This window comes from Cetorhinus maximus, chromosome 16 (genome assembly GCF_964194155.1).
Source record: "Cetorhinus maximus chromosome 16, sCetMax3.hap1.1, whole genome shotgun sequence".
Lineage (NCBI taxonomy): Eukaryota > Metazoa > Chordata > Chondrichthyes > Lamniformes > Cetorhinidae > Cetorhinus > Cetorhinus maximus.
In genome coordinates, this window is record NC_135894.1 from 96,701,111 (window position 1) to 96,845,289 (window position 144,179).

The 144,179-nt window shown below is 45.1% G+C and overlaps 2 protein-coding genes and 1 pseudogene across 3 annotated transcripts in view; all 3 read right to left on the reverse strand.

Moving 5' to 3' along the window:
• Positions 1–26,002: 26,002 nt before the first annotated feature.
• LOC144691906 (E3 ubiquitin-protein ligase TRIM7-like) lies at positions 26,003–34,076 on the reverse strand. Its single transcript, XM_078560481.1, has 2 exons — positions 34,059–34,076; positions 26,003–28,087 (listed from the first exon to the last, which is right to left on the reverse strand). Exons 1-2 carry the CDS (start codon positions 34,074–34,076, stop codon positions 27,566–27,568), a joined length of 540 nt encoding a protein of 179 aa, XP_078416607.1. The 3' UTR covers positions 26,003–27,565.
• Positions 34,077–38,399: 4,323 nt separating this feature from the next.
• LOC144691907 (E3 ubiquitin/ISG15 ligase TRIM25-like) lies at positions 38,400–71,061 on the reverse strand (annotated as a pseudogene). The gene is made up of 7 exons (XR_013579229.1): positions 70,455–71,061; positions 59,549–59,644; positions 54,635–54,865; positions 50,932–50,954; positions 45,676–45,914; positions 38,798–38,917; positions 38,400–38,555 (listed from the first exon to the last, which is right to left on the reverse strand). The product of XR_013579229.1 is annotated as an E3 ubiquitin/ISG15 ligase TRIM25-like (transcript).
• Positions 71,062–134,434: 63,373 nt separating this feature from the next.
• Positions 134,435–144,179, reverse strand: part of LOC144691909 (E3 ubiquitin/ISG15 ligase TRIM25-like) — a 23,812-nt gene continuing 14,067 nt past the window's right edge. Inside the window, exons 5-6 of the mRNA XM_078560483.1 lie at positions 139,320–139,373; positions 134,435–134,492 (exon numbers count right to left, since the gene is read on the reverse strand). Of these exons, the coding sequence (XP_078416609.1) occupies positions 134,435–134,492; positions 139,320–139,373 (112 nt within the window). The remainder of the gene's footprint in view (positions 134,493–139,319; positions 139,374–144,179) is intronic.

Consider the following 144,179-nt stretch of genomic DNA (forward strand, 5'->3'; position numbering starts at 1 on the left):
GAAAGAGTAAGGCCGATGATGGACCAAGGGGGCAATCTATGGGTGGAGCCAAAGGACATCACTAGAGTGTTGAATGAATACTTCACGTCCGTCTTCACCCAAGAGAATGAGGATAAAGGTATTGAACTCGGGGAGAGAGACTGCGAGGTTCGTAAGCAAACTGATATAGGGAGTGACAAGGTATTGGAGGTGTTGGCAGGCTTAAAAGTGGGCAAATCTCCAGGTCAGGATGATTTGTGTCCCAGACTGCTGAGGGAGGCAAGGGAGAAGATCGCAGGGGCTCTGACCCAAATTTTTAATTCCTCTCTGGCCACGGGGGAGGTGCCAGAGGACTGGAGAACAGCTAATGTGGTTCCGCTATTTAAGAAGGGTTGTAGAGATAAAACCAGGGAACTAGAGGCCAGTGAGTCTCATGTCAGTGGTAGGGAAACTATTGGAGAAATTCCTGAAGGAGAGTATCTATCTCCACTTGGAGAGGCCCTTCGGCCCATCGAGTCTGCACCAACACATGAGAAACACCTGACCTACCTACCTAATCCCATTTACCAGCACTTGGCCCATAGCCTTGAATGTTATGACATGCCAAGTGCTCATCCAGGTACTTTTTAAAGGATGTGAGGCAACCTGCCTCCACCACCTTCCCAGGCAGTGCATTCCAGACCGTCACCACCCTCTGGGTAAAAAAGATTTTCCTCACATTCCCCTAAACCTCCTGCACCTCACCTTGAACTTATGCCCCCTTTTGACTGACCCTTCAACTAAGGGGAACAACTGCTCCCTATCCACCCTGTCCATGCCTCTCATAATCTTGTAAACCTCGATCAGGTCGCCCCTCAGTTTTCTCTGCTCCAACAAGAACAACCCAAGTCTATCCAACCTGTCTTCATAACTTAAATGTTTCATCCCAAGCAACATCCTGGTGAATCTCCTCTGCACCCACTCTAGTGTAATCACATCTTTCCTATAATGTGGCGACCAGAGCTGCATACAGTACTCCAGCTGTGGCCTCACCAAGGTTCTATACAACTCCAACTTTTGTAATCTATGTCTCGATTGATAAAGGCAAGTGTCCCATATGCCTTTTTCACCACCCCACTAACATGCCCCTCTGCCTTCAGAGATCTATGGACACGCACGCCAAGGTCCCTTTGTTCCTCAGAACTTCCTAGTGCCATGCCGTTCATTGAATACTTCCTTGCCAAATTACTCCTTCCAAAGTGTATCACCTCACACTTTTCGGCATTAAATTCCACCTGCCACTTATCTGCCTGTTTGACCATCCCGTCTATATCTTCCTGTAGCCAAAGACACTCAACCTCACTGTTAACCACCCAGCCAATCTTTGTGTCATCCGCAAACTTACTAATCCTACCTCCCACATAGTCATCTATGTCGTTTATATAAATGACAAATAATAGGGGACCGAGCACAGATCCCTGTGGTACGCCACTGGACACTGGCTTCCAGTCACTAAAGCATCCTTCTGTCATCACCTTCTGTCTCCTACAACTAAGCCAATTTTGAATCCACCTTATCAAATTACCCTGTATCTCATGTGCCTTTGCCTTCTTTACAAGTCTCCCATGTGGGACCTTGTCCAAGGCTTTGCTTGAAATCCATATAAACTACATCAACTGCACTTCCCTCATCTACACACCTGGTCACCTCCTCAAAAAACTCAATATAACTTAGAAAATATTTTGTCTCATGTAATCTTCTGTATCCAAACTCGAGGACCCAACTCCGTACACTCTTCAGTGGAGAGGTACATTGTTGAGGAGAGATGGCCGGGCCCTTATAATATCCGGGTTGTTATAGTCTGGCTAAAACATTTTGAAAAGGTTACCTGGAGGATGGTGATATTCTCTGGTGGTTCCATTCCTTCAGGAAGAGTTAGATTATTTCTTCAGACCCACTTAAGGTTTTTATGAGACTTGTCTTTCTCAACCTCAAGTACGATTGATCATCTGAGGAGTATGCCTGATCTGGAATAGTCCCAAAAAGGAGCTAGGATTATAGTCCATTCAGCTCCACGCCCAAATAAATTGCACAAGTACAGAATGATCTAGAATTCAGAAATGCTCAAGGCCAAGAGCCAGTTACATAAGGTTAAAAAGATTAGCTTCAAGTAAATTTGGGAAGACCTAAGGAATTAGATTAAAGAGGGGTGCATGGTTGTTCAATATTTGAAAAAAAAGACTTGAATTTATATTGCACCTTTCATGTTTGAGTTGTCCAAAATCCCTTTACAGCCAATGAACTGCTTTTGAAGTGTAGTCACTGTTGTAATGTCAGGAACATGGCAGTCAATTTGTGACAGGAATTTCCCCACAAATAACCATGTGATAACGACCAGACAATCTTTACTCAGTGATATTGTTTGAGAGATAAATATTAGCCAGGACACTAGTGATAACGCCCCCTGCTCTTTTTGAATAGTACCATTGGATCTTTTACATCTACCTGAGAAAGCAGACAAGGCCTCGATTTAACTGAATGACAGGACTTCTGACAGTCCAGCATTCTCACAGTGCTGCACAGGTATCGACTAGAGTTTTGTGTTCAAGTTTCAGAATTTGGCTCAAATCTACAATCTTCTCAATCGTCTCACCGGTGAGAGCAGGACCAACTGAATTGGGGATGACACCCAATAATGCTTTCATAGAGGGTTCGTGGAACACCCTTAAGAGAATAATGCTGAGTTTATCTGTGATTAACAGGGGAAAACTCAGCAATAGTGACCGTAATAGAATTAGCAATTAACAATTAATTGACAAGAAAAAGATATTGCCATGAAGTCTACAGAAAGGCTAAGGGATCCACTGAGGCAAATATGAGGCATGCAGCTATAGGTTAAAATGGTGGGCAAACAGGAACCTGGAGAAAAGATGCTGCAGGAGAAAAAATGCAACAGCAATGTTTTTCAACCAGCTAAGAGGTAAGAGCCCTAAGGATGCAAAAGGAATTGAAACTGAAGGTGCAATAGCTCATACGTAATATAGGATAAACACCAACAAACATCTTTACCCAGAGAGTGGTGAGATTGTGGAACTCAATGCCAGAGGCAGTGGTTGAGGAAAATATCAAGATGTATTTAAGGAGAATCTAAATAAGTGTGTGAGGGCGTAAGGAATGGAACATTATGCCAACAATAAGATGAGGAAGAATGGGAGGAGGCTTGAGTGGGAGCAACATTGCCAAAATGGAATGGAAGGCCCACTAGGCTATTTCTGTGCCGAGAGTGGACAGCAGAGTGACCATAAAAGGAGTGGATCGGATTGATGCCAACAGCATGGAGTTTGATCCCTGATCTGGTGGGGTGGATTTGGGGCATGCCACCTCACCTTACCTGTGGTGGAGATCATGGCTCTGTGGGTCAGACGTGCCTTTGGGCAGAGAACTGAAGAAGAAGCAGGCCAAGATATGGAAGAGCAGGTGTGTGCCTGGACTGCATTATGTGGGAGCTTGTGGAAAATGAAACTTTCCAGGGTGAACACATCTGCAGTGGATATCTCTGTCTCGAATTTCTGCAGCTCAGGATCATTGAGCTGGAGTGTGAGATGGAGAAACTCCATCACCATAAGGGGTGGGGCACTACCAGAATAGTTTACTCTAGATTTCAGTCACACCTCCTGGAGAAGAGCCAGTTCAAAACAGGGTTGGTGTAACTAACATTATACAGAGTAAGGGAAACCCAATTGAGAAAGAGGACAAGGAACTGTAGAAACTGATCCTATCCAACAGGTACAACACCAACGATGTCCAACATCATGAACTGTTATCGCGTTTGTGGCACCTTATCCATTACCAGTCTCAGCCTACAAGGGACCAACACTCACTTTAGCTACTCGCTTCCTTTTTTTATATACCTGCAGAAGCTGCAGAAGCTTTTACTGTCTGTTTTTATAGTTCATGCCAATTTAGTCTCATTTTATTATTTCTCCCTCTTAAATATTTTTTAGTCATCCGCTCCTGCCTCCTAAAACGTTCCAAGTCTTTTGGCCGACGGCGAATCTTTGCAGACCATGCGCCTTTTCTTTCAATTTGTTAACATTCTTAACTTCCTTAGTGAGTGAGGGGAAAGTTATGAATAACAGTTCAAAAACAAGAATAAGGGAAAATAGTAGAGTAACATTCAGAAATTGTGCTTTCAGGAATAAAGATAAATGGAAAACTAAATGATGAAAAGCGATTAAACCTGGAGAATGAAATAAAAAATGTGAGTAAAACATTAGAACAGAAGGACATGTTAGGGTGTGTGTCCCACATAAGTGTTCTTTATATAACCAAACTTAGTATAAGAGGCAAACTGAATATATCGCAGGCACAAATTCAACTAGGAATGTAAGGCTCGGTAGCCATTAAGGGGTTCTATGGCTGGGAGAGTTTACAAGATGGGTATGTTTTAAAATGTCTCTTTTAGCCTAAGGTAAAAAAATGTCCTATAGAGGGGTGGGGCGGGGATGGTGATCTTACTAACTCTGCCCGAAGACAAGCCCACGTGATCTGGCCATCATGGGGAAAAAATAGCCCAAACAAAAACCTATTGAAAAACAAGTGACAATTTTCACACCTTGGACACAGAAAAGAGACAGCTGCTTTTTTGACACAGAGGCAGATGGAGAGAGAGAGAGAGAGAAAAAGAGAGAAAGGGACAAAGGATTTACTGCTGTGGGGGAGAAGCAGCAGCTACTGCTATGACCATCAGGGTGAACTGTTTTTGTGTAAGCAACTGAGCAATTGCTTGTAAAAGTTGGTTTTCTGTTCAAAAGGGAGGGAACAGGACTGATGGGACTTTTCAAGATTGAAAGAACAATGAGTCACCAAGGTGCTGGGATATTCCAGCTGAGTGGAATGATTTTTGAAGGACATCGGTAGATTTGACTTGGCATGGCGGGGAGAATTGAGCCTGCTGGAAACTGGGAGTTCCCTGGGTCTTAATCGTGTATTGTTATAACACAGCCAATGGTAAACGCTGAGCTGCTCAAATCCCAGAGGGAAACTTGAAACAACTGCCACAACTTGTTTTGCAATTTGTGTAAATTTTGAGCTGCGGGCTTTGAATTCAGTCACATTAAGACCACCAAGTCTTGTAGCTTTCTTACAAAACTAAATTAAACCTTTATGAAAGAAATGATTTTAAATACACATATAGATCTACAAATTACTACTAAGATAAATTCTAAATCCCCTAGTTAATCTAAGTCCCGGTTACACTTTCATTAAGGCAACAGTAAGACACACAGATTTTAAAAGGCCCAGGCAAAGAAACACGATACCCTGAATAATCCAATTCAAAATGACTTTCCTTAACTTCAGTTCTTTGTAGACAGCAGCTTAAGGCTTAGATGCTGAAGGTTTTTCACGCTTGTTAGATCTTAAAATCCCTACCCTTACACACAACCTTTGCTCCTTAATACATATTTTCCCCATTGAATGCAAATTCCCATTGTTTCACTATGTCTTTGGACTTTACCTCTGATAATAAAAATCTCTCATAGTACTAATTTTACCAGTGATCTTTGGGAACAATAAACACTATTTCTGAGCTACACCTGGCTAGGTGACACATTTCACCCCTTCTTTGAAAACAATCAAGTCTGGTTTATTTAATAATGCAGGTGCTCCCTTTACACCTATGTCTACCTACTCAATATTTCAAACCCAGCTTATCTTCTAATACATCAAAGCCTTCAGACCAGCTGTCTTTAATTCAGTTAAATTGCACACACACACCGACATAGACACAGACCCTCCCTATTACTCTACTTACCAATAAATTCCAATAACATTATGACAATTATATCTTCCTGACATGTATTACTACCCATCTGCCAGAAGCATAGTGTAAAGTAAAAATGGGTCATATGACATATTTCAACTGAGTTAATTAGTTAAACCCTATTCTTTAGTTGGGGGTATTAGTTGCCCGTTAAGTAACGTTTGATCTATGTTGATTTTAGTTTGTTTGTCACAGTAAAAGTCTAAAAATGTGAAATCTTGTCCTGTGATTCTTTCTGTCGGTTGCTGAGAAATCCACCTCTTTTTTTTAAAGTCATCAGCCTCTACAGGGATCATAACTGGAGCTGCAAGGTGGTCAAGACTGGGAACTAATTTTTTTTTATTCATTCATGGGATATGAGTGTTGCTGGTAAGGCCAGTATTTATTCCCCATCCCTAATTGCCCTTATTCAGGGGGCATTTAAGAGTCAACCACATTGCTGTGTGTCTGGAGTCACATGTAGGCCACACCAGGTAAGGAAAGCAGATTTCCTTCCCTAAAGGGCCATTACCACAATCAGCAATGGTTTCACAGTCATCATCAGACTTTGAATTTTAGCTTTTTTATTGAATTCAAATTCCACCATCTAGCTGTGGTGGGATTATGAACCTGGGCCCCCTGGAGCATTACCCTTGGTCCCTGGAATACTAGTCAGTGACAGCACTGCTATGTCACAGCCTCCCCCCCAGCAGGTTATCAAATCTCCAGGAAAGATGGGAAAAATGGGAGAGAGGGAGGAATAGCTTGAGTAACTAAGAATGAAATGACTTCAATAAGAGAGGAGTACAGGGACAGGGATGCTTAAAACATCATGACCCAGTACAGAAAATAACTAAAAAGGCACATGGCACGTCAAAGGCAATTTCAAACAATATGTTAAAAACCAGAGAGCATTCAGTCTCCCGAGACTTGAGGCAGAGTGACTTTGTAACTAACCCAGTGTTTAATGTCAAAAAAACACTTTCAAGAGTGCAGCTTCAGCCTCATAGCTTTATGACTCCCAACAAGCCTTGGTTACCCAACTCTACAGTTAAGTTTAGGCTCTGACCTCATCACCTCGCTGATCAAAGAAGGCTGCTGGACGAAGGCCCAAGGCTGATTTATTGGGAAGTCAATCTAATTGGACATCCTGAGACACAGGGAGAAGAAAATGAGGCAGAAGGGATTGCAATGCTTCCCCCCTCTCCTCCCTCACCTTGCACAGCCTAACAATGGGGAGGCTTAGGTCTGCCAATGTGGGGGAGACCCATAGATCATGGGGCTTCCTCAAGGGGGAAAACAGTTGATGTAATGGGTACCCTACTCCCTTTTCCTTTCCTTAGCATCATGGAATCAGTGTTCCCGATGAGTAATTTTGGGTCTGCGATGCTTGAAATCCATCCCCACTCCCATTTCTGCCCAAGCCAGGATCACAGAATGATATAGCCCATCAGGAGGCCATTTGGCCTGACATGCCTGTGCCAGCGCTTTGAAAGAGCTATTAAGTTAAGGCTTCCCTGTTCCTTCTCTATAGCTTTGCAAATCTATTTTCCCTTCAAGCCTTTATCTCGAAGTATAAGTACAGTAAGTATAAACATATTCCCTTTTGATTGTTATTATTGAATCTGCCTCCACCATCCTTTCAGGCTGTGCATTACAGGACATAACAACTCAATGTAAAATAATGTTTCCTCCTGTCACCTTTGATTCTTTTGCCAATCATCTTGTATCCGTGTCACCTAGTTAGCAACCAATCTGCTACTGAAAACAGTTTCTCTACCAAAAGCATTTGTGATTTTGTGCATGAGTCAAACCTTCCCTTAGGTTTCTTTGCTGCAAGGAACATAACCCCAGCTTTCGAGTATTTTCAATTCTTTATTTCAATGTGAAAGTCTTCAGCCATACTCTCGTGCGCTTAGATTGTGGCTGGGATTTTCCATGCCCGCTGGCATCGGGGGGGTGTGAGTGGACAATATGGCGCAATCGGTTTCACGACGGTGGGAAACCAGTTGGCGATTGTTTGCTCAGCCTGTTGATGGTGGGCCCCGTTTCCCACCATCAGGCGTCGGGAACCTCATTGTAATGCATCAGCAGATCATTATACAGCCAGCCTGCTGGAATCATCGTTCCTCCCACAACCCCCCCCACCATGGCACCAGCAGGAAAACACGCCGATGTGTTTCACAGCAGCACATAAGCGACGGGCACCTGACGGGCTGCACTTCACGCGGGACTTCAAGGTTTGTTTGCCTACCTTGCTTCGGTCAGCACTTGCAGTCATCAGCGCCAGGCTTCACAGGCAGCAGCACATCACTTTTAGGGGGGCCCATGGGCAAGTCTCTACCTACCAGATCAGCCATATGTGGGTGGCTTTTCGATGGCTGCAGGACTAGGGCTTGCTTGGGGAAGGGGGAGAAGTGGCCTCAGGCAAGGGAAGAGGCTGCAGGGCGAGGGCTGTACTGGGGCAGGAGGGTATCCCAGGGTGTGTGTGGGGGGCACATGTTGATCTGTGCAAGTGGCCTCAAGATAGTGTGGGCTGAGGAGGCAGTCTCCAGAGGAGGTGAGGCCAGATGGAGATGTGAGGGTGTGTGTGAGAGAGTGAGTGCTGATGCCCCTTGAGCTGGCAGTGAGTGAGATGCCAGTGAATGTGTGATGGGCTTGAGTGTGTGAGTTTAGAGTGATGAGGTGGTTGCCATACCCTGGCTGCACGGATGAAATCATTCATCCCCTATCTGCATTGGATGGCCAAACTCTTCTGTGCAGCATTGGCACTGACCACCACTGCTACCGCCTGCCATGCTGGGTTGGTGATGCTGCTGCCCATCCTGCGGCCAGAGTGTGGGTAGAGGACATCACAGCAATCTCCACGGTGTCCAAAGGGCGTCACTAAACCTGGGGGGCTGCAGCCTTCTTCCCTTTCTTGGACATCTTCCATGCAGCCGTTGTGGGCTGGAAGCGCTGAGATGTGTGCAGGCGGCTGAACTTTAAAAATGGCGGCAGGCGCAATGAAGCAGCGAGGCGATGGCGGGCGAATGAGAACCTGCCCTCCATGGAAATGGTGTGTTTCCCAGGAATGCAGAAATAATGTTGGAGGTTCGGGACGATACAACATGAAAACCTGCCATTGCAGCCGGCGGGTAAAACGTCGTTTTACCTGCCCGCTACTGCACTTAGTGCAAATCTGGGACGATTCCAGCCTGTGGCTCAGTTGTTCTGTTATCCAATAGGTGGCTTGTTAAACATGACTGCCCTCTGGTGGATATATTGTTATTAACTTCCCTACTTGACACAGCCTCTAGGTCATGAAACCAATTTACTATCTTTTCTCGATCTTTATTAAATAAGATTGAAATAGAAATATCCTAAGGCGAGAGAGAGCAGAGGAACGGTGTTAGAAATTGGGGTTTTTAATAAGCTGGTATTTTCTGCATAATATATGGAACTTTTATGAGATTAGCTAAACAGCATTGATTCTCTTTCAGGAAAGGCAATTTCTAAACACTTCAACTTCTAAACAGTTACTGGAAACGTCAAGGTCACTTGGTTCAGGATGCCATGTTGACATTCCTAAGATGGTAGGATGTCGTCTTCTGTACCCCCTTATCTTTGCAAGTGTTTATAAAGGGCCAGGAAATGACCCTCAGCATGATGTAAACTGCAAAGCTGACCTCGAGCAGGACAACGAAGAGGGGAAGTCGTAACCACCCTGACATTTTGGGTACCTGTCTCGTATCCATTGGTCAGAAGGGTTTGAACAGATGATTGACGCTGGGTAAGCTACCAGCCCCCAGGAAAAGGGTATACTAACAAGTGCTCGTGAACAGGGGGGTAGTCCTTGTCAGGTGGCAGTGCTCATCGGGCAGCCGCCTCCTTCAGATGGAAGATGGAGCAGAGGGGGAGGAGGAAGATTGAGGGAAGAGTTCCCTAAACTTGGACTGGAGAGCAGAATGCTGCTATCACAGGCTACTGAGATCAACACACTCTGTGCCAACCGTCCATTCACCCTCTTGGATTGTAAACCACTCCCAACTGTCACGGGTCATATACTTCTTCTGTCTAATTAATGAATACATCATATCTAAACTGTTGCTTCTTAATAAACTTAATAAACTATCTCAAAGTTACTGATAACGAGTTGACTGCCTATAGTAGGTCCCTGTGGCCCCGAATCCAAAAACCTTACAGTGGTATTAATATCAGATTGCTCCAGCAAAGAGCTGGGTTTTCTTCTGCCATCATTTCGGCCTCCTCTTGACCCTCTGATGCCCCTTTGCAGCTTCTCTCTTCCCTGGCTATTCCACCATATGAGCTGGATTTTTATCCTAGAGGTGGGTAGCGGGAGTCAGGAAATTTGACAACTCAGCGCGTCCACCTCGGGAGTAAGTGCCAGCAAACATGGGATTTTCATTCTGAGGGGGCAGGAGGTAGCTGGAGTTGGATCTCCTGCACCTGGAAAGAGTTCGGAGGCAGCCACCGGGGCTGCTGGGGTGCTGAAATGGACTGTTTTAAAGGCCTGGCTCGGGCCTCTGGGACTTCGCCCTGTTACAATGAGATCAATAAAACAAAATACAGCCTTCTAGCCTTCACCCCACACACCCCTCACCCCACACACAATCCACATGCCCTCTCCATGTCCATTCATGGCACCCTATGCCCCTACCCACCCACCCCCACCCCCCATGGCCCTTCATACCTTCCCTGCCAACCTATGCCCTCCACCCAGCCCTTATGGCACCTCATGCCCTGCATACCAACCTATGGCACTTCCATGCCCATTCACCCGCTACCCACTCTGAACAGAACCACTGAACCCTATAGTAACAACAGTATGCGTAAAAAAGATTTTTAAAACAGTCATTCAATCATAACTTTCTATGTTCTTAAGAAAAATCTTTTACTACAGCCCTATAAAACTGTCAATCATCCAGACCCTTTAAAATATCAATAACTGAAACTGCAAGCGCCTGACACTTGTTTATCTTGTGTAAATAAATATTGTGCAATGGGCAGAATAGATCGCAGAGGAATACCTGCCAATCAAGTAACATTTAGTTGCAGGAAATTTCTGTCTATCCAATATGGACGGGGAACAAGCAATCTGATAACTTAGTGATAGTGCAAGGAACCAGAGAGGTGGTGACATGGCATAGCTGGGTATTGTCAACATACATCCAGAACCTGACATCGTGTTTCCAGATGATGTGGCTGGCGAAAAACATGTAGATGAAAAATATCAGGGACAATGGACAGATCCTCTGGGGGACACTAGAGGCAATGGTGCAGGAGCGGGAAGAGAAGTCATTGTGTTTGATTCTCTGGTTACAACTAAATCGATAGGAATAGAACCAGGTGAAGGCAACCCCACATAGCTGGATGATAGAGGGCAGGTCTTGGAGGAGAATGATGTAGTCAACTGCATCCAAAGCAATAAAGAGATTGAGAAGAATGGTGAGGAGTAGTTTACCATGGTCACAGTCGCATAGGATGTAACTTTTGATTTTGGTAAAGGCCATTTTAGAACTGGGACAGGGGATTGATAACCTATTAGGAGAGATTCAAGCATGGAATTGTAGAAAAGATGGACATGTGTCCTGTATTTTAAGGGATTGTCCCTCAGTTTGACTGCTTGGCAATTTAGAAATGGGGCTTAGTTTTCAAGGACAGAGGGATTGGGGGTATTTTTTAAAATTCTTTCAGGGGATGTGGGCATCACTGGCAAGGCCAGCATTTGTTGACCATTCCTAATTTCCCTTGAACCGAGCAGTATCCTAGGCTATTTCAGAGGTAATCACGTTGCTGGAGTCACATGTAGGCCAGACTGAGTAAGGATGGTAGATTTCCTTCCCTAAAGAGGATTAGTGAACCAGATGTGTTTTCAACAACAATCAATGATAGTTTCATGGTCACCGTTACTGAGACTAGCTTTATATTCCAGATTTATTAATTGAATTTAAATTCGCCAGCTGTCGTTGGGAGATTTGAATCTATGTTCCCTGAGCATTAGCCTGGGCCTCTGGCTTAGAGCCCAGTAACCATACCACAACACCACTGTCACCGCATTGATTAAGGAATGATGATGGCAGATTTGCAGATAATACAACATAACATAAATTTCTGAACTCACTGTGTTATACTGCTGTCTGAGCTCGTTGTGTTATAATGCTGGTATGTATTTGGGTGAGCAGGGCTACCACCGGACAGTCTTTTCTTTACGCAGTAAATCATGACAGTCTTCAAAGAAAGAACACTACCTTTCATTGAATGGAAACTATTCAAGGCCCTGCCCCTGAGAACATGAGAGTTAGATGCAAAGAAATTGGTTCTCTTGTTTTGACTACCTTGCCAAACAGCAAATGTCAACATTTTGGTCTTCTCATGTTTAGCACCTCATTCCAATGATGTTTCGGTAGAGTTTGCAGGAGAGTATACACTCTCCTTTCTTAACAGATGGCGGTGGAGAATGGAATAGCTTAAAATTGAAGAATTCATCTACCAATCACCCTTTAGCATCCTTCAATTATTGCAGAAAGTGAGAATCGAGATGAGCAGTGGTAAATTCTATGACATTCGGTATTAAAAGCTTCCAACAACAATTTGATAAAGTTTCACATGAAAGGCTAACAGTTAAGCTCAGAATGGGAATTCGGGATAAAATTTGGCAATGGATCTGAAATTGACTAAAGGGTAGGAAACAACAGCACCTTCCAAACCCTGGACCACTGCCATCTAGAAGGACAAGGGCAGCAGATAGATGGGAACACCACAACTTAGAAGTCCCCCTCCAAGCCACTCACCATCCTTACTTGGAAATATATCGCCGTTCCTTCACTGTCGCTGGGTCAAAATCCTGGAACTCCCTTCCTAACAGCACTGCGGGTGTACCTACGCCACATGGACTGAAGCCGTTCAAGAAGGCAGCTCACCTCCACCTTCTCAAGGGCAACTAGAGATGGGCAATAAATGTTGGCCTGGCCAGAGAAGCCCACATCCCATAAAAGAATAGAAAAAAGTAGTTGAGTGTTGGAGGGATTATGTTAGAGGCAGCTTTGTGTCGAGAAACAGATTATCTGAAATTTAACCCCTGTTAGACCTCACCTCATTGGCATATTTGTGTCATTAATAAGGCTTACATTATCAAATTGTACCATAAGTAAGCTTAGTGATGAAAAGTCTTAACTTACTTGCGCTATTGGGATGATTCATGAATCTTGGGGCATGTTGTCAAGAAAATCTTAAATCTGGCATCTCTTTAAATGAAAAATACTGTGTTGTAGCTTTAAGAAAGAACACGTGGAGTGAATCAGAGTTATAATTAGGAAAAAATTGGGCTGCAGCTAGTCTAGCTTAGCAGTAAACAGTAGCAAAAGCCACAATGCTGATTGGCCAGGAAGATGGCCTGAGGGCTAGATGTTCCAAGGACCTCTGGTTAGAGATACAAGTTACGGTTAAGGTTAGATTGTTGTGGGGACGCTAGGAGCTGCCTTCCCATTGGTCATCTGCGAAAAGGGTACAAAAAATAGGGGTGCATCACTAAGCACTTTGCACACTTGCCAAGGGGTGGCATTTGTCATAGGATACTTGCTGGTGGTGGGGGTGGGGTGGAATTTGTCAGGAGAGAGAGTTAGGAGTTGGGCCTTTGCTAGGCAGTCAGCATTTGCGTAGGACATTGCCAGTCAATGGGTAATTGTCACAAATTGAGGGGTTGCTGTAAGAATCCAGGACGGGGAAGAAAGGGACAATTTTTTTCCAAGGACAAGTCAAGGAATAAAAGGAATAGCTATTTCCGAGTTTTCAGACCTTGAATTGGTTGCCTGATTACCCGCCTTCTCTAAGGGATGAGACAAGGAAAATGGGAGTTTAAACAATATTGGCATGATAGTAATTCAGAAGCTTAGACATTTGGGCCTCTTAAGGTGCTAATCTTTGATAAGATGTATGAGTATGGCTAATAGGAGCTATGGTAGTTGTAAAGGGAGCAGTGATATCAGATATCTTAAGGTTTAGAGTTTGAATAATTAACAGATCAAACTCAGAGGGAGCCCTGGATTTAATAATGGAATACTTAATTAAAGGGAGTTGAGTACCCATAGAAGAAGTGATTACATATAAAGGAAATACCTTGATCCTCAAACTACAAAGGATCTCATTAACTTTTGAATTGCCAGTATTAATGCACACTGTTAATGGAAAAGGACTACTGGGCAGTGACGTGTTAAAGCAACATCAAGCTGTTACTGATTATAACCAAGGCAGCATTTGGATAGGTACGGAAACTAGTGAACTGGTTAAGATTTCTGATGTTCATTCAGTCTTTGCAATTAAAAAGGCTTCAGCATATGAAGTTCCTTGCCATTTGGATAGCTAACTCCAAGAGATAATTAGAGAGCATTCATTAGTTTATGCTAGAAGTAAGCACGATTGTGGGAAATTGCCGAGTGAATAAATAATTAAAGGATTGTTATGGCACAGCCGATGGTAAATGCTGAGCTGCTCAAATCCCGAAGGGAAACATGAAATAACTGCCACAACTGTTTTGCGATTTGTATAAATTTTGTGATATGTGCCTTGAAGTCAGTAGTAATAAGACCACTGACATTTATATGTTTCTTACAAAACTAAATTAAACCTTTATTCATTTAAGAAATGATTTTAAGCACACACATAAATCTACAAATTACTACTATGATAACTTCCAAATCCCCTAGTTAGTCTAACTTCTAGTTACACTTTTGTTAAGGCAACAATAAGACACAGGTTTTAAAAGACCCAGGCAAAGAAACACAATGCTCTGAACAATCCAATTCAAAATGAGTTTTCTAACTTAAGTTCTTGGTAGACTGCAGTTTGAGACTTAGATGCTGGAGGTTTTTTCACATTTGTTTTAAATCTTAGAATGCTTACCCTTACACACAGCCTTCTCTCCTTTATACATATTTTCCCCCTTTGAATGCAAATTCCCATTATTTCACTATGTCGTTGGACTTTACCTCTCTAATAATAAAAACATCCATCATAGTACCAATTTTACCAGAAATCTTTGGGAAAAATAAACGCACTGTTTCTTGACTTCCCCTGGCTAGGTGAAACATTTCACTCCCTCTTTTGAATTCAAGCTGGCCTGGTTCATTTAAAAATGCAAATGTACCCTTTACACCTATGTTTAGGTACTTAACATTTCAACATTTCTGTTACATCAAAGCCTTCAGACCAGCTACAATAACATTTTGAAAATTATTATATCTTCCTGACTAGGAACTTGTCATTCTTTTCTTAAAATGTCCCAAATTCCTAGGGAAAGCATTCCTTTTCTGGAAGGTGTAATAGAGTCACTCCTGAAACGGAATTATAAGGCGAGACACGCTCATGACCAATTCATCCATATGGCCAGTGAGAAAGCCAGACAATTCTTAGAGGTTGACAGCCAACTAAAGGGGGTTAAATAAGCTAACGCCTCGATGCACACCCACTGTTAGAGAAGCACACACATTGCTTCCACAAGGGGTTGCATAATCTGGGGGTGGGGGTTGTGGTGGAAGGACCAGTCACCACCCCACCAACACAAGTAAAGTCGGCGGGAAGCCAGCTCACTGGACGCCAGCCCTCCCCACAGCCATAACACATTGCGGGCAGGCTAAATTTCCTGCCAGTGGGACTTCGCCCCCCACCCCACCTCCCCCCCGGGAGCTGCCGGCCAAGCGGATTGGCTGGCCACGTCAGCAGCCGGGGCAGCACCAAGAGCTCATTAGTGGGTGCTGCCGGGAATGCAGTCAGTCCTAAGATGTTGGCTCAGTGGGTCCTGGAGCAAGGGTAAGCCCTGGGTATTAGGCGGGGACGGTTTGGCCAGTTTAGGGAGGGAACAGGGTGTGGGGGGTGGTGAGTTTTGGTGAGCAGGCGGGTAGGGAGAAAAGCGAGGTACTATCTTAGGGGTGAAGCTTCCCCCAATACACAATGGAAATCCCCCTAAGATAATAACCCCTCCCTTTCCTCCCGGACTTTTAAGAAGTTTTTTAAAAATCTGTCCACTCCCACTCTGCTACTCACACCAATTATATTGTGGCATGGGCAGCATATTATCAGGGTCAATTGGCTTGTTAACAAGCTTGATAGGCCCTTGATTATTTGCTTAAATATGGTGACGGGGCTGCCGATTTCAGTGCCCGCTCAGCTGCTATGGTGTGGGGGTGAGCTCGGGGGGGTGAGCTCGGGGGAGGCTGGGCGGGAAGGTGGTAGGGTTGGCAACCTCCCTATTTGACGTAGCCCCAACCCCCGCTGAAAACATGCTTGGTGCAGGCGTGTAAAATCCAGCCCGAGCACTTTCTTACCCTGGCAGGTTAGTGCAGAGTCCAAATCCCTATACTGCACCCTCATTCACACCTGACCAAAACTCTGCCTGTCATCTAAAATTCAGTCCATAATTGACCACACAGATGAATCATATATTAACCCATTCGCTTTTCACTGATAACTGGAAATTAGATGCAATTTTATTTTTTATTAACACCAAATCAGAAACTAGCTAACACGAGTTATGACCTGGTCAGGCCATAAACCTCAATATAACTGTCATTGGCTGGAATGAGTGTGTGCAAAGATGAAGCTCTCCTCTAATGACTTTTTTGTTACTGCTGGTTATTTACTATTCATTGACTGCTGCTTCTTACTGTGTGAATTGAGGAAAACCACTAGGTTTCTGATGCTACTGATGGCAGCCTCATTTACTTCCTGTTGGCCAATTGTGCTGTATCTCTCTCAGCACAAATTCCAGGGAACACAACTCTAGTTTGTATAATCTTTCCTCGTATTTTAACTCTTGAAGTCCAGGTTTCATTCTGGTAAGTCTGTTGCACTCCCTCCAAGGTCAATATATCCATCCTAAGGTATGGTGCCCACAACTGCTCACAATACTCCTGGTGTGGTGTAACCCCAGGGCTTAGTATAGCTGAAGCATAAGGTGGACCCCCTTATATTGTAGTTCTCTAGATCCAAAAAACAGCATTCCATAGCATTTTTATTGTTTTTCTATACCCGTCCATGATATTTTAATGATTTAGGTACAAATCTTTTTTGACTTCCAATGTTTTTAGCTTTACATCATTTAGAAAGTACCCAGTGCTATCTATTTTAGGTCCAAAGTAAATGACCTCACATTTTCTGATAGTGAAACCCATTTGACACAGTTTTGCCCATTAATTTAATCTGTCAATATCTCCTTATAACATTATGTTTTCATCTACACTGCTTACAATACCACCTTTGTATCATCAGAAAATTTGGATACATGGCTTTCTATGTCATCATCTTAGTCATTCATAAATATATTGAATACTTGATGTCCCAACATAGAGGTTTGAGGGACATCATTAGTCACATTGTGCCAGTTATAGTACCTGTCCATTATCTCTACACTCTGACTCCTGTCATTCAACCAATTTCCCAATTCCCAGGTCAGTAATTTGTCTTCAGTTCCATGAGCTCCAACGTTACCAACAGTCTCTTATAAAGAACTTTTATCAATTGCCTTCTGGAAGATTATTGGTCAAGCGAATGGTGCATTTAGACAATGGATGAAGCAAGAGTTTTTATTGGTGGAATTGGTGGACTCCTTGAAATTTTCTTGCCGTCCTGAGGGACCACAGACACACCCTTCCCCCCCCCCCCCCCCCCCCTCCTCCCTCTCCACCCCCAACCGCCAGTTGAGTTTCCCTTCTTGCCTGACTGAGTGGATAATTAGGAGATGAAGTGTAATGCAGGCAGTAGTAAAGGGCTGGACTTAGGAAAAGAAATGGGCAATACATGCAATCCAGGAGAATTGGAATAGTAAAGATGAAGCTGAACAAGCTGGAAGAGTCCTCATGGACTTGTCATTCAATAGGTTCAGTTTGACTTTCTGATAGGATAAAACAGGCTTTAAAGATTGAACCACCTCTTAGAATCTCTCCTGATTTTAATTTCCTTTGAGGTGAAAACTGTGGCTTCAAGAACAAGTCAGGAATCCTGTGCTGAGTAACTCACCTCCTCACTTCCCAAAGCCTGTCCACCGTCTACAAGGCACAAGTCAGGAGTGTGATGGGATACTCCCCACTTGCCTGAATGAGTGCAGCTCGCACAACACTCAAGAAGCTTGACACCATCCAGGACAAAGCAACCCCCATCTACAAACATTCACTCCCTCCACCACTGACGCACAGTAGCAGCAGTGTGTACCATCTGCAGGATGCACTGCAGGAACTCACCAAGGCTCCTTCGACAGCACTTTCCAAACCCACAACCACCACCATCTAGATGGACAAGGGCAGCAGGTACATGGGAACCTCACCAACTGCAAGTTTCCCTCCAAGTCACTCACCATCCTGACTTGGAAATATATCGCCGTTCCTTCACTATCGCTGGGTCAAAATCCTGGAACTCCCTCCCTAACAGCACTCTGGGTGTACCTACACCACATGCACTGCAGCGGTTCAAGAAGGCAACTCACCAGCACCTTCTCAAGGGCAATTAGGGCTGGGCAATAAATGCTGGCCTAGCAGGTGACACCTTCACCTCATGAATGAATTTAAATATATATGTTGCAGCAAGTAACAATCTAGGTGGGCAGTAGTTAATTCCATAACATTGTGCATTAAAACTTTCTAACAAGAATTGATAAAGGCCAGAATGTCCGGGCGTGTGTCCTGACATCACCGCATGTCATTCAGACTTTCAGTTCACCTGAATCGGCTGCGCGCCCGCCGAACTGTCAATGGCCTATTCAGGCCATTTAAATATCAATTAAAACACTTAACAGAGCTGCCCAGCCAACCTTAAGGTTGGCCAGGCAGGTGAAGAGCCCAGGCGGCCTTTGCATCTATCATAGAACCTCATCCACGGGCGGGATGAGGTTTCATGAAGGTATTTAAAGTTTTATGAAAATTTGTAATAACATTCATAGGCATGTCCCAGCTCATGTGACACGTTCACACGATAGGACGTGTCTTAATTTTTTTTTTCTTTATTAAAGTTTTCAGAACTTCGGCTAATCTCCCCGAGGCAGCTCTTTGCCTCAGGGAGGTTTCTGCATTCTTTAGTGTGCATGCGCGAAAGAGCACACTCCCCGACTCAAGCAACCCCCACCCCCCCCAGCCTGCACAGGGAGCACTCAGCGCTTCCGGGCGCACGTCACGCTGGGCGGGCCTTAAATGGCCCACCCACGTAAAATGATGTCATGCCGCCAATCGGGGGTGCCGATTGGCTGTGCGCCCACCCGCACCTACTCCTGCACAACTCCCCCCCCCCCCCCCCCCCCCCCCCCCACCGCGACCGATGGGGAGAAAATTCTCCCCAAAGTTTCACATGAAAGGCTACCAGTCAAGATTAAAATCGGGATTTGGGGCTTGGAAATTAAATTAACTGAAGGATAGAAAACAATAGGTGATTGTTAGAAGAATGCTGTTGGAGTTTGGGGGTTAGCGCTGAGCAGAAAACCTAGAGTTCAGCATTAGAAAACTGCTGTTCTTAATTTACATAAATAATCTGCGATTAGATTTTCATCCTCACTCCCTGGAAGTTAATCTGGCGTAGTGAATCACCAAACCTGGTGGCGGTGGGGTTGATTGAGGCATGATGGTGGCAAGGGGTTTGTAGGGGTTGGGGGAAGGGTTGGAATCAGGGCCTGGAGGGGTGACGGGATGAAAAAGGAAGTCAAAGGGAAGCTGCGGTAAGAGGAATCGGGGGGCCTCTGGGAGAGCTGCAGTGCATTGTGTCCTGACAGCAGTGGGAAGATCGAGGTCCTGGTGTGGGTGGTGTGGGGGGGGGAGGGCGGGCGAGGTCAAAGTACTGGGGGCTGGTCATTGCAGGTACAGCCCAGATCACAGAGGCATCAAGGGGTAAATGTGGAGGCACTCAACTCCAAATTCTCGCATTGAGGAAGCTGTTGAGTTTCCTGACACTCTACAAACCCAACCAACAGCTGTATAAAAGCCAAAAGCCTGAATGACAATGAGGCTTACAACCTCAATTTCATATTGTTACAGGCAGGAGGGAGGTTAATTGAAACAGTAGTAATTTCTCCTCTCACCGCCCGTCAGCAAGGTGTTTTGACTAGTTTCCCTCTTTATGAATGGTAACCTGGTTTTTGTGTGATCCAATTTTCTATTAATAACCCCACAGGAAACTCGAGATTGGATGAACTGAAAAAGGATTCGTTTATTGCACACATTCAAAATGTGAAAGGAAGATTACAACGTCGCCTCCGCACTCAGGCAGTAAAGAGAGGGATGGAGAAAAGAGGGTTTTATATTGCAGAGAGCGCAGAGAAAATAAATATTGGCTCACGTTAGTTCCAGAGTCTGGAATCAAAGTAGTGAGGCGTTCCTGCATGGAGGTCGGTGGGTTGAAAATTGATGCTGGATAATTCACTTTTCCAGTGAGGTTGACTTCACACAATGAGATAGGCACATAGAGATGAATCAGTCTTGTAAGTGATAGTATAGGATTTCCAGCAGAAGCCGTGTAGATGGGGGCCAGGTATTTCACTTGGGCACATCTCCTTATCTGTGAGGCTGCTAGTTAGATGGTATACAGAAGTCCGAGTTATGCAGTTCAGCAAGGCAATATTACTTGTTCCACAAGCCAGAGGCCCATGTCACATGTCTTCCACCTCCCCACCATCTCTGACAAAGGGTGTGTATCAATCTTCTGGATTCCAAAAACTATGAAATGTTTCAGGCATTAGGGATTGAAAGGAAGGTTGTGGGGCCTTTGTCTTAGCAGACAGTCCATCTCCTTCTGGCCAGCCTGGGTTATTAAATCCAGATGGCCTTTGTATAGCTCTCTCTAAAGTTTGGCAGCACAGTCCACAAGGGGCTTTGAGTAGGTCTTCAGAGATAATGAGATGTGAGTTTTCCTGACACTGCCAAGTAGCTTCTTTTGTTCAGGGGTCACAGACAGACATAGGTTCAGCCATTTTAAAGGTCTTTGTTCAGTTTTAAAATTTTAGAAACAGCAATGCACGTATAAAAATATATTTATAAAAATATACAGTGTGAGGTCTAAGTAACTAACAATATTTAAAGTTGCAACCCGCATCCTTGGATCAGGTCTGTTATTTGGCCACCTTCCATCCTCAGATAAAGCAGAAATGGATGGGTTAGAGGCGGCTTTGGGTCAGGAAACAGATTGTCTTGAGACTTTTACCCCTGCACCCCCTCCCACTCCATTTACCAAAACCCTCCTTGTCATATAAAATTCAGTCAATTAAGTCTATTGATTACACAGGTGAATTCAAACCCAAACATATATTAATCCCACCTGCTTTTAATTGTTAACTGGAAATTAGATGCAAATTTATTTTTTTATCAGCATCAAAACAGAAACAAATTAACATAGGATCAGGCCATGAATCCCAGCATAACTGGCATCCACTGGAATAAGTGTGTGCAAAGACAAAGCTCTCCTCTAGTGACTTTTTTATTACTGCTGGTTTCATTGGTTGCTGCTTCTTACTGATTGAATTGAGGAAATCCACTTTTTTTTTGACGCTGCTGGTGGTAACCTCAATTTCCTGTTGACCCATTTATGCAGTACCTCTCTCAGCATTGAATTACCTTGCATCGACATATCTAAAGCACAGCAGTCATCTTCTGGCCCCGGCCAGCCAGTAATAGGTGCACTGATTGGCTCTGCATCACCCTCTAGTTATGGATACATCAAACCAACTACATCGGCCTCATCTAGGAACTTAGGACAAAGGAACATAGGAACACAGGATCAGGAGAAGGTTATTTAGCCCCGTGAGACGGTTCTAACATTCAATTAGATCATGGTTGACCTTTGACCTAACTCAATATACCCATCTTTGCCCCATATCCCTTAATACCTTTGGATAAAAAACCTAGGTTTCAAATTAATGTCCATCAAGCATCAATTGCCATTTATGGAAGAGATTTCCAAACTTCTACCACCCTTTGTTTGCAGAAGTGTTTCCTAATTTCACTGTTGAGAAATCAGTCTCTAATTTTTTGACTCTATCCCCTAGCCCCAGACCATCCAACCAGTGTAAATAGTTTCTCTCTGTCTGCACTTTCTGTACCCCTTAATGTCTTGCAAACTTTGATCAAATCACTTCTTAACTTTCAAAATTCCAGGGAATACGACCCTAATTTGTGTAAACGCTCCTCGTAATTTAACCCTTGAAGTCCAGGTATCATTCTGGTAAGTCAATATCCAGAATCTTGGTGTTGGTATTGGGGGGGGGGGGCACTCGCTAACGTATAAAATGATGCACGGTGACATCGGGCGTGTGTCCCGACGTCACCGCGCGTCATTCAGATCTTCAGTTCGTTGGGCGCGCACCAGAGTCAGTTGCGCACACAATCAATTGTCAAAGGCCTATTATGGCAATTTAAATATCAATTTAAAATAATTAACAGAGCTGCCCATCCAACCTTAAGGTTGGAGGGCAAGCGAAGAGCCCAGGCGGCCTTTGCATTTACCATGAAACCTCATCCACGGGCGGGATGAGGTTTCATGAAGGGTTTTTAAACTTTAATAAAAATTTTTAATAAAATTCATAGGCATGTCCCAGCTCATGTGACACTGTCACAAGAAGGGACATGTCTTAAAAATGCGAAAGAGCGCAGGCCCGGACTCAGCCTCCTCCCCCTGCCCACGCAGGGAGCGCTCAGCGCTTCCGGGCGCGCGTCATGCTGAGCGGGCCTTAATTGGCCTGCCCACGTAAAATGGTAATGTGCAGCCAATCACGGGCGACGATCGGCTGCACGCCCGCCTGCGCCCGCTCCCGCTCGGCCCCCCCGAGATGGGGAGAAAATTCTCCCCTATGTTGCATTCCCTCCAAAGTTAATAAATCTTTACTAAGTTGCGTTGCCCACAATTGATCTCAATACTTCAGATGAGGCCTGAAGCATAGCTACTACTCCCTTTGTGGTGAATCCATAACTCTCAGGGCTATGTGTTTTTTTTAATTGAAAGGACACTCTCCTGAGTTTTTTTTTAAAGGCTACAAGTTCACTTTGGCATGGGAGCAAGCAGCTTTCTTTTTCAAGAAATCACATCACTTCATCTAGAGGACCCACAAGATACCTGGTGAGATAAGAGTTTGTTTACTTGAGTTAACATAAAAAGAACTCCTGTTGCCAAGCCTTGGTTTCCTGTTGAATGGCTGAAAATACTCAGCCTGGTAAAATTTCTCTCTGAAAATTTTATGTTGAACTCAGTGTGTGCCTTGGAAGCAAACTGTGAGGGAAGACCGCTTGTCCCTCACCCTCCATCCCTCTCCCCCTGTATCGCCTACAGTTGAGAGTGGCTGTTCACTTTCAGCCAGAAACTTCTCATCTGCACTGAATGCCAGCGAACTGCGACAAGCGAGAGCTAACAAGGAGAGTGTTTCACCAAAGACCCTTTGGGAAAGACTTCCAGACCTTTTCGAACATTATCATTTTTTTTTTAAGTGTTCCCATACACCAACCTCTACAGAGACCTTATTTGTTTTGTCCTTTGTTTTGTGTTTGCGTGTGCGTACATGCATGTGTGTGTGTGTGTGTGTGCACGCGTGCACCTGCATGTTGGGATTTTAAAAGGGGTTAGATTGTTGTAATTCCAGATTACAAATTGTGTGTTAACCAGTTTTGCAACTTGTCTTTAAAAAAGAAGTTTCATTTTATAATAAACGAATCATTCTGAGTTTATTGAAAGAAGCCTGGTTAAAGTCTCTTTTATTCTGGGTCTAATAGTAGTAACGGTAAACAAATGGCTATTTTGGTGAGTGAATCAAACATTTACACTAATGTGATGACCTATGGAGTAGAGGGGCTAGAGAATTGGTGCACTCCTCCCATCCAGGTCATAACACCTTGTATTCTAGTTCTCTAGATATAAAGACCAACAATCGATTAGATTTCCTTTTGTTGTTTTTCTGTACCCATCCACAATATTTCAATGATTTATGTACCTGGACGACAAGTCTTTTTGGACATCCAATGTTTGTAATTTTTCACCATTTATAAAGTACACAGTTCTATCCTTCTTATGTCCAAAATGGATGACCTCGCATTTTGTTACAGTGAAATCTAGTTGGCATGACTTTGCTCATTTGCTTAATCTATCAATTCTTTTTTATAATGTTACATTTTCATCTACAATGCTTACAATGCCACCTTTGTGTCATCAGCAAATTTGGATGTGTGGCGTTCTATCTCATCAGCTTAATCATTAATAAATACATTGAATAGTTGATGTCCCAACATAGACCCTTGAATGACATCATTAGTCACATCCTGTCAATTGGAGTACCTGTCCATTATCCCTACTCTCTGACCCCTGCCGTTCAGCCAATTTGCCAACTAGATCAATAATCTGCCTTCAGTTCCATGATCTTCAAATTTAGTTAACAGTCTCTTATAAAGAACTTTATCAATTGCCTTCTGGAAGCTCATATAAATTAACATCTGTCTCTATTCAGATTTATCAGGCATGACCTGACCTTTACAAATTCATGCTGGCTCTTTCAAATTCAAGTTAGGCAAAGATTATTGGTCAAGTGAATGGTGCATGTAATCACTGGGTGAAACAAGAGTTTATTGATATAATTGGTGGAACCCATGAAATCATCTTGCAGTCTTGTCATGAAGATATTAATATATATAATCCCACCCCCACTCTCTCCCCCCCACCCCCAGCTCCCCCCCCCCCCCCTCACCTTAAACCAGCTTATATTTCACCCCCCTCCTAATATTACTCAGTTCTGTTGAAGGGTCATGAGGACTCAAAACATCAACTCTTTTCTTCTCCGCCGATGCTGCCAGACCTGCTGAGTTTTTCCAGGTAATTCTGTTTTTGTTTTTAATATATATAATGTTATTGGAAATTATTTTAAATTGGACTTGTAGTAGGGTCTGTGTCTGTGGGTGTGAGTGTGTGTCTCAATTGCATTAAAGCCAGTTAGTCTGGGCGTTTTGATGTACAGTAGTTTTGAGATGTTAAACAGTAAGGTAAAGAGTCCATTTGCATTTTGTTGAAGAAACCATTCAAAGACTGGGGGCGAAATCTTGCACCTAGCTAGGAGACACCAAGCAATATGTTTACATTACTAATAAAATTGATTCTATGAAAGGGGTTTTATTGTTAGAAGAGGTGGAGTTCAGAGGGCCTGGTGATACAACGAGAATTTGCATTCAAAGAGAAGGCTAGGCATATACAGAAAAAGAGTTTTGAGTGGGTAGGCCAGAGGCATGCTACCTGTAAGCCTACAACTGTGCGAAGGAACCAAATTGAAAGGAACCTCATTTTGAATTCATAAGATAAAATGTGCTTTGCGTGGTGTCTGTTTAAGTCTATCGGCTATTGTCGCCTTAGGGAAGATTAATTTGGGTATTTGTTTAATTGTTATTATGGTAGTAATTTGTAAACACATGTATGTGTTTAATTCCTTGTTAAGTTAATAAATGTTTAGTTTCATTTATATGAAAAACCTCTTGAGGCTTGTTGGCTTTCATTTCTGAATTCAGAGTTGCATCTCAAACATACCAATTGAAAATATAGGTTATGACAGTTGTATAAAGTTTCCCTCTGGGATTTTAAATAATTCAGTCTTTACCAACAGCTGTGTTATAACAAGCCCTAGGGAGCCACAGACCCCCACCCCAAGTTGAGAATCCCTTCTTATGTGACTGGGCAGATAATCAGCGGATGAAATTTAATGCAGGCAGTATTAAAGGGCTGGGCTTAGGAAAAGAAATGGGTAATACATGCAATACAGAAGGATTGGAATAGTAAAGATGAAGCTGAATGAGCCCGAAGAGTCTTTGTGGACTTGACATTCAACAGGTTCAGTTTGACTTTCTATGATAGGATAAAACAGGCTTTAAAGATGGAACTGCCTGTTAGAGCCTCTCCTAATTTCCATTTCCTTTGAAGAGAAAGATAAATAATTATCCAGTCTGCAGCACTTGTAATTGCGGTCGAACCACCTGGGTATTTCAGGTAAAGAGTCTGTCAAAAATAAATCACCAGGAGCCTTCAATAGTGATTTTATTACCTTGTAGATGGACGCCTGTCTGTCCTTCACATGATCTTCAGTGCAGGAATTCTATGGAGGCTTAGGGAAAAGTCAATGCCGTGCACTGACACAAGGGACAACTCTGTGTCAATGAAAGTGGTTCTAAGGGCACCTCTACAATTAGGGACTCATGCAATAACTCATGCAAAAGTTGGTCTGGTAATGATGAAGGTGCCTGGGGTAGGTGCACATAAAAAGAAAGACAGGTTTCCATTTGTATAGTGCCTTTCACAACCTCAGGGGGATGCCCCAAAATGCTTTACAGCCAATTTTCTTTCGAAGTTTAATCATTGTGGTAATGCAGGAAACACAGCTACCAATTTGCACACAGAAAAGCCCCACACACAGAAATGTAATAATGAACAGAGAAACTGTTGCAGCGATACTGGTAAAAGGATAAACTTTGACCAGGGCAGTTGGAGGACCTCCTCAAAATAATGCCATCGGACCTTTTCATTCAACTGAGAGGGTAGACCGTTGTGTTTTTATAATGATATAAAGACACCAATCGCTCATAAGGGATTGGGTAAACATTGTTGGGGGCTCATTTATCAAGACGAAGCACATAAGAGCACTTGTACAAAGGTAGAGAAGCCTGAAGACATCAGAGCTGTGCTGTGTCCTGCTCACAGGCAAAAGTGAAACTAAAGCTGGATCACATGACACACTTCCCTTCTAGTTATGTCATGCTGCCATCACTTAAAGGCATATTACAACATAGACGGGTCCTTGTTTTAATGTCTCATCCAAAAGGCAGCCTCTGACAATACAGCACTCGTTCAGCTCTGCATTCAAATGTCAGCCTAGATTTATGTTCATACCACTAGAGAGAACTCACAAAAAGATGGTTCAGTGGATACTAATGCTCAGCTATGAGACTCTCCTCCCACCACATCCTTGTTAAAACTCATAAATCACATGTAATGAGCTCAATAACATAAGACTTTGAGGAACAGCAGCACATAAAGTGAGAAACCACTTTCATGCTCGAAATGGCAATCACCAAATAAACTGAATTAACAACAGAAAACTTGCGCTAAATGCTGCACTCTATATCCGCTTTATTTAATAGAAAATGCAATTACATCAGAAACAAATAATTTCAAAAATAAAAGTAGAAAGTTGCAGCTCTTGGGACATGCATCTATATTTAAGCAATAAAAACATACACGTTAATAGGCTTTCCGTCATCCTCAAAGGTAAGTACACAAGAACATTTTCCCAGGTTTCCCTCCCTGTTCCAGTGTCTGGTCATTTGCCCCCACTCCCTCTACTCTTAGTATTTCTAGTCAGCTTCTATACATGAGGGCAGCAAAGACACATCTGAAAATTGTAAATTCCAGCTGTGGCTTTTGGAGAGCCATCACCTCAGCCCCAGGACATCACTGCAGGAGTTCTAGTTCACTAAAGAACTTTAGGGTAAGTCTTATCTGAACTGGCTAATGTGTGACTCCAGCACCACACCAATACCATTTACTCTTGAATTCTCTCTGAAGTAACCTAGCAAGGACAATTTGGGATGGACAATAACTCCCAACCTTCCCATTTACTCTTGAATGCTCTCTGAAGTAACCTAACGAGGACAATTTGGGATGGACAATAACTCCCAACCTTCCCATTTACTCTTGAATGCTCTCTGAAGTAATCAAGTCAGGCAACTTGGGATGGACAATAAATCCCAGCCTTGCCAGGGACACCGACAATTCGAGAATGAATATTGAAAAAAAGAATTAAAGTCTTTAAGCAGTTCATAATTAATTTAACAGTTTTAGCCCAGAGTTATTCTCACAGCAAAAAGCTGGATATACATGTCCAGCAAATCTGGTTTTAAACGTGTGTAAGTGTGTCACTGTGTCAGTGACCTGGAAGAATGACACAGTCCCTGTATCATAGTTCAACTTAACTCGGATCCTGCTGATGGAGGGGTGCGTTAATAGATGTGTACGCTGGGCATTATGAAAGGCTGACAAGTTACTAAAGCAGAGATACAAGCACCAAGCTTTTGCGGTGTTCCGAAGATCAGAATTCCTACCTATCTTCTGTATATTTCCATATGCGATCCCTACCCCCCACCAATCACCAACAGTTTCCACATCCCAGAAAGAGCGTCCACAGGGGAATCTCTTTGTGCAGAGGATTTGAGGGTGGCTGACAAACCTCTCTGGATTATTTGGGTAGCGCTGCTCCTGACCACTGTACATCATTGATCGCAGATCATTGGACAGAATCAGGTGCTTGTTCGCTGTGTTTGGATCCAGGGTTAACTTTGACAATTCCTAGAAGGAAAGGAATAAGTTTATCAGAGCAATGATTGACAGCTGCAGGGTAAGAGTGGAGGCATTTTGCAAATAGTGGGAGCTGCACATAACTCTTTACACTACATTCTTTGGAAAGGGACAGGCCAGTGACTTAAAGTGACAGGCCAGTGTCCTAAACGGACAGGCCAGCATCCCAAAGAGTCCGGCCAGTGTCTTAAAGACCAGTGTATGAAATGGACAGGCTAGTGCCTCAAAGTGACATACCAGTCTCTGAAAGGGAAAAGCCAGTACCTTAAAGGGACAGGCTGATGTCAGAAAGGGACAGGCCAGTGTCTCAAATTGACATGCTAGTGTCTTAAAGAGACAAGCCAGAGTCTTAAAGGGACAAGCCAGTGTCTTAAAATGATAGGACAGTGCCTTAAACGGACAGGCCAGTATCCATATGAGCCAGGCCAGTGTTTTAAAAGGGACAGGCCAGTGTCTGAAAGTGACAGGCCAGTGTCCTAAACAGACAGCCAGCATCTTGAAGGCCAGTCTTGTATCTTAAAGGGTTAAAGGGTAAAGCCAGTGTCTCATAGGGATATACCAGTGTCTTAATGAGGCAGGCCAGAATCTATAAGGGACAGGCCACTGTCTTCAAATGACACGACAATTTCTCGAACGGAGAAGCTAGTGCCTTAAATGACAGGGCAGATAATTATAGGGAGAAGCCCGTGTCTCAAATTAACAGATTAATGTCTTAAAGGACAGGCAAGAGTATTAAAGTGACGGTCCAGTGTTTTAAAAGGGCGGGCAGGTGTCTTAAAGGGACAGGCCAGTGTATCAAAGGGACAGGCTAGTGCCTTAAAGAGGCAGGCCAGCGACTTAAATTGACAGGCTAATGTCTTAAAGGGACAGGCTAGTGTCTTAAAGGACAGGCCAGAGCATTAAAGGGACAGTCCAGTGTCTTTATGGGACAGGCCTGTGTCATAAAGGGACAGGCCAGTGACTTATAATGACAGATTAGTGCCTTAAGGGGTAGGCCAGTGTCTTAAAGTGGCAGGCCAGTGTCTTAAAGGGGCAGGACAGTGTCTTCAAGTGACAGGCGAGTGCCTTAAACGGGCAGGCCAGTATCCAAAAGAGTCAGGCCAGTGTCTTAAAGGGACAGGCCAGTGTATCAAAGGGACAGGCTAGTGTCTTAAAGGGAAAGGCCAGTGTCATTAAGTTACAAGCCACTGTCTCATACGAACAGGCCAGTGTCCCAAAGAAACAGACCAGTGTCTTAAAGGGACAGACTAGTATCTTAAAGGGACAGGGCTGTGTCTTAATGTGACAGGCCAGTGTCTTCATTGGCCAGGCCAGTACACCAAAGAGACAGTCCAGTGTTTATAGGGACAGGCCAGTGTCTTAAAGTAACAAGCCAGTGTCTTAAACGGACAGGCCAGTGTGTCAAAGGGAGAGGCATGTGTCTTAAAGGGACAAGCCAGTGTCTTAAAATGACATGCCAGTGTCTTAAACGGACAGGCTAGTATTCCAAAGAGTCAGGCCAGTGCCTTAAAGGGACAGGCCAGTGTATCAAAGGGACAGGCTAGTGTCTGAAAGTGACAGGCCAGTGTCATAAACGGACAGGCCAGCATCTTGAAGGCCAGTCTTGTATCTTAATGGGACAGGCCAGTGTCTCATAGGGACATACCAGTGTCTTAAAGGGACAGGCAAGAATCTATAAGAGACAGGCCAGAGCCTTCAAGTGACATGACAATGTCTCAAACGGACAAAACAAAAACAGAATTATCTGGAAAAAGTCAGCAGCATCGGCGGAGAAGAAAAGAGTTGACGTTTCGAGTCCTCATGACCCTTCAGCAGAACTGAGTATAGTTAGGAGAGGGGTGAAATATAAGCTGGTTTAAGGTGGGGGGTGGGGTGGGGAGAAGTTGAAGGGGGGTGGGGACAAGCAAGCAGTGATAGGAGCAGATAATCAAAAGATGTCACAGACAAAAGGATCAAAGAGGTGTTGAAGGTGGTGATATTATCTAAGTAAATGTGCTAATTAAGAATGGATGGCAGGACACTCAAGGTACAGCTCTAGTGGGGGTGGGGTGGAAAGACTGACAAGGTATTAGTTGTAGATTTAAAAATAATGGAAATAGGTGGGAAAAGAAAAATCTATATAAATTATTGAAAAAACAAAAGGGAGGGGGAAGAAACGGTGTGGGGATGGGGGGAGGGAGTTTAAGATCTAAAGTTGTTGAATTCAATATTCAGCCCGGAAGGCTGTAAAGTGCCTAGTCGGAAGATGAGGTGCTGTTCCTCCAGTTTGCGTTGGGCTTTCTCCTAACTATACTCAGTTCTGCTGAAGGGTCATGAGGACTCGAAACGTCAACTCTTTTCTTCTCCGCCGATGCTGCCAGACCTGCTGAGTTTTTCCAGGTAATTCTGTTTTTGTTTTGGATTTCCAGCATCCGCAGTAGTTTTTTGTTTTTATCTCAAACGGACAACCTTGCTGGGGAGTATTTAAACTAGTGTGGCAGGGGGATGGGATCCCAGGAGTAGGATCAGATAGGTCAAATTCAGATCAGAAAAATGGAGGTAGAACATTAGCTAGGGACGTTGTGATAGACATGGAGTTACAGGAGAAGCAAAGTTTACAAAGTGTCCAGCAAGGGAAATTGATGGGGTTAAACAGTTTATACTTCAATGCAAGGAGTATTACAAGCAAGGTAGATGAGTTAAGGGCACAGGTAGACACATGGCAGCAGGATGTCATTGCTATAACAGAGACCTGGCTAAAGGAGGGACAAAACTGGCAGCTTAATATCCCTGGTTATAGAGTCTTCAGACACAATAGAGTAGGAGATAAAAAAGGAGGTGGGGTGGTAGCACTAATGGTTAAAGAATCAATTCCAGTTGTGAGAAGGGATGATATACTAAATGGGTCAACAAACGAGGCTTTATGGATTGAGCTTAGAAATAAAAAAGGAGCAGTCACACTACTGGGAGTATACTACAGACCCCCAAATAGTGAAAGGGAGATAGAAGGACAAATATGTAGGGAAATTTCTGCTTGTAAGAACAAGAGGCAATAATAATAGGAGACTTCAACTATCCTAATATCAACTGGGATTCAAACAATATAAGGGGCACTGAGGGAGACAAATTCATGCAGTGTGTCCAGGAAATTTTTTTCAACCAATTAGTGACAAACCCAATGAGAGGAGATGCAATTCTAGACCTAGTCTTGGGGGACAAAGAAGGGCAAGTGGGAGAAGTGACAGTTGGCGACCATATCGGGGACAGTGATCACAATTCTGTTAGATTTAGCATTGCCATGGAAAAGGACAGGGATAAGGCAGGAGTAAAATTCTTGAACTGGGGGAAGGCAAATTTTGCAGAACTGAGAAGGGACTTGGCTGAGTTGGACTGGACAGCACTGCTGGAGGATAAAACAGTGGAAAACCAGTGGGAAGCACTAAAAAGCGAGATCCTAATTTTACAAAGTAAACATGTCCCCTACAAAAATAAGAGTGGTACTGCCAAATCTAGACCCCCCTGGTTGTCTAGAGGAATACAGGGGAATATCAAACAGAAAAAGAAAGCGTACAACAGGCACAAAGAACTAAGCACTGCAGATAGACTAGACGAATATGGGAAGTGCAGGGACGAAGTGAGAAAGGAAATAAGGAAATTAAAGAGAGGGCATGAAGAAAGATTAGCAAGTAAAGTTAAAGAAAACCCAAAGATATTTTATCAATACATTAATGCTAAAAGGTTAGTTAAGGAAAAAGTGGGACCTATCAGAGATGAAGATGGAAACTTGTGTGTAGATGCAAAGGCTGTGGGAAAGGTTTTGAATGAATATTTTGTCTCCGTGTTTACAAAGGAAAGGGAGGATGGGAGGATGTAGATATAGTAGTCCAGGACGAACACTATGAGATATTGGACGGGATAGTCATAAAGAGAGAGGAAGCACTCGAAGGATTGAAATCCTTGAAAGTTGATAAGTCACCAGGGCCAGATAGATTGTTTCCGAGGTTGCTGAAGGAAGTCAGGGAGGAGATAGCAGATGCTCTGAGGATGATTTTCCAATCTTCACTAGATACAGGGGAGGTACCAGAGGACTGGAGAAATGCAAACGTATTTAAAAAGGTTATTTTTATTTAAAATATTTAAAAAGGCAACAAAGGAAATGCCAAACAATTATAGGCCAGTTAGTCTTACATCGGTGGTGAGCAAATTAGTAGAATCAATCCTGAGAGATAGGATTAACTGTCATGTGGAAAGGCATGGACTAGTCAGGGATGGTCAGCATGGATTTGTTAAAGGAAGGTCTTGCCTCTCAAATTTGATTGAATTCTTTGAGGAAGTGACAAGAAGGGTTGATGAAGATAGTGCAGAGGATGTTGTGTACATGGATTTTAACAAGGCATTTGACAAGGTCCCAGATGGCAGATTGGTTAGGAAAGTAAAAGCCCATGGGATTCAGGGTAATGTGGCAAACTGGATAAAAGATTGGCTTTGTAACTGTAAAGAGTAATGGTTGATGGGTGCCCTTGCGAATGGAAAGTTGTCTCAAGTTGTGTTCCACAGGGCTCGGTGTTGGGACCCTTGCTGTTTGTGTTATATATTAACGATTTGGACGTGAACGTGGGGGGCACGATTGGGAAATTTGCAGATGACACGAAGATTGGCCGAGTAGTGGATAGTGTAGAGAATAGCCATAATCTCCAAAACGATATAGATGGGTTGGTGGAGTGGGTGGTAAAGTGGCAGATGGATTTTAACATAGAGAAGTGTGAGGTCATACATTTAGAGAGGTCAAACAGTTACAGGGATTATACAATAAATGGGAATATACTAAGAGGGGTAGATGAAGTGAGAGATCTTGGAGTACAAGTACACAGGTCCCTGAAGGCAGCAGTTCAAGTAGACAAGGTTGTAAAGAAGACATATGGAATGCTCTCCTACATTGGCAGAGGTATAGAATATAAAAGCAAGGATATAATGTTGGAATTGTATAAAACACTGGTGAGGCCACAACTGGAGTATTGTGTGCAGTTCTGGTCACCACATTACAGGAAGGATGTAATAGCTCTGGAGAGATTGCAGAAGAGGTTTACAAGAATGTTGCCAGGGTTAGAAAAGTATAGCTACAAGGAGAGTTTGGATAGGTTGGGGTTATTTTCCTTCGAACAAAGAAGGCTGACAGGTGACTTGATTGAGGTGTACAAAATTATGAGAGGAATAGATAGAGTGGACAGGATAAAATTATTTCCCTTGGTGGAGCATTCTAGAACCAGGGGACATAGATTCAAGATAAGTGGCAGAAGGTGTAGAGGGGACATGAGGAAGAACTTTTTTACGCAGAGGGTAGTGGGTGTCTGGAATTCACTGCCCAAGTTGGTGGTAGAGGCAGAAACTCTAAACTCTTTTTAAAAGTACCTGGATCTGTACCTTAAGTGCTGTAAACTGCAGGGCTATGGGCCGGGTGCAGGAAGGTGGGATTAAAAAGGGCACCTGGGTGTCCTCGGGCTGGCATGGACAAAATGGGCCAAATGGCCTCCTTCTGTGTTGTAACTTTTCTATGGTTCTATGGTTCTATTAACACTATTGAGTTGAGTTGCAGCAATTGGAGCTCACCTATTCTGATGGTACCAAAGCCAGATGCAAAACAAAGACCGTGCGTGGAATACTGAAAAGTGAATGCAGTGATGAAAGTGGATTCATATCCTATTCCACTTTTGAAAGACTGCATTGAGAAAGTGGGGCAATCAAAGTCCATTACAAAGATTGACTTGCTGAATGGATACTGGCAAGTACCTCTATCGGAATGGGCGAAGAGATTTCAGCTTTTGTAACACCAGTTACTCTCAGTTCAAAGTAATGTCATCTGGAATGAAAAATGCACCAGCAACCTTCCAGAGACCAACGAATAAGGTTATTGCTGGACTGAGTCGCTGTGTTATGTACATAGGTGATCTGGTGGCATTCAGTCAAACATGGGAGGAGAACTTACAGCATCTGGGGCAACCATTTGATTGCCTACAAGAAGCTAAGTTGGCGGCGAGCTTGGCTAAGAGTGAATTTGCGAAAGCACAGGTCACATATTTAGGCCATGCTGTTGGGCTTGGTCAGGTGGCCCCATGAGATGTAAAAGTAAAGGCGATTGACAAGTTCCCAGTTGCCCATCTCCGTTTCACCAGCCATCATATAGAAGGTTCAATGTTAATGCTGCTCTTGACACAAGCTCCTGTGTTAGCTGCGGTGCTTTGTTAGCCACTATACAAAAAAAAAAATACCTATTCAGGGCTTCGTGGAGAGACAGGGACATGAACTCGCCCAGTACATTCTCCCACACCTAACCTTGCACACTCTGCTGCTCACGTTACTGTTTTACCACCTGTACTGTGGTTTTTCCCTTACTCGCCTTGGGCAGAATTTTCAGTGTCCACTGGCATCGGGCGTGTTCGGTGGTGTGAGCGGACAATGTGGCGCAGCGGGAAACCAGTTCACCATCGTCCGCTCAGCCCGCCGACAGCAGGCCACCTTTCCCGCAATCGAACGTCGGGAACCTCATTGTAATACAGCTGCATATTATTATCAGGCCAGCCCGCTGGAATTGTTGCCCCCCCCCACCACCCCCCGCACCCCCCCCCCCCCCCCCCCCCCCCCCCCCCACCCCCCCAACCCCCACAACTGGATCGTCCGTCCACATTGGCAGGAACGCACACCAACGTGCTTCACAACAGCACATAAAAGGGCATGCACTTGGCAGGCTGCACTTTGAGGGGAACTCAGAGCTGAGTACACAGTAACGTTGTGCAGCACTCTCCAGGGTCACCTGTTGGGCTTCAAGCTTCAGGGGGCATTGGGAGGTCAGGGTTAAGAGTAGCCTTGCCGTTGAAGCGACTCGTGGCGGAGTGGGGGTTTAAGGGCAGCCCTGCCATTGAGGCGACTGGTAGCATGAGTCCAGGGCAAGGGCAGCCCTGCCATTCAATATAGCGCACAAGCATTCGTGGTGGGGTGTAGGGTGGGCTAGGGAGGTGGCCGCGCATTTGGGAAACCTGCATAAAGTGACCATTCCTCTGTAACTGAGACAGTTCAGGCGCGGCCACATTGATTTGGCTGGGGTCGGGCTCCTAACTTATCTGCCCCCTCAAGCAACGCAGAGGCATCAAAGTGCCACCAAGTGCTCCAAAACTTTTAACCACCACCACCACCACCCCTCCCCCCCACCGCCCCCTGTCCCCAGCACAGACTGCAAATTCATGAGCATTTTAATGGACTGCAGAACAATTAGACGACTGCACACGTTGTACAATCTCTTCGCTAAAGCTCGCCATGGAGCAGTCACTGTTGTGGGCGCTCACAGCCCCTTGCAATGTTAGCATCCTGCTTGGGACCAGTCTACCCCATGGTTCAAGCTCACAGGACAGCCATGTAGCGCATTAATCTCTGGCCATCCAAGTGGTGGCCAGCACTCTCCGGGAAGCATGAAGTGACCAGGACAGGTTCTTAGTTTACCCATGCTAACCAGGTGCCTCTCTCTTTCATCCTACAGGAGGAGTACATCAGGATCATGGAGCCTGCTGAACTAGCTGTATGCCTGATGGCCTACAGAGAGCGAAGACAACGGAGGAGAGAGTGACTGAGGTGCCTGGCTGCGCAGAGGCAGGAGCAGCCCACTCAGGAAGAAGGGGCAGCTGGGGCTCCCGCACACGCCACCCAAGAGCCACAGCGAGCCATCATAGGCTGGTGTCTAGTGACACCCAGGGTCTCTAGACGCCGGCTTTCATACCTGCAGATGACTGAGAACCAGTGGTGCCAAAGACTGCGCATGTCTAGGAAACTGGTCACTCACATCTGCCAGCTACTGCAGGATTTGGTGCCATGGGGGCGTGGAGGGCATCCACTGCCCATGGCCGTGAAAGTGACAGCGGCACTCAATTTCTACACCAATGGCTCCTTTCAGGGCTGCACAGGTGACCTCTGTAGGATCTCACAAGCCTCCACCCACAAATGCATCCATGAGGTCACAGGTGCCATCTTCACGAGGACACACAACTTTGTGCATTTTGCCCAGGACCAGGGCAGCCAGGATTCAAGAGCGATTGGATTCACCCAGATCTCGGGTTTCCCACAGGTTCAGGATGCGATCGACTGCACTAATGTGGCGCTCAGATCTCTGTCACCACACACGGTGAACTACATCAACCGCAAGCATTCCATTCACTGAACATGCAGCTGGTGTGCAACCACCAGAAACGCATCCTGCAGGTGTGTGCACAGTTTCCAGGTAGTGTGCATAACGCCTACATCCTGAGTCGCTCACAGATCCCTGCAATCTCTCAGGGTCCTCAGAAGCTGCAGGGTTGTCTCCTCGGGGACAAGGGCTACCTGCAGAGGATGTGGCTGATGACACCCGTGCAGCGGCCTCAGACTGCAGCAGATCGATGTTATAATGAGGCTCATGCTGCAGCTCACAACTTGGTGGAGCAGGCCATTGGGATGTTGAAACTGAGGTTCCGGTACCTGGACCAGTCTGGTGGAACCCTGCAATACAGTCCACAGAGGGTGTCATGCATCATCGACGCCTGCTGCGCCCTTTGCAACAGGGAGACGAGCTGGCTGAGGAGGAAATGGAGGAACTGGAGGTCTCCTCTGATGAGCAGGACACTCAGGGGGATGAGGCCCTCACACTGGCCAGACAAGGCAGGCACACTCGAGAGGCCCTCACAGCTACTAGATTTGTGGAGGATGATGACGCCATGCAGTGAGGAGACACCATAGATCCTCCCATTGCATCTGTGAACGTTTGACTCCAGTCTGGCTTCTGGCAGCTTGAATACCGTCTGTGATAACACTTCTGTCATGGAGACGCAGTGGAGGCTGTAATAGTCGCTCGATTGCAGGAGGATGATGACGACATGCAATGAGGATATTATATAGATCTTCACATAGCCCCTGAGAATGTCTGACTCCTGTCTGGCTGAGGGCAGCTCGCTTGCGCTCTGTGGTCAGGGTCATATCGTAGAGACACAGCCATTAAACTTTAGAAGCATCTAATCCTTTGCCCGCCTTCAGCACCTGACCCCTTCAAGAGCACAGCATCACTGGTCACAGATGCTGAAGAGATGGGGACCAGCCCCACCTTAAAGGTGCCAAGAGCACACAGAGAGAATGATGGAACTCAGTGACTCCTGCCCATTACATTTGGGCAGCAATGACCAGCACCATTGAGGTGCAGACATCAGTAATGTGTCCAGTGAGTGTGAGGCCGGACCATCACTTTGGTCTGAAGGTTACTCACTGCAAAGGGAAGAGGCCCTGGACTGAGACACCTGCCTTTATCTTGTGCAGGAAAGTGTCACATCTGAGTGACACGAACACTGCGCATCAGAACAAGGAGCCATAGACAGGGAGACATTCTTCGGAGTTTATTAACAATAGTGAACATTATGTACAAGTGATTAACATCCATGCCCAGGCTGTGCAACTAATTCTTCTTAACTTACCTAACACTGCCGCTACGTCTTGGTGCTCCCCAGACATCCACAGCGGAGGTGGAGGCAGCCTGCTGACTGCGATGCCCTGTCTGTGATGACCTTGATGGGTGTCCTCTGGAGGACCGAGACCCGGAGGACCCCAGCCTGCTTTCGGGGTTCTGCTGTGTGGCAGTGGTACCGTCCTTGGCAGTGAACTGCAGCTTCTGGGGTCACAGGAAGAGGGGGTTTGGATGGAGTGGACATTCCCGGAGTCACCTGGGTGGATGGCCCTGGGGTATGTACCTGCTGATCCTCCTCCCTGTGGGAGCCCGAGGGCCTCAGGCTGACTCCTTGAGGAGAAGGGGTAGCTGGAGTGAGATCGGGCTGCCCTGCACCCCACCCGGCCATTAATCCATTAATTAGCCCATTTTCTTTCCTTGCCCATCCAATGTTACAGTTGGCGGGCGGGCAAATCGGCCAGGAGGCCTTTCGGTTTTTGAGGAAACTTTTTTTGGGCGGGATGGGGTTTCCGTAAATAATTTTTTTAAAAAAATGTTTGGTCAGGATTTTCATAATCTCCACGTAAAGGTGCATGAGTCCGCTTTGCGGACACTTTTTCTGGAACTTAAAGGTTTTGAATTTTGTTTTTAAAATTCTTGAGCTCCCTGAGGTAGCGCCGAGTTTCTCAGCGCATGCTTCACGCTGGCTGGCCATTAACTGGGGTCAGGGCCCGATGACAGCCGGCGGACTGATTCGAGGCTGCTCCCGGGCCTGCCCGAAGAGGGGAAAATCCTACCCAATGAAACCTCGCCGTAAAACAGGTAAAATAGAATCATTCTTTCTCCACGTGGTTTGCTTTCAGTGTTACCACCTCACCTTCTGATACGTCTGATAAATCTCTCCAATACATTCGTTTTCTGTCTGCTGTCTTGCAGATCTGTTTTTTTCTGGCTGTTGAGCTAATGTTGCTATTGTAGAAGACTTGGACCTGGTTTCTTTCAGCCCCTGGTACTTGTAGGCAGTTAATACTGTAAATAAGGAATAGAACAAGAAGGTTAGGAACAACAGACAGTGTTGATGCAAGAGGCAGTGACACAGATAGTATGGGGACTGCAGACAGTATGGGGACTACAGACAGTGAAACAGACGGTTTGGGTACATTGGACAATAAACTAAATTCTCAAATCCATGGCATGTGATCCCACTGTCAGTGGCCCCTATGTTTTATTATTATTGGCTGACCTTGTGTGCAAGCTTCCAGTTTACCCACCTGAATAGTTCCGTTGAGATTGAACATAACCACACAGTTCTGCAGTCGTGTCCTTTACCGGTGCTGCCCAATGTTCAGGTGGTGTTGCCTCTTCCAAGGCGCTGCTTATGGCAGATGTCGCTAAAAATTTTAAAAAAAATAATGAGTGCTGGGGATAATGGAGAGCTTGTGTACACAGAGCTACAAAACCAGGGCTCATGCTGGAGGCAATTTCAATTGTGGCTTTCAAAAAAAAGTTGGACAATTATCTGCAGAGAAAAAAAATTACAGGGCTACAGGGAGAAGGCAGAGCAGTGGGACAATGTGAGTTGCTCTTGCAGAGAGCCAGAATAGATACGACAAAAGGGTTGGCATAAATGGGTCTTATTCTGCTCGACAAGATATAACGAGTGGTGTGCCACAGGGATCAGGTGGCCCTCAACCTTTTAGCAATTCATATAAATGGCTTGGATGAAGGGACCAAAGATATGGTTGCTAAATTTGCTGATGACACAAAGTTGGGTAGGAAAGTAAACTGTGAAGAGGGCATAAGGAAGCTACGTAGGGACATAGATAGATTAAGTGAGTGGGAAAAAATCTGGCAAACGGAGTATAATGTGGGCAAGTGTGAAATTGTCCATTTTGGCAGGAAGAATGAAAAAGAAGCCTGTTATCTAAAGGGCGAGGGCTTTGAGATTCAAAGGGATCTGGGTGTCCTAGTGCATGAATCACAAAAGGCTAGTATGCAGGTACAGCGAGTAATTAGGAAAGCTAATAGAATGTTATTGTTTACTGCAAAGGGAATTGAATACAGAAGTAGGGAGGCTATGCTTCAGTTGTACAGGACGTTTAGGTTTTGAAAATGCACTGCTGTAGTGACTAACTGGCTTGCCATTGTCATGTAACTGCCATGAGGCACTCTACCTCTGGGGGAAGACACCTTAGGATCAGTTCAATAAAGGCTCTCACTGAGTACACATTCAAGAAGTACAGTTGTCGTTATACTTGAAACACAGGGCATTGGTGAGACCACATCTGGAGTACTGTGTACAGTATTGACCTCCTTATTTAAGGAAGGATAAAAATGTAATAGAAACAGTTCAGAGATGTTTACTAGACTCATGCCTGGAAGGGTGGGTTGTCTTATGAGGAAAGGTTGGATAGGCTAGGCTTGTATCCACTGGAGTTTAGAGGAATAGTAAGAGGCAACTTGATTGAAACCTTTAAGATCCTAAGGAATCTTGACAGGGTGGGTGTAGGGAGGATTCTCTTGTGGGAGAATCTAGGAGTAGGGGTCACTGTTTAAAAATAAGGGGTCACCCATTTAAGACAGAGGCGAGGAGAATTTTTTTTCTCTCAGAGGGTCATGAATCTTTGGAAGTCTTTTCCTCAAATGGCAGTAGAAGCAGAGTCTTTGAATCTATTTAAGGCAGAGCTAAATAGATTCTTGATAAGGAAGGAGGTGAAGGGTTATTAGGGGTAAGCTGGAATGTGGAGCTGAAGTTACAATCAGATCAGCCATGATCTCATTGAACGGCAGAGCAGGCTCAGGGTGCCGAGTGACCTACTCCTGCTCCGAATTCATATGTTCATATGACAGGCTGAATGGCCTCTTTCTGTGCAGTGCCATTCTATGGTTCTATATATACTTGCACTGGTTATGCTGTAACCCTGGGCTATCAGCTGAATATTAGCTGAGGGCAGAAAAGACTGTGTGTGCTGCTGCATGACATGAGCCTTCTAAATCTATGCACTTGGGAGACTGTCAATGGAACCTGGGAGATGCCAGTGCCCCAGTCCACAAACACAACATCATTTTTGCCAGGGCTCAGCAGCTGGGAGCAGTTAAAAGTGCATTCCTTGGCCTTGGATCCAACTTAAAGAAGTAACATTATGGTGTATTACAACCCTTATTAATACTTGAAGTTTATTCAAGGTCCAATGTACCATCTGTTTAATTCCCCTCAACTTTAATCAGAGGGAGCCATACCCAAGGACAAGAAGCTGGGCTATGAGCCCTGCTTGATCTCTGAATGAAGGATTGAATCAACCAGAATTATTACCTTCTCCTTGATAGACATTTTGCAACTATTCCTTAAATAGATTGCAATTTCCCCGATATTATAAGGGTCTGGGTGAAACTCCTCAGTAAAAGTTCTCTCACCACAAGCAAATTGGAGTCTGGATTTTTGAGTCTTTTGATACAGAGGTCTAAATGAGACAATTAAAGTTTGAAGCATCACAAATTTATCATAATAAGAAAGTGTGCAATTGCGGTCGTTACGCAAAAGGTAACAATGGCACACTAGTTAAATCTCAAAAAGAAAAGTTAGCTGTTTCTTATTTCTAAAAGAGAATCCTGTGTTTAGACTTTAGTTGTTACAGATGTGCATTTCAAAAGAAAGTAAGGATATCCATCAAATATTAAAGTAATATTACCTTAATCCCCCAGTATGTGAGGTTCTCTAGGTTCAGAGAAAGGTGTGAATTCAATCTACAAAAATCTAATGAATCTGAAGATTTAAGTTTGGGTTGAAGTATTTATAATGAATTTTGGGGTTGTGTAATTAATCTTTATGTGGACGATGTTCATTTGATCAATAATAGACCACCCCATTTAGTATCCTATATCTGGTGAAATAACTGCCTAACGTAACATCTGGACCTGGGAAAATTTATTAATTTTGCTTCCAATTTCCACCCCTCCATCATTTTCACATGGTCCATCTCTGATACTTCCCTTCCCTTCCTTGACCTCTCTGTCTCAATTTCTGGTGATAGTCTGTCCACCAATATCCATTACAAGCCTACCGACTCCCACAGCTACCTCGACTACAGCTCCTCACACCCCGCTTCCTGTAAGGACTCCATCCCATTCTCTCAGTTCCTTCGTCTCCGTCGCATCTGTTCTGATGAAGCCACTTTCAAAAACAGTTCCTCTGACGTGTCTTCCTTCTTCCTTAACCGAGGATTTCCACCCACAGCGGTTGACAGGGTCCTCAACTGTGTCCGACCCATCTCCCGCACATCCGCCCTCACAACTTCCTCTCCCTCCCAGAACCATGATAGGGTCCCCCTTGTCCTCACTTATCACCCCACCAGCCTCCGCATTCAAAGGATCATCCTCCGCCATTTCCGCCAACTCCAGCATGATGCCACCACCAAACACATCTTCCCTTCACTCACCCCGGTGGCATTCCGCAGGGACTGCTCCCTCCGGGACACCCTGGTCCATTCCCCCACCACCCCCTACACCTCAACCCCCTCCCACGGCACCTTCCCATGCAACCGCAGAAGGTGCAACACCTGCCCCTTTACTTCCCCCCTCCTCACTGTCCAAGGGCCCAAACACTCATTTCATGTGAAGCAGCATTCCACTTGCACTTCCCTCAATTTAGTCTACTGCATCCGTTGCTCCCAATGCGGTTTCCTCTACATTGGAGAGACCAAACGCAGACTGGGTGACTGCTTTACGGAACACCTTCGGTCTGACTGCAAGCATTACCCAGACCTCCCTGTCACTTGCCAATTCAACACACCACTCTGCTCTCATGCCCACATGTCCGTCCTTGGCCTGCTGCAATGTTCCAGTGAAGCTCAACGCAAACTGGAGGAACAGCACCTCATCTTCCGACTAGGCACTTTACAGCCTTCCGGACTGAACATTGAGTTCAACAACTTTAGATCATGAACTCTCTCCTCCATCCCCACCCCCTTTCCGAACCCCCTTTTTCCAATAATTTATAGATATTTTTCTTTTCCCACCTATTTCCATTATTTTTTAATGTATTTCCATCCATTGTTTTATCTCTACCTTTTAGCCTATTTCAATCCCTTCCCCCTACCCCACCCCCACTAGGGCTATCTGTACCTTGCTCGTCCTGCTTTCTACCCTTAATGTCACCTATTATCACATTCCTTAGCTAATATCACCACCGTCATCACCTCTTTGTCCTTTTTGTCTATGACATCTTTTGGTTATCTCCACCTATCACTGGCCCTCTATCCAGCTCTACCTGTCCCACCCCCCCCACCTTAAACCAGTTTATATTTCACCTCTTTTTCATTTTTTCTTCGTTCTGTTGAAGAGTCATTCGGACTCGCAACATTAACTGTGTTCCTCTCCGCAGATGCTGCCAGACCTGCTGAGTTTTTCCAGGTATTTTTGTTTTTGTTTTGGATTTCCAGCATCCGCAGTTTTTTTTGCTTTTAACATAATGAGGGTGCCCGTTCATTCCCTAGAAGTGTTATTTTGAATTTATTCCTGGGGCAGAAATGTTTGCCCTGTGGGCGGGCCCGGCCAATCGAACGTGAAATACGCACGTTGATGTCGTGCCAACGTCAACACGCAGTCGCGCGATAGCGCACGCCGGAGCCGGCAGCATGCCCACCGACAATCGAGAGGCCTGTTGAGGCGGAAAGGCCAAGCGGCCTTTGCATTTTTTGGAAACCCCATCCCTGGGCAGGGTGAGGTTTCCAAAAGCAAATAAATATAAAATAAAAGCTTTAATTTTTCATTAATAACGTGTCCCTGCTCATGGGACATGGCAGCTCAGTGCCTCAGGGAGATTATGAAGCGCTCACTTCGCGCGAACGCGTGAAGGTTGCACTCGCCTGGCTCGCACTCCTCCACCCACCCACCCACCCACCCCCACTCCCCCCGTCCCACACAGGCAGTGCTCAGCGCTGCTGCTCATGTTTCACGCTGGGTGGGCCTCCATTGGCCCACCAGCGTGAAATCGCGGTCTGGTGCCAATCGCGGGCGGCGGGCGGCTTCCCGCCCACCCCTGCTGAGTAGCCCCCCCACCCCCCCTCCCCCCCGCCAAGGACAAAATTCTGCCTTTGAAAACGTTGCAGCATGTTGGTCAATGTTGCTTAGCCAAAGGACAGTGTCCAGTAATAAGACTTGATGCCGAGCATTGTTTTATCTGATTGTGGTATTAATTTTTGGGGTAGCATTGTACATGCTAATATAATGGCGAGCACCATAGAATACCATTATTTAGGCCTGTATATTTCTTATCTGTGAATTCACATTGTTGTGAAGGGAGTTAACCATAATGTATTTGCAAGCTAGGTTTGAGTGTTGTTAAAATGTGTTTTACTGTCAGTTTATTCATGGTAACTTTTAACCAAATATTCCTGTATTAATTCCATATTATTTGACCCGTATTCCTTCCCAACATTTGGAAAAGGTAAGCCGGGGTCAGGAGAGCTCAACAAAGAGAGCAGACAGTGACCCTGGCTGGAGGCTCACCATCAACACTCCCAGAAGAGAAGCTGATCATTCAACGCACACATTATAAAGGAAGAGCCAAATGCTGGAAACGTGTCAGCAACTTGTAGACTGCAAGTTCTCTGCTGAGCCATACAGTAATGTTAAACATGAACATGGTTTTACAACACTGTTACTAAGTATTGCTGAAGCTGAGGTTTTATTTACAATTGTGTCAATCGTAATTTAGGCTCTTGTCATTTAATATTATTGGACCAAGTGCTTAACAAAATTATGATATTTTAAGTTGTGTTGTCAGAGACGTTGTTAAGTAATGCTGCTTAAGGCACCCCAATGTATGACTTCATCTGTGGTGACCTACTTCCCTCAGTATTGCACTACGTTCCAGCTGTTACAGGATTGGCGTGTATAAACCTGAAGAATCATGCCTTGGATTATGTGCGCAAGCAAAACTGGTGCTAGTTAGTACCTTCTACATTATTGTCAGATTGTAATCTGATGTTCCTAAATGCGGGTGACAAAAGGAGGGTCAAGATTTACTTGATACTCATTGTTCAATGTTAACTTGCATGTGCACTAGAATTAATATGAAGGTTGTCACCCTTGAGGTCTTTCCCTTTAGCTTGGATTCTAACTCACTCTATCATTGATCACAACATGAAGCAGGACCTCTGGCTGATTTCCCTTCATTCATAAAATATTTCCCACTTGTTCAATTATATCTTTCATCCTATCATCTGCTACTTGCCAACACAGTATTTAGGACTCAGCTTCAAAGTAAATTATTTTGAAGAAGAGTCATATGGACTCGAAACATTAACTCTGTTTTTCTCTCCACAGTTGCTGTTAGACCTGCTGAGATTTTCCAGCATCTTTCTGTTTTTATTTTACTCATTACCTGTGCTTCTGTATGATTATAGTATTTCAAATAAATATGGCTACTAGATTTAGCCTGACTACTGCAGTTAGTGTTCACTACATCTTGACACAGGCATTGATGAATATTGGGCAATGCAATTGGGTGTCTGGAATTTAATATTATCTTTGTCTTTGTTAACTCTGTGGTATGTCAGCCCATCGACATGCAAGGTTGTAAATTTCAGCTCGTAAGAGTTGTGAGTCTGCTTATCGAAACCATAATTCACTGCGTATATGAAAAAAATGATTGTAATATATCCTGACACCCAGCTAAAGAAATCAATTGAATAGCCTAATGACAAAGGACCAAGGTAATAAGCACAAGAATAAACCAGGACGATCAAACACTCAGTGTGACACAATTGTTTCACAGTGTGTCTGACAGTAAGGAGGGCAGCACACTGGATTCTGTAAAAGGCAGAGCAAGAAGGATAAATAATTACGGCAAGGGTAGATGAATATTCAAGTACTCATTTATCATTGGTGGGGGATCATGAATATTGATTCAGGAGATTAAATGGAGTCAGCAGTGGTAATGATCAGTTAGATTATAAATCATTTGTGTGGGAAGTAGGCTTGATGTGCAGAATTCACTTTTTCTCATTCCACGTAGTATGTTCTCAGCTCTGTGACTATCTGTAACTCCTCACAGCCTGTGCAGCTGTGTCTGCCGTGTATTTTCCTCAAAGTTTTCTTTGATATTCTCAACAAATCAGTTTCTTAGATTGAAGCTGCACTTTCTTACTTGTCTGAACCAGAAGCGGTCTTGCTTGGTTGCTCTGTGTATGGGGCAGACTCGCTAGATCAGGTGGTTCTTCCTTGCCCGTCGATTTCACACATTCATGTATTCTTATCACTTCCTCTATGGCCAAATGGAACTTCTTAGATTCCTCCTTCCACTTTTTGAGAAGCTGAGATACTTTGGACAGGTTCAAGGTGAGCTCTGGGGTATCCTGGTAGGTAATTTTCTGACTCTCAATAACTCTGTAATAACGGAGAAGACAGTTTCAGATAGAAATTCAACCGTTAACGGGTGACCACTGCAATGACTAAAGCTATTCCTGAAATCGGCCAGTAAATCATCCTGAAAAAGTCAAAATCCAGAGATCTGCAGCTATCCCTCCAGTCACAATGATCTCCAAATAAGCAAAAACAAAAATTGCTGGAAAAACTCAGCAGGTCTGACAGCATCTGTGGAGAGAAAAACAAAGTTAACATTTTGAGTCCATATGACTTCTTCAGAACTAAAGAGAAGTAGAAATGTGGTGAAATATATACTGTTTAAGGGGGGGTGGGACAGATGAAGCTGGATAGAAGGCCAGTGATAGGTGGAGGCAAAGGAGAGATTGCAAAAGATGTCATAAACAAAAGGTCGAAGGGGTGTTGATGGTGGTGATACTGGCTAAAGGAGGCGCTAATGGTGACATTAAGTGTAGAAAGCATAATGAGCAAGTGACAGATGGCCCTAGTGTGGGGTGGCAAAGGGGAGGGGACAGTGTGGGAGAAAAGATCGAAATAATGTGGGGATAAAACAATGAATGAAAATAAATTTTTAATAATTAAAATTAAATAATAATAGAAATAGGTGGGAAAAAAATATATATAAAAATTTTGCCCCTTCCCCCCATGCCACCCCCACGAGGGCCATCTGTCACTTGCTCATTCTGCTTTCTACTCTTAATGTCACCATTAGCACCTCCTTTAGCCATTATCACCACCATCTACACCCCTTTGACCTTTTGTTTATGACATATTTTGCAACCTCTCCTTTGCCTCCACCTATCACTGGCCTTCTACCCAGCTTCACCTGTCCCACCCCCACCCACCCCCCCCCGCCCCCCCCCACCCCACCCCCCACCCTTAATCAGTATATATTTCATCACATTTCTACTTCTCTTTAGTTCTGAAGAAGAGCCATCTGGACTCAAGATGTTAACTTTATCTTTCTCTCCACAGATGCTGTCAGACCTGCTGAGTTTTTCTAACAATTTTTGTTTTTGTTTCAGATTTCCAGCATCTGCAGTATTTTGCTTTTATCTTAGTCTTTTGCCACTTCTCTTCCAGGAATGCCTACCTTGAAGAAGTATTGCTCTTCTCTCCAACAGGATTTCCGCTTGTCTCTTTTGCCCTGTTCACCTTCATTGCTTTCCATTTCCCTCCTGGCGTTTGCCAAGATGTTTACTAAAACTCGCTTTCACAGTCATATTTCCTTCCTCAGTGACTGTCTCCGTCTCTGACTTACCTGACGTGGATTTCAACTGAAGTTCCATCCCTCATGTTTCGGATCCACCCAGGATTACAGGTATCTCCTGGACATATAACGTTCCTCGGACTGCTGTTCTCGCCGCATCCTGAGATCCACACTCAGTGCTATGCACCACTATATGAACACACTCGACCTCTCCCTCCAGCAGCACCAATTCACCCTATCTCTAAGCTGTCCTTGCCCCCAGTTTCATTTTATTCTGCATCTCATCCGAGGCCTTAACAAGAAACTTTGTCTATTTCTTTCAGGTGCTAAGGAGCGCAAGCTCCAACAACTCATCGACAACAACGCCCATCCAGGACCCTTCACCCCTGCCCGTCCCTCTTACCCTATCCCATTTTCTAATCCCAGCCCCAGCCGTGTATTCACCATACCTCCTGACCTTCCCCTCTCTGATGCTAAACGTTCAGTGCTCAGCAAAGGATTCAGTTTCATATCCTTACGCCCTCACCTCAATGAGTTTCAGGCTCAGCACGATGCTGAACCCTTCTTCCGCCGCCTTCGTCTTCGTGCTCACTTCTTTGGGCAGGAGTCCTCTCCCCGTTCAACGGATCCTTTTACCCGCCTCCGATATTCTCCCTCCACCTGGACCCCTCCCTCAGGCCTATTACCTGTTCTTGATCTTTTCATTGAGAACTGTCAGCGTGACATCAGTCGTCTCAATTTCTCTGCTCCTCTCACCCACCCCAACCTATCCCCTCCTGAACTTCCCACACTCCGTTCTCTCAGGTCCAACTCTGACTTTGCTATCAAATCTGCTGACAAGGGTGGTGCTGTTGTTGTCTGGCGCACTGACCTCTACCTCGCAGAGGCTGAGCGTCAACTCGCAGACACTTCCTCCTACCTCCCCTTAGACCATGACCCTACCACCGAGCATCAAGCTATTGTTTCCAGGACTTTCACTGACCTCATCTCCTCTGGAGATCTTCCCCCCACACCTTCCAACCTCATAGTCTCCCAACCCAGCACAGCCCGCTTCTCCCTCTTCAGTAAAATCCACAAACAGGACTGTCCCGGAAGACCGATCGTGTCAGCCTGTTCCTGCCCCATGGAACTCATTTCTTCTTATCTTGACTCCGTTCTCTCTCCCATTATCCAGTCTCTTCCCACCTACATCTGCGATTCCTCTGACGCTCTACATCATATCAACAATTTCCAGTTCCCTGGCCCCAGCCGCCTCCTCTTCACCATGGACGTCCAATCCCTCTACACCTCTATCCCCCACCAGGATGGTCTGAGGGCTCTCCGCTTCTTCCTCGAACAGAGGCCCGAACAATCCTCATCCACCACCACTCTCCTCCGTCTGGCTGAACTTGTTCTCTCACTGGACAATTTCTCCTTAAACTTGTTTCACTTCCTCCAAATAAAAGGTGTGGCTATGGGTACCCGCATGGGCCCCAGTTATGCCTGTCTCTTTATGGGGTATGTGGAACATTCCTTGTTCCAGTCCTACTCAGGCCCCCTCTCACAACTCTTTCTCCGGTACATCAATGATTACTTCGGTGCTGCTTCATGCTCTCGTCTGGACCCGGAAAAGTTTATTAATTTTACTTCCAATTTCCACCCCGCCATCACTTTCACATGGTCCATTACTGACACTTCCCTTCCTCTCCTTGACCTCTCTGTCTCAATTTCTGGTGATTGACTGTCCACCAATATTCATTACAAGCCCACCGACTCCCATAGTTAACCCGACTACAACTCCTCACACCCTGCTTCCTGTAAGGACTCCATCTCAACCTCTCAGTTCCTTCGCCTCCGTCGCATCTGTTCCAATGATTCCACTTTCCAAAACAGTGCTTCTAACATGTTTTCCTTCTTCCTTAACTGAGGTTTCCCACCCACGGTGGATGGCAGGGCCCTCAACTGTGTCTGACCCATCTCCTGCACCTCTGCCTTCACACCTTCCTCTCCTTCCCAGAAGCATGATAGGGTCCCCCTTGTCCTCACTTATCACCACACCAGCCTCCGCATTCAAAAGATCATCCTCCGCCATTTCCGCCAACTCCAGCAGGATGCCACCACCAAACACATCTTCCCTTCACCCCCCCGTGTTGGAATTCCATAGGGACTGTTCCCTCCTGGACACCCTGGTCCACTCCTCCATCACCCCCTACACCTCAACCCCCTCCCATGGCACCTTCCCATGCAATCGCAGAAGGTGCAATGCCTGCCCCTCTACTTCCCCCCTCCTCACTGTCCAAGGGCCCAAACACTCCTTTCAAGTAAAGCAGCATTTCACTTGCACTTCCCTCAATTTAGTCTACTGCATTCGCTGCTCCCAATGTGGTTTCCTCTACATTGGAGAGACCAAACGCAGACTAGGAGACTGCTTCGCGGTGCACCTTTGGTCTGTCCGCAAGCATGACCCAGACCTTCCTGTCACTTGCCATCTTAACATGCCACCCTGCTCTCATGCCCACACGTCTGTCCTTGGCCTGCTGCAATGTTCCAGTGAAGCTCAACGCAAACTGGAGGAATAGCACCTCATCTTCCGATGAGGCACTTGACAGCCTTCCAGACTTAACATTGAGTTCAGCAACTTCAGATCGTGAATGCTCTCCTCCATCCTAACCCCTTTTTGATCCCCCTTTTTTCAAATATTTATTTTTTGTTTGTTTAAATTTTTATATATACATTTTTCCCACCTATTTCTATTATTATTTTTTAAATTTATTTCCATTCACTGTTTTATCCCCCCTTTTAGCCTATTTTGATCTTTGCTCCCACATCGTCCCCTCCCCCCACCCCACCCCCACTCGGGTTACCTGTCACTTGCTCATCCTGATTTCTACTCTTAATGTCACCATTAGCACCTCCTTTAGCCACTATCACCACCATCAACACCCCTTCCACCTTTTGTTTTTGACATCTTTTGCAACCTCTCCTTTGCCTCCACCTATCACTGGCCTTCTATCCAGCTTCATCTGTCCAACCCCCCCTTAAACAGTATATATTTCACCACATTACTACTTCTCTTTAGTTCTGAAGAAGTCATCTGGACTCGAAACGTTAACTCTGTCTTTCTCTCCAAGGACGCTGTTGGACCTGCTGAGTTTTTCCAGGTACTTTTGATTTTGACACTGGCATTACTGGGATGCTTTGGGGTTAAATCATTTCTCTATTTCACAATAGAATGATTCTGTCACTACTCACATTGACATCTGATCTGAAAGACAGCTCCTCTGACAATGCAGCAGTCCCCCTTGCTGCACCAAATATTCAACCTATGTTATGTGGTTAAAGGGCTGATTCCCTAACACCATCAACTGACCCACATTGAAATCTTCTGAAGGTGTAATAAAGTGCTCCCTGAATGGAAGTTATTTCTTTTCAAAAGAGGATTGGATCATTATGGAAAGAGAAAAAGCTTGCATGGCTACGGGCAGCAGGCAGGTAAGTGGCACTAGGTAATTGCTCTTGCAGAGAGATGGTACAGATATGGTGGGCAGAATGGCCTCTTTCTGTGCCGTAACTAATTATGATTCTATCAAGCCATTGCAAATTTCTCTTTTATTCATTGTAGGTAGCAAGCTATGGAGAAATGGGAAGGGCAGCTGAAATCCCACATCAGTCACATCTCCCTGCATTATATTAACAACACATCAGATCAGCATTTTGAAATACATTATTGGGGATGGTTTACAGCATGGTCTCCCAAGCTTTCACTCTTCTCCCAGATACTAACGAAAATTCCCACCAGCAGCATTTACATTATGACTGAAAGAAACTTACCTGGAAAGGTGCTCCTCTGAATTCTGTAGATAAAAGGAGAGAAGATTGATCAGCACGCAGCCGAATAAAACAAAAGGGAATGAGATTCAGAGAAAGAGTTGTGAACAATAGAATGAGTCAGGGTGATGGAACAATGAACATTTCTCCATGGGACATTCTGGGGTCAGGCATGAGGCAGCAGCAACGATGCTGGGGGCAGCTAGAAGGTGTTAATAATTCATCCCCAGCAACAGCCCTGTTCATCACAAAATCACAAGCTGGTTATCAGGAGAGGCCATCCTCCCACATTAGTTTGTTTAATCAGAAAGATCCTAAAAGTTACAGCATCCAATTGGTTCTGAAATGATGCAAGTGTTTTCTGCTCGATAATTCCTGTATTCATTTCTCACTGAAGAAGAAGAAATTCCCAACATCAGTCCTAAATTTACTTTTTGCTGTTTGAAGCTTTAGCTGCTTTTATAATTTAGAGTAATTTTCAGGCCTTATCTATTGTGTATCAGTTATCTCCTGCAACACTGAAAGAGCTCTAACAAAGTCATGACCAATACACTCGACGAGTGCGGTGCATTATTCCTCCTTGACCTCCTCAACATCTCTACCTAGTGATGTGACCACATCATTCTCCTTCACCATCTCTTCTTCATTGTCCAGTTGAATTGAACTCCTCTCGCTTGGTAAAACTCTTCCCTATTTGATCATAGCCAAAGAATTTTTACAATTGATGGTTTTTCTTTCCCTCCCTGCTCTGTCACCTCTGCATTCCCTCAAGGATCCATTCTTGTCCTGCTCTTCTTCATCTCCATTCTGCCTTTGGGATATCATTCACAGGCATGGGAGTCAGATCTGACCTAGATGGAGTTAACACCCAGATCTCTCTCTCTAGCACTTCTCTCAAACTATCCAGTATGATCTGACTGCTTGTTCAACTTGGTAGAGCCATCATTTCCTCTAGTTAACCATTGGGAAGAATGATGCTATCGTCTTCAGCACCCTCCACAAACTCTATGCCCTGGCTATTGATTCCATCCACTTCTGCAGTCATTGTCTCCAGCTGGACCAGATTGTTTTCAACCTCAGGATTCTTTCACCCGCCTCCAGTATTCTCCCTTCACCTGGACCCCTCCCTCTGGCCTCTTACCTGTTTTTGATCTTTTCATTGAGAACTTTCGGCATGACATTGGCCGTCTCAATTTCTCTGCTCCTTTCGACCTCAAGCTGGCTTTCTCCATCCCTATTTCCTTCCAACACAAAGACTTATATGTACCTCTGTAACATCGCCTGTCCCCATCCCTATCACCGTCCTTCTTCCACTAAAATTTTCTGGAAATGCCTCATCTCCAGATTCAGTTTTTCCTGGCTGACCTTCCATCCTTCACCCTCAAACTTCAGTTTACCCAAGATTTTTCAACCTGCCTGTTATACAGCATTGTGTACCATGTACCCCTTACCCATGCTTGCATTGGTTACAGTTCCTCAAAACTTCAAATTTAAAATTATCATACATCCTTTTCCCCTCCCTGTCTCTATAAACTCCTTCAACACAACAGTGTATATTTAGGTTACAAATCTTTGCCAGGGAAGATAAAATTGAATTCAGCCTTCCAGGGTTAGGGTCCCTGTTTGTCATAACTAGCCAGTGTTGAACTCCTAATGTGGTTAGTATGCAGTTGAGGGAATCATATTGAAATAGGGTTGGGCTTAGTGCCAATGGCCCCCATAACCCCAGTGGTTTGCTGACTCAGTTAAAAATAGGCCTCCTCCTGAGGTCCCCAGCATCATAGACATCAGTCTTCAGCTAATTTGATTCACTCCACATAATATCGAGAAATAGCACAGGATTCAGCAAAGGCTATGGGCCCTGGCAACATCCCAGTGGTAGTACTGAAGACTTGTGCTACAGAACTAGACTTGGTCCTAGCTGAGTTATTCCAGTACAGATACAACAATGGTATCCACCCAAAAAAGTGGAAAATTGCCCTGTTTGTCCTGCCCACAAAAAGCAGGACAAATTCATTCTAGCCAATTACTGCTCATCAGTCTACTATTGATCATCAGAAAAGTGATGGAAGATGTCGTCAACAGTGCTATCAAAGTAGCACTTACTCACCAATAACCTGCTCACCGACGCTCAGTTCAGGTTCTGCCAGGGCCACTTGGCTCCAGAGCATATTACAGCCTTGTCACAAACATGGATTTTAAAAAAAGCTGAATTCCAGACCTGAGGTGACAGTGATGGCCCTTTATATCAAAGCAGCTTTTGACCAAGTGTTGCTTCAAGGTGCTCTAGTAAAGTTGAAGTCAATGGGAAGCAGGTGAATAGCTCTCCATTGGTTGGAATCATACTTAGCATAAAAGAAGATGGTTGCGGTTGTTGGAGCCCAATTAGCTCAACCCCAGGACATCATTGCAGGAGTTCCTCAGAGCAGTGTCTTAGGACCAACCATCTTCAGCTGCCTCTCAATTGAATCTCTCAATCAAAAGATCAGATGTAGGGATGTTATCTGATGATTGTACAGTGTTCAGTCTCATTTGGATTCTTCAGGCACTGAATAAGTCAAAATGTCAGGCCTGGATGACATTTAGGCTTGGGTTGAAAAGTGGCAAGTAACATTCATGTCACCTCACAAGTGCCAGGCAATGACCATCTCTAACCAGAGAGAATTGAACTACCTCCCCTTGACATTCAATGGGATTACCATCTCTGAATTTCATACTATTGACATCCTGGGGGTTACCAGTGACCAGAAACTGAACTAGACCAGCCATATAAATACTGTGCCTAAAACAGCAGGTCAAAGACTGTGAATTCCTTGACCAGTAACTCAATTCTTGACTCCCCAAAGCCTGTCCACCATCTACAAGGCACAAATCAGAAGGGTGATGGAATACCCTCCACTTGCCTGGATGAATGCAGCTCCAACAACACTCAAGAAGTCCAACACCATCTAGGACAAAGCAGCCCACTTGATTCATATCCCATCCACAAACATTCATTCCCTCCACCACCGACACACAGTGGCAGCAGTGTGTACCATCTACAAGATTCATTGCAGCTGAGGCTTCTCCAACAACACCTTCCAAATTCATAGCCTCTGGCACATTTTCATTTATTTATTGCCATTTATAGACCATCCTTAATTGCCCTTGCTCAGAGCAAGGACTCATTGCTGTGGGGCTGGAGTCACGTGTAGGCCAGACCAGGTAAGGACAGCAGATTTCCTTCTCTAAAGGTCATTAGCGCCAGATGGAGTTTTATAACATCGGAAACAAATCTGGATTTTTTATTGAATTCAAATTTCACCATCTGGGGTGGTGGAATTCAAACCTGGGTCCCCCAGAGCATTACCCTGGGTCCCTGGATTAATAGTCCCGTGACAATACCACTATGCTACTGCCTACCTCTAGGCTGCTGCTGATTTCAAGCTCAGGTGGAAGGATTAAAACTGATCCCATATTAACTGCTCATTTAAGCCTTTCCCTGTCTGGGCACCAGTGGCCTACATACAAACTAGTAGTTCGGCATAATTATTACCTTGCAGAATGTTTGTGAGATATCCCAAGGATTTGAGAATATGTGAAGCAAAGACATTTTTTTTTCATTCATATGTTTGAATTGACTTTGAGGACGGAGTGCATTAATATCAGTGACTTCAGGAATGGAAGAAGAGCAGGAAAAAAAAAATAGAGAACAAATTCAGTGTACCTGAATAAATGAGATACAGTCCTCCTGCATCACCTTCTGTGCTTCTTCATTTATTAATTTAAGCTGTTCCACCATCTTGTGTAATGTTCCTGAACATCTCCTAATCTCAGAGAGCTGGCAAAGCTCCTCCTCGTCGATCAGTCTCCATACACACTGTTCATCTTCTTCCAACTGTTTCCTCCTCTCGGAGAATTTCTGTAACAGGTTTCCTTTCAGCCTGCTGGTGAGTTTCTGAAAATCCATCCCACACTTTCATTACAAAATGCTCTTACACCAGGTTGTTGATCACAGACACTGTATAGCTATAGGACAATTTGTTTTCTATGCACAGTTGGATGGAACAGATTGGAATATTCCCAGCTTTTCTGTCCAGGAACATAGAACATAGGATCATAGGAACAGGAGAAGCTCATTTAGACACACAAGCTTGATTTACCATTCCATGAGGTCATAGCTGATCTGCAACTTCTACCTGCCTTTGTCCCGTATCTCTTAATGCCCATCATTGACATAAATCTATCAAACTCAAATTTAAGATTAACAATTGATCTAGCATCAATTACCATTTGTAGAAGAGAGCTCCACACTTTGAGTGTAGGTGTGTTTCATAATTTCACTCCTGAAAGGTCTGACTGTAAGTTTTAGACTCCGCACCATATCCTAGACTCCCCAACCAACGGAAATAGGTTCTCTCTATCTACTCCATCTACTCTATCTGCTCTCTTTAACATCTAGTCAACTTCAATCTAATCAACCTTAACCTTCTAAATTCCAGGGGATATAACCCCAGTTTGTGGAATCTCCCCTCATAATTTAACCCTTGGATTACAGGTATCATTCTGGGAAATCAACACTGCACACCCTCCAAACCTAATATATATCCTTCCTAAATTTTGGTGTCCAGAATTGCTCCCACTAGCCTTGTAGTAGTGTAATCATGACATTTTACATCTGAAGCAGGAGTTCTATCACCTTGTATTCTAATCATCTAAAGGGCAATATTCCATTCATCTTTCGTTATTAGTTTCCATACCTATTCAATGCATTTTTGGTATCATCCTTGTAAACCTTTTTTTACCCTCTCCAGTGCCTCTATTTCTTTTTTTATGGTATGAAAATTGTACACAATACTTCAAGTGTGGTCTAACAATACAAGTTCAGCATAGCTTCTTTACTTTTCAATTCTATCCCTCTAGAAATAAATCCTAGAGCTTGGTGTTTTTTTGTATGTCGTGACTTTTTGTAATTGGTGCATTTGTATTCCCAGATCTCTTTGCACCTCTACATTATTTAGGTTCTTATTTTCTAATTAATATGCAACCTCCTCATTTTTCTTGCCAGAATGTAATATCTCACATCTGGCTATGTTGAAATTAATTTGCCAGTTATATGTCAATTCTGTAATTTTGCTAATATCTTCATGTAATTTGTTGCAGTCCGCCGAAATGACTGTTCTCCTAAATTTGATGTTATCTCCAACTTTAGAAATTGTGCCAAAGTATAAATCATTAATCTAAATTGTGAACAGCAGTGGTCCCAGCACTGATCCTTGTGGAGCATCACTTCCCACTTTATCTCACTCTCAACAACTACCCTTTGCCTCCATTCTCTACTAGCTAGCAATCTCTACTTTGCCTCCACTCTCTACTAGCTAGCCAGCTAGCAATCAATTCTGCTACTTGTCCTCTGACTCTGTATTCTCTGACCTTATTCGTTTATCTATTATGTGGTGCCTTACCAAAGGTTTTTTGAAAATCTAGATAAATTACACCTACTGAGTGACCCTTGTCTATTCTCTCTATTGCCTGTTGAAAATATTCAACAAGGTTGATCAAGTAAGACTTTGCCTTTTGAAACCCATGCCGACTATTGTTGAAATGCAACAGGACATAGTTAGCCTAGTAGAATGAGCAGACAAGTGAAACTTAGCACAGAGAACGTGAGGTGATGTATTTGACAGAAAGGATAGGGGGAGGCAACATAGACTATCTGGCACAGCTCTAAAGCAAAACAGAGAGACCTGGTAGTTCATGTGAATAAAACTTTGAGGGTGGCAGGACATTCTGATAGAGTAGTTAGCAAAGCATATGGGATCTTAGGGTTCATACTGAGTACAAAAGCAACAAGGTTATACTGAACCTGCATCAAGCTCTGGTTAGGCCACAACTAGAGTATTGAATCCAATTCTGGGGTTACCACACTTAAGGAAGGGTGTGAGTGTCCTTGAGAGGGTGCAGAGGAGATGTACCAGAATGGTACCAGAGACGAGGGATTTTAGCTGTAAGGTCAGGTTGGAGAAACTGGGATTGTTCGCTTTGGAGCAAAGGAGATCAGGGGAGGTTTGTTAGAAATGAAGAAGATTATGACAGATTTAGATAAGATAAATAAAGAAAAGCTAAATATGCAAGGATTAGGGACACAGATTTAAGGTATTAGGCAAGAGATATGGGGGGATGTGAGGAAAAACTATTTTACACAGTGAATGGTAATAATCTAGAACCTGCTGCGTGCGCAGATGATTTCAAAAGGAAATTGGGTGGCTACTTGTAGAAAGTAAACTTGCAGGGCTATGGGCATAGAGCGGTGGAATGGGACTAAATGGATCGGCCCAGGGGACCAGTTAAGGATGGACCACCCCCCTGCCCTCACCAGCCCCCTCAATGCAGAGGTTAAAGAGAAGTAAAACAAACAATTATGAGGACAAAGAGGAACTATGAAATGAAATAATCAAGGAACATAAAACAAAACAGTAAAATATTTTGAAGGCACATAAATGAAGAAAGGAAAGTCGGGATGGGGCCATTTAATGATGGATGGGATAATATCACAGAAAACAACAGAGAAATGCTAGAAACATTAAATAATTACTTTGCTTCGGCATTTACCAGAGAAATAGGACAGATGGACATGGCAATAGATGATGAGGTTCACAATGAGATAACTGCATTTAAAATAAAAAGAGGTGAAAAATTAAATAAGCTAATCAAATTTAAAGAGAGTAAAAAACCTTCATTTGGATGGATTATGTCTTAAAAGAGCCTCTTGGTTCTCCCTTGTTATGCTCTCCCTGCTGTCCAAGTATTCAAATTGTGTATGAATCTTTTCTTACCTGCAATTTTTAACTTGTTATCTTATTCATCCATGGTGACTCATTAGAGTTTAGTTTGTTCTTGTATTTTCAGTGGAATATATTTTTCCTGGGCTCCTTTGAGCACCATTTTAAATGTTTCCCTTTGTTGTTCTAGATCATTGTTTGCCAATATGGGTGTACATTTTATTTTTCCAAGTTCTATTCCAGTCAAAATCACCTTTTCTCCAGTCTATTGCTCTGATCTTCATCATACTTGTATCCTTTCCAATTATTATTTTCAATTCTCAATCAATATGTACAATGTTATGGGACACAATATTAGCTATCTTCCTTGCAGACCTATAACCTGGTATATTTAGTTCCCAGTCCTGACTGTCTTGCAGCCATGTCTCAATGATGGCAGCCATGCCATATCCCTCTCAGCTGAATAATCGCCTGCCATTCATCAAATGTCTTCCTTATAGCCCCTGTGTTTGTGTAAAGGATGCCTATTTGGGCCACACCCCCAACTTGCCCTTCTGCTTTAATGCTTTATACGCCCATTTTTTGCACTTATGTCCTGTTTCAATTACTTAACGTTTGAAAACATTACATGAGAACCGAAAGGTCCAGAACGTTAAAGTACAAAATGGCAATCGCTGTGACTGAAACAGGAAGTTGTGTAAATCCATACTGAAACCAAAGCATTTCTGTATCAGGCTTCAGGTGAAGATTGAAATCCAAGAGTATTCTAATGTGAAGCAAACCCACGGACCCTCAGTTTGTAACGTACTCCCAGCAGCTAGTCATTTCCGGTATTGTAAAGAATTTGCATTTACAAAGCTAACAGGACCAACCTGCTTAATAAAACAGTTTTTGAGGTAGATGTTTCCTCAGCTTTGAGGGAAATAGCTAGGAGAGTATGTTGTGAAGAGGACATCAGGAGGTTGCAGACGGATATAGATAGATTGGGTGAGTGGGCAAGGAACTGGCAAATGGAGTTTAATGTGGGAAAATGTGAAGCTGTTCACTTTGGTAGGAAGAACAAAAAAGCAGAGTATTACTTAAATACAGAACGGCTGCATAATTCTGAGGTGCAGAGGGATCTAGGTGTTCGAGTACATGAGTCAGAAAAAGTTAGTATGCAGAGTAATTAAGAAGGCTCATGGAATGCAATCCTTTATTACGAGAGGGATTGAACATATAAGTAAGGATGTTATGCTTCAGTCATAAAGGGCATTGTTGAGTCCGCACCTCGAATACTGTGCGCAGTTTTGGTCTCCTTATTTAAGGAAGGATGTAAATGCATTGGAGGCGGTTCAAAGGAGGTTTACTAGATTGATACCTGGAATGAGTGGGTTGTCTTATGAGGAAAGGTTGGACAGACTGGGCTTGTTTCCACTGGAGTTTAGAAGAGTGAAGGGTGATTTGATTGAAATATGCAAGATCCTGAACGGCCTTGACAAGGTGGGCGTCAAAAGGATGTTTCCTCTTGTGGGTGAGTCCAGAACTAGGGGGCACTGTTTTAAAATTATGGGTCGCCCTTTTAGGACAGAGATGAGGAGAAATTTTTTCTCTCAGAGGGTTGTGCGACTTTGGAACTCTCTGCCTCAGAAGGTGGTGGAGGCGGAGTCATTGAATATTTTTAAGGCAGAAGTAGATAGATTCTTAGGCAAGGGAATCAAAGGTTATCGGGGTTAAATAGAAATGTGGAAATTGAAACACAAGCGGATAGGCCATGATCTTATTGAATGGCGGAGCAGGCTCGAGGGGCTGAAGGGTCTACTCCTGTTCCTATTTCTTATGTTCTTATGTTCTAAAACTCATTACACAATAGTTTCTACCTTTAATTCAGCTTCTGATTTCTCAAAGTCTTGCTCTTTGAGGGAAAAATTCTGTTGAACCTTCTGGAGTTTTTCAACTTCACTCTTCAATTCTTCCTGTGAAGACAATTGAAATGTTTCAAATTAGCGTTCTAAGCAAGAATTTCAAAGGAAATTGATTCCGTGGCAACTGAGTGTCGATAGTCAGTGACTCAGGAGATGGTCAGTTGCTGGGATAGCCTCATGATCCCAGCAGAGGGAGACTCGTTCCCAGGGGACTGAATTTAATCAAATAAGTGCAGTTCCTGATGGGTGGGGCTAGAAATGGGCGCGTGTTGGGAGCTGTCACACCGCAATCATAATGCAAATCATACGTGCATGCCGGGTGCACGTTTACAATGTGCAATCACGCAAAGGGGATGGGAAGAACTTGTTCGCTCCTGCCGTCATCTGACCCCACTTCAGTCCTGGGTGGACTATAAAAACCCCGCCTCTTCAAGCACCCAATCTCTGCAGGAGTGGAGAATTTGGAGGGAGCTGGGAACAAAATATTCCACCTGCAGGGCAACTAACCCATTCTTTTGGGAACGACAGCCTCCATCCCTTTTGGCAGCTTTTATTAATCAAGTCACCTCACTCCTCCGTCACCTCCACAGCAATTACCTTCTGGGACCCCCATCACCATGCCCCACCCCACCATCAGCATGTAACATGTCTTGTTACAAACAAAGAGCTGCTCCGCAGCTCAGAGGTGCCTCCTTGCAGATACTCCTCCAAGCCACCCAAGAACAGCGGGAGGTGCTCTTCCCCAGGAATGGCAATAGAAGAACCTTGTATTTGACCAAGTTGGCCAGGACGGAGATCACAGAGAAGGTAAGCAGCCATGGAATTCAACCACGAACATAGATTCAGTGTTGCAAAAGGGTCAACAGCTTCTTCTGATCCAGCAGTGTAAGTGGCAACGAGGCTTTGCATCATATGGGCCTCACTTAATGGTATCAAGCAATGGAACTTTGCAAGTGGGAAAGTAGGCCAGGCTGAAGAATGTGTGGTCATCCTCAATACTGCATGGCAACAGAGGCCACATCGTGTGACAGTTGTGCACGATAAGTCGACTGGTAACCAATTAGAATGTGGGGCCAGTAAGTGGCTTGGCGATGCATGGGGACAATGGGGTCAGGTGTCACTTGACATGCCACTAAGTATCTACTTTGTCATGCAGGACAAGGTGACGTTCAATGTCAAGGAGTCGGCCAAGGTGGGACGAAGAATTCCTGAGTTGAAGTTTTTAATGCAGAGGAAGCCATGGAGATAGTGGGAGACTAGGGCGACTGTTGCATTGAAAACAATGAGGCTGAGTAAGCCAGAATGCCTCCAATCTAGTGTTGAGGCATGGGATCATAAGAGACACGTGAGAAACTGCATTTTTCTGATAAACTGTGCTTCTAAAGTTTTTCTTTTAGTACTCCATCGCAGGCCATTGCCATTGGATGTGAAGATCACAGCCCATTGAAGAAAGCAATGACTCCACCTCTGATGGTGAAGACCTACAACACCCAGAGAATGCACCATCATCTGCTTCTCTCTCATCTTCCACCAGTGCAGCTACACTCATATGGGTCTGTGAGGGTTTGCATAGAGAATGAGGGGCACTACCTGGTGAACACCACAGGCACGTACCAGCAACTGAAGGAGACTGTGCTTTTTTAAAATTCATTCACGGGATATGGGCTTCGCTGGCTAGGCCCACATTTATTGCCCATCAATTGTTGCCCTTGAGAAGGTGGTGGTGAGCTGACTTCTTGAACCACTGCCGTCCATGTGGTGTAGGTACACCCACAGTGCTGTTAGGAAGGGAGTTCCAGGATTTTGACCCACCGACAATGAAGGAACGGTGATATATTTCCAAGTCAGGGTGATGAGTAGCTTGGAGGGGAACTTCCAGGTGGTGATGTTCCCATTTATCTGCTGGCCTTGTTCTTCTAGATGGTGGTCGTGGGGTTGGAAGCTGCTGTCAAAGGAGCCTTGGTGAATTCCTGCAGTGCACCTTGTAGATGGCTACTGTGCATTGGTTGTGGAGGGAGTGAATGATTATGGGTTGGTGCCAATCAAGCGAGCTACTTTGTCCTGGACCGTGTCAAGCTTCTTGAATGTTGTGGGAGCTGCACTAATCCAAGCAAGTGTAGAGTATTCCATCACACTCCTGACTTGTGCCTTGTAGATGGTGGACAGGCTTTGGGGAGTCAGGAGGCGAGTTACTCGTAGCACAATTCCTGGCCTCTGACCTGCTCTTGTAGCCACAGTATTTATATGGCAAGCCAAGTTCAGTTTCTGGTCAATGGTAACCCCTAGGATGTTGATAGTGGGGGATTCAGTGATAGAAATGCCATTGAATGTCAAAGGGCGATGGTTAGATTCTCTCCTGTTGGAGATGTCATTGCCTGGCACTTGTGTGGCGTGAAAGTTACTTGCCACTTGTCAGCCTGGATATTGTCCAGGCCTTGCTGTATTTGAACATGGACTGCTTCAGCTCCCTGACACTGGGAGGACCCATGCTGAACACCAGGCTAATGGCAGGCCTCTGGTATTAACCACAATAAGTCTGCTGCAGATGCAGAGACAGGCAGGGGAAAATCTGACAGAGATGCCAGAGACTTTGTGGAACCTAGCATGGGTGGTGGACAAATCCATCCAAGCCTTGAGTTCTGCTGCGGCTCTGGCACGTGAGAGCTTGGCCTCCTCCATCAAGGGGTTTGCAACCACCATGGAGTGCCAGGTCTATCACACAACTTTTATGTGCAAAGGTCTGCATTTCAACACTCTGGCCATGGGCTCAGTACAGCTGTGACAAAAATAGAGGGGAACAAGGAACTTGGACCTCGGTCCAGGTGCCCCTTCTCTCAGGGATTCAGGAAAGTACCATTGTGTACTGACAGGGAGGGGCAGCAGCACCTATCTGCTCCAGGGACATCCTCTCAGGCCACGCCCAGGGTGAGCAGCTGCTCCTTACTCCCTTTGCCAATGACCCTATAGCCTCCAATAGGCAAGGTTGAGGAGGGATCACCGAATGCCGTTGGCATTGAGATTCAGCACCGCAGTCACCTCCAGGACAACTGGCATTGGGTTCCCTCCAAATCCGTGGGCCTGCAGGTCTTGTAGGGGCATGCACAGGTCAGTGACTGTTTCCCAGGGAAACCTTAGCAGTCTCTGGCATTGCCTCTGAAGGTATTTGGTATGCATCCTGACCACGCGTTGATGTGTCAGTCTTCTTCAGCAATGATGATGGCCCTGGTTACCTTCCTCCCGACCTCTCTCCCCTTTGGCTGATGTTGGCTGATGACCTTGTGGCCTGTGATGTTCTTCGGTCCTAGCCCTCCTCTGCCGAATCCTCTCCCCCACGGCCCAAGGTTGCAAAAAGATTGAACGTAATGAGACCCATTGCAGATCCAGAATGCCTTGGATACATGGGACCAGACATCTGCAATAACAGACCCAGAACTATACGCTAGAGCCGGGTTGCCTTCAGACACCTTTCCCTGTCCCCAAACAAGCCAGTGCCTTACTGCACTGCCATTTGAGGAGCTGACTCACCACCACCACCCTCATGCCAGCTCAACTACTGCCCTGACTGAGGTCCCGACCACCACCCACTCCACTGCACCACCCCCCTTGCCCCGTCCTTGCCCTTACTGGACACCCCAGCTTCTCCCGTTCCTCTCCCCTGTGCTGCCGAGTTAGATAAAGACAAAACCCTCACCTCAGATCCCGAGATTGATCAATCTCACTTGCTGCACAACATTTCTAAGCTGTGAGGAAACAGGAGGCTCAAGTTTCCCATTTGCCATTGACTTAATCTTGAAGGTAGGACTGAATTTGGTTAAGTTCCTGTCATGAAGATATTAATGTTTATAATATTATTGGAAAATATTTTTCTTTTAAAATAGAGGTTTAGTCTGTGGGTGTGTCTTAATTGGAGTAAAGCAGCTAGTCTGGGTGCTTTGATGTGTACTAGTTTTGAGGTGTAAGAGAGGTAGGGTGCATTTGCATTTTTTTTGAATAGAGCATTCAAGAAGTGGGGTGAAATCTGGCACCTAGCTAGCAGAGACCATGCAATATGTTTATATTACTAATAAAATTGGTACTATGAAAGTGGTTTTATTGTTGGAAGAGGTGGGCTTCAAAGGGGCTGGGGACACAATGAGAATTTACATTCAATGAGCTGTGTTGGATATAACAGACAGCAGTTGTGTTTGTGCGGGGCAGAGGCAATGTAAGATTAAAGCAGCTGTAAGCCTACAACTGTCTCCACTGGAACCAAAGTGAAAGGAACCTCATTTTGAATTTGTAAGATAAAAATGCTTTGCCTGGTGTCTGCTTAAAGTCTATGGGTTGCTGTTGCCTTAGCGGAGATTAGCCTGGGAATTTGTTAAAAGTTATGATAGAAGTAGTTTGTAGCCATGTGTATGTCTTTAATGTATTGTAACTTAATAAAATGTTTCATTTAGTTTAATATAAAACCTCTCGAGAGCTGGTGGTCTGATTCCTGAATTTAGAGTTGCATCTCAAACAAATAAAAATAAAAATATAGGTTATGACAGTTGTTTAAAGTCTCCCTCTGGGATTTTTAAATAACTCAGTTTTACCAACTGCTGTGTCATAACAGTCCTATTTAATGATCATTCAAGGTATTGCAAATAAATGGTAAGTAGGTTCCTGGCACTGGGTGGGGTGATGCTGGCTCCGCTGCTGAAACGCCACCACTTTATTTCAGGAACTCCACCTGACATCGGGAAACCGATGTTTCGGCTCTCGCCTAATTATTTCCGCTGGACCGCCTCACTTCCATTCTCAAGGGCCCTGTTAAATTCTGCACAGAGGGCGGAACCATCCAAGATTTGCGCCAAGTACGGTAGCGGGTGGGTAAAATGAAGCCGCAATGGCGGCTTCTCATGCCATATCATCCCAAACGCACCATATTAATTATGCATTCCTGGAAAACACGCCATTTCCATGGCTGGCGGGCTCTCATTCACTCACCATGCCATCACCTCACTGCTTCATCACGCCGGGCGCACACCTCTCAGTGCTTCCAGCCCAGGACAGCTGCACCGAAGGCATGGCCCCAACAGGCAAGAAAACTGCAGCTCCGAGGTTCAATGATGTGTCACTCTAGTGCCTTTAGGACCGCTGTGATGTCCTCTACCCCTTCTCTGGTCGCAGGATGGGCAGCAACATCACTAATCCAGCTTGGGAAGCAGTGACAGCGGTGGTCAGTGCCAACGCCCTGCAAAGGAGGACGGCCACCCAGTGCCGAAAGAGGATGAATGATCTCCTGTGTTCCCCCAGGGTAAGTCACTCTTCTTATCACTCTCAACTCACACACTCACAAACCCTATCACACATCCACAGGGCACTCACTCACTGTCGGTTCAATGTACATTACCATTCACTCTCTCACACACACCTTCACTGTCCTCATCCCATCCATGGGACCACTCACCGCCCACACAGGCCAGGCATACTTATCATCTGGCCTGGCAGACATCCTGCTTACACTCTCTCCATCTCTATTCATGCAAGACAAGCTGGCACATAAAAAAAGGGAGAGGTGGCAGACTGGTGGAGGAATGCCTGAAATCAAGATCTTCATGGACTTGGAAACCAGTGCCATCCAGCTGGCCGGCGAGGATCTGGACTGTTCCTGTATGGATGGTGAGGTCGGCACTGCTCTACCATGTGAGGATCTGGCAATGCAACTTCCATTAGACAAGCATGCTGTGAGTGGTGTGCCCTGTTTTACAGGCCACTGCCTTCACCATTGCCATTCTCCTCATAGGAGGAGACCTCCAGCTCCTGCAGACCCTCCTCAGCTGGCTCTTCTCCCCGTTGCAGCGCTGGGTAGTCGAGGATGCAGCAGGTGACGACGATGCGTGACACGCTCTGTGGGCTATATTGCAGGGCTGCACCAGACCGGTCCAGGCATCGGAACCTCACTTTCAGCATCCCAATGGTTTGCTCCATCAAGTTGTGAGTTGCAGCATGAGCCTCATTATACCTTCGCTCTGCTGCAGTCTGAGGCCGCCACGCGGGTCTCATCAGCCACAGCCTCTGTGGGTAGCCCTTGTCCCTGAGAAGCCAAACTTGAAGCCTCTGTGGACCCTGGAAAAAGTTAGGGATCTGTGACTGACTGAGAATGTAGGATTCATGGACACTCCCTGGAAACCGTGCACAGACCTGCAGGATGCGTTTCTGGTGGTCGCAAACCAGGTGCACTTTTGGCGAATGGAATCCCTTGCGGTTGACATAGTTGATCCCTTGCTGGGAAAGAGATCTGAGCGCCATATGAGTGCAGTCGATCACACCCTGCACCTGTGGGAAACCTGAGATCTGGGCAAATCCAATCGCTTTTGCATCCTGCCTCCCCTGATCCTGGGCGAAATGGCAAAGTTGTGTGCCCTTGGGAAGATGGCATCCATGACCTCATGAGTGCATTTGTGGGTGGAAGCTTGTGATATTCCACAGAGCTCACCTGTGGAGCCCTGAAAGGAGCCAGTGCCATAAAAATTAAGCGCTGCGGTCACTTTCACAGCCACTGGTAGTGGATGTCCTGCATGTCCCTGTGGCGCCAAATCCTGCAGCAGCTGGCAAATATGACCAGCCAGTTCCCTAGACATGCACATGCCATGAGGCATACAGTTAGTTCACCAGGCTCCATGCTCCTGAGGTGGTCCTTCTGCAGGATGAAAGAAGAGATGTGTGGGTTAGCTTGGTTGTACTAAGAACCTCTCTTGGTTAAGTCTGAAGGCCCCTTAACGCATCTCAGAGAGTGCTGGCCACCACTTAGATGGCCAGGGTTTAGTGCGCTGAATGGCTGTCCAAAGCTCCACCCACCTCTGCCCCACTCCACCTGACCGATTGGCGGCAGCTTTGCCCACTGGACTGCAGGCTGTGCTCTCGGCTCGGGCGCAGGAACTCTCCTAACCCGCCCCGCAAGGCTGCGCTGTTAGCTTGAACCATGGGGGAGACTGGTCCAGACTGGGATGATGACATCGCAAGGGGCTGTGAGCACCTCCATCAGTGACTGCTCCATAGCCAGCTTTAGCAAGGAGATTGTACAATGTGCCCAGTCGTCCAAATGTCCTGCAGTCCACTAAAAAGCAGTCTGTGAAATTGCGAATGGAGGCCAATCTCGGTTGCAGGCCCGTTTCCCGGAAGGAAAAATTCAGGCCTATTTTTTTTAAATTAAGGGAGCACCCTAGGCAAGAAGTGTTTGCTATCATGACTTTGCTTTGAGGAACTGGTTTTATGGTTTTGACCCGTATCGATCCTAAGATAGCTGAGAGTACAAGTATTCTGAAAAAGCTATGAGAAGCTTTTTCCAATCACGTGAATCAATAGTTGAAAAAAAAATTGCCTTCACTTTATGCACCTTAAGTTAAAGTTGTTTTAAAGATGACTTTACTGACAGACTTTTATTTAAAAAAGCCAGTCAAAGAACATGAAACTTCAAAGTTAGGTTTATTTTAATTAGGATTTTTTTCTCTATTGACATTTAAATTCAGTGATGCATTTTATGGGTTATACGTGCAACCTATGCATTATGCCAGAAGCACTTGGCAATTTGCCAAGCATTATGTTTAGAAATGATAAATTTTCAACTTGCAGCTCTCAATACTTTTCAATTTTAGGCAAATTGTTTTAAGAATTTCAGTCTCGGCACAATGCTGAACTCTTCTTCCACCACATTCGTCTTGGTGCTCACTTCTTTGGGCAGGAGTCTTTCCCCCCCCCTCCCCTCTTCCTTTCAACAGATCTTTTCACTCACCTCCGGTATTCTCCATCCACCTGGACCCCTCCCTCTGGCCGCTTACCTGCTCTTGATCTTTCATTGAGAACTGTCGGCGTGACATCGGCCGCCTCGATTTCTCTGCTCCTCTCACTCACTCTAACCTGTCTCCTTCTGAACTTGCTGCACTCAGTTCTCTCAGGTCCAACACTGATCTTGTTATCAAAGCTGCCAACAAGGGCGGTCCTATTGTTGTCTGACATACAGACCTCTACTTGCTGAGGGTGAGCGCCAACCCTCAGACACTTCTTCCTTCCTCCCTCTGGACCATGATCGGACCACCAAACATCATGCCATTGTTTCCAGGACTGTCACTGACCTCATTTCCTCTGGAAATTGTCCTTCCACAGCTTCCAACCTCAGAGTCTCCCAACCCCACACATCCCGCTTCTGCCTCCTTCCTAAAATCCACAAACAGGGCTGACCTGGTGGACCCATTGAGTCAGCTTGTTCCTGCCCCACGGAACTTATTTCTTCCTATCTTGACTCCGTTCCCTCTCCCCTTGTCCAGTCTCTTCCTGACTACATTCACGATCCCTCTGACGCCCTACGTCATATAAATAATTTCCAGTTCCCTGGCCCTAACCGCCTCCTCTTCACCATGGAGGTCCAAGCCCTCTACAGCCCCATCCCCCACCAGGATGGTCTGAGAGCTCTCCGCTTCAATCCCCATCCACCACCACTCTCCTCCACCTGGCTGAACTTGTTCTCTCACTGAACAATTTCTCCTTTAACTTGTCTCACTTCCTCCAAATAAAAGGTGTGGCTATGAGCACCCACAAGGGTCCCAGTTATGCCTGTCTTTTTGTGAGGTATGTGGAACATTCATTGGCCCAGTCCTAGTCAGGCTCCCTCCCACAATTCTTTTTTCGGTACATCGATGGCTGTTTCGGTGCCACTTCATGCGCACGTCTGGGCCTCGAAGAATGTATCGATTTTGCATCCAATTTCCACCCGTCTCTCACCTTCACATGGTCCATCTCCGACAATTCCCTTCCCGTCCTTTACATCTCTGTCTCCATTTCTGGTGATAGACTGTTTACCAATATTCATTACAAGCCCACCGACTTTTAATTAGGATTTTTTTCTCTATTGACATATAAATTCAGTGATGCATTTTATGGGTTATATGTGCAACCTACGCATTATGCCAGAAGCACTTGGCAATTTGCCAATCATTATGTTTAGAAATGATAAATTTTCAACTTGCAGCTCTCAGTACTTTTCATTTTTAGTGATGTTAAGTTTAGTTAATGTGGGAACAGCTACCTCGACTGCAGCTCCTCACATCCTGATTCCTGTAAGGACTCCAATCCACTCTCCCAGTTCCTTTGCCTCCGCTGCATCTGTACCAATGATGCTAACTTCCAAAATGGTGCTTCTGACATGTCTTCATTTTTCATTAACTGATGGTCCCCCACACTGTGGCTGACAGGGCCTTCAACCATGCCTGACCCATCTCCCGCACCTCTGCACTCACACCTTCCCCTCCCTGCCAGGAATATAGGATAGGATCCCCCTTCTCCTCACTTTTCACACCACTAGCCTTTGCATTCGAAGGATTGCCCTCTGCCATTTCTGCCAACTCTAGCGTGATGCCACCACCAAGCACATCTTCCCCTCACCACCCCCCCACCCCTGTCAGCATTCTGTAGGGGCTGTTCCATCCGTGACACGCTGGTCCATTCCTCCATCACCCCCAACTCCTCATCCCCTTCCCACCACACCTTTCCATGCAAACACAGGAAGTGAAACACCTGCCCCTTTACCTGCTCCCTCCTCACTGTCCAAGGCCCCAAACACTCCTTTCGGATGGCGTAGTGTGGACGATCCAGTGGGGTGGGAGGATGTTTCCAGCGGGCTGGCCTTATACTGATATGCAGATGTATTGCAATGAGGCTCCGGACGCCCGATGGCGGGAAACGTGGCCCGCCATCAACAGGCTGAATGGACGATTGCAATCTGGTTTCACAATGTCCTGAAATCAATTTCTGGCCTTCTCGCCGTACTGTCCGCTCACGGCCGGCGTCAGTTGACACAGGAAATTCCGTCCAGGGAGCGGGGAGGTCATCAAATCATGTCCACGATGTTTTTGCCCTCCATCCAATCTGCGCTCCCTATGCTTGCAGAACACGTCTGGGATTGTGAGCACGGAGAACCATCCCCTAATCTGCTCCTTAGCTGAGAGACTTTTACTGCTCCAATTATGCTTTTTGCAGCCACACGTTGGGCTGGATTCTCAGCGGCAGTCTAGCATTCCTGAAACTGCTTTACAACTTGTTGAGGCACAGAGGAAATTCAATCTTGCATTCAGTCACCAATGTCACCAAGTGCAAGGGAGCCTCCTTTCTCTTTCACACTGAAAATATTCCTTTAAAAGCTCTTCAGTTGACAGGGAACCACAGAGCTGGGGCTGCAATTAATTAACTCATGTCCAGAATTACAACAGTGGGGTTGACATGGCAAGCGCCTTGGTCTTCACATCTGTAAACTATCCCAGATGTAACGTTAGTCTCACTTTACACATTTAAAACAGGAATAACAACAACTTACCTTTCTATAGCACCTTGAATATAGTAAAATATTCCTAAGCAATCCACAGGAGCATAATTAGACAAAAATTGACACTGATCACAAGAATGAGACATTAGAACCACCAGACCAAAAGCCTGGTCAGATATAGGTTTTAAGGAGCATCTTAAAGGAGGAGAAAACTGAAGTGACAGAGTGGTTTAGGGAGGGTATTACTGAGTTTAGAGCCTCAGGCTGAAGGCATGACTGATGGGGTGAAGGACAGTGGGGTAGCACAAGAGAGAGGAATTGGAGGAACACTAATCTTTAAAATGGACATCTGGTTGATCTGTTTCTAAACAAAAGGCAAGTGAGGTTAACATTTCCAGCGTTTCGTTCCATGATTTGGTTTGGATGATGCTTTAGATGATTCCCCCAAAGAAAGCATCAATGATTTCTGCTTAAAATAATTAAAACCAGCATTTGATCAATCCAGGTAACCCCCTAGAACCCATCCTAGGTAATCCAGGATGTCATGGGGACTGGCACAAGAATGAAATTGGAACTTACCTTCCTAGAAGCTTCTGCCTGATCCAGGCTCATCATTGCGTGGGATTTATGTCTGCCTATTGCTGCACATGAAGAACACACACAGACTCCATCATCCTGACAGAAAAATTCAAGAGTTTTTTGATGGTCTGGGCACTTTCTGTGACTAAGATCAGTCACAGGGTCAGCTAGTTCATGATCTTTGAAGGTTTCTTTTGTCAAATGCGGCTTCAAATGCAAGGAACAAAAGGAGGTTTCACATTTCAGACAGGTCTTCACAGCGGGTGACGGACTCTCGATGCAGTGATCACAGGTAACACTGGGAATGCCCCTCTCCAAACTGGGCTTGGGGTTGAATTTCTTGTGACACTGAGGGCAGCTGAACCCATCCTGGTCAACTGCTTGGGTCCAGACATCCTCGATGCACTTGAGGCAGAAGCTGTGCTGGCAGGGCAATGTGACAGGGTCTTTGTACACCTGGAGACACACAGCACAGTTCAACTCCTCTTCTAAAGCTCTGGCCTCCATCCTTCTAACCTTCCCATGGAGGAGAGACTTCACCGAGTGAAGCAGCGAAGAGTGTACAATAAGAGTAGCGCAATTCTGCTCTGAGGGATAGCAGTTGTTACTTTCAGTTTCTGCCCCAAGGGATAGCAATTGTTACTTTCATTTTCAGCTCTCTCGCTGCAGGTTAACCCTATGCATGGAGTCATACCAGTTCAGCAACAAAGGTTTAAGTTCCCAATTTCAGAGTTTAGAGCCAGAATGTTGTTGGTAAATATTGACTAGTATCAGTGCTTTTTTCATTCTCTTTTGGAATATTTAACTTTAAAACTGCGCAAAAAGTTACATTCAATGAAGAAGTGTAGATTTTTTAAAACGACAAGAACTTCTAATATTCAGTGACAATTGCTTGATGCTATACATTAACTCTTTTTGGATTTAATGATCATAGCTTATCAAACCAGAGGGAGGAAACTATATGGACAGAATTTTACATCCCACGGGACGGCGCGCGCCTGACCTGTCACGATGTCGTCATGAACTCGCGCGATATTTCGCTCGGCGGACACACGCAAAAGTCGGATGTGTTCTCGCTGACAATTAAGCCCCTTAACGGCACATTTGTCCGTGATTTTACGTGGTCTGCCCGGCCTTACGTTTGGCGGGCGGGGGAATTGGCCAGGCGGCCTTTACATTGTTCATCAAACCTCATCCATGGGTGGGATGAAATCTCCGTTGAGAAAGAAAGTAAAAAAGAAATACCTGGGGACTGCATTTTTTTATGAGGCTATGCTTTCAGGTGCTTGACTGTGACGCACGGACATTTTTTTTTTACAGCTATTTAGTGCTCCATTTCATTATTTGCAGGTCTGCAGCTCCCCGAGGCAGCTGACTGCCTTCAGGGAGCTCGCTCAAAGCGCTCACCCACACCCACGGTGACGTCGTCACCCACCCTCTTCCCGATCCCACCCCGACAGCGCTGAGCTCTTCAGCGTGCATTTCATGCTGGCTGGCCATTAGTTGGGGGCCGATGGCGGGTCAGGGACCCGTTTCTCGGCTGCTCCCAGGCCCACCGAGCGTGCACGCCCTCCAAGGGAAGAATTCAGGCCTATATATATATATATATATATTTCTTTTATTTAATTAAGGGAGCACTCTCTTCATGCAAAAAAAATGTTTCCTATCATGCCTTTGCTTTGAGGAACTGGTTTTATGGTTTTGACCATCTTCGTTCCTAAGATAGCTGAGATCACTAAGTATTCTGAATATGCTATGAGAAGCTTTCTTCAATCACGCGAATCAATAGTTGAAAAAAAAATTGCCTTCACTCCATGCGCCTTAAGTTAAAAAGATGACTTTACTGACAGAATTTTAGTAAAAAAAAGGCAGTCAAAGAACATGATAATTTAAAGTTAGGAATATTTTAATTAGGATTTTTTTTTCTCTATTTTATGGGCTATATGTGCAACCTACGCATTCTCCAGAAACTCTTGGCAATTTGCCAAGTATTATGTTTAGAAATGATAAATTTTCAACTTGCAACTCTCAATACTTTTCATTTTTAGGCGAATTGTTTTTAAGGAGGCTCCTCGGGTTAAATAAAGCCGGCTGACCTCTGGAATTGGACCTTTTTTGTAAGATGGACTTTTCAGGAGAGCAATAAACTGCTTGTTGCACTTGGATTATTCCAGCCTCCTGCATCATTCCTCTCCTTTCCACTGGACCCGCACCAAAGTTTTAATGTGAATACGGCAGAAAGCCCCCGGACGTTCATGGCAAATAGTACCATGTGTTACCAGAAAATGGGAGCGCGGAACCATTCAGTTATTTTTAACACGAATGCTTTCGTTGCTTTTCTTGCAACAAAAAACCAGCCGAGCAAGGAAGTTATGATAACTTTTCTTCAACAATTCTTAGGCCTCAGCTGGAGTATTGTACCCAATTCAGGACACTGCGCCTTAGGAAGAATGTCCAGGCCTTGGAAAGAGCACTGAGGAAAGTCCAAACAGGTCTCACAGCCATCAACAACCAAAGAGGCGCTCTCCCTCATATTGTTAGGGAGAAGAAAGTAAGTAAGAATTTATGGTAAGGGAGAATTTATTGAAAAGGAATGAATTATTTAAAATCTCCAGGCAACCAGGGCTACCAAGCACATTGGCAGTTAAAGGTTACCAGATGAACCTTGCACAGCCTTAGGGCCTGCAAACAACAGAAAGGCCTTGGGAGCCGGACTGCAGTCAGAGCATTGGCAATAACAACTAAGATTAAGTGTGCTCTCCAGCAGATAGGGGAAGAACAGATGGTCCTAGTTTAGGTAGGAGGGAAGGTCTCTGCCTGGGTGAAAAATAGGGACATATGATGCATGTACCTGTTACCAGAGATGTCTGATTAATGTGAACCTATATGTTGACGAGATCAGAATCTGGAAACTGTTCTTGTACGTGACCAATAATGTATAAATATGTTGAACACTTGTAATTTAGTAGAGTGCTATCTCAAGCTGCATTGAGATGGTTCTCCTCTTGCTATTGCTCGAATTAACAATCGTGACCTATACCTGAGACTCCTGAGGTCCATTTGTCAAAGTGACCACAACAATATCATTTCCAAAAGTGAACAATGAGACTGAACAGGACTGCTTACTGGCAAAAAAATGCAGGAAGGGAAGGGAAACTCGCTGGCAGAGACTACATTGCAAAACGGCATCGTTGTGGCTTACCTCTTTGTCAGGAGATTGTGGGTTCGAGTCCCATTCTAGAGACTAAGGCACAAAATCCAGACTGACATTTCAGTGCAGCACTGAGGGAATTCCAAACTGTTGGAGGAGCTGAGCTTCAGACAATAAGTTAAACAAGTTAAATAAGTTTGACAAGGTGTTTACCAAACCTCGCTTTCACGGCCATATTTCCTTCCTCATAGACTGTCTCCGCCTTCAACTTACCCCACATGGATTCCAGCTGAAGTTCCATCCCTCATGTTTCAAACCCACCCAGGATTACAGTTATCTCTAGGACATACAACGCTCCTCAGACTGCTGTTCTCACCACATCCTGAGATCCACACTCAGTGCCATGCGCCGCCATATGAACACACTCGACCTCTCCTTCCAGCAGCGCCAACTCACCCTACCTCAAAGCTTTCCTTGGCCCCTATTTCATTATATTCTTCCTCTCATCCGATGCCTTATGAAGAAATGTTTTCTCTTCCTTTCAGGTGTTAATGAACACAAGCTCCAACAACTTATTGATACCAATGCAAATCCAGGATCTACACCCCTTCCCGTCCCTCTAACTCCATCCCTTCTTCTAATCCCAGCACTTGCTGTGTATTCACTATACCCCCTGACCTTCCTCCCTCTGATTCTGAAAGCTCTGTACTCAGCAAAGGAATCAGTTTTATCCCCTTACGCCCTCACCTCAATGAATTTTAGTCTTGCCATGATGCTGAACTCTTCTTCCATCATATTCATCCCCATGCTCACTTCTTTAGGCAGGGTTCCTCCCCCATTGAACAGACCCTTTCACCCACCTCCAGTATTCTTCCTCTATCTGGGCCCCTCCCTCTGGCCTCTTACCTGCTCTCGATTTTTCATTGAGAACTGTCGGCGTGACATCGGCTGCCTCAATATCTCTGCTTCCTTCACCCACTCTAACCTGTCTCCTTCTGAATTTGCTGCACTCCGTTCTCTCAGGTCCAACCCTGACTTTGTTATCAAAGCTGCCAACAATGGTTGTGCTGTTGTTGTCTGGCGCACTGACCTCTACCTCGCAGAGGCTGAGCGTCAACTCTCAGATACTTCTTCCTACGTCGTCCTGGACCATGACCCCACCACTGAACATCAAGCCATTGTTTCCAGGACTGTCACTGACCTCATCTCCTCTGGAGATCTTCCCTTCACAGCTTCCAACCTCACAGTCTCCCAACTCAGCACAGCCCACTTCTAGCTCCTTCCCAAAATCCACAAACAGGACTGCCCTGGTAAACTCATCATTCATCTTATTCCTGCCCCGCGGAACTCATTTCTTCCTATCTTGACTCCATTCTCTCTCCACTTGTCCAGTCTCTTCCCACCTGCATTGGCGATTCCTCTAACACTCTACGTCATATCAACAATTTCTGTTTTCCTGGCCCTAACCTCCTCCTCTTCACCATGGACGCCCAGTCTCTCTACACCTCTACCCCCTACCAGGATGGCCTGAGGCCTCTCTGCTTCTTACTTGAACAGAGGCCCAAACAATCCCCATCCACCACCACTTTCTTCCGTCTGGCTGAACTTGTTCTCTCACTGAACAATTCCCCCTTCAACTTGCCTCATTTCCTCCAAATAAAAAGTGTGGCTATGGGTACCCACATGGGCTCCATTTATGCCTGTCTTTTTGTGGGGTATGTGGATCATCCTTGTTCCAGTCCTACTCCAGCCCCCTCCCACGCCCCTTTCTTTGATACATCGAACACTGTATCGGTGCCAATTCATGCATTCATCTGGAACTGGAAAAATGTATCGATTTTGCTTCCGATTTCCTCTCACCTTCACATGGTCCATCTCTGATGCTTCCCTTCCCTTCCTTGACCTCTCTGTCTCCATTTATGGTGATAAATTGTCTACTAATATTCATTACAAACCCACTGACACCCACAGCTACCTCGACTACAGCTCCTCACACCCTTTTCCTGTAAGAACGTCATCCCATTCTTCCAGTTCCTCTGCCTCCATCGCATCTGTTCCGATAATGCCACTTTCCAAAATGGTGCTTCTGACATGCCTTTGTTTTTCATTCACTGATGGCTCCCCCCAAGGTGTGTGACAGGGCCCTCAACCATGTTCGACCCATCTCCCGCACCTCTGCCCTCACCCCTTCCCCCCTCCCAGAACCATGATAGGATCCCCCTTGTCCTCACTTTTCACCCCACCAGCCTCCGCATTCAAAAGATCATCCTCTGCCATTTCTGCCAACTCCAGCATGATGCCAGACCCAAACACATCTTCCCCTCACCTGCCCCCCCGCCCCCCCATTGGCATTCCATAGGGACTGTTCCCTCTGGGACAACCTGGTCCACCCCTCCATCACCCCACCCCCCAACACCTCAATCCCCTCCCACGGCACCTTCCCATGCAATCGCAGAAGGTGCCACACCTGCCCCTTCACCCTCCTCACTGTCCAAGGGCCCAAACACATCTTTCTGGTGTAGCAGCACCTCACTTGCACTTCCTTCAATTTGGTCTACTGCATTCGCTGCTCTCAATGTAGTCTTCCCTACGTTGGGGAGACTAAGCTCAGACTGGGTGGCCCCTTTGCGGAACACCTTCGCTCAGTCTGCAAGAATGGCCCAGACCTCCCTGTCACTTGCCATTTCAACACTCCACCCTGCTCTCATGACCACATGTCTGTCCTTGGCCTGCTGCAATGTTTCAGTGAAGCTCAACGCAAACTGGAGGAACAGCACCTCATCTTCTGACTAGGCACTTTACAGCCTTCTGGGCTTAACATTGAGTTCAACAACTTCAGACCCCATGAACTCTCTCCTCCATCTTTACCCTTTTTTAATCCAATTATTATTTTATTTTTTATTTATTTATTCATTCTTTCATTTAATCGTTTTTATCCTTTATCCCCAACATCCCCTGCCCCCCACCCCCCACAGGGCCATCTGTCATTTGTTCTTATGTTTTGCTTTCGCAGAGACCTGACTCTTGTTCTACTATTAGCACATTCTACTTTTTTATTTTTATGCCACTATCAGCACCTCCTTTAATCTTTAACACTACCATTAACACTCCCTTTATCCTGTGTCCATGACACCTTTGTGAAATCTCTCCTCAGCTCCCACCTGCCCTTGACTTTTATCTCGCTCCACCTGCACCACCCCCCCCTAAACGGAATAAAATCCATCACATTTCTACCTCCCTGGACTCGAACCGTTAACTCTGTTTCTCTCTCCAAAGACGCTGCCAGTCCTGCTAGGTTTTTTCAACATTTTCTCTTTTTAATTTCAGATTTCCAGCACATCCGCAGTATTTTGCTAAGTTGAACCCAGGCCCTGTCTATTCCTTCGGGGCAGTGCGTAAAAAATCTCATGTTGATATTTCAAAGAAAAGTACAGGAGATTTCCCAAGTGTCCTTATCAATATTTACCTTGCAACCAATATCACTAAAACAGATTAGTTGATCATTTCTCATTGTTGCCTGTGGGAAATTTGGGATAAATTGGCCACTGTGTTTTACAATATAGTGATCACACGCTATGTTACTCATTGACTGTTGGGCACTTGATCTTAGAATTTGGTTAGCCAGGCAACGAAGAAGGATGGAATACTGAAGCCTAGGCCCAGATTTTCACTCCCAGAAAAAATTCCAGAGAATTCCCGGCTCTGTGAACCCGACCTTTAAAAATAGCAGCTCGCGGTTCCAATATTCATTCCGGGGGGGCAGGCTGGATTAGAAGTTGGGCCCTAGGAATGAGTGCAGAGGCTGCTGAATGTGGAGGGGGCCGGGCAGGAGGCCAACGTCTGTGCTCTGGCACTTAGCTGAATTCAGTAAAAAAAAAAATTGTTAAAACTAAGAAAAGCTCTCCAACCCCCACCTCTCAACCCCCACGCACTTCCCATGCCTATCCAAGCCAACCTATGCCACCTCATGAACCCCCACCCACACCCCCCCACCATGGCCCCTCATATCCCCTATACCCCCCCACGCCCCCATGATCCTTTATAGCCCCTATACCAACTTAGTGTCAACTCATGCCAAGCCATGCCCCCCACCCACCACCCTTTGCCCTTACCTAGTCCATGCCAACTCATCTTGTATCCATCTCAGCAACCATGCTGACATGAAATAATGGGCCTTATTGATGCTGTCACTAATTTAAACAAAAAAACACCCACATTGATAAAACACCGTTCAATACATTGAATTTCCTTCATCGAATCTTTTACAAAAACAAACATATTTATTCTATAACCACTTGGAGCTGTCAATCAAACTGCTCGCTTAACACGCACCCCATGGTGATAATGTTACTTTGCAAAATCTGTCACTGCTGCGCAAATCCGATAATGATAAACCCTCAGACAGAATGAAACATCAAGCACTGAATTTTTTTTGAACTACAGGCATTTTTTTCCGATTTTAAAGCCCAGCAGAGTTAAATCCCTTGACATTTTTGACAGTTCCAATGAGGTTGTGCATAATCATGTTCACTTTTAACAATCCCAAAGGGTGCATTACCTCTCCCAAAGGTGTCCCGGGACCATATCCAAAGGGGTACCTTACCTCTCCAAAGGTGTTCCCTGGCTAAACAAATTAATTCACCAAGTTCAGACCAGCTCTTACCAGTCTAGTCTGCACACATCAGTTTTCAGACTCCTATCAAAATCCCATTTCAGTGGATGCAGCTGCCTCAATAAAATGCGTACGTGCGAATACCGGCCCAACTCCAGTGCCACCCCTGAGAAAATAGCAAGAGCCACGTTCGGGCGCGAGACTTAGGATTTCCAGGCTCGTCCGCCATTTTTGCCGCAATGGAGACCCTCTTCGTCGTGGTGAAAATTTGGACCCCAATTATGAGATTATTTGCTACTCCAGATAGATAAAAGATTACGTCTTTATTTCGTCACCATGTTATTTCTTTATCAAAGGAAACCATTCAAAATACATTTAACTGAATACCTCTTACAAGTCTTACTAGACCCACCACATGTCCTCCCATTATCACAGATGCATCCCAGGACTGCATCCCCAATCCTATCAGACTCATAGCCCCAATACTAACAGGAAGTTCTACTGTAAGAGGAGACCTGCAAAATGCCAGGGTCCCCATTCCCAGTGCTCCCAAAACCAAGGACTATGTCTCAGCCAATTGGACGCAACATTTCCCTGTGCCCAATACCTCCCTATGTCCGCCACCCACCCCATCCCGCTAAACACCTGCAAGATCTCCCCACCATCACCCCACAATTCTCACACCATCCTGCCTTGAAAATATTTCACCGCTCCTCCATTGTCACTGGGTCAAAATCCTGGGACTGCCTACCTACCAGCACTGTGGCTGTAACTACTACACACAATCTGCAGCACTTCAAGAAGGCAACTCTGCACCACTTTTTCTAGAGGAATGTTGGCAGCTGTTGCAATTCGAAGATAATGAAAGGGTCATTACATTGCAGGAGCTTTTTATGGATACAGGGAAAAACTAAGTCTACAAATATTATTTAACATTATTTATAAGGTTAACATAAGCTAACTTCTGCAAATGAATTAACAGGGAATCTTTATGCTGTGTTCACCATTTTGTGCTAATATTAAGAAGGTAACTAGTTAAAAGCTAGGCAAAAATTTTTTTCTCCTTCCCAGTTTTTGACCTTTTCAGTTACAAATATTATGTAAAGCTATTTGCTTAAATCTCAAAGTAAGGTCAAAGGTGAAATCTTAATAGAATGCAACTAATGATTGCTGTTTGATTAGAATATCACTGAACAAGTAGAAATTCAATGGTTTGTAATCACCCTTACACAATTGTTGCTTGGTGGAATCGGAGACAGATGGGCAAAGTGCTGAAGCAAGCGGATCTAGGAGGAGATTGGCCAATCTTGCTGTCGGGACCTTCCTGCTCTAGGGAGGGTTGCCGGGGGGTGAAAATGAGGCAATCATGAACTGTCGCTATCAGAGAAAGGAGCCAATCATGGGCCATTGCTATCAGAGAAAAGACCCAATCATGGACCGTCGCTATCAGAGAAAGGAGCAATCATGGACTGTTGCTATCAGAGGGATGAACCAATCAGCAAGTGTGTACATGACAGGGCAGGAAGCAGAGACCTATTTGAGCATGGTGTTCATTAAGTTTGAGGCCGTCGCCGCAGCCGGACAAGAAAAGGGGGTAGCCTGGTCAGCTATATGAACAGAGAATGGACAAGGATAGATCGACAACCCAATCCTGCCTGTTTCTCGAGGAAACCAAGCAACTAAAGCATGGGTTGAATAGTCACTGGTATGAGTATTGTGAAGAAAGTATAATAATTTTCATAATATTTTATGGTTTATTGTGAAGTAGGTTTATGGGGGTAAGTATAGGTGTGGTTTAATTACATTTGGGGTCAAGTAGACTGCAAGCTTGATATCATAAAAAAAAACTAGGTGTAGAAATGTCTTGACATGCTAATGACTAAACATGGATGCTGGTTTAGCATGTAAGGTGTGAAGGGGATTTGCATTTTTAGATAAATGAAAGGATTGTTTGGATTTCAAAGGGATCTCAGTCTGTTTACAATTAGTCAGATAAGCAAGGCTAAGGAGTGTGTTTATTTTTCCCAAAGGTTACTGACAATATTGGCAACATGAAAGTTTTTATGTTATGAGGAAGACACATTTTCAAAGACATATGGAACAATAGAATTTACATATTAAAGAGAGAGAAACGTATATAAAGGAGAATGAAAGGCTATGTAAAGAAGGCCATGTAAGATCTAACAGGAGTGTGTGAAACAGCCTTCAAGAAGCCTCCAGCCATTTGTGCATAAGTCTGCTATGTAAAGTAACTGAAGTTGGAAAAAAAACATTTGAAATTCCACTGTCAAGTGGGTACTGTGTTAACTTGTTGGGTTTGTTTTAAATCTAAAATCTATTTTGGCCCTTAAAGTGAGTGTATAAATGGGAGTCAGGTTAATTAATTTTAGGATTTGTTATGGTATTAAGTAATTGCAGTCTTATGTATGTGCTTGAAATCTTTAATTTTGTTAATAAATACTTAAATTAAATTTTTTTAAAAATCTCTAAAGATCTTGGTGGACTCATTATTTCTCAATTCAGTGCACACATCTTCTTGTAATAAATACAAATTGCAAAACAGTTGTGATAGAGCGACCAAGTTTCCCTTGTGGATTTGGCCCACCTGGCACACATCATCTGCCACATCATAACAACATTATTGAACTGTCCGTAGCAGAAATCAATTAATAAAGTGCAGTTGTTTGGGGCGAAGACTCGAGTTTTGGGTCATTGGTATCCAGAGTAAGCCTCCGAACCCAGGTGGTAGGAATAACCTACAGGAATTAGAGCTGGGCAATAAACGCCAGCTGTGACAGCAACACTTACATTCTATAAATGATCAAAAAATAAAATTCCAACCCCAGTTAATACATATTGAAAACCAGCTTGCTATTTGGTTTGAATTTATTAAAAAAGGTAAGAAATAAAAAATGTAATTCGTGGGCAATAGAACATATTATCAATATTAGCACAGATATTGGGCAGAATGAAAAAACCATAGTTCCTATATTGTATCAATACATGTTATGCTCATCTAATAACCTATTAACTTCCTTTCTTATCTCATCTATCTTTACATTTTTTATCAATGGAATATTAAAATCCTTGTTTTTTTTAGCTCATTATGATTATGACAATGTGGTAAAGCTCAGTCTTATTCTTAAAATGCTTCAGCCAGTCCAGTGTTAGACTCAGGTTAATTTTAATTACTGGAACGCGACCTCAGCCGTGCTTCAGTGATAATTCTCTCACCTCTGAGCCACACTCCAGGGCTTGAACATAAAATTTAGACTGCGGCTCCAGGGCAGAACTGAGGAAGTGCTACATTGCCTGAAACATTAAACTCTGGCTCCGTCTACCCTCTCAGGTGGACCTTAACAATCACATGGCACTATTTGGAAAAAAGCTGGAGAATTCTCCCTGGCGTCTTGACCAATATTCGTATATGATTAAAACAGATCGCCTGGTCGTTAACATTTTGCTGTATGTGGGATCGTGCTGTGCACAAACTGGCTGTCACTTTCCTGCACTATAGAAGTGACTACATTTCAAATGTACTTCATCGTCTGTAAAGTGCTTTGGGACATCCTGAGATCATAAAAGGCATTAGGCAATATTTCTTATTTCAATCAGACAAAGTCACATCTGTAATGCATCCCTCCTCCACTAGTGGCATTGCTGAACTTCTGATCAGACGCGTTAACTAGAAGCCTTCAAGTGACCTGTTCACTCACTGTGAAAACTTCTCAGCTGGTGCCTGCTTTGAAACTTTGCCCTTCAGATTTCCAAACCTTAAAGTAGTGAATTCTACATTCCATTCAATTCTCTTCTTAAATTTGGGATCTAAAAAATTAAGTAACTTATTTACCTCCTCTCCCTCCCCTGCACCATGCAAAATAAACAACAAATTCTCCTCTCCTCACAGGCTAAGAAAAATAAATAATTAATTGGCTACAATTGTTGAACTGTGCTGTCTTTTTACTGACTGAAAGTACACTGCGATTTAACCTGTATTCTAAATGGTAAACATTTCTGTACCAATGTGTATAATATAATAGAGCTGGTTAGTTTGGAGCTCCCATTATCCAGAAAATACCCAGAGTCTTAACCTGCAACCATAATTCATTGAACTGTGTAATAACACTGTCTGATGAATCTGTCCTGACTGATAAATCATTCAGAGAAAAGACGGCAGTAGCTATGGATCCAATGAGTGCAAATTTGGACTTGACTTCTGTCTGATAATCTGAGATTAATAATGCACAAGTCATCAGGAACAGCCCTATTCACTTGATGCAGGGGTTTACCATTATTGCTGAGTCTTTTGCACCCAGTTTCCTTTCAGGATGCTCTATCTGGAATGGGAAACAGTGGCTACTTATGGAAGCATGGAAAAGAATGGATGAGTGGTTTGTGATCTTAGGCACAAGGAGGAATCTTTATGTTTAAGTGTTAGTGCTTTTGGTGGTAGCTCTGTCACAGCCCGGCATTGTGTGCAGAGTACACATCCACTGTGGAATCCCGCTATCAGCAGGATCCAAGTTCTAAAATTGCTGGAAATATTAAGCAGGTCAGGCAGCGTCTGTGGAGGGAAACACAGTTAATGGGTGGAATTTCCCTCTCCGGAGGGTGGCCGGGAGAGTCGGCGCGGTTCCCTCCAGCTGGTGTGGCAGGTTTTTGCGACAGATCATCTGCTTTTCACCTCATTATGTATGCATAAATGAAAAGCACATCCTATTCTCATGGTGGGGTTAGCACACTACAGCACAAGGGACATCACCACCAATTTTCTCACACACACTATTACACCTTCAACTCATGTCACATCCTGCACAAGTCATGTCTTCAGTCCTTACATGGGTCCACTCAGCACACACAGAAGGCAGGCAAGCTTATCATCAGCTTTGCCATTCACCTTGCTCACAGTCTGTCCATCTGTCTTTATGCAGGACAAGATCGCCCACAACAACAGAGAGAGATCCCAGATCGGAATGGGGATGCCGGAGATCAGGTCACTCACCCGCTTTGAGGAGCAGGCGGCAGAGCTGGCTGGCCAGGACAGGGAGCGTTCCTGCACCAAAGGCGAGATTGGCATCTCGCAACAAGCCTGTGGGGCCCCAGCAACTAGTCTTCGCCACCCGCCAAAACTGAGAGTGCTCTTTAGTGTAGGTGACTATCCAGCCAATCACTGATTATCTCTTCTCTCTATTACAGACACCAGGAAGAAAAGGAGGAGACACACTGTCAGCCAGCCCATCAGCCCCAGCGCCCAGACTACCTTGGACAAGGGCCCTGAGCACCCTCTCAATGTGGAGCCATCACAGTGTTCACCCGCGCTCCCCACCATTGCGAAGACACAAGCCTCGGTGGGGGTAGTTTTAGAGAAGGCTTGAGGTCACCATCTGGTGAGCACAGCAAAGACTCGGGTCCACAGCAGGCAGAGGCAGTGACAGACAAGGTCACCAACACTCAAAGGATTGCTGGAGGCCAGGCTCCTGCACAGTCTGAGTCCAATGGCGAGCCTCTGGAATCAGCCCATGGAGGGATGTTGGAGCTCCAAAGACAGACAGGGGCACAGCAAGCAGGGCTGTCAGAGGCTGCCAGCAGATTAGAACAGTGGATGGAGGAGACTGTCCACATTCAGCCTGATATTACGCCACCGAAATGTCCTGGATGGTGTCAAGCTTCTTGAGTGTTGTGGAAGTAGCACTCATCCAGGCAAGTAGAGAATATTCCTTCACACTCCTGGCTTGTGCCTTGTAGATTGTGGACAGGCTTTGGGGAGTCAGGAGGTGAGTTATTTGCTGCAGGATTCCTAGTCTCTGACCTGCTCTTGTAGCCACAGTATTTATATGGCTAGTCCAAATTCTGGTCAATGGTAAGCCCCAGGATGTTGATAGTAGGGGATTCAGTGATGGTAATGCCATTGAACATCAAGGGGCGATGGCTGGATTCCCATTGACCCAGTTTTGCTAGTGCTCCTTGATGCCACACTCAATCAAATGCAGCCTTGATGTCAAGGGCAGTCACTCTCACCTCACCTCAGGAGTTCAACTCTTTTGTCCATGTTTGAACCAAGGCTGAAATGAGGTCAGGATCTGAGTGGCCCTGGCGGAACTCAAACTGAATGTCAGTGAACAGGTTATCGTTAAGCAAGTGCCACTTGATAGCACTATTGATGACCCCTTCCATTACTTTATTGTTACTCTTTCGAGTTATCAACAGTCACAGATTGCAACTCTTTTCGAGTACAATCACAATTCTTGGTTTCCGGGAGTGGGACATGAACCCACAACCCTCTGATTCAAAGGCGAGGGTGCTATGAACTGAGCCACAGCTGCTGGGGCAGTAATTGGCCGGGTTGGATGTGTTCTGCTTTTTGTGTACAGGACATACCTGGGCAATTTTCCACATTGCCGGGTAGATGTGGAGTGAACCGAACTGGCTGAAGACTGGTGTGATGACTGTCACTGTAAGATCAGTTCAACTGAGTCACGTGAATTGGTGTTCAGCCAATGTGTGGCTAGAGTGGGGGGAGTAAATTCTAGGGAGGGGATTCCTAGAAAAAATGGCTGTATGGGGGGCGCTGCCAGTATACAAGCAGCCACGGAAGCTCTCGTGTAAGTAAAATTTGTTTTGTCTGACTAAGAAGCCTCCCAGAGCGTGTTTCTGCTACTGGTATCTGTGATGCTGGGGACCAATATGTGGCCACTTGTTGAATCTGTAACGAGAAAGTATTTTGTGCAATCAGTTCTGTATTTACAGAAGATTTACCTGATGACTTTTAACAGATAGAAGGCATAGTGATAACTTCACATATACCTTGATTCATTATAACACACGTATTTTTGAATATGTAACTTTAACTGGAAGCGTAGCAGAATCGACTGTGGTGCAAAAATGGTGCAGAATTTGAAAAGTACTGTGAGGTCCAGGAGCAAGAGAGAGATGGACTACTGTTCAGGGGATCATTTTCTGACCACTGCAACAAAATGAAGCTGATAAACCGGTAATGCAGTCTCACACAGTTTTGATGACAGGAAATACAGATTTAAAATTTAAATTCTGCCAAAAAGTCATCAACTTGAAATGTTAACTTTTTCTCTTTCCTCAGATGCTGCTTGACCTGCTGAGTATTACCAGCATTTTCTCTTTTTATTTCAGATTACCAGTACTGGTGGTATTCGAATACAGGCTTAATCACGGGCAGGCCATTGACCGTGTTGGGAGCCAGGTTCAAGCTTGGTTAGGGGAAGGGGCGAGTAACTTTAAATTTGAGTCTGTAGTTAGGCTAAAAGCGACCCATTATTAGAAACAGAGGAGCTTGGCGAGTGGAATAGAGGAGACTGGAGTAGAAAGAGCAAAGGATGGCAGTGGGTAGCCAAGGATTCACATTCACAACAAAGGAGCAGACTAAGCCCAGAGCCATGTAACCTCTCATGAAAAGCATTAAAATTTCTAGAAATATATACAGTAGAGGGTAGGTAAACAGCACGATAAGTGACTACGTGGGGAGATGGTGGTGTAGTCGTAATGTCACTGGACTAATTATCCAGAGGCCCAGGCTAATATTCTGGGTTCATGTGTTCAAATGGCAGCTGGTGGAATTTAAACTCAAATAATAAACATCTGGAATATAAAGCTACTCTTAGTAATAGTCACCATGAAACTATCATCGTTGTAAAAACCCATCTGGTTCAATAATGAGAAGGGAACCTGCTGCCCTTGCCTGGCCTGGCCTAACACGTGACTCCAGACCCATAGCAACGTCATCGACTCCTAATGGCCCTCTGAAATGCCCCAGCAAGCCAGTTCAAGGGCAATTCGGGATCGACAACAAATGCTGGGCTTGTTGGCGATGCCCACATCCCACAAAAAAGAAATTTTTTTAAGAGTTAATATTCAAGCTTTGAAACAATTTCACAGGCTTTGCGGTTTCAAGGGCTCTCTTTGCCGAGGCTACAACTTGAAGTGTTTGAAGATCATGGCAGATGAAGGTACGTGTGCATATGTCTGATGATACCGTTACTTAAGGGGAGGTGCATATGGATCCAATGATGTTGCTGTGTGAGGTTGGAAATGTGCACGCGTGTGCAAGAAAACTGGTCGACATGCACGGGCGAGAACTTGGCTTGCTGGGAGATGGATGGACTAATGACATCACCGCGACTGTGTCTGCGTGAGTTTGGGTAACTTTGCCCGATGCAGGTGCAGAATACTGTTCAGTTTCGTTGGCATGAGTCACTTACTTATGTAGTGAAACAATAGGAAAAGCAAAACTGTCAAACAGATGGCCCCGATCACACCAAAACCATCTGGGCTTTGCTATAGCAAAAAGAATTAAAGGTTAACTTGATCCAGTCGGAAAGCAGACAATATACACACCGATCAAGGGAGGAGGAACTGGGAAAGTGCTAACCATGACAGTTTTGATGTTTCGGGGGCCGCGCGACTAAAATAGCGACAAAAAGACAGGTGAAGCAGCTACTGATTGTCGAGGTTGAGATACTGCACTGGAAGGGGCAGCACTACACACTCTACCCAGTGGATGAGTGGAGTAATATTGTTTTACCTCTCTGTAAATTACTGCTTAAATTCTAAAATGTATTATTACTTGCTTGTGCTTGTTATGAGGGCGTCGGCTCAGAATGTAATACATGCTTTATTAAATATCACTTTCACCTGTTCATCAACAGACTGTTAGTTTAAGCCCCACGACAAGAATTGAGCTTAAAAATAGGCTGCAATTGAGTAGAATATTTTGGGGTTCTAAATTACTGGAGGTGTCATTCATTGGCTGAGACCAAACTCATCCTACTGGTTCTAGTGGCTCAGGTGCATGTTCAAACTCATGTTGGACTATTGATAGAGGAGATGGAAGTTCTCCTGGAGACCTAGTTAACATTCCTCCTTCAATCATTATCATTCAAAACAGATTAACTAAGTACTCATCTCATTGCTGTTTGCGGACACAACAGTCACTGCACTTCAAAATAATTCATTGTATATAGAATGTGTAACAATGTGAGACTGGATGAGAGTTTAATTTCCAAATGTGCACAGAAGTGTGCTCCCTACACAAATCTCCCATCTCTGTATTCAGCAGGTTTCCACAATCTCTCCTGAAATTGGATACTGGAGTAACACCATCTCAGTTTAAAATACGAGTCTGTGGAGATTTAACTAGTATCTGTGAGGACCTGAAACAATGGCAAATTGATGGCTTTGATCTCATTAAACTGTGAGTGAGATATCTGATGAGATAGGTGACTCCCAGAATCCCAAAACCATCATACACCTACACCTGTCGTAAGGAAAATGTTAGAAGCTATTATTTAAAAAGTTATAGCAGGGCACTTGGATAAACTCAAGGTCATCAGGCAGAGTCAACATGGTTTTGTGAAACGGAAATTGTGTTTAACTAACTTTTTGGAGTTCTTTGAGGAAGTAGCATGTGCTATGGATAAAGGGGAACTGGTAGATGTACTGTACTTAGATTTCCAGAAGGCATTTGATAAAATGTCACATCAAAGGTTATTGCGGAAAATAAAAGCTCATGGTGTACGGGGTAACATATTGGCATGGATAGAAAATTGTCTGGCTAACAGTAAGTAGAGAGTGAGCAAAAATGGGTTGTTTTCAGGTTGGCAAGATGTAACGAGTGGTATGTCATGGGTCAGTGCTGGAACCTCAACTGTTTACAATTTATATAAATGACTTGGATGAAGGGGTAGATGGGATGGTTGCCAAATTTATTGATGACACAAAGATAAGTAGCCAACTAAGTTGTGAAGAGGACATAAGGAGGCTACAAAGGGACAAAGATAGTTTAAGTAAGTGGGCAAAGATCTGGCAAATGAAATATAATGTGGAAAAATGTGAAATTGTCCATTTTGGCAGCAAGAATAAAAGAGGAGCGTATTACTAAATGGTGACAGGTTGCAGAGCTCTGAGGTGCGGAGAGATCTGGGTATCCTAGTGCATGAATCACAAAAGGCTAGTATGCAAGTACAGCTAGTAATTAGGAAAGCTTATAGAATGTTATCATTTATTGCGAGGGGAATTGAATACAAAAGTAGGGAGGTTATGCTTCAGTTATACAGAGCACTAGTGAGACCACATTTGGAGCACTGTGTACAGTATTGGTCAGTTTATTTAAGGAAGGATGTAAATGCTTTGGAAACAATTCAGAGAAGGTTTACCAGACTAATACCTGGAATGGGTGGGTTGTTTATGAGGAAAGGTTAGACAGAGTAGGCATTGTATCTGCTGGAGTTTAGAAGAGTAAGAGGTGACTTGATTGAAACATATAAGATCCTGAGGGGTCTTGGCAGGGTGGATATGGGGAGGATGTTTCCACTTGTGGAAAAATCTAGAATTAGGGGTCACTGTTTAAAAATAAAGGGTTGCCCATTTGAAACAGAGATTAGGTGATTTTTTTTCACTCAGAAGGTCGTGAGTCTTCGGAACTCTCTTCCTGAAAAGATGGTGGATGCACAGTCTTTGAATATTTTTAAGGCAGAGGAGGATAGATTCTTGGTAAGCAAGGGCGTTATCAGGGGTAGGTGGAATGCAGATTCCAGGTTACTAGCAGGTCAGCCATGATATTATTGCTCTGCTCCTCTCACCCACTCTAACCTGTCTCTTTCTGAACTCACTGCACTCCGTTCTCTCAGGTCCAACCCTGACATTGTCATCAAACCCGCTGACAAGGGTGGTGCTGTTGTTGTCTGGCGCACTGACCTCTACCTCGCAGAGGCTGAGCGTCAACTCGCAGTCACTTCCTCCTACCTCCCCCTGGACCATGAGCCCACCACTGAACATCAAGCCATTGTTTCCAGGACTGTTACTGACCTCATCTCCTCTGGAGATGTTCCTTCCACAGCTTCCAACCTCATAGTCTCCCAACCTCGGACTGCTCGCTTCTACCTCCTACCCAAAATCCACAAACAGGACTGTCCTGGCAGACCGATCATGTCAGCCTGTTCCTGCCCCACGGAACTCATTTCTTGCTATCTTGACTCCATTCTCTCTCCCCTTGTCCAGTCCCTTCCCACCTACATCCGTGATTCCTCTGACACCCTACATCATATCAACAATTTCCAGTTCCCTGGCCCCAACCGCCTCCTCTTCACCATGAACGTCCAATCCCTCTACACCTCCACCCCCCACCGGGATGGTCTGATGGCTCTCCGCTTCTTCCTCAAACAGAGGGCCGAACAATTCCCATCCACCACTACTCTCCTCCGTCTGGCTGAACTTGTTCTCTCACTGAATAATTTCTCCTTAAACTCGTCTCACTTCCTCCAAATAAAAGGTGTGGCTATGGGTACCCGCATGGGCCCCAGTTATGCCTGTCTCTTTATGGGGTATGTAGAACATTCCTTGTTCCAGTCCTACTCAGGACCCCTGCCTCAACTCTTTCTCTGGTACATCGATGACTGCTTCGGTGCTGCTTCATGCTCTTGTCTGGACCTGGAAAAATTTATTAATTTTGCTTCCAATTTCCACCCCTCCATCATTTTCACATAGTCCATCTCTGATACTTCCCTTCCCTTCCTTGACCTCTCAGTCTCAATTTCTGGTGATAGCCTGTCCACCAATATTCATTACAAACCTACCGACTCCCACAGCTACCTCGACTACTGCTCCTCGCACCCCGCTTCCTGTAAGGACTCCATCCCATTCTCTGAGTTTCTTTGCCTCCATCACATCTGTTCCAATGATGCCACTTTCAAAAACAGTTCCTCTGACATGTCTTCCTTCTTCCTTGACTGAGGTTTTCCACCCACGGTGGTTGACAGGGCCCTCAACCATGTCTGGCCCATCTCCTGCGCATCCGCCCTCACACCTTCCTCTCCATTCCAGAACCATGATAGGGTCCCCCTTGTCCTCACTTATCACCCCACCATCCTCCTCTTTCAAAGGATCATCCTCCGCCATTTCTGCCAACTCCAGCATGATGCCACCACCAAACACAACTTTCCTTCACCCCCCCTGGCAGTATTCTGCAGGGATCGTTCCCTCTGGGACACCCTGGTCCACTCCTCCATCACCTCCTACACCTCAACCCCCTCCCACTGCACCTTCCCATGCAACCGCAGAAGGTGCAACACCTGCCCCTTTACTTTCCCCCTCCTCACCGTCCAAGGGCCCAAACACTCCTTTCAAGTGAGCAGCATTTCACTTGCACTTCCCTCAATTTAGTCTACTGCATTTGCTGCTCCCAATGCAGTTTCCTCTACATTGGAGAGACCAAACACAGACTGGGTGACCGCTTTGCAGAACACCTTCGGTCTGTCCGCAAGCATTACCCAGACCTCCCTGTCGCTTGCCATTTCAACACTCCACCCTGCTCTCATGCCCACATGTCCGTCCTTAGCCTGCTGCATTGTTCCAGTGAAGCTCAACGCAAACTGGAGGAACAGCACCTCATCTTCCGACTAGGCACTTTACAGCCTACCGGACTGAATATTGAGTTCAACAATTTCAGATCATGAACTCTCTCCTCCATCCCCACCCCCTTTCCGATCCCACTTTTTTCCAATAATTTGTATAGATTTTTCTTTTCCCACCTATTTCCATTATTTTTAAATGTATTTCCATCCATTGTTTTATCTCTACCTTTTAGCCCATTTCGATCCCTTCCCCCTACCCCACCCCCACTAGGGCTATCTGTACCTTTATTAACACATTCCTTAGTTAATATCACCAGCTTCAACACCTCTTTGCCCTTTTGTCTATGACATCTTTTGGTTATCTCCACCTATCACTGGCCCTCTATCCAGCTCTACCTGTCCCACCCCCCTTAAACCAGCTTACATTTCACCTCTTTTCTATTTTTCTTTAGTTCTGTTGAACAGTCATACGGACTCGAAACGTTAACTGTGCTCCCTTCCACAGATGCTGTCAGACCTGCTGAGTTTTTCCAGGTATTTTTGTTTTTATTAAATGACGGAGCAGGCTCAAGGGGCTGAATGGCCTACTCCTGCTCTTTGTTCTTATGTTCATATAATAAATTTGTTCATCATTAACAATACTGACAGAACTAGTTTGTAATCACGGTACTGATACCTATCACCACTGTGATCATTTTTATATATACTTTTTTATTTATTCATGGGATGTGAGCATCACTGGCTAGGCCAGCATTTATTGCTCATCCCTAACTGCCCTTGAGAAGGTGGTGATGAGCTGCCTTCTTGAACCACTGCAGTCCATGTGGTGTAGGTACACCCACAGTGCTGTTAGGGAGGGAGTTCCAGGATTTTGACCCAGCAACTGTGAAGGAATGGCGATATATTTCCAGGTCAGGCTGGTGACTGGTTTGGAGGGGAACTTCTAGGAGGTGGTGTTCCCATGTATCTGCTGCCCTTGTCCTTCTAGATGGTAGTAGTTGTGGGTTTGGAAGGTGCTGTCTAAGGAGCCTTGGTGAGTTCCTGCAGTGCATCTTGTATATGGTACACACTGCTGCCACTGTGTGTCGGTGGTGGAGGGAGTGAACGTTTGTGGATGGGGTCCCAATCAAGTGGGCTTCTTTGTCCTGGATGGTGTCAAGCTTCTTGAGTGTTGTTGGAGCTGCACTCATCCAGGCACCCACAGTGCACTGACCTGTATTGTGTTCTGCCAGGGATACTCAGCTCCAGACTTCAGCCAGAATCTTATTGTAATAACTTTATATTACAAACAGGTTCCTGACTTGAAACAGGTAACTTAATTTACAGAGTTCTTGAAGAAGCTACACGCTTGAACCAGGTCCACTAGAAAACTCTACCCCCAAGATTACCCACACTTGGTGCTGATTTTTCAGTAGGATCACATGACCCCTAAAACAGTAGGAATGGTTTTAGCCGCATTCACTACACTTGTGAAAGCAGTGGGGGTCCTGGCTGTCGCCTGGAAAGCCAGCAAGACACCCGCCTCTCCATTTTGGCGAAGGCCTGCCACAGCTTGTGCATTCAGGCACCTGAAAGGCCAGCGTTGGGCCTTCCTACAGAATCTAGGATGGGGTGGGTCAGAAGTCCTGGCCGCCGAGCTGCTGCCGGTATGACACCCATCTGAGGCCAAGGAGATGGGGCGGTGGGGGGGGCGTGTGGAAGAGGGATAGTAATAAAGGCAGGGGGTGGCTCTCAGTGGGTCCTCCCTTCCTGATGCAGGGTCCCTCAATCGGGCAGAGTGTCTATGAATGAGCGACGCCCTCTTGGGAGGCTGCAAGCAACCCCACATGGGTTTGATTGTCATGCTCCCCGCCTGGTGAGCTCTCCGGCCGCTGCTGGCTTTGATTGGCCACTCAAGGGCCTTAACTGGTGGCCAGACAGGAAGGCCATCCGTGGGCCATGGACTCAATCAGGGTGCAGTCGGGAAGGTGGCAGGGTTCTCACTCACTACCCTGATTAAATGCTACGCCACCACCAAACTCACCACGGAGGAGGGCAGAAGATTCTAGCCTTCATTGCAGATTTGTTCCAAATATGGACAGAAGAGCTGAATTCCAGAAATGAGGTGAGAACGACTGTCCTTGACATGAAGGCATCATCTGACTGAGTGTGGTATCGAAGAGCCCAAGAAAAATTGAAGTCAATGGAAATCAGGAGGAAAACTCTGTACTGTTTGGAGTCATACCTAGCAGATGGTTGTGGTTGTTGGAGGCCAATCATCTCAGTCCCAGGACATCTCTGCAGGAGCCCTTCAGGATATTTTCTAGGTTCAGCTGCTTCAACAATGACCTTCCCTCCATCATAAGGTCAGAAGTGGGGATGCTCCCTGATGATTGCGCAATGTTCAGCACTATTCACGACTCCTCAGGTACTGAAGCAGTCCATGTCCAAATGCAGCAAGACCTGGGCAATATCCAGGCTTGGGCTGACAAGTGGTAAGTAACATTTGTGCCACACCAGTGCCAGGCAGTGACCATCTCCAACAAGAGAAAATCTGAACATTTCCCCTTGATATTTAATGGCATTGCCATCGCTGAATCCCCCAATATCAACATCCCAGGTGTTGTCATTGACCAAATTTTAAATACCCACCTGGTTCACTAATGCCCCTTAGGGAAGGAAATCTTCCATCCTTACCTGGCCTGGCCTACATGTGATTCCAGATCCACAACAATGTGGTTGACTCTTAACTGCCCTCTGAAATGGCCTAGCAAGGGGCTCGGTTCAAGGGAAATTAGGGATGGGCAACAAATGCTGGCCTTGCCAACAATGCCCACATCCCATGAAAGAATAAAGTAAGCTTAACTGGACTAGCCAAATAAATACTGTAGCTAGAAGAGCAGGTCAGAGGCTGAGAATTCTGTGGCGAGTAACTCACCTCCTGACTCTCCAAAATCTGACTGCCATCCACATGGGACAAGTCAGGAGTGTGATGGAATGCCCTCCACTTACCTGGATGAGTACAGCTCCAACAATACTCAAGAAGATCGACACCATCTAGGAGAAGGCAGCAGGCTAGATCAGCACCCCACCCATCACCATAAACATTCACTCCCACCACCACAGAAGCACAGTGGCAATGGTGTGTATATCATCGACAAGATGCACTGCAGCAACTCATCAAGCCTCCTTACACCGCACCTTCCAAACCTGCAACCTCCACCACCTAGAAGGAAAAGAGCAGCAGATAGATGGGAACACCACTACCTGCAAGTTCCCCTCCAAGTCACACACCATCCTGACTTGGAAATACATCGCCGTTCCTTCACTGTCGCTGGGTCAAAATCCTGGAACTCCCTCCCTAACAGCACTGTGGGTGTACCTACACCACATGGGCTGCAGCGGTTCGAGAAGGCGGCTCACCACCACCTTCTCGCATCCCATGAAAGGATTAAAATGCCCTACCACCTGACCTGCCGAGCATTTCCCATGTATTTTGCTTCTATTTCATATTTGAATTTCTTTGATAGAATCATTGGATGGTTACAACTTGAAAGGAAACATTTGGCCCATCAGGTCTATGCCAGCTCCCTGCAAGATCAACCCATCTAATCCCATTCTCCTAACCTTTTCCCATAGCCCTGCAATTTCTTTTCACTTCACATGCGTAGCCAATTTTCTTCAGAAGGCCACTATTCACTAGGCTCTCATTCTCTACCAGATCCTAACCACTCGCTGTGTAGCAAAGGTTTTCCTCATGTTGCTGTTGGTTCTTTTACTGATTACATCAATGCACTCTGGTTCTTGATTGTTCTGTCAATGGGAACAGTTTCCCTTTACCTACTCTGTCTAGACCCCCCTCATGATTTTGAGCACCTCTATCCACTCTGCCCTCAATCTCACTAAAGCAAAATGACGCAGATGCTGGAAACCCGAAATAAAAGCAGAAAATGCTGGATGGAGATATTCAGCAGGTCAGGCAGCATCTGTGGAGAAACAGTTTTAATGTTTCAGCGTCGACCCGCTCAAAAGGTCTTTGTGAAATGTGTATTGATCTTGATCTTACAAAGTCTGCACTAATAATGACAGCCTTTAGATCCCTGAGGTTTTCCAACCCGAAGTGATGTATTCAGGTTTGGGTGCATGTTCGCACTGTTTCCAAGTCACATTGAAAGTTGCTAACGCATGTTACAGTAGCTGGTTCACCGCCTGTAGATCCTCTACTGGGACTCTGATCTCCTTCCTTCAAAGGTTACGGGGAGAAGGCGGGAGAATGGGGTTGAGAAACTTATCAGCCATGATTGAATGACTCGATGGGCCGAATGGCCTAATTTCTGCTCCTATGTCTTAGGGCCTTAGGGTCTTCCACCTGCATCCCCTCTGCCCTATGGAGGGGCAGTTGGCTGCAGAAAAGGCAGCTTGAGCTGCTGTTGGCGTTGCGCCACTTCCAGCGGAGAGGGACAGTGGAGCTGCACAGGCAGCCGCTGTGCCCTTCTGAAGGCTGGAAGCAGAGTCGTGCAGCTCGGGGTGAGTGAGGCGCCGGTCAGATTGAGTACCTTCCAAGCAGCTGGCTATCACCTGTCACACACTGACAGCACTCAGCGATGGAAGGTGTGCCCTGTGAAGCAGCCTCTCAGCCTGGTCATGTCTGAAGCTCCTCAGCTTCCCAGTTCCTCCCACTCTGCTGTCATCTTCTCCATCCTGCTGGGTTGGATGTACAATGTGGGAATGCTCTGAGGTGGGGAAGAGGAAAATCATGAACAACATCCCTTCCGATTGTCCGCTTAGCGACTTCAACTGTCTTTGCGCCTCAGCTGTAGGAATTCCAGACATCTCTACCAAAACACATGTAGGGTATGAGGAGGCAACAACACCTTAGGATACAGTCCCAAGTGTTGAAATTTCCCAGCACCACCAACCTCACGCCCCCCCAGCCGCTCCCCCATACCCAGCTCACCCCGAAACCAGCTTCCACCAGCCTGGGAAAACAACCCATGTTGAGTCTATCAGGACAGTCCTGCTGTGGATCTTGTAAAGGCAACAAGTGGGTTTAGGCAGGGAATTTCCCCAGGCTGAGGGCCAAGGCAGCTGAAGGTATGGCTGCCAATTATGGAGTGATTCAAATCAGAGATGCAGAAGAGGTCACCATTGGAGGAAAGCAGAGATCACGGAGGGTTGTGTGCCAGGGGAGGTTACAGAGACCGTGAGGGGCAAGGCCACGAGGGATTTGAAAGCAACAATGAGAATTTTAAAACTGAGGTGTTGCTGGATTTGCAGCCAATATAGGCCAACGAGCGCCGGGGTGATAGGAGAATGGCAGTTTGGTGTGAGTCAGCAGAGATAGGCAACAGAGTTTTGGATGAGTTCAAATTTACAAAAGTTATAAGATGGGAGCCTGGCCAACGCACGTTTTGATCGTCTGCTCGGTCTCTTTACCTTCATCCTTCTCTTCGCTGGCTATGAGGAAACAAGAGACGTGAGAACATTTACCTGAAGGAACTTGTTCAATTTTGTTCTGGTGAAGGGTCATACGGACTCGAAACGTTAACTGTCTTCCTCTCCACAGACGCTGTCAGACCTGCTGAGTTTTCCCAGCTATTTTTGTTTTGGTTCAATTTTGATTTTGTTTTCAACAAGAGACTGAATGAGTGAGATGCAAATCAGCTGAGTCATCAGTGAATAAATATTCATTTGGCGGTGAATTTAGCACATTTTTCAGTGCCCACCCGAAGGACACACACAAACAAACAGGGTGCACCTGCTTCTGAACACAGTCTTACCACAGGAGCTTTTACAATATGTAAAAAGAAACACAAACACCTAATTTTTTTTAAACAAAGCTTTTAACATGTTTGGTTTAGGTTTCATTTCTAATACAGTCACTAGCTACTGCCATAGAAATTCAAACAGATATGCAATTCCCGTCAAATCAATACATTTGGATGTTATTCCAATACCCCACAAAGCTCCCACTTTTACCTGATTTAATTCTTGTCCCATCGTTCAAAAGTCTCATTTGCTGCTGGTAGAACAAAATATTCACCCTGAAAATCCATAGCTGGGTAAGGTTGAATTATGAAGCCAAAGAAGAGGAGCAAATAGATTCAAGCAAAGGAAACTGAGGATGAGTGGCAGGGCTGTCCCTCCATCACATGCACACACGTTGGGAAAGGAGGGAATTAAATCAGGCTTTTCCAAAGTAGGGCCTGCCAGGCCGGATGCGGCCCGCAAACCCCCTCGAGGTGGCCCCCCCCGGAGCCAGTTTTCGAGAGTTCCAGTCACACAGGTGAGCGTCCGTGGAAGGTTCCGCACGGAGCTGCTCCTCCAATCAGAGACTGCTTCTCTCGCACGTTGACTGCTGATAGGTTCAAGCCCAGCTGCGTCGTTAAGTGTGCCGAGGGCTGCCGGGCCGGGGAAGCGAAGGTCCGTGTGGGTGCTGGGAGCCCCGGGGCAGACAGGTACGTCAGGCCGGGGAACACGAAGTACTGGAGGCCCCGGGGGGGGTTGGGGGGTGGTGGGGGGGGAGGGGGGTAGGGGGGAAGGGGTGAGGGGCGAAGCTTTGGCCGGGCCCAGGAGGGACGCTGCCGGGAGGGATCATGTGGGGTCCGAGGAGGGGATGCGCCACGGTGATTGTGTGGGAGTGAGAGTGGGGGCGGGGGTGAGAGAGTGTGTCTGTGTGGGGGGGGGATGAGAGAGTGTGTCTGTGTGGGGGGGTGGATGAGAGAGTGTGTCTGTGTGGGGGGGGGATGAGAGAGTGTGTCTGTGTGGGGGGGCGGTGTGAGAGAGTGTGTCTGTTGGGGGGGGGATGAGAGAGTGTGTCTGTGTGGGGGTGGGGGATGAGAGAGTGTGTCTGCGTGGGGGGGGGGATGAGAGAGTGTGTCTGTGTGGGGGGGGGGTGTGAGAGAGTGTGTCTGTGGGGGGGGGATGAGAGAGTGTGTCTGTGTGGGGGGGGGATGAGAGAGTGTGTCTGTGGTGGGGGGGGGATGAGAGAGTGTGTCTGTGTTGGGGGGGTGGATGAGAGAGTGTGTCTGTGTGGGGGGTGGATGAGAGAGTGTGTCTGTGGCGGAGGGGGGAATGAGAGAGTGTGTCTGTGTGGTGGGGGGATGAGAGAGTGTGTCTGTGTTGGGGGGTGATGAGAGAGTGTGTCTGTGTGGGGGGGGGATGAGAGAGTGTGATTTGTGTAATTTGATAAAATTAATAAATAAATTTCCACAAATGGAAAAACATGTCCCCACTCAGGTGACACGAGGGGACATGTTTAAGTAAATTTTCAAATCATTTCTTTAATTATTTTAATGTCCGCTCAATCTCCTTGAGGCAGCTCTGTGCCTCGGGGAGATTGCTGCGCTCCCACCTCCGCCCACTCCCACCCAGCCTGCCCGCCGTAGGATAAAATCCCGCCCGTGGATCCCTGACCTCCTGTGAGCCAAGCAACAGGAAACCTATTATTCGTTGCAAATAAAAACAGTCGATATGGAATAAAGCGGGATAAAACTTGCCGAAAAAAGGGGATCTGGGGAATTAATTGATTCGTGGCTCAACATATTCAAACATCATAAGGCGGGGGCTAAGCAGGATAAAAAGCAGGGCGTGCTTTTTAGTCAAATCAGTTGAAATCCAATCCCGTGGGGTCATTGGGGAGCTGCACAGTAGCCTGCCGGCGCCATTTGGGAGGGTACTGCATATAATTGTGGCAGGTGAAAAAAAATAGAGGTTAAGAGGGGCTGCAGAGGAGACCAACAAGGTCGATCAAAGAACCTCGAGGAAGGGCTCCAGAAACCTCGGGTCCTCAGCCGAAAATGGATGTCTTGGGACCATCTTATCACGGCGGGGGGCAAGACACTGGCGATGGTGGAGAGAAAGTTCATCCTTTCAGCTATGCTACGGCAGCAAAAAGGGCACAAGCTCAAGGTTTTCAAAAGCAAAATTTAGGGCAAAAGCCAGGAGGTTTCTCTTTCCTCCGAGGGTGAACAGCCACTCGTTGAGGCCAGAACATAAGATCAGTTAAAGAAACAATAGGAAGGGACAATGGGACATCAAAGGATGAGATTAAATGAACTAAACGGCCTTGAACTTACGCTCAGATATTTTCCTTGGTGTACAGCACCGAAGGCCACTCCACTGTGATTGCTTGTTCCCAATGAGCCGGAGTGTGACTTCCCTGTAAGAAGGGTAAAAAATACTGGCAAAACTCAGCAGGTCTGGCGGACTTGGAAACGTCAACTCCGTCTTTCTCTCCACAGATGCTGTCAGACCTGCTGAGTTTTTCCAGCATTTTTTGCCTTTGTTTCAGATTTCCAGCATGCACAGTATTTTGCCTTTCTCCCTTGTGACTTTACTGTGCCCGGTGTCTGGTAATGCAGAGCGCCCAGGGTTGATCAGGAATCCCTATTATTAGCTTCGAATAATTGGTATATTAGGATTCCACTTGTGATCTTAGAATGATTATTGTGCAGCATTCCAGTCAGACATTAATTAATATCATAAACTAGGGGGTAGTCTTTGTTTTAAAGTAAGCCATGACAGGTGACAAAATAAGTAAAGCAGTTAGCACGATGTTTATAGAACTATTGATATCCCTTCCAGTGCAGAAAATAATATTTTTATTCGGAATAATCACACGTTGGTTGCCTGACAAACGCATTATTTCGTCATCTTCTGGGCAGCCTTTCCACAGCCTGTGATTTACTGATGTGCATAGTTATCTGAAAATGAATCAGAAACAAGAAAAATCAAGTAAAGCTGTCAATTACAACGTACTTAAAGAGAAAGATGCTTCCAGTTTCCTTCTGAATAACCAGAATCCATTTGTCGCCTGACTGCAAATTTGAATTGTTTTAATAGTTTAAACATAAAATGAAGGGGTTCCCCTCAAAAGCAGTGCCCAGGGCCATTGATTGTTTCGCAGGTCAGTGCTGAGAGGCCAACCGTGTAAACCAGGCACCATTTCAAGAGCTCTACTGTCGATCCTTTGCCTTTGAACCATTGACTTTTAACCTTTGGCCGAATGCCTCCATCACTAGTGGTGTGCGTGATTCCGCAACTGGACAACACCGGCTGCGCTGACAAGCACATGTACACACATTGCACATGTTTCAGCTACACAAAACATGACAGCCACCCACTGACTTGTTCCTCAGGGCAATGCCTTGCCCAAGCAGGGGTCAAGCTGCCTGGTCTAGATGAGGGAAGTGAATGTACTATCACAGAGTTTGCGGCCGACACAAAAATAGGTGGGAAAGCAAGTGGTGAGGATGACACAAGGAGTCTATAGAGGGATGTAGACAGGTTAAGTGAGTGGGTAAAAACGTGGCAGATGGAATATAATGTGGGAAAATGTGAGGTTATGCACATTGGCAGGAAGAATAGAGGAGCTGAATATTTTTTAAATGGAGGAAGACTGAAGAAAGCTGCAGCACAGAGGGATTTGGGGGGTCCTCGTGCATGAATCCGAAAAAGCTAACATACAAGTTCAGCAGGTAATAGGGGAGGCAAATGGGATGTTGGCCTTTATTTCAAAGAGAATGGAGTATAAAAATAGGGAAGTCTTGCTAAAACTATACAAGGCACTCATTAGACTGTGAAACTAGGTGGACTAGAATACTGTAAACAGTTTTGGTCCCCTTATCTAAGGAAAGATATACTAGCATTGGAGGCAGTCTAGAGAAGGTTCACTAGGTTGATCCTGGGAATGGAGGGGTTTTCTTATGCAGAGAGGTTGAGTAGGTTGGGCATATACTGTGTTGTTGTGGTCCACGTTGGGACAAATAACATAGGTAAGACTAGGAAAGAGGACCTGTTTGGGGATTATCAGGAACTAGGAACTAAATTAAAGAACAGGTCCTCAAGGGTTATAATCTCCGGATTACTACCCGAGCCAGGTGCAAATTGGCATAGGGACGCGAGAATAAGGGAAGTAAACACGTGGCTAAAGGAGTGGTGCGGGAAAGATGGGTTCCATTTCGTGGGGCACTGGCATCAGTATTGGAACAGGAGGGATCTGTACCGTTGGGACGGCCTCCACCTGAACCGATCTGGGACCAATGTTCTAGCGAAAAGGGTAAATAGGGTGGTCAACAGGACTTTAAACTAGAAAGTGGGGGGGGAAGGGAAGGGTAAAACTCCAAGAAGTATGACTAATGGGAAACAAAGCAGCAGGTTAGCATGTGGGGGGGTGGGTTCAACTTCATGGAAAATTATGAAAAAACTGAAAAGAAAGGAGAGGCTACACAAAATAGGACAGAGTGTTTGGAAAGGGCTAGGAATCTAACTTCAAGCACATCAGATAAAGGGACGACAATGAGAAGGGGGACAGGAAATACAGGACTGAAGGTGTTGTATCTGAATGCACGCAGTATACGAAATAAGGTAAATGAGCTTGTGGCGCAGATTGAAATTGGCAGGTATGATGTGGTGGGCATCACGGAGACATGGCTGCAAGGGGATCAGGACTGGGAGCTAAATATCCAAGGATATACATCCTATCAAAAAGATAGGCAGGTTGGCAGAGGGGGTGGGGTTGCTTTGTTAGTAAGAAATGAAATTAAATCGATAGTAAGAAACGACGTAGGGTCAGATGATGTAGAATCTGTGTGGGTAGAGTTGAGGAACCGCAAAGGTAAAAAAACCATAATGGGAGTTATGTACAGGTTCCGAACAGTAGTCAGGATGTGGGGCACAAGATACACCAGGAGATAGAAAAGGCATGTAAGAAAGGCAAGGTTACAGTGATCATGGGGGATTTCAATATGCAGGTAGACTGGGAAAATCAGGTTGGTAGTGGATCCCAAGAAAAGGAATTTGTGGAATGTCTACGAGATGGCTTTTTGGAGCAGCTTGTGGTGGAGCCCACTAGGGAACAGGCAATTCTAGATTTAGTAATGTGTAATGAGGCAGATTTGATAAGGGAGCTTAAGGTGAAGGAACCCTTAGGAGGAAGTGACCATAATATGACAGAATTTACCCTGCAATTTGAGAGGAAAAAGCTGGAATCAGATGTAACGGTATTACAGTTGAATAAAGGCAACTACAGAGGCATGAGGGAGGAGCTGGCCAGAATTGACTGGGAGATGAGCCTAGCAGGAAAGACAGTGGAACAGCAATGGCAGGAGTTTCTGGGAGTAATTTAGGAGACACAGCAAAAATTCATCCCTAGGAAGAAGAAGCATACTGAAGGGAGGACGAGGCAACCATGGCTGACAAGGGAAGTCAGGGACAGCATAAAAGCTAAAGAGAAAGCATACATTGTGGCGAAGAGCAGTGGGAAACCAGGTGATTGGGAAGCCCACAAAGACCAACAGAGGACAACCAAGAAAGAAATAAGGAGGGAGAAGATTAAATATGAGGGTAAACTAGCCAGTAATATAAAAGAAGATTGCAAGAGTTTTTTTAGATATATAAAGGGTAAGAGAGAGGCAAAAGTGGACATTGGGCCACTGGAAAATGACGCTGGAGAAGTAGTAGTGGGGAACAAAGAAATGGCGGAGGAACTGAATAGGTACTTTACATCAGTCTTCACAGTGGAAGACATGAGTAACATCCCCAAAGTTCAAGAGAGTCGGGGGGCAGAGGTGAGTATGGTGGCCATTACCAAGGAGAAGGTGCTAGGAAAACTGAAAGGTCTGAAGGTGGATAAATCACCTGGACCAGATGGATTACATCCAGAGTTCTGAAAGAGATAGCTGAAGAGATAGTGGAGGCGTTAGTGGTGATCTTTCAGGAATCACTGGAGTCAGGGAGGGTCCCAGAGGACTGGAAAATCGCTAATGTAACCCCCCTGTTTAAGAAGGGAGTGAGGCAAAAGGCGGGAAATTACAGGCCGATTAGCCTGACCTCGGTCGTTGGTAAGATTTTAGAGTCCATTATTAAGGATGAGATTTCAGAATACTTGGAAGTGCATGGTAAAATCGGGCAAAGTCAGCATGGTTTCATCAAGGGGAGGTCATGCCTGACAAATCTGTTAGAATTCTTTGAGGAGGTAACGAGTAGGTTAGACAAAGGAGAGCCAATGGATGCTATCTACTTGGGCTTCCAGAAGGCCTTTGACAAGTTGCCGCATGGGAGGCTGCTCAGTAAGATAAGAGCCCATGGTGTTAGAGGCAAGGTACTAGCATGGATAGAAGATTGGCTGTCTGGCAGGAGGCAGAGAGTGGGGATAAGGGGGTCTTTCTCAGGATGGCGGCCGGTGAGGAGTTCCACAGGGGTCAGTGTTGGGACCACAACTTTTCACTTAATAAATGATCTAGACGAAGGAATTGAGGGCAATCTGGCTAAGTTTGCAGATGATACAAAGATAGGTGGAGGGACAGGTAGTATTGAGGAGGCGGGGAGTCTGCAGAAGGATTTGGACAGGTTAGGAGAATGGGCAAAGAAGTGGCAGATGGAATACAACGTGGGGAAGTGTGAGGTTATGCACTTTGGTAGGAAGAATAGAGGCATAGGCTATTTTCTAAATGGGGAGAGAATTCAGAAATCTGGAGTGCAAAGGGACTTGGGAGTCCTAGTCCAGGATTCTCTTAAGGTTAACTTGCAGGTTGAGTCGGTAGTTAGGAAAGCAAATGCAATGTTGGCATTTATTTCGAGAGGACTAGAATATAAAAGCAAGGATGTGCTGCTGAGGCTTTATAAGGCTCTGGTCAGACTACATTTAGAATATTGTGAGCAATTTTGGGCCCCGTATCTCAGGAAGGATGTGCTGGCCCTGGAGAGGGTCCAGAGGAGGTTCACGAGAATGATCCCAGGAATGAAAGGCTTAACATATGAGGAACGTTTGAGTACTCTGGGTCTACACTTGATGGAGTTTAGAAGGATGAGGGGGAATCTGATTGAAACTTACAGAATACTGAAAGGCCTGGATAGAGTGGACATGGGGAAGATGTTTCCATTAGTAGGAGGGACTAGGACCCGAGGGCACAGCCTCAGAGTAAAGGGAAGACCTTTTAGAACAGAGATGAGGAGAAACTTCTTTAGCCAGAGAGTGGTGAATCTATGGAATTCATTGCCACAGAAGGCTGTGGAGGCCAGGTCATTGAGTGTATTTAAGACCGAGATAGATAGGTTCTTGATTAGTAAGGGGATCAAAGGTTACGGGAAGAAGGCGGGAGAATGGGGTTGAGAAACTTATCAGCCATGATGGAATGGTGGAGCAGACTCGATGGGCCGAATGGCCTAATTTCTGCTCCTATGTCTTATGGTCTTATGGTACTCACTGGAGTTTAGAAGAATGAGAGACCTTATTGAAACATATAAAATTCTTAGGGGGCTTGACAGGGTAGATGTTGAGAGGTTGTTTCCCCTTGTGGGAGAGTCTAGGACCAGAGGGCATAATCTCAGAGTAAGGAGTCGCCCATTTAAGACAGAGATGAGGAGGAATTTCTCCTCTCAGAGGGTAGTCAATCTGTGGAATTCTTCAGCACAGAGGGCTGTAAAGGCTGGGTCGTTAAGTATATTCAAGGCTGAGATAGGCAGATTTTTAATCAGTAAGGGAATCAAGAGTTATGGGGAAAAGGCAGGAAAGTGGAGTTGAGGATTATCAAATTAGCCATGATCTCAATGAATGGCAGAGCAGACAAAGGGCCGAATGGCCTACTTCTGCTCATACGTCTTATGGTCTTGTGGAGCAGGGAAAAAGTTTTTGTGTTCAGAAACCAAACAGGATAGGTTTAAGGGCTCAGTTTCTATTGTAGACTGGGTTCTTGGGATCCAGGGAAAGAACAAAAGAATTAGGAGCAGGCTTTTTGGCCTTTCGAACCTGCTCTGCCTTTCAATAAGATCATGACTGTGGCCTCAACTCCACTTTCCTATCTGCCCCCGTTACCTTTGACTCCCTTGTCAATCAAAACCCAACTCAGCCTTGAATATATTCAATGACTCAGCCTCCACTGCTGTCTGGGAAAGAGAATTCCACAGACTGACAAAAATAAAAATAGCTGGAAAAACTCAGCAGGTCTGACAGCATCTGCGGAGAGGAACACAGTCGACGTTTTGAGTCCGTATGACCCTTCATCAGAAGAGTCTTCAACTGATGGAGGGTCATACGGACTTGAAACGTTAACTGTATTCCTCTCCGCAGATGTTGTCAGACCTGCTGAGTTTTTCCAGCTATTTTTATTTTTGTTTCAGATTTCCAGCATCCGCAGTATTTTGCTTTTATCCACAGACTAACAACCTTCTTAAAAAAAAAAAAAATTCCTCATCTCAATCTTAAACGGGAGACTCCTACTTTTTAAACTGTGCCCCCTAATTCAAGATTCTCCCACAGGAGGAATAATCTTACTGGTAGGCATCCTATCAAGCCCCTTTAGGATCTTATCTGTTTCAATAAGATAACTTCTTATTCTTCTAAACTCCAATGGATACAGGCCCAAATTGCTCAACTTTCCCCTCATAAGATAAGGCCCCTCATCCCACAAATCAGTCAAGTGAACCTTCTCTGAACTACTTCTAATGCAATTATATCCTTTCTTAAATAAGGAGACCAAAACTGTACACAATACTCCAGATGCGGTCTTACTAAGGCCCTGTACAGCTGTAGCAACACATCCCTACTCAATTCTCCTTGCATTCCATTTGCCTTCCTAACCACCAGAAAGGAGAACATAAAGTTGGAGACAAGTTTACAGCAGGGCTCGGAAGGATAAGTTCCACTGCTTCTGTTTCATTTTTATTAGAGTCGACTAGACAATTTGGTGGTTTATTAAAAGGGTCAGATAAAGGGTCATTCTCTGGGAACCTGTGCCAACAGGACTGTTGTTACCTTCGGGGAAAGGGGCTCATTATAGGTTGCCTTGCTGATGGTAAATATATCCGGAAAACTGAACGGAAACGGAGCATTGTCGATGAACACTGCAAGGTTCCACTCGGCATGGTGAGGAGTGATTGAGCTCAGCCAGAGAGCTGGGAAAACTTTTTGGAGTGCCTTTTAATACTACATGTGTGCCTAAAGCCTAGCATAATTTAAATAAATTTGCCTCTTTTATCATTGATGTACCATTTGCCTGTTAGTTAATATTTGAATCATGATGATTTCTAGTTTGTTACAGTAAACATTTTAAAAAGTGAAACCTTGCCCTTTGGTTATTTCCATTGGACTATTTGGGGAATAAAAAGTTATTAACCTCTACGGGGATCCTAACATCTGCTTTCAACACATCATGACCCACATATACAAAATAATCAGTGAGGATGAAACCGGCACACAAACTCCACTTCAGAAATGGCACACCTGATGCCACTGTTCTGCTTCCCGTGACTGAAATATTATAGAAAAATAATGCAGCAAAATAATTATCTGCTTCATCAGTTGACTGGCACCTGTACAGGTATGTCTGAACCAAAGCTGCTTTCTTTTATTTGCTCATGGGGTGTGGGCCTCGCTGGCTAGGCCAGCATTTATTGCCCATCCCTAATTGCCCTTGTTCAGAGGGGCTTTAACAGCCAGTCACATTGCTGTGGGTCTGGAGGCACATGTAGGCCAGACCAGGTAAGGATGGTAGATTTCCTTCCCTGCTCCAATAAAAGCAACATGGGTGTTATGCATAACAGAACATTTTTGGGTTTAGGCATTTTTCCAACAACCTTTCTCAGTGAAGTTAGTTCATGATAGCATCAGCTTGCTCCTGCAAGCTGTGTAACAAAGAAGATTTGTGCTGTTCCTTGTCACAGGTAGATCAGTAACCCACGGTATAGGCCAAAAGGCATGGCTGACCCTGGCAGAGCAAGTCAACTCTGGAAGCAATATACTCAACACACAGGAACTGCTCGACAGAAAAGACCAAAGCCCATCTAATTTTCCTTCTGTATTTCTGCTGTTCACAGGATAACATGATTATGGAGTCGTTAACTTGCAAGTCATCTCTATTAGCGTACAACAGGTAGCAGAGACACCGGTTTAAAATTGATAAGATTACAACGTGACCAGAGATTAGAAGGACTTCTTCCCTCTGAGCACTAGATACATGAAACAGTTTTCCTGGACAATTTATCTTCATCATGAAAACGCTGGGTAAATATCTAATTGTGAAAGGAGGTGAAGAGGGGCACAGCCAGAGTGGGTATTCGGAATTTGGTGCAAAGCGGGAATTGAACTGGTAAGTTTTTCTCTTTAATTTCTCTTTAATTTTTGTAAGTTCAGTTGTCTAGTTAAAAGGTTGGTAAGGTAGCTGACTCAGCTGACTGTGTGACAGTTAACTGTCAATCACCTGAAGCTTGATTAGGGCCTGAATAGGGGTTAAGTACTATTTGAAGGGTAACTAGTGGTGAGTCAACTCAGCTCTTTTTCAGAAAGGGACTATCTAGAGGCACACTACAGTGTGCTTGCACAGGAACAGGAGAGGTGGCACATCCTGAGTGGGACACAGCCAGAGTGGGTATTCGGAATTTGGTGCAAAGCGGGAATTCGGTGCATAGGGGACGAGGTGCTCTTTGCACTTTTTCCTTGCTATCCAACTTCTTAAATCTTCAGAGCGTGCTGCAGCAGGAGGGGCTACAAGGGAAAGGAATCACTGGTAAGTAGTGAGTAAGGTATTTACCACTTTAATCGCTTATAGTTTAAGGTCTTTTTGTGGTTTACAGTTTGTATATTCTACAGTAACGAGGATCAGGAAAGAAGGGTCCTAGGGTAATTGACTTAAAAGGTTTAATTTAAAGGGATAAGTCATGGCAGGAGCGCTCAAAGTCATGGTGTGCTCCTCGTGCTCCATGTGGGAAGCAGGGGACATTTCTAGTGCCCCGGGACCAGCATGTGTGCAGGAAGTGTGTCCAGCTGCAGCTCCTGGAAGCTCGGGTTTCAGAGCTGGAACGGCGGCTGGGGACACTGTGGAGCCTCCGTGAGTCTGAGAGCATCGTGGATAGCACGTTTAGAGAGGTGGTCACACCACAGATAAAGGGACTTGAGGAAGGAAGGGAATGGGTGACCACCAGGCAGTTCAAGAGAAACAGGCAGGTAGTTCAGGAGTCCCCTGGGGTCCCGCTCGCAAATTGGTATTCCATTTTGGAAGCTGATGAGGGTGCTGCTTCCTCATTCTGGCACCACAAGCAGCCTGTCTGTACAGGAAGGGAGGAAGACCAATAGTAATAGAGGATTCTATGGTCAGGAGAACAGATAGGTGCTACTATGGCTGTCAACGTAACTCCAGGATGGTATGTTGCCTCCCTGGTGCCAGGGTCTGGGATGTCACTGAACAGCTGCAGGGCATCCTGAAGGGGGAGGGTGATAAGGCAGAGGTCATGGTACATGTTGGTGCCAATGACATAGGTAGAAAGAGGGATGAGGTCTTGTATCAGGAATTCAGGGAGTTGGGCAGTAGACTAAAAAGCAAGACCTCTCAGGTTGTAATCTCTGGATTTCTCCCAGTGCCGCGTGCTAGCGAGCTCAGAAATAGGAGAATAGCGCAGATGAATACGTGGCTTAAGAGTTGGTGCAGGAGGGAGGGTTTTAGACTCCTGAATCGCTGGGACCGTTTCTGGGGAAGGTGGGACCTATACAAGCAGGACGGTCTACATCTGAACCAGAGTGGGATTAACATCCTTGCGGGAGGGTTTGCTAGTGCTGTTGGGAGGAGTTTAAACTAATTCAGCAGGGGGAGGGGACACAGAATGTTAGCAGAATAGGGACATATCATAATACAGTAAAACAATCAAGTCAGAGGGAGTACAACTGCAATAAGCTTCAAGGGAGTAAGGCAAGGCTGGAGGGCCTCTACTTTAATGCCAGGAGTATTACAGGTAAAACAGATGAGTTACCGGTGAGGATTGACACATGGAATTGTGATACAGTAGCAATCACTGAGACGTGGTTTAGGGAAGGGCAGGATTGGCAGCTCAACATTCCAGGATATAGAATCTTCAGGGAGACAGGGGAGGGGGTAAAAGAGGAGGAGGCGTTACATTATTAGTTAAGGAGTCAGTTACTGCAGTGAGGAGAGATGATATCTTGGAGGGGGCATCAAATGAAGCTTTATGGGTAGAGCTTATGAATAACGGGCAGCCACATTGTTAGGTGTTTATTATAGACTCCCAGATAGTCAGTGGGAAATTGAGGAGCAAATATGTGCACAATTTGTGGAGGTGTGTAAAAACAATAACAATAGGGTAATTATATTAGGTGATTTCAACTTTCCCAACATTAATTGGGATAGACTTAGTGTTAAGGGCTTTGATGGAGTGGATTTCTTGAAATGTGTACAGGAGAACTTTTTAGGTCAATATGTAGAGGGTCCAACAAGAGATGGTGCATTGCTGGACCTAATTATGGGGAATGAAGCCGGACAGGTGGCTGAGGTGGTGGTGGGGGAGCATTTTAGCGAAAGTGACCACAACATGGTACAGTTTAAGTTTGTTATGGACAAAGAAATAGACAAGTTGCAAAAAATTGTTTTGGACTGGGGGAGAGTGAAATAAGGCAGGATCAGGCCAAGGTAGACTGGGAACAGCTACTTGTGGGGAAATCTACAGAGGAACAGTGGGGGGTGTTCAAAAAGGAAATGGGGAGGGTACAAGCTCAACATGTTCCCTCTAGGGTGATAAGAAGGAGTAACAAGCCCAGAGAACCATGGATGACCAGAGATATTCAGGATACGATGAGAAGGAAAAGAGAGGCTTTTTGCAGGTACAAGGGAAGCAAATCAGCAGAGGCATTAGTGGAGTTCAGACAGTGCAGGGTGGAGCTTAGGAAAGCAATTAGGAGAGCAAAGAGGGGATATGAGAAAGCTTTGGCTGGTAAAAGTAGGGAAAATCCCAACATATTCTATAAGTATATCAATGGAAAGAGGATAACCAGGGAAAGAGTAGGGTCCATTAGGGACCAAGGGGGCAATCTATGAGTGGACCCAGAGGACATCGGTAGAGTGTTAAATGAATACTTCACATCCGTCTTCACCCAAGAGAATGAGGATGAAGGTATCGAACTCGGGGAGAGAGACTGCGAAGTTCTTAAACAAATTGATATGGGGAGTGACAAGGTATTGGAGGTGCTGGCAGGCTTAAAAGTGGACAAATCTCCAGATCCAGATGATTTGTGTCCCAGGCTGCTGAGGGAGGCAAGGGAGGAGATCGCAGGGGCTCTGACTCAAATTTTTAATTCCTCTCTGGCCACAGGGGAGGTGCCAGAGGACTGGAGAACAGCTAATGTGGTTCCGATACTTAAGAAGGGTTGTAGAGATAAGCCAGGGAACTACAGGCCAGTGAGTCTCACTTCAGTGGTAGAGAAACTTTTGGAGAAAGTTTTGAAGGAGAGTATCTATCTCCACTTGGAGAGGCAAGGTTTGATCAGGGATAGTCAGTATGGCTTTGTTAGAGGGAGGTCATGCCTAAGAGGTTTGATTGAGTTTTTTGAGAAGGTGATCAGGTGTGTAGATGAGGGCAGTGTAGTTGATGTTGTTTATAAGGATATCAGCAAAGCCTTTGACAAGGTCCCACATGGGAGACTTCTAAAGAAGGCACATGGGATACAAGGTAATTTGATAAGGTGGATTCAAAATTGGCTTAGTTGTAGGAGACAGAGGGTGATGACAGAAGGATGCTTTAGTAACTGGAAGCCAGTGTCCAGTGGCGTACCACAGGGATCTGTGCTCGGTCCCCTATTATTTGTCATTTATATAAACGACATAGATGACTATGTGGGGGGTAGGATTAGTAAGTTTGCGGATGACACAAAGATTGGCCGGGTGGTTAATCGTGAGGTTGAGTATCTTGGGCTACAGGAAGATATGGACGGGATAGTCAAATGGGCAGACAAGTGGCAGATGGAATTTAACCCTGAAAAGTGTGAGGTGATACATTTTGGAAGGAGTAATTTGACAAGGAAGTATTTGATGAATGGCATGACACTAGGAAGTTCTGAGGAACAAAGGGACCTTGCCGTGTGTGTCCATAGATCTCTGAAGGCAGAGGGGCACGTTAGTGGGGTGGTGAAAAAGGCATATGGGACACTTGCCTTTATCAATCGAGGCATAGATTACAAAAGTAGGAAGGTCATGTTGGAGTTGTATAGAACCTTGGTGAGGCCACAGCTGGAGTACTGTGTGCAGTTCTGGTTGCCACATTATAGGAAGGATGTGATTGCACTGGAGGTGGTGCAGAGGAGATTCACCAGGATGTTGCCTGGGATGAAACATTTAAGTTATGAGAGAGATTGGATAGACTTGGGTTGTTTTTGTTTGGAGCAGAGAAGACTGAGGGGCGACCTGATCGAGGTGTACAAGATTATGAGGGGCATGGACAGGGTGGATAGGGAGCAGCTGATCCCTTTAGAAGAAGGGTCAGTCACAAGTGGGCATAAGTTCAAGGTGAGGGGCAGGAGGTTTAGGGGGGATGTGAGGAAAAACTTTTTTACCCAGAGGGTAGTGACGGTCCAGAATGCGCTCCCTGGGGGAGGATGGTGGAGGCGGGTTGCCTCACATCCTTTAAAAAGTACCTGGATGAGTACTTGGCACGTCATAACATTCAAGGCTATGGGCCAAGTGCTGGTAAATGGGATTAGGTAGGTAGGTCGGGTGTTTCTCACGTGTTGGTGCAGACTCGATGGGCCGAAGGGCCTCTTCTGCACTGTGAGATTCTGTGATTCTGTGAAAGCTTAGAAACAAGTAGACCAAACCCTCCATGGAACACACTGGCCGGGAAATTCGTGCCCTCTGGCGTCGGGGGTGCTCGGTGGGGTGAGCGGACAACGTGGCGCGATGGGTTTCATGACGGCGTGAAACCAGTTCGCGATCATCCGCTCAGCCCGCTGATGGCATGCCGTGTTTCCCGCCATCAGATGTCGGGAACCTCATTGTAATACATCAGCATTTCATTATTAGGCCTGCCCAGTGGAATCGTTCCACCCCCCACCACCACTGGATCATCCATCCACGTCGTCAGGAAAGCTCGTGTAGAAGATGTCTTGACAAGTGTGACGTACAGAAGTCAGGACTTACCCAGCAGGGCTTTGCTTACATCGCGGACATCCAAGGAGCAGAAGATGCTGGAGATCGACAGCAATGACACACTGGAGGAATGTCCATGGCATGCTGGGTTGATTCACATGGACATGGCTCTGCTACGAAGCAGCCCACAGAAGTTAGATAGTCACCGTTGATGCTCACAATGGGTGATGGTCAAGGGGGTGGGAAAGGAAGGGCTAGGATTGACTGGAAAAGGAAGAGGTGTCGACGGAGGGGTGAGGTTGGGGGGTGGGGGGGAGGAATGAAGGTAGCGGGGGGAGTTGGTGGGGGGGGGTAGCGGATGAAGGTGTCAGGGGGAAGGTTGGGAGGAGGGTGAACAGGGGGAGGTGGGGGTAACAGGGGAGAACACCGCAACTGGGGAGGTAGGTGTAAGGAGGGTGGAAAGTGCAAGGGAAGGAGTGCGGAGAGGGGAGAGTGTACGGGCAGTGGGAAGGAAGGGGTGTGGAGAGGGGAGGGTGTACGGGCAGTGGGAAGGAAGGGGTGTGGAGAGGGGACGGTGTCCAGGGGGAGGAAGGGGTGTGGAGAGGGGGAGGGAGTAAGGGTTGAGGAAGAAGTAAGAGTGGAGGAAGGAGTCAGGAAGGAGGTAGGAGTAAGGCTGGAGAAAGAAGTGATGCTGGAGGAAGGACTGAGGCTGGAGGAAGAGGTAAGGCTGGAGGGACTAAGGGTGGCTGAAGAGGTAAGGGTGGAGGAAGGAGTCAGGAAGGGGGAGGGACTAATTGGGATGGAGAGTCTGGGGGGAGTGGGATGACTGGGGCTGGGGGGGTGGGGGGAAGGGGTTCCGATGGGAAAGGGTTGTGGAGGGTGGGGATGTGCAGCTGAACGTGCACGGGAGGGGTCGGATGGTCTATGTATGCCTCCTGGGGTGTGAACTGAGGGTGGGAATGATATGGAGGAAGGGTGAGAATGACCGAGGGCAGAATGAGGGTCCAACAGTCGCGATAGAAGGGATGACGAAGGTGGCTAGTGGGGACTTGGAGGCAGACATGGACTCTGGTGATGGGAAGGAGGAGGCCGGGGAGGTGAATGTGGATGGGGGTGGGATTTTCAGGAAGGAAGGGAACCTCATGTTCTCCTGGACATCCCCAAAGGAAAAGGGTTGTGGCTGTTAGATCACAGAGGGGTGGGGGAAGGTGATACCAGGCAGGTCAACTGAGATGGGGGAAAGGAAACTGGTGACTGGGGGAGGGTAAAGGACCAGGGAGCGAAAGTAAAACTGAATTAGCACCGTACTGTCCAAATCGAAAGTGAAACGACAGTCGTGGTGAGTGAGATCAGGTGCTGCATGGGAGTGTGATCAGTGGGTAGACGAAGATGCAGGTCAGCTCAGATGACAACTGAAAGTGAACCCCAGCAGGCAGCATTCAAAATGCTCAGGATATTGAGGTGTGAAATGTGAAGGATCCATGTGGGTGAGAGAGTGCTTGCCCGAGGCTCCGAAAGGCCCTGCCACACACACAATTTTCCCTTCCAGAATCGCTTGTGGGCCGGCTGCTCCCCCTGCAGTGATGGGTCTTCAAGGCTGCTTATTTCCACCTCTTCACTGGAGGAGGTGTCCTCTTGGCTGCAGATGAGGACGTGGATGTTGCTGAGGGATTGGCTGGCTGAGAGTGCTGGTACCTTGGCAGAGCTCCCTGTGAGCCAAAGTAGAGTTAAGTAGTGCACGGCAGCAGAGTCAAAAGCAGGAGAGAGAGGCGCTCACAGTTGTGTTGAGGGAGGGATGATGTGGTGAAGGATCCTCAGGTGGGTGTTTGCCACCGACCTCACCATCACCGCAGGCACCATCCACATCCTCACCAGTCAGCACGATGGCACGCTCCTCAAAGTGAGTGAGGGGCCTAATGTCGGCCACTCCACTCCTGGTCTGGGACCTCTCCCTGCTGAGGTGAGCCAGCTTCTCCTGCATGAAAACTGATGGAGAGGGTGTGAGCAGGACGCATGGCACTGAGTGGAGTGTTTGTGTGGTGAGCAGCGCCATGGTCAGGATGAGGATGTGAGTTCAAGAGGATATGAGCCTGATGGAGATGTGAGGGTGTGTGAGAGAGTTAGTGGTGTTGTATCTTGAGGTGTGAGATCCCTGTGGATGTGCGATGGGTTTATGAGTGTGTGAGTTGAGAGCGATGAAAAGAGTGGCTTACCCTGGCGGAATGGATGAGACCATTCATCCTGTAGCGGCACTGGGTGGCAGTCCTCTTTTGCAGGGCACTGGCACTGACCACCGCTTCCCAAGCCTGGTTGGTCACGCCGCTGCCTATCCTGCGGCCAGAGCGGGGGTAGAGGACATCGCGCCAGGCCTCCATGGCATGCAAAAGGCGTTCCAATGATGTGTCACTGGACCTGGGGTTTGCAGTCTTTTTGCCTTTCATGGACATCTTCCCTGCAGCAGTCGTGGGCTGGAAGCACTGAGGTGTGTGGAATTTAAATATGGCGCCCAGTGTGATGAAGCGGCGAGGTGATGGGAGGCAGGCTCCGATTTGCCCGCCCGCCATTGAAACGGCGTGTTTCCCGGGAATGTATAATAACTTGGGGGGCAGGGCGGGGGTGGGGTGGGGGGCAGTTTAGGATGCTACGGCATGAAAACCCACCATCGCAGCTGGCGGGTAAAATGTCATCTTCCCTGCCCGCTATCGCACATGGTGTAAATATGGGACGGTTCCGCCCAATGGGTATTGTGCTTTTGTGGCAGAGATGGTGCAAGAGTCTGCAGAGAGCAGCAGACAACAGCTCAAGATTGGAGGTGTAGGAGCGATGGGTATGCTGGCTATTTTCATAAAATTTGAGACCCGGGAATACTTTCTCTCATGTGATTAAGTGAGTGGGATGAAGTTCATGACAGCGTAGATTTTATAGAATTTGTGAAGCTCTGGGTTGAAAGGCTAAATGGGCTAATTTAAATTCAAAATGTCTCTGTCCATTTGTGTGTGTGTGTGTGTGTCCTTATATCTACATCTTTTTCCCGGAAGTATTCTTGCATAATTTCAAGTCAATGAACAGGTCTAAAATATCTTGCTGTTAGTTCCTGAATTTTTTTAGTTTTTTTAAAACAATCAATTCACGTAGGTGTCACTGGCAAGGCCAGCATTTATCACCCATCCTTAATTGCCCTTGTGAATGTGGTAGTGAGTTTCCACTAGACCCGCTGCACTCCTTCCAGTGAGGACGCCCCCACAGTGCTGCCAGGTAAGGAGACCCATGATTTTGACCAAGTAATGAAGAAGGAACAGCAATCTATTTCCAAGCCAGGATGGTGTACGTAATAGGGGAGAATTTAGACATGATGGTGTTCCCATGCATTTGCTGCCCTTGTCCTTCTATGTGGTAGAGGTTCTGGGTTTGAGAGATAGCATTTAAGAATTGTTGGCAAGATGCTGCAGTGCATCTTGTAGATGGTGCACACTGTAGTCACATAGTGCCGATGGTGCAGCGAGTGAACTTTAAAATAATGAACTCTCTTACCTATAATTTTCAACATGTCTGACTGGTACACCTGAGATTGTTCCATCCGCTGCCTGATAAGCTGATAGATACTGTGCAGTTTCAGGGTGAAATTCTGAGTGACAGTAGCTCTGTAATGAAAGAGGAAACAAATCTTTTATTAGGGGGAACATTTCAAATCAGAAACCTAAAGAGTAATGAGTGATAACTGCAGCAACTAAGGCCAGAATTTTTCCGTCGGTGAGTTGGGGGCAGGGTCCGCTCGCCGATGCGAAAATGACGCGGGATGACATCAGGAGGAATCCCCGATGTCATCCCACCCCAGTTAAATATTCAGGAAGGCGGGTGGACAGCAAAATCAGCTGTCTGCCCGCCGACCTGCCAATGGCCAATTGAGGCCATTGACAGGATAATTAAAACAATTAAAGGCCCTGCCCATCCAACCTTAAGGCTGGCGGACAGGCCAGGAGCCCCGGTGGGCTTCTGATAATACATGAAACCTCATCCACTGGCGGGATGAGGTTTCATGTCTGTTTAAAAAATCTTTAATAAAGTTTTTGTCATATTTATTAACATGTCCCATCTCGTGTGACATTGTCACATGCGGGGGACATGTTAATAATTTTTTCATTATTCTATTTTTGAGGTTTATGAAACTTTCAGTAATCTCCCTGAGACAGGACTTTGCCTCAGGGAGAAGTGCACTCTTTCACGTGCATGGGTTTTAACAAGGGGCCTCGTTAGCTGAATAGCTCAACCCAAAACTACCCTGCCACATAACCAGAACTTGAGCTGTTTGAATTCCTTTAATTATATCTTCAGTTGAGGTTTAACCTCTGAAGAGAATTGGACTCCAGACTAGCAGCCTGCCTTTGACCTCCATCTCTCTCCAAGTCTGATTTCCAGAAAGAACCTTGTTTTTTGCCTCCAGAGTGAACTAATTTCTAGGATACAGGAATACTTTGCTGCATCTTCAACCTGCAGCCAAGTTCCTAAGGCCAAGACCACGAATTCTGCCAGACAAAGCCACCTGAAAGAACTTTCATTGGACATTGACTTCCTGGACACTGGACTCACATGAAGCCATAATTCTTATTTTTATCAAGGTCTCTGCCCTGAACCCCTTTCTTTCCCTTATCCCACTTTTATTGCATGAATGCAAAAAAGGGGCGGGTGTTGCAAAACCCCTTTCCCGCATTTTGTGTGTTGTGTGTAAAATAAACCAGCCCTCTTATTTTGCCTTATCTCGAGATTGCTGTGGGGTTATTAATAGAGGATTGGATCACTCCAAACCGAAGGGTTGGGAAACATATGCCACTGCTTATAAAAGGGGGAAATCAAAAAAACAAAAACACCTTTCTGTTTACAGACGGGTAGTGAATGGAGAAACCAGTGCTGCTTGAAATTAAATTCCCTCTTGTCTGTAACGCCTACAATTATTTTAAATGTATGGCTCCTGGTTGTTGACCTCCCTAATAAAAGAAATAAGTCCTTCCTACCTAATGTATCTAGGTCCTTCAAACTTTCATGCACTTCAACTAATTTTTTAGATTAGCTTAGTTCAAATTTTCTGAATTGTTTGTGTCATGAAGAGATTAATCTCTATAATGTTATTGGAAATTATTTTTTTTAATAGAATTTAGTGGTGTCTGTGTCTAGGGGCAGAATTTTTCTCTTGGTGGGTGTGCTGTGATCCCCGCTGCCAAAACGGGCCCCGCCGCCATTTTGAGTGGGCGGGCCAATTAAGGCCCGCCCAGCGGCCTGCCCGAAAGGGAGCGTTATGCGCTTCCTGTGCGGGGGGAGGAGGGAACCCCCAGCTGTCAAAGTGCACTCTTTCACTCATACGTGCGAAAGAGCGCACTGCTCCTTGAGACTGAGCGCTGTCTCAGGGAGATTACTGACAGTGCACAAAAGTTAAAAAAATAGAAAAATAAAAATATTCTTAACATGTCCCCCTCATGTGACGATGTCACACGAGATGGGCCATGTTAATAAAAACGACATAAACTTTATTACAATTTTTAAAAACGGACATGAAGCCTCATCCCGCCAGTGGATGAGGTTTCACGTACTATCAGGAGCCCGCTGGGGCTCCTGGCCTGCCCACCAGCCTTAAGGTTGGACGGGCAGGGTCTTTAATGATCTTAATGATCCTGTCAATGGCCTTAATTGGCTATTGACAGGTCAGCGGGTGCGCAGCCAATTTCGCTGTCCGCCCGCCTTCCTAAAAATTTAAAGGGACCTAGATGACGTCGGGGGTTCCTCCCGACATCATTCCGCGCCATTTTCCCGTCAAATTGCTGAGGGGAAAATTCTGGCCTATGTGTGTGTACGTCTGTGTGTGGCTTAACTGGATTAAAGCCAGCTAGTCTAGGGGCTTTGATGTGAGAAAGAAGTAGGTTTGAAATGGTAATTAGATAAACATGGGCGTCAAGGGAGCAATTTGCATTTTCAAATAAACCATTCAAAAGAATGGGTGAAATCTTGCATCTAGCTAGAAGATGCCAAGCAATGTGTTTATTTTTTTCATCTTACTAACAAAATTGGTGGAATGAAAGGATACAACTGTTAGAAGATGTAATGCTAAAAGCCTAGTGATACAATGAAAAATGTACATTCAAAGGAAAAGCTGGGTATAAACAGAAAGGAGTTTGTGCGTGTAAGGCAGGGGCAGTTATGATCTAACCAGCCTGTACACCTCCAACTGTGTCTGCAAGGAACCTCATTTTGAATTCATAAGATCAAATATCCTTTGCCTGGGGTCTTTTAAAATCTATGGTTGCCTTAGCGGAGACTTAACTGGGAGTGGCTAATTTGGGAATGTGTTTAAAAATTATTATAGTAGGAATTTGTAGCCATGTGTATGTATTTAATTTGCTGTTAGATTAATAAATGCTTAATTTAGATTTATATAAAAAACCTCTTGAGACTTGGTGGTCTTATTACTACTGAATTCAAAGCCTGCATCTCAAAACATACAAATTGCAAAAATGAATTATGACAGTTGTTTCAGGTTTCCCTCTGGGATTTGAACAACTCGGCCTTTACCATTGGGTGTGTCATAATACTTGTTGATATTTCCTAGCATTGCCGATGGGGACTCTGACAATGTAGGTTGTCAGCCATCTGTACCTAGAGGCTGGCTGGAACTGTGCATAATTCTTGTACCTGGCTTTATTCAATATAACTGGTGCAGTGGTAGGATCGCTCTTTGGTGTCGTGGTTGCTGGGGCATATTTGTTCACCTTTCTAAAATGATAGAAATAATGAAAATTCTTATTTAGAGCAAAGAAATAATAAAATTTGGAATAATGGTTCAGCAATTAATTGAGTAAACTATAGAAATGTTTAATAAAATGTTATAGAGAAAATAGAAATGATCTGTTATGCAATGGAACTAAGTGAAATGTTAAAATTGTCATTTTCAAAATGAATTGCAACTGAGTACCGTTCATCTGTGCGCAAATTAGAATGAACAAATAATAAATGGCATAAAATATTAAAAAGTAAATGTTGATCACAATGTTCAAAATTATATAAAATATATAATAATTAAATGAATTAATATTTCCAAATTTAAAAAATAACAAAGGCCAATAAGGTAGTGAAAGTTCACTTGTTTCATTCCTTATAATGAACTTCAGCAGTTTACTCACCATCTACTAAACACATCGCATTATTCTTTCATGGCATGTGGGCGTTGCTGGCTAGGTCAACATTTATTGCCTAATCAGCCTATCATGCCCTAACTTATATCATTCCCCATGTATGAATATTGCCGTACCCTCTTGCCTTTTGGTACTAATCCATGTTACTAAAGACATCTGATAATTGTGTTAGTGCCTCAGATATCAGTTCCTCGGCCTCCTTTAGTATTCTGCGATGTAAACAACCTAGAAAATGGTTTTTACTTCTTTTAAATTTTCAAAAAAAGCTTCCTTTTGAACATATCTCCTTGGTAATGGCTCTATCATATCTTTTCAGTACCCTCTGTAAAAACCTTTTTTTATTATTGATTCGTTCACGGGATGTGGGCATCACTGGCTAGGCCAGCATTTATCATCCACCCCTAATTATCCTTGAGAAAAGGGGTTGGTGAGTCACCTTCCTGAACCGCTGCAGTCCATGTGATGTAGATCCACCCACTGTGCTGTTAGGGAGGGAATTAGACCTTGCAATGTTAAGTATCTTGCCAGGCCATTTCAGAGGGCAGTTAAGAGTCAACCACATTGCTGTGGGACTGGAGTCACAAACAGACCAGACAAGGACAGCAGATTTCCTTCCCTAAAGGAGGTTAGTAAACCAGGGCCAGAATTTTACGTTACAGGATCGGGCGTGTGGCCGACCTGATATCGTGTGAAATTGCGCGAGAAAACATTGGGCGCACATTCTCGATGTTATCATGCCGTTGCGCCATATTACAGTCAGGGAGTGTGTGTGGGAGTCAGTTGTAGGTGCTTTTCTGACAATTATTTACATTTTCTGTGTTTTCTGGGAGACTCTTTGGTTTACAAGCTTTCTTAGAGGTTTTCTGCCAAGTGCATCTTTCAGGGCACTATCCTGTGTCATCTGTACTCCAGCAAATGGGGATTGTCTACTCTGCTGGAGGGATCTCCTCCTCTGAGGGAAGAGGACTAGAAGGGAGAGGAGGGCTGGTGTCCGCAGGCACCGTCCCAGAGAGCAACCTTTAGAAAGAGAGGCTTAGCCATATGGGGTGCAGGGCCAGCAGGTAGTGCAAGACGGAAGGGTCCGCAGAAGATGCCATTATCCTGCGGCCAGAATCTACAGGTAGGTGCTGAAGTCATTGCCAGCGTGTGAGCTTGCAGGTCTGAACACTGCCCCAGAAACCGTGGGCTGCATTTTCCCCCCGGCAGGCGCATACGGGCGCGCTTCCAATCGGTGCCCCCAATCAGAGGCGCGGCACCGTTTTATGTGGGCGAGCCAAATAAGGCCCGCCCAGCGTGATGTCCACACAGAAGCGCTATGCGCTTCCTATGCGGGCGGGGGGGAATCCCAAAATCAAGGGTGCGCTCTTTCACGCATGCACACAAAAGAGCACACTCGTCTCCCTGAGGCTAAGTGCAGCCTCAGGGAGATCGGCTGCAAATGTAAAAAAGTCAAAAATAAATAAATAAAATTTCCCATACATGTCCCCTCATGTGACAATGTCACATGAGTTGGGACATGTCCATAATTTTTACAAAAACTTTATTAAAATTTTTTAAAGCCTACATGAAACCTCATCCCACCGGTGGATGAGGTTTCATGCTTTTTCTAGATCCTGCCAGGGCTCCTGGCCTGCCCGTTAACCTTCAGGTTGGACGGGCAGGTCCTTTAATTACTTAATTGATCCTGTCAATGGCCTCAACTGGCCATTGACAGGTCGGCGGACGCAAAGCTGATTTTGCTGTGCTCCCGCCTTCCTGAAAATTTAAATTGGGTGCGGTGACGTCGGGAGTTCCCCCCGACGTCACCACGCGTATTTTACGCATTGGCGAACAGGCCCTGCCCCCACTCGCCGACTCGTAAAATTCTGCCCCCTGATTCAGTTCCTGGAGCTGCCTCTCCATAACAGTCGACACTCCCTCAAAGGAGGAGGCTGCGCGCTCGGAGTTCCAGGTTCAACGCAGTGCTCATGCTCAGCATGGGCTCCTCCATGACAGTACCATGGCGCACAAACGCTCAGGGATTTCTGCCAGATCCTCCTGTGCATCCCGCTGGACACCCAGCAACTGTTACCTGATGGATGACTCCAGAGACTCTTCATTTGCCTTGGACTCAGCATGGCCCTGGTCTCCAGCAGTCCTCTGACTGCCGGTGTCCTGGACACTCTCTACTTCACACCACTGAGCGCCATGTAAAATGGCCACCCTCCAAGTTATCTATACACAGTTCCATGCCAAGTCGGTACTCACTCTTGCAGAGTGCAAGAGATCATTGAACCACTTTCGGCACTGGATCCATATGTGGTGCACAGCAGCATGTCCGCTCACCTGGGCAGCCACCTCCGTCCAGGCCTCCTTTCTCTGGAGTGGAGTGGCCTCCTCTTGCCATCCTGTGGCATGAGTATGTCACGGTGGGTACTCACTGCCTCCACTCGAGTGCAGAGGCACTCGTCAGAGAACCGGCGGGCAGAGTGCCCACCAGCACCTGCCCTCCTGCCTGGCGTGTCCAGCAGGTGCTGAGGCCATCACTCTTGCCAAGCATACAATCTTTTACCCTTGTGCACAACTCCCTGAGGCTCCTCCCCAGCTCCCGGCAGCCTTCAGGGAGCTGCTACCTGTGCCCTTTTGAATGCTGCCTCCGCCCACCACGCTCCCACCACACTGGCAGCGCTGAACCAACGTTCTGGCACGTTTCACGCTCACCGGCTTTTAATAGGCAATTAATTATATTTCCAAATCAGGATGGTGAGTGGCTTGGAGGGAAACTTCCAGGTGGTGGTGTTCCTATGTATCTGCTGCCCTTGTCCTTCTAAATGGTAGTGGTCTTGGGTTTGGAAGGTGCTGCCTAAGGAGCATTGGTGAGTTTCTGCAGTATCGCTTGTAGATGGTACACGCTGCGGCTACCGTGCGTTGGTGGTGGAGGGAGTGAGTGTTTGTGGAAGGGGTGTCAATCAAGTAGGCTGCTTTGTCCTGGATGGTGTCGAGTGTTGTGGGGGCTGCACTCATCCAGGCAAGTGGGGAGTATTCCATCACACTCCTGACTTGTGCCTTGTATCTTGTTGGATAGGCATTGGGGAGTCAGGAGGTCTGTCACTCGCTGCAGGATTCCTAGCCTCTGACCTGCTCTTGTAGCCACAGTATTTATTAGGCTAGTCCAGTTCAGTTTCTGGTCATGGTAACCCCAGGATTGTTGATTGAGGCCTGTGTTGGTCCAGAAAGAGCTGTGGAGTCTAATCCCACTTGACAGCTCTTGATCTGTAGCCCTATAGGTTATGACACTTCAAATACATATCCAAGTGTCTTTTAATATACCTGCAATGAGAGTTTCTGACTTACAGGCAGTGAGTCCCAGACTGCCACCACCCTCCAGGTATAAATGTTTCCCCTGAAATCCCCTCTAATCCTTCAGCCAATTACTTTAAACCAATGCCCTTGGTCATTGGCCTCCCTGCTAAGGAAATAGGTCCTTCCTATCTATTCTATCTAGGTCACATCATTTTATGCACCTCAATTAATTTTTAAAGATTTCATTTTTAATTTGCTGAAATGCTACTTAATACTCTTTAGCAATGTTTATAGTGAGTCGGAATAATTAGGTTGTCAGTCATATGTACCTGCAGTCGGACTGTTGAAAGAAATTCGGACTATTTTCAGGGTTAACATTCCTCTGTGCTGGAAAATGGTCGAACGCTGTAAAATCAAAACCACTAAAATGATAGAAACAATGGAAATTGTTATTTTGAATAAAGAATGAATGAATACTTGTTAAATCGTTATTTCAATTTATCGAGTAAAATGTAGAAATGTCTAATTAATGGAATATTAAACAGAAAATACAGGAATTATCTGTTATACACTGAGACAAAGTAAAATGTTAAAATGATCAAATGATCATGCTCAAAATAAATTACAACTGACTATTCTTCAATATGTGTGTAAATCAAATGAACAGATGTAACAACAACTTGTATTTATATAGTATATAATGTTAGCATAATAAAACAATCCCAAGGCGCTTCACAGAGCCATTATAAAACAAAAAATAACGCCAAGCCATATAAGGAGAGATTAGGGCAGATAACCAAAAACTTGGCCAAAGAGGTTTATTTGAAGGAGTATCTTAAAGCGGTGAGGAGGAATGGTTTAGGGCAAAGGCAGTGAAAGCACAGTCGCTAATGTTGGAGCAACTGAAATCAGGGATGCTCAAGAGGCCTCAATTAGGGGAGCACTAATAGGTCGGAGGGTTGGCAGGGTGGAGGTGATTATTGAGATAGGGAGGGAATGAGGTCATGAAGGGATTTGAAAACAAGGATGAGAATTTTAAAAGCAAGGCAGTTTTGAAATGGGAGTCGGTGTAGCTCAGCAAGCACATGGGTGATGGGTGAACAGGATGTTGTGTAAATTAGAACAGAGGTAGCAGTTTTGGATACCTAGGAATTGAGAATCTAAAAACGGCACAGCGTATTAATAAACAAGTATTGAACAATCAAAATAGTTAAAATTATACAAAAGTTTTAGCAATGATTAAATTAACGAATGTTTCAACTTTTTTTTACAAATTAAGAGACCAACAAGAATGTGCAAGTTCATTAGTTTCAGTCCTTATTATGAATCTTTGGGGCTGGATTTTCACGTCAGAAGCAGGAATCAGGAATTGGGACCAAATCCACGTTGTGTTCCCACCTCCATCTCCCAGAAACCCATACTAAATAGGAAGAAAACCGAAGAATCTTATTTCTATTCCTCGAAGGTGACCAGATACTGGGACTCCCAAATGTACGGTCCTTTTTGAGGAATAGAAATAAGATTCTTCCGATTTCTTCCTCTTTAGCACTAAGATAGATTTCTGCTGACCTTTCTCTGGACTCCTTCTTTGGCTTGGTCTGACTCCTGGAACTGGACTCGATTCCTTTCTTCCTCATTTTGCTGTTCTATTATTCCTCAATCACTTGATTGGATTTTCCAGGTTTATCCCTTGTTTTGCATTTTGCCTATCTTTGCCTCCTGAGAGGATCCACATTCCTTAGGATTTTATTTTTCCCTCTATCTGTCCTTAGTTCTTTTTGTTAAATTCATTTACAGGATGTGGGCTTTGCTGGCGGGGCCAGCATTTATTTCCCATCCCTAATTGCCCATCCCTAATGGTGGTGACCTGCCTTCTTGAGCCTCTGCAGGCTGCTGCTTAACTAGTCTGTGAGACAGCTCTCTCAATTTTGGCTCTAGCCTCCAGATGTTTGTAAGGAGGACCTTGCAGGGTCAACAGGGCAGAGATTGCCTAGGTCGATGCCATGGTGGTATTTTTTATGACATTGTAGTGCTTTGTTACAACTGAGTGACTTGCTCAGCCATTTCAGAGGGCCTTTAACATGGAAGCCAGACCTGGTAAGGACAACAGGTAAGGTACATCCCTAAAGGGACATTAGTGAACCAGATGGGTTTTTGCAACAATCAACATTGGTTTCATGGTCATTATTAGACTTTTAATTCCAGATATTTATTGGATTCAAATTTCACCATCTCCAATGGCAAGATTTGAACCCGGGTCCCCATTACCCTGGGTCACTAATCCAGCGATAATTCCACTACGCCATTGTCCCCCCCTCCTCTGGGCTGACTACTCCTTGCAGTCACTCGTTCTTGAACTCTCAGATAATTTTGGACTTCTATCCCTCCAAGAAACTCTTTGGGTAGGATGGGAAGCTGTGAGGAATCCACCTGATCACTGCCTTAGTTTGCCTCAAAATCGAACGGACCTAGTTTATCAATAAGTTCACTTTCTGCCCACTTAGAAAAGGTGGACATTGTGCGACTTGGGTCTGTGTCTAGTTTTGGACTCGCTTGACTGCTAGAACCTTGACGACCACTTTTGATGGATGGATAGGCGCAGATGTACTTCTTAGAAGGTCACCACTGTTGGAGGAATGCGGTATTTGAACAGGGTATTCCATCACCAGAATTCCTTCTTCCACTTTCGAAGCAGTGCTACCGAGTGATGAGTGATCACTCTCATTCTCATATTTACTCTGGTCTAATTTTTTCACCGTGCGTTCGTTGTTAGATTGTGAACTGCCCCCCTCCCCCACCCCCGCCCACCCCCATCCCCCTCCCGAACATGTTCCTGCAAAGCACCTGGATTATCAATCTCTGTGAAAAGCGTCAAAAAGTCAGAGCTGAAGTAACAATCCAGATCGTCATTGCAGTTGGATAGTGTCAGGGTTTGAAAATGCCCAAAATCACCCTTGGATTCTTGCTGATTGATTCGCCCTCTTTCCTGATAAGATTGAGGTCTATACAGGCTTTTCTACTTAGAAGCGAGAAATCTGATTCTATAGAACATACAATGTCTCCAAACCCTGCTTTCCCTTGTACCGGAGAATTGGCCAACTGTAACTCTCACTTGACTTTCAGTTCAATCCCTCCTAGACCATATAGCTGGGTTTCTGTTCGCTGCAGGCGTTGTGTTGGTAACCACAATTCTTTATCCGATAAAATGGTTACACTAAATTCCACTGACTAAAGTTGGTGATATATCTGTTGACATCGATATCTGCATTCCAGGATACATGATTGGGGTAATTGATCTCACCCAGGAAACATCTTTATTCCTCTTCTGATTGAAATTCTTCAACTTCATTAACTTTTAAAAAAAATCATTTATGGGATTTGGGAGTCACTGGCTTGGCCAGCATTTATTGCCCATCCCTAATTGCCCTTGAGAAGGTGGTGGTGAGCTGCCTTCTTGAACCACTGCAGTCCATCTGGCATCAGTATGCCCACAGTGCTGTTAGGGAGGGAGTTCCAGGATTTTGACTCAGCAACAGTGAAGGAACGGTGATATATTTCCAAGTCAGGATGGTGAGTGGCTTGGAGGAAAACTTCCAGGTGGTGGTGTTCTTGGTCAATGGTAACCCCAGGATTGTTGATTGAGGCCTGTGCTGGTCCAGAAAGAGCTGTGGAGTCTAATCCCACTTGACAGCTCTTGATCTGTAGCCCTATAGGTTATGACACTTCAAATACATATCCAAGTGTCTTTTAATATACCTGCAATGAGAGTTTCTGACTTACAGGCAGTGAGTCCCAGACTGCCACCACCCTCCAGGTATAAATGTTTCCCCTGAAATCCCCTCTAATCCTTCAGCCAATTACTTTAAACCAATGCCCTTGGTCATTGGCCTCCCTGCTAAGGAAATAGGTCCTTCCTATCTACTCTATCTAGGTCACATCATTTTATGCACCTCAATTAATTTTTAAAGATTTCATTTTTAATTTGCTGAAATGCTACTTAATACTCTTTAGCAATGTTTATAGTGAGTCGGAATAATTAGGTTGTCAGTCATATGTACCTGCTGTGGGACTGTTGAAAGAAATTCGGACTATTTTCAGGGTTAACATTCCTCTGTGCTGGAAAATGGTCGAACGCTGTAAAATCAAAACTACTAAAATGATAGAAACAATGGAAATTGTTATTTTGAATAAAGAATGAATGAATACTTGTTAAATCGTTATTTCAATTTATCGAGTAAAATGTAGAAATGTCTAATTAATGGAATATTAAACAGAAAATACAGGAATTATCTGTTATACACTGAGACAAAGTAAAATGTTAAAATGATCAAATGATCATGCTCAAAATAAATTACAACTGACTATTCTTCAATATGTGTGTAAATCAAATGAACAGATGTAACAACAACTTGTATTTATATAGTATATAATGTTAGCATAATAAAACAATCCCAAGGCGCTTCACAGAGCCATTATAAAACAAAAAATAACGCCAAGCCATATAAGGAGAGATTAGGGCAGATAACCAAAAACTTGGCCAAAGAGGTTTATTTGAAGGAGTATCTTAAAGCGGTGAGGAGGAATGGTTTAGGGCAAAGGCAGTGAAAGCACAGTCGCTAATGTTGGAGCAACTGAAATCAGGGATGCTCAAGAGGCCTCAATTAGGGGAGCACTAATAGGTCGGAGGGTTGGCAGGGTGGAGGTGATTATTGAGATAGGGAGGGAATGAGGCCATGAAGGGATTTGAAAACAAGGATGAGAATTTTAAAAGCAAGGCAGTTTTGAAATGGGAGTCGGTGTAGCTCAGCAAGCACATGGGTGATGGGTGAACAGGATGTTGTGTAAATTAGAACAGAGGTAGCAGTTTTGGATACCTAGGAATTGAGAATCTAAAAACGGCACAGCGTATTAATAAACAAGTATTGAACAATCAAAATAGTTAAAATTATACAAAAGTTTTAGCAATGATTAAATTAACGAATGTTTCAACTTTTTTTTACAAATTAAGAGACCAACAAGAATGTGCAAGTTCATTAGTTTCAGTCCTTATTATGAATCTTTGGGGCTGGATTTTCACGTCAGAAGCAGGAATCAGGAATTGGGACCAAATCCACGTTGTGTTCCCACCTCCATCTCCCAGAAACCCATACTAAATAGGAAGAAAACCGAAGAATCTTATTTCCATTCCTCGAAGGTGACCAGATACTGGGACTCCCAAATGTACGGTCCTTTTTGAGGAATAGAAATAAGATTCTTCCGATTTCTTCCTCTTTAGCACTAAGATAGATTTCTGCTGACCTTTCTCTGGACTCCTTCTTTGGCTTGGTCTGACTCCTGGAACTGGACTCGATTCCTTTCTTCCTCATTTTGCTGTTCTATTATTCCTCAATCACTTGATTGGATTTTCCAGGTTTATCCCTTGTTTTGCATTTTGCCTATCTTTGCCTCCTGAGAGGATCCACATTCCTTAGGATTTTATTTTTCCCTCTATCTGTCCTTAGTTCTTTTTGTTAAATTCATTTACAGGATGTGGGCTTTGCTGGCGGGGCCAGCATTTATTTCCCATCCCTAATTGCCCATCCCTAATGGTGGTGACCTGCCTTCTTGAGCCTCTGCAGGCTGCTGCTTAACTAGTCTGTGAGACAGCTCTCTCAATTTTGGCTCTAGCCTCCAGATGTTTGTAAGGAGGACCTTGCAGGGTCAACAGGGCAGAGATTGCCTAGGTCGATGCCATGGTGGTATTTTTTATGACATTGTAGTGCTTTGTTACAACTGAGTGACTTGCTCAGCCATTTCAGAGGGCCTTTAACATGGAAGCCAGACCTGGTAAGGACAACAGGTAAGGTACATCCCTAAAGGGACATTAGTGAACCAGATGGGTTTTTGCAACAATCAACATTGGTTTCATGGTCATTATTAGACTTTTAATTCCAGATATTTATTGGATTCAAATTTCACCATCTCCAATGGCAAGATTTGAACCCGGGTCCCCATTACCCTGGGTCACTAATCCAGCGATAATTCCACTACGCCATTGTCCCCCCCTCCTCTGGGCTGACTACTCCTTGCAGTCACTCGTTCTTGAACTCTCAGATAATTTTGGACTTCTATCCCTCCAAGAAACTCTTTGGGTAGGATGGGAAGCTGTGAGGAATCCACCTGATCACTGCCTTAGTTTGCCTCAAAATCGAACGGACCTAGTTTATCAATAAGTTCACTTTCTGCCCACTTAGAAAAGGTGGACATTGTGCGACTTGGGTCTGTGTCTAGTTTTGGACTCGCTTGACTGCTAGAACCTTGACGACCACTTTTGATGGATGGATAGGCGCAGATGTACTTCTTAGAAGGTCACCACTGTTGGAGGAATGCGGTATTTGAACAGGGTATTCCATCACCAGAATTCCTTCTTCCACTTTCGAAGCAGTGCTACCGAGTGATGAGTGATCACTCTCATTCTCATATTTACTCTGGTCTAATTTTTTCACCGTGCGTTCGTTGTTAGATTGTGAACTGCCCCCCTCCCCCACCCCCGCCCACCCCCATCCCCCTCCCGAACATGTTCCTGCAAAGCACCTGGATTATCAATCTCTGTGAAAAGCGTCAAAAAGTCAGAGCTGAAGTAACAATCCAGATCGTCATTGCAGTTGGATAGTGTCAGGGTTTGAAAATGCCCAAAATCACCCTTGGATTCTTGCTGATTGATTCGCCCTCTTTCCTGATAAGATTGAGGTCTATACAGGCTTTTCTACTTAGAAGCGAGAAATCTGATTCTATAGAACATACAATGTCTCCAAACCCTGCTTTCCCTTGTACCGGAGAATTGGCCAACTGTAACTCTCACTTGACTTTCAGTTCAATCCCTCCTAGACCATATAGCTGGGTTTCTGTTCGCTGCAGGCGTTGTGTTGGTAACCACAATTCTTTATCCGATAAAATGGTTACACTAAATTCCACTGACTAAAGTTGGTGATATATCTGTTGACATCGATATCTGCATTCCAGGATACATGATTGGGGTAATTGATCTCACCCAGGAAACATCTTTATTCCTCTTCTGATTGAAATTCTTCAACTTCATTAACTTTTAAAAAAAATCATTTATGGGATTTGGGAGTCACTGGCTTGGCCAGCATTTATTGCCCATCCCTAATTGCCCTTGAGAAGGTGGTGGTGAGCTGCCTTCTTGAACCACTGCAGTCCATCTGGCATCAGTATGCCCACAGTGCTGTTAGGGAGGGAGTTCCAGGATTTTGACTCAGCAACAGTGAAGGAACGGTGATATATTTCCAAGTCAGGATGGTGAGTGGCTTGGAGGAAAACTTCCAGGTGGTGGTGTTCTTGGTCAATGGTAACCCCAGGATTGTTGATTGAGGCCTGTGCTGGTCCAGAAAGAGCTGTGGAGTCTAATCCCACTTGACAGCTCTTGATCTGTAGCCCTATAGGTTATGACACTTCAAATACATATCCAAGTGTCTTTTAATATACCTGCAATGAGAGTTTCTGACTTACAGGCAGTGAGTCCCAGACTGCCACCACCCTCCAGGTATAAATGTTTCCCCTGAAATCCCCTCTAATCCTTCAGCCAATTACTTTAAACCAATGCCCTTGGTCATTGGCCTCCCTGCTAAGGAAATAGGTCCTTCCTATCTACTCTATCTAGGTCACATCATTTTATGCACCTCAATTAATTTTTAAAGATTTCATTTTTAATTTGCTGAAATGCTACTTAATACTCTTTAGCAATGTTTATAGTGAGTCGGAATAATTAGGTTGTCAGTCATATGTACCTGCTGTGGGACTGTTGAAAGAAATTCGGACTATTTTCAGGGTTAACATTCCTCTGTGCTGGAAAATGGTCGAACGCTGTAAAATCAAAACTACTAAAATGATAGAAACAATGGAAATTGTTATTTTGAATAAAGAATGAATGAATACTTGTTAAATCGTTATTTCAATTTATCGAGTAAAATGTAGAAATGTCTAATTAATGGAATATTAAACAGAAAATACAGGAATTATCTGTTATACACTGAGACAAAGTAAAATGTTAAAATGATCAAATGATCATGCTCAAAATAAATTACAACTGACTATTCTTCAATATGTGTGTAAATCAAATGAACAGATGTAACAACAACTTGTATTTATATAGTATATAATGTTAGCATAATAAAACAATCCCAAGGCGCTTCACAGAGCCATTATAAAACAAAAAATAACGCCAAGCCATATAAGGAGAGATTAGGGCAGATAACCAAAAACTTGGCCAAAGAGGTTTATTTGAAGGAGTATCTTAAAGCGGTGAGGAGGAATGGTTTAGGGCAAAGGCAGTGAAAGCACAGTCGCTAATGTTGGAGCAACTGAAATCAGGGATGCTCAAGAGGCCTCAATTAGGGGAGCACTAATAGGTCGGAGGGTTGGCAGGGTGGAGGTGATTATTGAGATAGGGAGGGAATGAGGTCATGAAGGGATTTGAAAACAAGGATGAGAATTTTAAAAGCAAGGCAGTTTTGAAATGGGAGTCGGTGTAGCTCAGCAAGCACATGGGTGATGGGTGAACAGGATGTTGTGTAAATTAGAACAGAGGTAGCAGTTTTGGATACCTAGGAATTGAGAATCTAAAAACGGCACAGCGTATTAATAAACAAGTATTGAACAATCAAAATAGTTAAAATTATACAAAAGTTTTAGCAATGATTAAATTAACGAATGTTTCAACTTTTTTTTACAAATTAAGAGACCAACAAGAATGTGCAAGTTCATTAGTTTCAGTCCTTATTATGAATCTTTGGGGCTGGATTTTCACGTCAGAAGCAGGAATCAGGAATTGGGACCAAATCCACGTTGTGTTCCCACCTCCATCTCCCAGAAACCCATACTAAATAGGAAGAAAACCGAAGAATCTTATTTCTATTCCTCGAAGGTGACCAGATACTGGGACTCCCAAATGTACGGTCCTTTTTGAGGAATAGAAATAAGATTCTTCCGATTTCTTCCTCTTTAGCACTAAGATAGATTTCTGCTGACCTTTCTCTGGACTCCTTCTTTGGCTTGGTCTGACTCCTGGAACTGGACTCGATTCCTTTCTTCCTCATTTTGCTGTTCTATTATTCCTCAATCACTTGATTGGATTTTCCAGGTTTATCCCTTGTTTTGCATTTTGCCTATCTTTGCCTCCTGAGAGGATCCACATTCCTTAGGATTTTATTTTTCCCTCTCTCTGTCCTTAGTTCTTTTTTTTAAATTCATTTACAGGATGTGGGCTTTGCTGGCGGGGCCAGCATTTATTGCCCATCCCTAATTGCCCATCCCTAATAGTGGTGACCCGCCTTCTTGAACCTCTGCAGTCAGCTGCTTAACTAGTCTGTGAGGCAGCTCTCTCAGTTTTGGCTCTAGCTTCCAGATGTTGGTAAGGAGGACCTTGCAGAGTCAACAGGGCAGAGATTGCCTAGGTCGATGCCATGGTGGTATTTTTTATGACATTGTAGTGCTTTGTTACAACTGAGTGACTTGCTCAGCCATTTCAGAGGGCCTTTAACATGGAAGCCAGACCTGGTAAGGACAACAGGTAAGGTACATCCCTAAAGGGACATTAGTGAACCAGATGGGTTTTTGCAACAATCAACATTGGTTTCATGGTCATTATTAGACTTTTAATTCCAGATATTTATTGGATTCAAGTTTCACCATCTGCAATGGCAAGATTTGAACCCGGGTCCCCATTACCCTGGGTCACTAATCCAGCGATAATTCAACTACGCCACTGTTACCCCCCCTCTGGGCTGACTACTCCTTGCAGTCACTCGTTCTTGAACTCTCGGATAATTTTGGACTTCTATCCCTCCAAGAAACTCTTTGGGTAGGATGGGAAGCTGTGAGGAATCCACCTGATCACTGCCTTGGTTTGCCTCAAAATCCAACAGTCCTAGTTTATCAATAAGTTCACTTTCTGCCCACGTAGAAAAGGTGGACATTGTGCGACTTGGGTCTGTGTCTAGTTTTGGACTCGCTTGACTGCTAGAATCTTGACGACCACTTTTGATGGATGGATAGGTGCAGATGTACTTCTTAGAAGGTCACCACTGTTGGAGGAATGCGGTATTTGAACAGGGTATTCCATCACCAGAATTCCTTCTTCCACTTTCGAAGCAGTGCTACCGAGTGATGAGTGATCACTCTCATTCTCATATTTACTCTGGTCTAATTTTTTCACCGTGCGTTCGTTGTTAGATTGTGAACTGCCCCCCTCCCCCACCCCCGCCCACCCCCATCCCCCTCCCGAACATGTTCCTGCAAAGCACCTGGATTATCAATCTCTGTGAAAAGCGTCAAAAAGTCAGAGCTGAAGTAACAATCCAGATCGTCATTGCAGTTGGATAGTGTCAGGGTTTGAAAATGCCCAAAATCACCCTTGGATTCTTGCTGATTGATTCGCCCTCTTTCCTGATAAGATTGAGGTCTATACAGGCTTTTCTACTTAGAAGCGAGAAATCTGATTCTATAGAACATACAATGTCTCCAAACCCTGCTTTCCCTTGTACCGGAGAATTGGCCAACTGTAACTCTCACTTGACTTTCAGTTCAATCCCTCCTAGACCATATAGCTGGGTTTCTGTTCGCTGCAGGCGTTGTGTTGGTAACCACAATTCTTTATCCGATAAAATGGTTACACTAAATTCCACTGACTAAAGTTGGTGATATATCTGTTGACATCAATATCTGCATTCCAGGATACATGATTGGGGTAATTGATCTCACCCAGGAAACATCTTTATTCCTCTTCTGGTTGAAATTCTTCAACTTCATTAACTTTTAAAAAAAATCATTTATGGGATTTGGGAGTCACTGGCTTGGCCAGCATTTATTGCCCATCCCTAATTGCCCTTGAGAAGGTGGTGGTGAGCTGCCTTCTTGAACCACTGCAGTCCATCTGGCATCAGTATGCCCACAGTGCTGTTAGGGAGGGAGTTCCAGGATTTTGACTCAGCAACAGTGAAGGAACGGTGATATATTTCCAAGTCAGGATGGTGAGTGGCTTGGAGGAAAACTTCCAGGTGGTGGTGTTCTTGGTCAATGGTAACCCCAGGATTGTTGATTGAGGCTGTGCTGGTCCAGAAAGAGCTGTGGAGTCTAATCCCACTTGACATCTCTTGATCTGTAGCCCTATAGGTTATGACACTTCAAATACATATCCAAGTGTCTTTTAATATACCTGCAATGAGAGTTTCTGACTTACAGGCAGTGAGTCCCAGACTGCCACCACCCTCCAGGTATAAATGTTTCCCCTGAAATCCCCTCTAATCCTTCAACCAATTACTTTAAACCAATTCCCTTGGTCATTGGCCTCCCTGCTAAGGAAATAGGTCCTTCCTATCTACTCTATCTAGGTCACATCATTTTATGCACCTCAATTAATTTTTAAAGATTTCATTTTTAATTTTCTGAAATGCTACTTAGTACTCTTTAGCAATGTTTATAGTGAGTCGGAATAATTAGGTTGTCAGTCATATGTACCTGCTGTGGGACTGTTGAAAGAAATTCGGACTATTTTCAGGGTTAACATTCCTCTGTGCTGGAAAATGGTCGAACGCTGTAGAATAAAAATCACTAAAATGATAGAAACAATGGAAATTGTTATTTTGAATAAAGAATGAATGAATACTTGTTAAATCGTTATTTCAATTTATCGAGTAAAATGTAGAAATGTCTAATTAATGATATATTAGATAGAAAAATACAGGAATTATCTGTTATACACAGACAAAGTTAAATGTTAAAATGATCATGGTCAAAATAAATTACAACTGACTATTCTTCAATATGTGTGTAAATCAAATGAACAGATGTAACAACAACTTGTATTTATATAGTGCCGTTAGCGTAAGAAAACAATCCCAAGGCGCTTCACAGAGCCATTATAAAACAAAAAATAACGCCAAGCCATATAAGGAGAGATTAGGGCAGATAACCATAAACTTAGCCAAAGAGGTTTATTTGAAGGAGTATCTTAAAGCGGTGAGGAGGAATGGTTTAGGGCAAAGGCAGTGAAAGCACAGTCGCTAATGTTGGAGCAACTGAAATCAGGGATGCTCAAGAGGCCTCAATTAGGGGAGCACTAATAGGTCGGAGGGTTGGCAGGGTGGAGGTGATTATTGAGATAGGGAGGGAATGAGGCCATGAAGGGATTTGAAAACAAGGATGAGAATTTTAAAAGCAAGGCAGTTTTGAAATGGGAGTCGGTGTAGCTCAGCAAGCACATGGGTGATGGGTGAACAGGATGTTGTGTAAATTAGAACAGAGGTAGCAGTTTTGGATACCTAGGAATTGAGAATCTAAAAACGGCACAGCGTATTAATAAACAAGTATTGAACAATCAAAATAGTTAAAATTATACAAAAGTTTTAGCAATGATTAAATTAACGAATGTTTCAACTTTTTTTTACAAATTAAGAGACCAACAAGAATGTGCAAGTTCATTAGTTTCAGTCCTTATTATGAATCTTTGGGGCTGGATTTTCACGTCAGAAGCAGGAATCAGGAATTGGGACCAAATCCACGTTGTGTTCCCACCTCCATCTCCCAGAAACCCATACTAAATAGGAAGAAAACCGAAGAATCTTATTTCTATTCCTCGAAGGTGACCAGATACTGGGACTCCCAAATGTACGGTCCTTTTTGAGGAATAGAAATAAGATTCTTCCGATTTCTTCCTCTTTAGCACTAAGATAGATTTCTGCTGACCTTTCTCTGGACTCCTTCTTTGGCTTGGTCTGACTCCTGGAACTGGACTCGATTCCTTTCTTCCTCATTTTGCTGTTCTATTATTCCTCAATCACTTGATTGGATTTTCCAGGTTTATCCCTTGTTTTGCATTTTGCCTATCTTTGCCTCCTGAGAGGATCCACATTCCTTAGGATTTTATTTTTCCCTCTATCTGTCCTTAGTTCTTTTTGTTAAATTCATTTACAGGATGTGGGCTTTGCTGGCGGGGCCAGCATTTATTGCCCATCCCTAATGTTGGTGACCTGCCTTCTTGAACCTCTGCAGGCTGCTGCTTAACTAGTGTGTGAGACAGCTCTCTCAGTTTTGGCTCTAGCCTCCAGATGTTTGTAAGGAGGACCTTGCAGGGTCAACAGGGCAGAGACTGCCTAGGTCGATGCCATGGTGGTATTTTTTATGACATTGTAGCGCTTTGTTACAACTGAGTGACTTGCTCAGCCATTTCAGAGGGCCTTTAACATGGAAGCCAGACCTGGTAAGGACAACAGGTAAGGTACATCCCTAAAGGGACACTAGTGAACCAGATGGGTTTTTGCCAACAATTGACATTGGTTTCATGGTCATTATTAGACTTTTAATTCCAGATATTTATTGGATTCAAATTTCACCATCTGCTATGGCAAGATTTGAATCTGGGTCCCCATTACCCTGGGTCACTAATCCAGCGATAATTCCACTACGCCATTGTCCCCCCCTCTGGGCTGACTACTCCTTGCAGTCACTCGTTCTTGAACTCTCAGATAATTTTGGACTTCTATCCCTCCATGAAACTCTTTGAGTAGAATGGGAAGCTGTGAGGAATCCACCTGATCACTGCCTTGGTTTGCCTCAAAATCCAACAGTCCTAGTTTATCAATAAGTTCACTTTCTGCCCACGTAGAAAAGGTGGACATTGTGCGGCTTGGATCTGTGTCTAGTTTTGGACTCGCTTGACTGCTAGAATCTTGACGACCACTTTTGATGGATGGATAGGTGCAGATGTACTTCTTAGAAGGTCACCACTGTTGGAGGAATGTGGTATTTGAACAGGGTATTCCATAACCAGAATTCCTTCTTCCACTTTTGAAGCAGTGCTACCGAGTGATCACTCTCATTCTCATGTTTATTCTGGTCTAATTTTTTCACCATGCACTCATTGTCAGTTTGTGAACTGCCCCCCTCCCCCACCCCCGCCTCCCCCATCCCCCTCCCGAACATGTTGCTGGAAAACACCTGGATTATCAATCTCTGTGAAAAGCGTTAAAAAGTCAGAGCTGAAGTAACAATCCAGATCGTCATTGCTGTTGGATAGTGTCAGGGAGTCATGCCCAAAATCACCCTTGGATTCTTGCTGATTGATTCGCCCTCTTTCCTCATAAGATTGAGGTCTATACAGGCTTTTCTACTTAGAAGCGAGAAATCTGATTCTATAGAACATACAATGTCTCCAAACAAAGAAGAGATTGACAAAGATGTCATAGACAAAAGGACAAAGGGGTGTTGACGGTGGGGATATTATCTAAGGAATGTGCTAATGGGGACAGTAAGGGTAGCAAGCAGGACAAGCTAGTGGCAGATGGCCCTCGTGGGCGTGGGTTGGGGGGAAGGGATCGAAATGGGCTAAAAGGTGGAGATAAAACAATAGATCGAAATAAATTTAAAAATAGGTGGGAAAAGAAAAAAATATATTTTTTTAAATTATAAATTAATGGAAAAAGGGGGATAGGAAAGGGGTGGGGATGGAGGAGAGAGTTCATGATCTGAAATTGTTGAACTCAATATTCAGTCCAGAAGGCTGTAAAGTGCCTAGTCGGAAGATGAGGTGCTGTTCCTCCAGTTTGCGTTGAGTTTCACTGGAACAATGCAACAGGCCAAGGACGGACATGTGGGCATGAGAGCAGGGTGGTGTGTTGAAATGGCAAGCGACAGGGAGGTCTGGGTCATGCTTGTGGACAGACCGAAGGTGTTCCACAAAGCGGTCACCCAGTCTGCGTTTGGTCTCTCCAATGTAGAGGAGACCACATTGGGAGCAGCGAATGCAGTAGACTAAATTGAGGGAAGTGCAAGTGAAGCAAAAGGAGTGTTTGGGCCCTTGGACAGTGAGGAGGGGGGAAGTAAAGGGGCAGGTGTTGCACTTTCTGCGGTTGCATGGGAAGGTGCTGTGGCAGGGGGTTGAGGTGTAGGGGGTGATGGAGGAGTGGACCAGGGTGTCCTGGAGGGAACGATCCCTGCGGAAAACTTCCAGGGGGGGTGAACCGAAGATGTGTTTGGTGGTGGCATCATGCTGGAGTTGGCGGAAATGGCGGAGGATGATCCTTTGAACGCGGAGGCTGGTGGGGTGATAAGTGAGGACAAGGAGGGACCCTATCATGGTTCTGGGAGGGAGAGGAAGGTGTGAGGGCGGATGCGGAGATGGGCCGGACACGGTTGAGGGCCCTGTCAACCACCGTGGGTGGAAAACCTCGGTTAAGGAAGAAGGAAGACATGTCAGAGGAACTGTTTTGGAAATTGGCATCATCAGAACAGATGCGACGGAGACAAAGGAACTGAGAGAATGGGATGGAGTCCTTATAGGAAGCGGGGTGTGAGGAGCTGTAGTCGAGGTAGCTGTGGGAGTCGGTAGGTTTGTAATGAATATTGGTGGACAGTCTATCACCAGAAATTGAGACTGAGAGGTCAAGGAAAGGAAGGGAAGTGTCAGTGATGGACTATGTGAAAATGATGGAGGGGTGGTAATTGGAAGCAAAATTAATCAATTTTTCCAGAATTTTTCAGAATATCAATTTGCTTTGTTCTAGGTATGACTTCAACCAGCAGAGAGTTTTTCCCCTGATTCTCATTGATTTTAGTTTTGCTAGGGCTCCTTGATGCCACACTGGGTCAAATGCTGCCTTGATGTCAAAGGCAGTCACTGTCACTTCACCTCTGGAGTTCAGCTCTTTCGTCCATGGTTGAACCAAGACTGTAATGAGGTCCGGAGCTGAGCGGCCCTAGCAGAACCCAAACTGAGCATCAGTGAGCAGCTTATTGCTAAGCAAGTGCTGTTTTATAGCACTGTTGATGACCCCTTCCATCGCTTTGCTGACGATGGAGAGTAGACTGATGGGGCGGTAATTGGACAGGTTGGATTAGCTCTGCTATTTGTGTACAGGACATACCTGGGCAATTTTCCACATTGCCACCTAGATGCCAGTATTGTAGCTGTATGGAACAGCTTTGCTAGGGGCGCGGCTAGTTCTGGAGCATAAATCTTCAGTTGCCAAAATATTGTCAAGGCCCATAGCCTTTGCAGTATCCAGTCCCTTGGCATTGCTTATGGTGAGTCAGGAGATATAGATGGTTACTCACTTGTGCCTAGAGGCAGGTGGAAAAGTGTACAATTCTCTACCTAGATCCACGGTAGGTAATGGGGTGAAATCAAGATCTATGATCTGAGATAATCTAAAATGGTAGAAATAATGAAATTTTTTTTCAATAATAAAAAATGAATGAAAAATTGAAGGAATGGGCTGAATCTTCCGAACCCTATGGGGATGGACTAGGAGATTCGAGGGCTGGCAAATGGAGGCAGAAGGTGTCAGGAACAACAAGAACGGAGGCAAGAATGATTATGGAGTCGAATCACAAAGTTATTTTGAGTTGGTGGTGGAAGGCATTGAGGTTGGCTGCAACTCTGAATGAGTGCACAACTTTTAAGGGATAGGGTACTTTTCTGAAGTATAGTTCTAATGGATATCTACAATGCTTAACATATCCTGTCTTTTGAGTCCATCACAATGCTCGATACTCACAGGATTTAGTTTTTTATTTCAAAGCCATTAGAAATTAGCTAATTAACTCTCCTGATGTTGGATTTGCCCCATAAAATCTATGTTCCCTTCATATTTCACATTTTTATGCAGCGGGGAAATGAACATAAGGGATAGGAGCAGGAGTAGGCCATTTGGCCCCTCGAGCCTGCTCCACCATTGAATAAGATCATGGTTGACCTTCTACCTCAACACCACTTTCCCACACTAACCCCATATCCCTTAATTCCTTTAGTGCCCAAAAATCTACTAACCTCAGTCTTGAATGCTCAACAACAGAGCATCCGCAACTCTCTGGGGTAAAGGATTTTGAAGATCCCCAAACGTTTGAGTGAAGAAACTTCACATCATTTCAGTCCTAAATGGCTGTGCTCTAGACTCCCCAGCCGGGGAAAACATTTCCTCAGCAACTACCCTCTCACACTCTTAAGAATTGTATATGTTTCAATTTGATCATCTCTTGTTCTTTTAAATTCCGGGGAATCTGGGCCTCAATTTTTTTAATTCATTCTGAGGATATGAGTGTTACTTTAAGGCCAGAATTCATTGCCCATGCCTAATTGCCCTTGAAAAAATATTGAGAGTGTTACTCAATCTTTATTCTTGAAAGCACCTCTATCTTTTGCCTGGGTTTAAATATTTTGTGCACTCCAAGTGCCTCATATTGGTCCACATGTAACAACTATTTATATCTTTACAGGCTGTAACACAGATTTAAATAACCTGCTTTGGTTCAATTATTTTGGAACAATGAGCTGATATCCCTTGGCATTGCTTATGGTGAGTCAGAAGATATAGGTTGTTACTCACATGTACCTAGGGACAGCTGGAAAAGTGTATAATTCTCTTACCTTTGATCTGGGTAAGTATCCTGTGGTGCCAAGGTATCTTCGAACTGCACAAATCTAAAATAATAGAAATAATGATAACTTAGCAATAATAAGAAGAGAATGAAAATTTGACATAATGGGCTGAATTTTCTGGACCCTGCAGGGGTGGATTAGGACGTAGGAGGGCTGGCAAAATGGAGGGAGAAGGTGTCGGGAGGGGAGCCTGATCTTTTGCCCCTGCAATGCCACTTTGCCATTGGCGGGAAAGTTGGTGGTTAGGACGTCTGCCAGGAAACCAATTGAGCCACCTCACTGGCCAATTAAGGGCCGCTTTCCACTTCCGCAGGCATTGCGCCTGTGTTGGGAGGGCCCCATCACCAGATGGGGAGACTGCCGGCTTCGTTGGTTCAGCTACGTCCGCAGGATGGAAGATGCTCGCACACACAAGGAATTTCAGTCTGGTGAGGTATCCGGAGCCAGGTGACCAGTAGGATGCCCGAGGTTCTGCTTCAGGGATGCTTGGAAGTGCGAACATCAATTACTGGGAGTCACGGTGAAAGAGGGAAATGGCGACGTCACTTGCGGGCTGGCGCGCACAACCATGATGACCCGTGGCTACGGTGCCTTGGCAACAGGTGCCAACACCGAAAACAACTTTCCACAATGTCGCACGGCAGCTTCATGTGCGGCACTTGTGGCAGAACCTGCGAATCCTCAAGGATTGGCCTCTTCAGCCATCAGCAAAGGTGCGCCACATAAAGACAATCCATCTGAAATGCATTGTTTGCCATGTGTCCATCATCTTTCGTGGATGGGAGGATGCCAACAATGTCGATAATACTGTACATGTTGACAAAAAAACATTTGTTCCCTGACTGGGCCTGAATCCTCTTTGTAAATAATTATAATATTGTGGGAACAACGTCGCCTGCAAGTTTCCCTCTAAGTCACACACCTGACAGATGCATATAACAGCTCCTTCATTGCCACTGTGCCACCATCCTGGAATACCCCGCCTAATGCCACTGTGAGAACAATATCACAAGAACTGCAATGGTTCAACAAAAAGGCAAGTAAATAAAAAAGCAAGATACTGCAGTTGCTGGAAATCTGATATGAAAACAGAAAATGCTGGAAAAACTCAGCAGTTTTGTGTGGAGAGGGAAACAGTTAATGTTTTGGGTCTGTATGACTCTTCTTCAGAGATGAAGAGAAGTAGAAACGTGATGGATTTTATACTGTTTAAGAGAGGGTGGAGCAGGTAGAGCAAAATAGAAGGTCAGGGATAGGTGGGAGTTAAGGGGAGATTGACAATGATGTCATGGACACAAGACAAAGGGATTGTTATTGGTAGTGTTAAAGACCAAAGAAGGTACTGATAGTGGCATATAGGTAAGATAGCAGAATGTGTTAATAGCAGAGCAGGGGTCAGCACTCTGTGAAAGAACAACATAAAAACAAGGGACATGTGGCCTTGTGGTGGGGGGAAGGGAAACAAGAAAATAAATAATTTTATAATAATACTTTCAAAAAGGCAAGCAGAGCTGGACAATAATTGAGCCCTGCCGCCAAGAACCCAAGAATATACTTAATGTTAAACAGTTAGTCGACATAGATGGCTTTCTGGGGGGTAGGATTAGTAAGTTTGCGGATGACACGAAGATTGGCCGGATGGTTAACACTGAGGTTGAGTGTCTTGGGCTACAGGAAGATATGGACGGGATGGTCAAATGGGCAGATAAGTGGCAGATGGAATTTAACCCTGAAAAGTGTGAGGTGATACACTTTGGAAGGAGTAATTTGACAAGGAAGTATTCAATGAACGGCATGACACTAGGAAGTTCTAAGGAACAAAGGAACCTTGGGATGTGTGTCCATAGATCTCTGAAGGTGGAGGGGCACGTTAGTGGGGTGGTGAGAAAGGCATATGGGACACTTGCCTTTATCAATCGAGGCATAGATTACAAAAGTAGGAAGGTCATGTTGGAGTTGTATTGAACCTTGGTGAGGCCACAGCTGGAGTACTGTGTGCAGTTCTGGTCGCCACATTATAGGAAGGATGTGATTGCACTGGAGGGGTTGCAGAGGAGATTCACCTGGATGCTGACTGGGATGAAACACTTAAGTTATGAAGAGAGGTTGGATAGACTTAGGTTGTTTTCGCTGGAGCAGAGAAGACTGAGGGGCGACCTGATCACGATGTACAAGATAATGAGGGGCATGGACAGGGTGGATAGGGAGCAGCTGTTCCCCTTAGCTGAAGGGTCAGTCACAAGGGGGCATAAGTTCAAGGTGAGGGGCAGGAGGTTTAGGGGGTATGTGAGGAAAAACTTTTTTACCCAGAGGATGGTGACGGTCTGGAATGCACTGCATGGGAGGGTGGTGGAGGAGGATTACCTCACATCCTTTAAAAAGTACCTGGATGAGCACTTGGCACGTCATAACATTCAAGGCTATGGGCCAAGTGCTGGTAAATGGGGTTAGGTAGGTAGGTCAGGTGTTTCTCATGTGTTGGTGCAGACTCGATGGGCCAAAGGGCCTCTTCTGCACTGTGTGGCTCTGTGATTCTGTGAATAATGTAGGAGGTAACCGCGGTGGCTGGCAAACAATAGGAATGAAGCCCGACCTTCAGTAATGAAATTGTCGCCTTTGTGTCGAAACATCATGGGCAGAATTTTCTGCCTGTCGGGCGGGCGGGCCCGACCCAATCTCCGGTGGGTGGGGAGCCAATCCCCACCGGAGAAGCGGGCCCCGCCGCCATTTTAAGTGGGCGGTCCAATGAAGGTGTGACATCCGGCAGGAAACGCTATGCGCTTCCTGTGTGGGCAGGGGGGGGGGGATTCCCCGAAATCGAGAGTGCGCTCTTTCCCGCATGCGCACGAAAGAGCGCACATCTCCCTGAGGCTAAGTGCAGCCTCAGGGAGATCGCTGGCAGTTCTAAAAACATTAAAAATAGAAAAAAAATCCTTAACATGTCCCCCTCATAATGTCACATGAGAAGGGACATGTTCATAATCTACACTAAAACTTTATTAAACTGTTTAAATCCCTGCATGAAACCTCATCCCGCCGGTGGATGAGGCTTCATGTTTTTTCTATTTCCCGCCGGGGCTCCTGGCCGACCCGCCAACCTTAAGGTTGGACGGGCAGGTCCTTTAATTGTTTTAATGATCCTGTCAATGGCCTCAATTGGCCATTGACAGGTCGGTGGGCGGACAGCTGATTTTGCTGCACCCCCGCCTTCCTGAAAATTTAAATGGGGCGCGGTGACATCGGGGGTTCCGCCCAATGTCATCCTGTGTCATTTTGCGCGTTGGCGAGCGGGTCCCGCCCCCTGTGCGCCAACAGCAAAATCCAGCCCCATATTTCTGAAGATGTGGTTTGCAAATAATATGAAACTTATATCAAACAAGTACTTGGGTAGCTGCAAGACTGGCACTGAGGGGATAATCGTACAACAGGTGGAGGTTGGGATCGGGTGTGAGAACAACCGGGAAGCCCAAACAAGGGAAGCAGACGCATGGGGACACCATCACCTGCAAGTTCCCCTCCAAGTCACACACCAACCTGACTTGGAAACATCGAATCCTGAAAATCTCTTCCCAACAGGCTGTGGGTGTATCTACACCACGTGGCTGCAAGAAGGTGACTCATCACCACCTTCGCAAGGGCAATTACAGATGGATAATAAATGCTGATGTGGCTATCAGCATTAGAGCCTGGAAATAACAAACGTGATAAAATGAGTGTTAAATTGATAAAATGGTGGTGTTTTGTCACTTTGTCATGTATTTTGAGAAATCAAATCTTGCAAGGAACGGCTGTGTGTCACAGCCATGGGCCTGAAGCAACAGTGGGAAGTGGGATTGCAGGCTGGGTTATTGTGCCAATGGGCCTGGAAGCTTGAGAAACTCTTGGAAGAGTGGTAAAAGAAGGTGGTTCAAAAGGCCAAAGGGACCTTAAAAAATTGAGGGAAAAAAAACACACACACACACACACACACACACACAGCTAAGAGGCTAGCACAAATGAAGCAACCAACTGTTATCCAAGGTGGAGGTTAGAAAGTTAAAGCAGTGAACCTGTCTCTATAATGGTGGTCCATTATGCCACAGGAGTGTGATGCAGAATGATGCCAATCCCTGTATTGGCTCTGGTACTTCAGTATTTTGCTTTTATTTTAATAGTTCAGGGAGGCCTTGCCTTGTTTCATGCTTGTGGAGTGATATCCGTCAAGCTATAGGTAACCAATTATCCCTACTCAATCAAGTTAGATGCAAATGGTCCTTTGTGGGCCATGGCTAATTAACTAAATGGTACAACTCTTGGGGATGTAGCTCCGCCTTCTGGTGGAAGTGCAACATGATGTGACTGACCATGCAGCTGCTCCTTTAATAATGGGAATATCTATTCAAGTGCCACTGTGTATGTTAGATGTGTCTCAGCAGGTAACACTATTACGTCTGAGTTAGATGGTTGTGGGTTCATGCCCCAAAGCTACAGATGTGAGAACAAAAATACAGGCTGACAGTCCAGAGGAGTGAGTCACTGTCGGAGATGCCCTCTTTCAGATGCAACTTTAAGCCCAGGGCTTGCCTGCTCTCTCAAGGGGACGTAAAAGATCCCATGGCATTATTTTGAGGGTGAGCAGCAAGGTGACCTGGCCAATATTTATTCCTCAATCAACATCACTAAAAACAGACTATCTGATCATTCTTACATTGCTGCCTTTGGAGTTTGCTGTGTACAAATTGGCTGCTGCCTTTCCTATATTACAACAATGGTTACACTTTAAAACTACTTCATTGGCTGTAGCAGTGCTTTGGCACATCCTGAGGTCTGAAAGGCACTATATAAATGGAAATTTTCCTTTCACCTAGA